Source organism: Amborella trichopoda, chromosome 2 (genome assembly GCF_054954075.1).
Source record: "Amborella trichopoda isolate Santa Cruz 75 chromosome 2, AtrichopodaSantaCruz75HAP2 v2.0, whole genome shotgun sequence".
Lineage (NCBI taxonomy): Eukaryota > Viridiplantae > Streptophyta > Magnoliopsida > Amborellales > Amborellaceae > Amborella > Amborella trichopoda.
Genome location: NC_142337.1, coordinates 16,545,367 through 16,689,545, shown reverse-complemented (window position 1 = coordinate 16,689,545; position 144,179 = coordinate 16,545,367). Strand labels below are relative to the sequence as shown.

The following is a 144,179-nucleotide window of genomic DNA, read 5'->3' as shown; positions in this document are numbered from 1 at the left end:
AAAAGAAGTAATTAAATATTGGATTACCCAGATCTATCAAACTGCAAGAAGCCCTCACAAGTCTTGTTGTAGATGAGCCTTTTGCTTCCTTATACATAAACATATGATGAAAGACATTATGCTTTAGTGCTTTAAGTAAAGAACTAAACATTATGTCCCTCACGACAATAGTTGAATCTTATCTCACTCAGTGCCGCCAATTGATATTTAAAGTTCATCTCTAACCTCTCAATAATATATTTCACCCTCTTGATAACCTTGTTAGGAATAATAAGTATTGAATTTCACTATCTTGATGACCTTGTTAGGAATAATAAGTATTGAATAGACACAATTGGCGTTGAAGTAGAAACCTATATACAAAGATCGAGAAACTACTTAAATTAACAACGATGACATATTTTAATCCAAGCTTTCTAAGCATGTAAACAAAAATTTTACTTGCATAGTGGATAAGGCGGACCAATTGATTTTTCCACCTTTTATTATGATTTCCACCATTGCAAAGGAACAACTGCATTTCTCCCAAATAGATTTTTTGTACTCTCGATCGCTTCATAGATGATCGTTATAATGGATTTCTTGCCACCATCCACCATTCTTAATAGCGTAACTAAAGGACCACTTACGAATTCTATGTGGTTGCACCTGGATCAGATTCTCATATCGGAGGTTATGCCCTCAACGTTCCTGGTTAGGTGCCTCAATATCGCCCCTGGATCTGCATGATATGGTGGAACGTGTGCCGGGTTTCGAAGGGAACCCAGGACTTGAGATCGCTCTCTCGGGGACCTTGCTCAAGAACAAGGGCAGGTATACCAACCAATGAGAGAGGAATTTGTTTGTGACATGGGACACACCTCACTTGGGTCCGTGACTCACTCGGGCTGGCTCGCATGGGTGCCCTCTTAGATCACATCGAAAAGCCACCCAGTCATGCAACTGGTTCGGAATCGCCCCCCTTGGCCTGTATTATCATGTTTCTGTGATCACACATACATGGTTAATTTTACAAGACAAGTGGGCCAAGAGACCCCACCTTATCTTTGGGTGAATGCACATAGGCGTGCGAATTCAGAGGATAAAAGAGAAGAAACGATGAGATGAGGGTTGGGAGAAGGAAGACGAGAGAAGAAAAGAAAAGAAAGAGACATTCGATCGAGTGGCTAGCCTAGCATAATGGCTAGATTGGCATGATGATTGACTTGACGTGGTAGCAAGATGGGCACGATAATGGGGATCAGCACGGCGGTAATACTACTTGACGACAGAACACCAACACCAACCAGCCTGGCACAATGTCGAGTTCGACGTGGCAACAAGACGGGCATGATAACTTAGACCAGCACGACGGCAATACTGCTCTATGACGAGACTACCGTGACAGTGCTATACTTATTCCTTGGTCAAATAAGAGAGGAAGAAGAAAAAAGAGGAGAGATAAGAAAAGCAGAGAGAGAGAGAAAGAGAGAAGAAAAGAGATAGGAGAAAAGAGAAGGAAAGGAGAAGAAAGGAACGAGAAGTGAAAGGAGAGAGAAGAGGAGAGAGAATAAAAGAGAAGAGAGGAATGTAGAGAGAAGAAGTGAGTGAGAGAAGATAAGGGAGAGAAGAAGAAAGGTGAGAGAAGAAGAAGGGAGAAAAAGGAGAGAGAAAGAACATGGATGGTGATATGTTCCGCCGCCCATGACAGAGTAAAGAGGAGAAAGAAAGAACATGAATGACGATTGGTTCTGCTGCCCATGACAGAGAAAAGATGAAAGAGAAAGAACATGGACAACGATGGGTTCCGCCGCCCACGACAAAGGAAAGAGGAGCGAGAAAGAACATGGACGGTGATGGGTTCTATCTCTCATGACAGTGGAAAGACGATAGAGAAAGAACACATATGGCGATGGGTTATGCCGCCCATGACAGAGGAAAAAGGAGAGAGAACGAACATGGACAATGATGGGTTCTGTCGCCCACTACAGAGGAAAGAGGCAGGAACGAGAAAAGGGAAAGACATGTGTGGCGCTAGGCATCGCCGCTCGTGTCGTAAGGGACTCAGACACGACCCAACCCACCACTCAGGAAAGGGCCTGATTCAGTGTCTTTGTTAAAGAATGAGGAAAGGAATGTCATGCGCGGTGATGAGCATCGCCGTGCACAACATGGAGAAGGGAAACCTTGAACAGAGGCCTGGCCCACCACTCGGGTTAAAGCCCAGCTTACTGTGCATGTTTCTAGAGGATAAGGCAAGAATGAGAATGTCATGCCCAACGATGGGTATCGCCGTGCATGACTGGAGAGGGGAGAGAAAAGAAAGAACATGGTAAGAGAAAGAGAGATAGAGAGGCAGAAAGTGGATTTAGGGAAGAGAAAAAAGAAAGGAAAGTAAAGATAAGGAAAGTGAACAATGAGAGACGAAAAGAAAGAAGAGAGAGAAAAAGAAAGTGAAGAAAGGGATTAGGAAAGAGTCAGAGGAGGAAGAAGGAAAGAGATTAAGAAATACCTAAAGGAGAAAGAAGGAAAGAGAGAGAAGGAAACACGCACGACGCTGCCACCACCATGTGTGTTAGAGAGAAAAAACAAAATAGAGAGAAGTTCATGCATGGCGCTGCCATTACCATGCACTTTCAGACAGAGAGAAGTAGAGAGAAAGATAGAGCCAAGAGAGAATAAAGAAGGAGAAGAGGAAAAAAAGAGAAGGACACACTCACAGCGCTGCCATCACCATGTGTGTTAGATAGAGAAAATAAAATAGAGAAAGAAATTCATGCATGGCACTGCCATCGCCATGCACATTCAGACAGGGAGAAACAGAGAGAAAGATAGAGCAAAGAGAGAATAAAGAAGGAGAAGAGAGAAGAAAGGAAGAGAGAATTCACAGAGAGGAAGAAAGAGAAGCAGAGAAAAGAAGAAGAAAGAAAAGATAGAGAAAGAAGGGGAGAGAAAAGAAACTAAAGAAGAAGAAGAAGAGTTAGAGAGAGAGAAAAGAAGGAGGAGAGAGAAGAAAGGAAGAGATAATTACCTTGGGTAAGAGGGATATCGGCTTAATTCTTGTCTCTCCTCTCTCTCTCTCTCTCCAAGATGTGCCTCTCCAATTCAATGTAAAAACTCAAACTTTATTCATCAATTGAAAGTATGAGGGAGATCTCTTTTACAATTAGGTTTAGCATGTATTTATAGAATTAGGCCCTAAACATGGGTGGATGCCCAAAACCTATCCTAATTGATGATAATTACAATTTATTTGAATTAAAAGAAATTCTAAAAATAGGCACAAAATTATTGTTTTGCCCCTGCGTAACAATACATGGATTTTCAAAACAGTCCTTGTTGCTGCCCTAGAATGTGCGTGATATTCCATGGATGATCGAGGTTGCTTTAGTGCCTGTTTGACAAAAATATCATTACTTTCTTGTAGGGCTCATCATGGCGATCGATTGGATACCTACTTCAAGCTACAGATCGTGTTTTTAAGCCACAATCATGCAACTTGAAATTCGTGTGAATCTTGAAAACTTCAGATCGATAGTGTGCTCATATCTTGATGCTTCTTCATGATTTCTTTACTGTATTGCACTGAGCATGCCATCACGAACGTATGGTTACAAAGGCAGCTTGATTTTGTGCCCGCATGAAGATTTTGCAGTCTTGGGTTTTTTACTAGAATTTGAATTCCGACGATCAAAATTTACAGCAACTTTATCTGCTTCATGCGTGAAATCCCATTATACATCACACATAGGGTTTGGATGAATGGTAGCCCTAGACCTTACGCACGTAATGAAACTATTCTCATGTCAATCCGATGAGCGAGCACCGTGATATGGCCACTCGAACGGGACGTGTCACTGCTGAATTTCCTACAACTTCCTTCACGAATCATCTAATTCTCTCTAATTTTTCTCCCAACTTGGGCGTCTTCATGGGGCATGCCACATATCAAAATGCTCTTCTTTACGAGATGAACATGCTCACCAAATTTGAGAGTGATCCGACTCGGGATGAGTGAGATATGGCTCCTGAAATTCACTGCCCGAGACTGTTAAAATAGTTACTTTTAATGGTGATTTGGTGCAGTGTGCGGCCTTCCCGTTTTCGGTATTTTACCTATAACGTTGTCCTGGAGAGCTCGATTAAACCGAAACATGACCTATAAAGGTTTTCGACCATGTCGCATCTAATGAGGTGGTCTCACATATGTTTAACACCAAAAATAGAGTTCTAGTTATGGGGTCTGTTTCAAGGTGCTAGAGACTGATTTTTTCGAAATTTTTTCTTTATCTGTACTGCCTTAGACATGTCGGATTACGATGAAACTTGACAGGTGGCCTTTTGAAGTCCTTATTAACATTTTCACTTGTTCTGGGACAATTCTTAGACTGTCAAGAATTCCACTATAATTGAGCCTTTATTGACCAACTTCTCTTTTTATTCCGCATTGGGGACCCATGGTGTTGAAAAATGTCTTCAAACAACTTACCCCACAAAATGTTGTGCTTCGAGAGAAGCAAGAAGGATAACTTTTGGAAAATTTCTTTCGGCTTTATTACTTTTTTCTTCCTAGCCACAGGACCACGTGAACATCGAGGGGATCCACGCAATGTTGTAACTAGGATGCTCAGACATTTGAATGTAGCGTACAAGTCCATCCAAGGAGACTTTTGGGGGAGAATGGACTTTTAAAAGGATCCTGTTGAAGTCCTAACCCTCAAGGGACTATTTGTGATTCTGACAGCTAAGGATTTTATACGGACCTCTATGGTCAGAATCAGGCTCGTATGGTGGTCGATTGCCATGCTGAAGGGAATTTTTCCCATTTGGTCTGTGTTTCTCTATTTTGTTGTTTGTTCTGGATGGTCTGCTGAAGGACCTTTGGTTGGCGTCCGTTTGCATGGTGCACCAGATTATCCTTGGTGGGCAGTGTACCTCAGTTTATCAAGGTGACCGGCTTTGGGTATAACCCCTACCTACTACTAGCAATTTCAACAATCAGGATACCTCTCTTCTTTGTCCGAGGGGTCCCTTAAGAGCTCAATCCTGTTGCTGCATAACATGTCCAAGGTCTGGCTGACTTAGCTTTCCTGGGGAGTCTTAAACATCTTGAAGTGCGTTAGGGACCTCAAAAGAATATCTTCTTCATGAGACTTGTCTTGACTTCTTAGCGAGTCTTCTATCCTTCGAGACCTTTTTGTAAATGGACTCAGGTTGTCTGAACATTTCCTTGATGCTTGTATTTTTTGGTCCTGGTATTGTGACACCATAGATTTTCCTTTTTGAATGTGAGTTGAAGCCACCTGTAGAGGCGAGTGCTGCATCAACCTATTTATTGGTCTAAGCGCCCTTTGCGAGTTTTCACTTGGACTTGGGAAGCGATGCCGTAGAGATGGCTTTCACCAACTTCCTTTTATTCAAGGCTCTTTTACTCATGACCTTTTGGTCATGTCCACCCTTATTCTTTCATTTTTACTCACGGTGCCCTTTTCGGGTTTTCACCATGCTCGGGTTTTTATTATCACGGAGCTCTCTTACTCATGGTTTCGTGACCGTGCCCGACCGTCATTTTTACTCATGGCGTTCCCTTATTCAAGTTTACACCATGCCCGTTATTTTGTTTTTTTTTTTCTTCTCTTTTTTTTTGGTGAAGGTGTGTTTAGGGTCATGCCTTCGGGACCTGTGAGAAGCCTTTTAACATAGGACGTGCACTACAATTTAATGTCATACAGCTAGACCATAGTGGAGATGGGTAGTAGTTTGTTGAGGCCATGGAGTGAGTATGGTGGTGGTTTTGACTCACTTTTGGGGAGATGGCACGAGACTACCTATGAAAGATGGATGATGTATGAATGGTGGGTAAAAAGTGGTGACCCACTAGCTGACGACGAGTATAGATGGAGGGATGGCTCGCCGTTTTGTGAGCATGGGTGAGACTTACTTGAGAATGATGAATGGTAGTGAAGAGATTCACTGCGGAATTATGAAGGTTGTGCACGCACAGGACGGGTCGGTTAGGGAAGATGTGCGTGAAGACGCACGTAAAGGGCGTGTGCAAGTGTGTGGTGGCGTATTTAAGGTCATGCCTCCGGGACCTAAGCAAAACAGTTTATCGTCATGCAATTAGGATGTGCACTATAGTTTAAGGTCATATAGCTTGGACCATGGTTGTGCAGTTTGAAGTCATGCAGCTTGGACCATGCAGTTTAAGGTCGTGCAACTAGACCTCCGCTACAGTTTAAGGTCATATAGTTTGGACCATGCAGTTTAGAGTCGTGCATCTAGACCGTGGCTGTGTAGTTTAAGGTCATGCAACCCGGACCATGTAGTTTAAGGTTGTGTAACTTAACTTCCGCTACATTTTAAAGTCATATAGTTTGGACCATGGAGTTTAGGGTCGTACACCTAGACCAAGGCTATGCAGTTTAAGGTCATGCAGCAGGGACCATTGGTGAGGGTTGCCATGTAGGTGAAGCTCCATGGGGGATAGGCTTATAGAAGGTAACTCGACTCCCTGGGGATAAAATGGTTAAGTCCATACACAAGCAGAGGGCTTAGATGAAGATGGTGACCCCCCCCAATGAGGGATGGCAAATAGAAGTGGACTTCACTGGGGATTAGGGGGGCAAGTATGACTCCCTGGGGTGAAAGATGAGACTCCATGGGGAATAGGCTTACGGAAGGTAACCCGACTCCCTAGGGATAAGATAGCTTGGTGCGAGATTGAACCACTGGGGATTAAAGGGGTAAGCATGACCTTTTTGGTATACACCTAACTCCACTAGGGATGATGGGCTACGACACCGGTGTAACTCCTACTGGTGATGATGGTAGAACAATCACAGCTGTGAGCAGATTCAGACATGTGCGGCTCTAGCATGGAGTCACCAGTTGCACGAACGGTGTTGAGCAATCTCTGGTGCGCGACGTTGGTACGCGCGGCATTAGTCACAAGCGGCATTCGTCAGGGAGTTTCACTCACGGCGTTAGTCACGAGGTTTTACGCGCGGCATTAGTTGCGAGGTTTCACGCGTGGTGTTAGTCACATGCATTGTTAGCTGTGAGTTGCATTGGTCTGATTTTGGGCCTCAGGTCAGAGCCCGACGCAGTTCGACCTATTGTCATTTGGCCTTCAGAGACCTGTCAGGTATTCTTTGTTTGTGAGGGGCACTTCGAGGACGCGTCTTCTATATAAGGGGGTAAGCCCCATTTTTACCATTTTACCGAAGGTAAAAATGGCTAAGGCTTTTAACAGTCCCGACTGGAATTCGACCAAGAACACGGAGCTTACAGGCGAGAGTTTGCCAGCAAGCACGTCATCTAGAAAGAACCAGCAGAGCTGCGCATGGGGGTTCACGAGGGTCACTACTGCAAGAGTTGAAAAGCACGTAATGCGAGCAAAACAGGGAGTTTGGACGGAGACTGTAGAGATTTCGGCAGTGGTTCTGGGAGTACTAGAGAAGGGGAAAGGGATCCAAGTGGCAGTAGGGAGCTGTCAGTGAACTTTCGCTTGTTTTCGAGAGTTTTCTAGTGGTTTTCTACCGTCGGAAAGAAGAGGGGAAGGTCTACCAGTGAGTGAGAGGGGTTTCTCGACAGGAAGTCGAGAGGTCATAGGACAGTGAACAGCCATTGGCAGTGAACGGTCACTAGGAGGTGAACGGCTATTAGTCCACATGTGCGAGGGTGTGCGTCATGCCACATCATGGCTGTGGTTGTCAGGTGGCATCCCCAGGGCTCGAGGTGACATGTGTTCAGTCTGTGGCACGTGGGGGAGATATAAGCACCTCTGCCTCAAAAATTACAAGCGGTGATAGTCTTGAAGACACAACCGACGTTAGCCTTTTGAGAACCTTGTCAGCGTTAGTCCTTGAAAACGCAGCTGATGTTAGTCCTTGAAGACACAGCTGACGTTGGGTTTTGGCAAACATAGTCAGTGTTAGGCTTTCCAAATGCACCCGACATTAGCCTTCAGTAAGCACAGCCGGTCGTTAGGCCTTATTTGACACAATTGATGTTAGTCAAGCGCGGCGCTACTCAGTGCCTTTCTTACGCGGTGATAGCCTTGTGTCTTGGTGATTTCCACACAACAGTGAGTGCTTAAAGTCAGTCTAATGGTTGATCCTTCAAACAGAATCTCTGATGTGAAGAACCTTCCAAAGGGAGGAGAACTTGGCACCAGTGAATTTACTGGTGAGAGTCTGGTCCAGGGTGAACCTATTTGGTTGACGACCCCAATATGCAAACCGGAGTGGCCCCTTAGTGTCACTTTCATTACTGACCTGGTTCGATTTGAGGTCTAGGAAGATAATGACGGGAACATCAGTGTTGAAGAAGGGATGGCTCTTCTTCATTGCATGCACCAGAACGTGGCTTCTCGAGAAAACTTGTCCACTCTATGAAAGAGCATGGTGAAGACCAAGGGGTTGATATGCTCTTCTACTGGTCTCAAAATACAAGGGGAGCACCAGTACTTGAAGGGGTACTCTTCCTGAACCATCCAGGTGCTGGGGTCACACAGAAGCATTCTTGAGTGTGCTTCTTTGCTAACAGCAGTTCAATGCTCATATGGTTATTATGATCGGTGCTCCAACACCATTAAAGTACTACTAGAGACCTGGAGTCACGTTAGCAACACATGGCTCCTTGGGCGTGGGGAGGCAGAAATCTCCTTACTTGATCTTCACTTCATTAGCGGCCTTCCACTGATTGAAGCAATGTATGACGAGTTCGTGCCTCGGAACTCAGTCATCTTTGGCGATGTTCACATAGGAGAAGAAGAACCGCTTGCTAGTCTTCAGAAAATATTTGAGATTTACCAACTGCTTATTCCAAGGCTAGCAAAAGTCGGGTGACCTTCACCAAAGGGGTGAAATTCTTTTGCAAGGATTACCCGAGGAGGGTGGTTCAGGTGCTTGAAGAAGGAAGGGAAAGATAGTTTTGAATGGGACACCTCCAATGTACCAGCCTAAGACCAGTGATGACTGCGTCTTCTGTGCCACATATTTCACCCTGTTTCTATGCAAGTTTGTTATTCTTGGAGGGAAAGATGACATCCATCCAGTCACATTCTATGTGGCTTGCGACATTGTGAGGGGGCACCAATACGCAGTTGCGCAACCAGTTATATGCAGTATCTACAACGGACAGGGAGCCATCTCTAGAGGGAAAGCCTATAAAGGCACAAAGGGGGATAATGGCCTTGTCGGGGGCTAAGCTTTCCCAGGGGACTTCAAGACACCATTCCCTGTCCATTACGTATACGGGTGGCTAGGAGCTTATTTCCCTACCACTAATGTTAGAAGTCTGGTTACGCGGGAGAAGATATCCTCCTTCTTGATGACGATTGTCGGGCAGAAGGCTATCTTTCACAGTCTGGGGGAGGCTCATAACATGTTTGGGAATGAGTTCTCCAACATGCGTCGGGTCGCTTTTCCAGTTGGAGGCTTTACTGACCGCACATTCATTGATGAGCTAAGCAAGAAGCTGGATGGTGCTCCCACAACCATCAAGGAGCTCATGTTTATTTTGAGCGTCAAAGACGGGGTTTTGGCCTATCGAACCCCACACAATGCTAGACTTGAAGGGTATTTCCCCCATCGGTTTGCTCGTCAGCATGGGCTTGATCAGGATTGTCCCTTTTCTGTATTCTTTGAAAAACACCATGGCGAAGTGAACACTGGCAGGAAAGAAGAGCTAGGGACTTCCTGTGAATCATGGCTGCCAAAGCATATCCGTATCGCATTGTCTACATGTTCACAAATGACTAAGGTCAGCAAGGATGTGGTACCACATTTTGGCAGAAGGACCCAAGTGACCAAGGCCTATGCACGCTGGTGGAGGATTAACAGCCAAGGTGTACTGGGAGGCTGATCACCCCTAGAAAGGGGAGAACTACAATTGGTGCCGGGATACCAGGCAGAAGAGGATACTCAGGACTCCTCCTCTAGGAGAGATTTTTACCTTGGACTACCCTTGGATTTGGGAGGCTCATGGATACCTCGCGAGATAGCAACGAATGAAACTTCACTACAATTTCTTGCTATGGAAAAGAGGACGGGGAGCCTTTTTGACAACCTCACCTCTATCTTCTAATGGAAGGAGGGTTGAAAGGTCTCGGGTCATGAAGGGCGCCCGATCCCAGACCTGAATGCATTGATAGGGAGTGGCCCTCATAATGCTCTTGCTACAAGCTCTTCTCACGGGAGGAGTTCTGAGGCAACTGCTCCTCTACCGGGGGTAGGAAAGAAGAGGAAGTGTGTTGGCCCCGCTGTCACATGCGCTCCGCCCCAAGCTATCAGGCCTGCTCATAAACACAGGAGTGCAAGACTTATAGTCATCCTAGAATCAGCTAATGGCTCTTCATCCTCTGCTCTTTCTGAGTCACCTTCTGCCACTCCGGAGCTATTTTTGGCCTCTTCGAAGACTGCTTTGGGCTCAACATAATTGCTTCTGATAGAGAGGAGACACTTGAGCTGAGGGTGGTGCCCGAAATTCCTAAAACAACTACTAAGTCAGATCTGGCTCCAATGGAGATTGACGGGGCTGGAAATGCAGGTGCTAGAGTTAGTGCTCCTGAAATCGACAGGACCTCCAAATCTTAGGAGATTGTTGCCCCAACCAAAGCAGAGGCTATAGTTGAAGAAACGGCTGAGTGACAGGAAGCTACTGCCACGAGTGATGGAGTTATAGATAGAGCAGACCCAGGCCTTTTTGAGAGTTAAGAGCCCCAAAGGGAGGAGGTCAGGAAGATGAAGGACTTGAGCTTTTTGTGGCAGAGGTTCTGGCTGTAGAAGATGCGGGCCAGGTAGAAGAGGTCATAGCTGAAGTGGTGATCCTTGAACTTATCGAGGCGACGTCTAAGGGTAAGAGACAAGAAGAAGAGTCTACTTTGGAGCCTGCTAAGGTTGATGTGATGGCTCCAGCAAGTGAAGGTCAAAGTAAGTGAATTGACCTTGTTGAGGCTTCTCCACAGAATGAGGGGCAGAGAGAAGAAGTTGGCTCTGAAAGGGCTGAGGCTGCTTTGGAGCATATTGAGACTACTCCAAAAAACGAGAAGCAAGGAGAAGAGGTTGGCCTTGAAGGGACCAAGCTTGCTAATGGTGAGGCTGAAAGGCCAGGTTGGGAGGCTAATACCATGGGGGCCGAGGAGCTTGAGATTGGGCCCCCCTCCGAATATGCAAATGATGAGACCTTGGGCTTCACAATTGCTCGAGAAGAGCCAGTGACTCACGTGGCCATCATCCCTTTGAGCTACGCCATTGAGACTGATGCTCCTTCTATTGCGACGGCCTCAGCAGCATGGTCCAGATCTAGTTTCAGTGGGATGTCCAGCATAATCATGGATATGCTTCGTCTGGGGATGAAGAGACTGAAGGATCTGCCTCTTACTTAACTTGATAATGCAATCCAGAAGCTAAGGTAGATCTCCCTTCTAAGGGGTGCACCAAAGGTCCTCCCATATTTCGATGGAACCATAAACGAGCTAGAAGGGTGGAGAATAATGGCCTTACAAGAGGAAGTAACTGCACAACAACTAGAGAGTTCACAATTGCCCTCTTTAAAGTCCTCGCTCATATGCCATCGCGAACTGGTAGATGCTCAATTACATGAAAAGGACGCTGCGATTTCCCAGAGATCCAACCTTGCTAAGGAGGCCAGTGCTCGCCACAATAAGAGGATGACTCTGAAGGCGGAGATAGTGAAACTAACGTAAAAGCTTGATAAAGTGGAGGAGGAGACTGCAGCCTAGGAAGCAAATGATAAGGTGCTTGCCAATAATATTTTGACCCTTGAGTACTCCTTGGAGGAATGGACTGCCTTGATGGAGCATGAAGTTGAGATGGTAGCAGAGTTGGAGGGATGCATCCAGCAAGTTAAGATATCAGCTGCAACATACAGGGGAAAGATCAATGAAGTGATGGATCGATTTTGAAAGTGTCGTCTTATTTTCTTTCTATTTTCCCTTGCTTTCATTTCGACACTTGTAATATCCCCTTGGTTTAGGAATAAAATTCTCCTTTTTCTTCAGTATGATACGTGACTTTTTCTTTTTCCATTTGCTTCTCTGCACTCTATCTCTTACTCTTGTTCATTGTTCATGCCCCTTCATGGAATGGGAAGTGGAGGAAGACCCTACGCCTTGCTTCATTTTATGACAAGTTGTTGTAGCTTCAATGACCTCGAATGGGGGAGCAGTTGCTTCTTCTCCCCTTAATGTTTGATTAAACACGGGCTCATAATTCATTATTCTCATAATGTGATGAGTTTGCTCACTGTAAATAGTCCAATCAAGAGGGGCTTTGGCTTCTGTTCGAGATGAATTCACTCCAAGCCCGTCGTAGCTCTTGGTCTTAGGCACGAACTCTTTTAGGTGTTTTGAAGCAATACACATAACGCCCAATTGATTTTGGAGACTGCGAACTTCGCTTCATAACTCTGCCAGGAGATCCTGCCCTTGAGGGCAAGAGGGTTGTCCTTTCCTTAGCTGCTCTTTTCCCACAGAATCAGGGAAGCACAAGACCTTTCGTGATGGTTGGTGCGTCAATTCTTCTTTCAAGAGTGCTATACATAAATGCAGGACTTTTTTATTGTCTTGCGTGTAGGTGATCTTCGGAGAAGGAAGATCTATCCCCATAACTTCCTCATTCTCAAGAGTGTCTTGTGGTTCATCTTCTTGCGAAGGTGGCTCAGTACTAGAAGCAGAGGGGGAAGCCTCATCATCAAGGGAAGATGGATTTTCCTCAGGGATGATGGATGGCATACTGGGATAAATGGAAGTCAGAGGGAGAATTTTGCCTTGTCTTTCTTCCTCTTTAAACATGCTTGCAAGCGTTCGCCCGATGTCCTCAACATCTTCATGAGGCGAAGGTTCCGCCTTCTTCACAAACTTGTGATCGCCTTCTCCTGACTTTTGAGGTGACACCGAATCTGTGAAGTAATACTTGGCATCAGTATAGTGAGTTTTAGCTACAGGAAATGGTCTTCTATCAGCACAGACCATATAATGTTTCCCATCTCGACTATACTTGAAGCACTGATGCAATGTAGATGGAACCTTCTTCTGATCATGGAGCCACGGGCGGCTGAGAAGGACGTTGTAAGATGTGTCAGTGTCGATCACATGAAATTGGGCATAATCGTTTAATTCACCAATCCTGAGATGAAGGCGGACTGTGCCAGCAGGCTTTTCTCCTGACTGGTTGAACCCCTGGACAGTGATGTGAATCGGAGTGAGATCCTCAGACCCTAATCCCAAACGAGTAAGGATTCTCCTTGGGATAAGGTTGACTGTTGACCCTCCATCCAACATAATTCGGTTGATGGGCCATGCATGAAACTCCCCAGTCACAAAGAGAGGGCGATTATGAAATTTTTCTCTTAATGAAGGTGATCATCATGCATCCACTTAAGATTGCTGGTCCCACCTCAATGGGTTCCACCTCGATCTCGTATACCTCTGGATTTGAAAGATCCTAAATCAGAGCCATACGTTAATCCCTTGAGAGCATGAGGGCATCATAGATGCTGAGAACGGTTGGAAGCTTCCTTATGTGCCCTATCACATCATATTTCACCTTTTCTTCGTCAGCCTTTTGTGTTCCTGGTCCTGCCACCGGTGTTGGTAGTATAATGGGTTAAGGAGTAGGTTTAAGTGGAAGAGGTTTATTTTGAGCTACTGACTAGCTTGATTACACAGCCAGCTTGGTCTGAGAAGTCTGAGTGGATTGGGTGACAGGGATTTGTTTTACTGAAATGGAGGTTTGAGGTTGAGGCTTAGGAGGTGGCTAGGCAGATGGTATCAACGGCATTCTAAGGAATTGGAGGATGGGTGGATTGTCCATGGTATTTGGGCAAGGAAGGAGACCAGGAAATTGGAGGATGGGCGAATTGTTTGGAGTGTTCGGTTAAGGGTGAGGTGGAGGACCAGGGAACTTCAGGACCTTTGGCTTCTGGGGTGCAGGTTGTAACGTTTTCCCTGACCTTAAGTTCATTTGCCCTGTGCTGGGTGATGCTTCTGAGCTTTGCACCATGAAGCTTCCTGAGGATAGAAAATATGTCTTGTTGATTCTTTTAGCCTCAACTCAAAGTCGAGCTCAGGAGGCTTTCTTTGACTTTGACCTCTTGTGCTTCTTTGTAGAAGAAGATGGATCTGACTTGGCTCGAGCTGCCAGGGCATCAGCATCTGTCAAGAATCTAGCTACCTAGGCTAACGCCTTTTTCGGCCTTCTCCGGTGGGCCCTGCTTATATTAGTTCCTTCGAGCTCTCTGTCAAGAGCCTCGAAATCTGGACATTTCAAGGTTCTACTTACAGGAGACATAAAAGATAAAGGATAAGAAGAAGAAGAACAACAACAACAACAAGAAGAATAAGAATAAGAAGAAGAAGAAGAAGAAGAGGAGGAGGACAAGGGTTCAGTAACTGAGGGACTTTTAAGGTCTTTTCCCTCATTGGACTGATCTGAGCAGTTTTTTACGTCATCACCAAAGTTGGACATATGCAGGGATTCTTTTAAGTCTTTCCCCTGCTTAGACTGTTGGGGGGTGATTTTAACGTCGTCACCCTCATTGGACGTGCCCAGAGTAAGAGATGACCCATGGGTATCCTCTTCATGAGATGAAGGAATAAGGTGGATGGCGACCGATATGAAGTCTTGTAAGATCAGCAAGGGAGGAAGAGGCCTGAGAAATTCTTGCTCGACCAATAGCTGAGGAGCCTTGTTCTTCTGACGAGCAGCCCTTGGTGTTCGGTGCTTGGTCGGTCTTGCTAGGTTTGTGAACATCCTTCGCTTGACGAATCGCTTCTCGCTTTAAAGACTTGAGCCTGCTCTACCCATGATGGACTTTCCATGGCTGAGAAGTTGAGGGTTCAACTAGATCAGAGGCATCCTTTCGGAGGTCTTACGTTGAAACGTCCTCCTGGATGCGCATGGTGCCTTGAGGGTGTTCGGCATAAGCAATGTAACCTCTTTGGACTTTTTTCGCAACCACAGCTTCGAACTCATAGCATTCGTTCAGTTCATGGCCCCATATCTGATGGTATGCGCACCAGTGATTCTCGATTCCCTGAGCAAGGTGCTTGGGTTGCCTCGCCGGCTTTGGTGTAATGAGTCCTTGTTGGAGCATCATATCGAACGGAGCGTGGAGAAGATCTGTTGACAGCTCATCATAAGGGCGTAGGCTTTCTCTTTCTCCTGTACTGTTACCACATGGGAAGCCTCAGTTTCCTCGAATGCTTTCTTGAGTTCTTCAAGCTTGATATGACCCTTATGGATTAGAGCCTCGATAAGGTCTTTAAGTGTGTAGCATTCTTCTATAGAGTTGTTTACCATTCGATGATAAGCACAGTATGTTGCGCGTGCATCAAGGCTAGCTTGATCGAGAAACTTAATCTCGGGTAGCTCAATCGTGTTCTGTTCCAGCAATAGTCGGAGCAATGTAGGAACCCATTCCTTTTCAAAAGGATAAACCTTATTCTGATGGTTAGTCTAATAATCACTTCGATTAAGGGTCGCAGGTGGGGGTACCCGGTTGTATGATTGTTGTTGTTTGCCTACCTAAGACACTGTCAGGGTTTTTGTTGTGCGTACCCCTTAAAGAGGTCCAAAGTTTGAGAGGCAGACTTCTTTGGATCATTGACGGTAATGGCCGCACTGATTACCCCTTTTTGCTGGTTGCCCCGGAAGTTGGTCCTAGAATTGCTATTGCCCCAATTATTTCCCGAGCTTGAAGGCTATTGTCGTGACCCTCCATGGTGGCGTGACAAACTCTCTATGCGAACTGACTTAGAGATCAGCTCGAAATGGAGGTTGGATTGGAGGCCTCAACATGTAAAGCGATCTCAGGTCTCATGTTTCGAACACAGGTCTGAACTGCTTCCTTCTCAAGCATGGGATTAGGATGGCAAGCGGCCAAATATCTCCACCTTGTTATGAATTGATCCACAAATTCATCAAGTTCCTAGGTCAAGGTGAGAAGCTCGATAGTTTGGACCACTCTCTCGACCTCATAGAAATGCTGGTGGAACAGTTTCTCCATTTTCTTCCAAATATGTACTGAATTTAGGGGAAGCCGAGCATACCACTGAAAGGCGGAGCCATCAAGGGTTTCAAAAAACTGACAAAGGAGGAATCTCCTATCAGCCACTGCCACTCAACATGCCGCTTGGAAATGCGTGATATGCTAGTGTGGTATGTTGTTTCATTGAACAGGGGAAACTTCCCCTTTTTGTAGTCCGAGAGAAATGGAACCTGGTTAATGTAAGAGGGGTATGGTTTTTGATAGAGTATTGTACCCTGAATACCTGAAATTTGAGTGCTTTTTAAGCTGTGGGTTACCATAGCATCGATGTCCGCCTGTGAGATTGGGTGAGGGACATAATTGTCTTGTGAGGCCGAGGGAAGAGGCTGCCTTGAAGCTACATCATCTGAGTGATGTTAGTTGGCCTCATGGTTAGCCGAGTGTCGCATGGTTTTCATGTTGTCAATCTTCTCCATCATTACGCGCACCATGTCTTCAAACCTATTCATGCGCTCTTCTTGGCTGTCACTAGGTTCGTTTACAACCATAACATTGACCTTTTCTCCAGGGAGGTCAGCCTTAAGTGCAGCTGAGGGATACAGAGCTTGGTGGGTCACACGTGGCAGATCAGTCAGCAAGGGGTCAGCAGGCCCCAACTAGACTCGAGTCTTATATGCCGACCGTGTGAGGACCAGTTCTTGACGGTCTTGGGACCGTGGCTACTGGGTGATCGGGTCATCTTCTATGACACTGACCACGGTGCAGAATTATTGTACCTCTTCTTCAGTCTCTGTGATTCGAAGAGGGTAGAAGGGATTTTCAGGAAGGCGACCCTTGGAACTGAGTGCCCCGACTTTTTTGGTCGGCTCCTTAATCATAATCTGCAGTCCTTTGTTTTTCTTATCTTTGAGGCTGCGGTAGACTTCTCTCCAAAACTGAGACTGTGATCGAGGTTGACCTGCCTTCTTAGAGCATGAGAGGGTCGTATCCATAAGATGGGGCAACGAATGTGGAACATGGACAGGGGCCAGCTTGGACTGCTGCCTTGGAAGTTGTAGAACTTCATCAATCATCAAGCCTTTGCCCCAAACTCCTTTGTGGGCTCCAAAGGTATAACCGACCTAACAGGGCTAGCTGAGGATGGTACTCTTAGGGAAAACCTTCGAGTATCAGGTCTTGAGATATCTGTCGGGAGGAGAAAGGGTGGAAGAAGAGGGACTGGTTGTCAACTATGTCTAGGTCAGGAGAAAGCAGTGGCATGAGAAGGTGGCATGTGTGCGCCCCTTGAAGTAGCATTCAGGGTGACTTGAGGGTCAGCCTGGGCTAGAACAAGTAGTCAAGCCTTAGGAGGCCGGGAACTATGAGCAGGTGTCTACAAGGGAACCGGTGAGGGCCTGTCGCTTACAGGGTGTGCTAGTGTGTGCTAAGAGGAAGGACGAAGAGATTGTCTTCCATGTGCTTGGGTTGGCGCTGCAACGACTTTGCCCCGAGCAATGAGATGCATATATATGCGCACAAGTTTCTACCCAAGGAGGCCTGATCCTAGATGCTTACTTGAGGTAGCACAAGGGTTGCCCCGAGGTGTGACTCGAGTGGATGACCCATGAGTCTTAGGGTGTGTGCGTGAAGTGGAGGCCTCAGGTTTTCCTCCTCGATCTGTTGAGCCTCTAATCATAGAGACCCGAGGTGGTGCAGGAGTATGGGGGGTGGCCTTGCAGCGACCCACAGGAGCAAAGGCAATTTGTTTTCCCTTTGCAGCTAAGGACTGGGCAGCCTTTCGGTGTACCTCGGCAATACGACCGAGAAGTGACTTGTCAGTGACAGGGTGCATGTTGTGAGTGGTAGCAGATGTGCTACCGATACATGGTGCCTTGGTGGAAGTTCCACCAAGGTAAGGAGATGGGGAGATAGGGACCGTTAAGTCCCTCCTCACTCCTATCCAGGTTAAGACCTGAGAGCTACACATTGGGTCTTTTCTCAAAAGAAAAGTTGGGAACGAAGTTCGAGGAACTTGTTCCCAAGGGAAGCTCACGAATGCAGGGATGAGAACATCCCTGATCCGGATGAATGGGTTAAGGAAACTGAAAGCCATGTGGTGTGTAAAAACAGAAAAAAAAAGAAAGGAGAAACTAGCCAAACCAGTACGATTCGACGAAGGGGTAGTAAGTCCCCAGTGGAGTTGCCAAGCTAGTTAGGTACCTCGATCTCGCCCCCTAATCTGGATGACTTGATGGCACATGTGCCTAGTTTCAAAGGGAGCCCAGGACTTGAGATCGCTCTCTTAGGAACCTTGCGCAAGAACAAGGGCAGATATACCAACCAATGAGAGAGAAATTTGTTTGTGAGGCAGGACACACCTCATCTGGGTCCGTGATTCACTCGGGCTTGCTCGCGTGGGCTCCCTCTTAGATCACGTCGAAAAGCCCCTCAGTCGTACAACAGGTGTATTCTCTTGTTTCTGCGACCACACACGCATGGTTAATTTTACAAGACAAGTGGGCTAAGAGACCCCACCTTATCTTTGGGTGAATGCACACAAGCATGCACATTCAGAGGAGAAAAGAGAAGAAATGATGAGATGAGGGTTGGGAGAAGGAAGAAGAGAGAAAAAATAAAAGAAAGAGACATTTGATCCGGTGGCTAGCCTAGCACAATGGCTAGATTGGCATGATGATTGACCTGACGTGGTAGCAAGGTAGGCACTGTAACGCGGACCAGCATGGCGGTAATACTACTTGACGACAGAACACCAACATCAACCAGCCTGGCACAATAGCGTGTTCGATGTGGCAACAAGACGGGCACAGTAACTCAGACTAGCACGATGGCAATACTGCTCGACGACAAGACTACTATGACAGTGCTAGGCTTGTCCCTTGGTCAAATAAGAGAGGAAGAAGAAAAAAGAGAGAGATAAGAAAGCAGAGAGAGAAAGAAAGAGAGAAGAAAATAGATAAGAGAAAAGAGATGGAAAGGAGAAGAAAGAGGAGAGCGAAAGAACATGGATGGCGATGAGGTCGCCGCCCATGACATAGGAAAGAAGAGAGAGAAATAACATGGATGTTGATGGGTTTTGCCACCCATGATAGAGGAAAGAGAAGAGACAAAGAACAAGGATAGCATGTGTCACACCCCAAGAAATTTCAATACAGATATTCTTGAGATGTGACAGTCCAAAACATATATACATCTCTTAATAGGACAAATTTACAGTGGCGAGGTCTTACAAAGTAAATAAAGAAAGCTAGCATAACAACAATATCTTCCAAGGTTGATCTTGACTAGCACTCAAAATGAAGCCGCAGTTATCCTGAAAAAATGTTTAAAATAGTTTGAGGAGTTTGGCTACTCGGTAAGTGATCATCATAATCCTAAAAATAATCATGGTTGAAAGATATCAATATTTTCAAAAAGGAGATCTATTAACAGAAATGCATCAACAGTTTCACTTTCAATAAATACATAATTAAGTATAATCCGAATAATTGAAATGCATATAGCACTTTAACGGCAGTGCATAATTCAAAGGATTTCATAAAATATCCTACTGGCATCCCAAGTAGGTCACCTATATACCCCATCAGCGTCCTGATGGGTCCACTTAATCCCTATCGGCGTCTCAGATAGGTCCACTTAATCCCTGCAGGTCCACTTATACCTCACCGACGTATCGGATGAGTCCACTTAATCCTTACCCGCGTCTCGGATAGGTCCACTTATACCTTACCGGCGAACCAGATGAGTCCACTTGCATACTTAAATTATTTCTAAATCTCTTTAAACATTCGAAAGCAGCAAATATCATGTACTCAACATATCACTGAAATCACTAATATGAATCTCACTGACACCATAAATAACAGTCACTTTCAATAACATTTCAACCAATCAAATATTTTGGGCTCAAATTTAGAAAGGTAGCAGTTCGTAAAAACATTCTAGCATAATTGCCAATCTAATATGTATAGAAAAACTCTTATAGAAATTCAAGAATACGGAATTATCACAATTTATGGGATGTTAATTTGTAAATAAACATTTCACAACAATGCTATAATCAAATGCAAAAATATCACTTTTCAGATAATAAGGCAGTCATTTGCACATGAAATTCACAATGTCTAAATATTTAAAAACAGTAGAAAGAAATCTCACAATTTTACCAAAAGAAGAAATATCACATTTATTTCTAATAATTTGATAGTATCCAAAATTTTCTAACAATAGACAAGAAAAATAAATTAATTTATTTTTTTAAGAATTTACAGCATTTAAAATTTCTAACATAGATAAAATATCACAATTTTTTATTAAAAAGATTATTTTTCAAGATAATGAGGTCGTGTGCGCATAAAATTCATGATAATAAGCAGAAATAATTATTTCATTTTATTTTTAAAAAGAATGGATTATTTTTCGAGACAATGAGGTTACTTACACACAAAACTTATAAAATAAAGATCCTGGACGGAAATATCCCTATTTATTAAAAACAGACTATTTTTCAGGAAGACGATGTCACTTACCTAAAATATTTTGAGAGGGAGCTTCCGATAAAAATTCGGCTAGAGAGAGAGAGAGACCTCAAAATTTTCTAGGGTGGGAGTCCTCGCCTATCGTATTTAAACTCTTACGACACCTTATAATAATATTTTATTAAGTTACACCTCATACACGAGGTGTAACGTTTATATTACCTCTTATACGCTTAAAGCCCACGTCCACTGGACGTGGCAAGGCAGCAGCAAACAAAACAAATTCAAACTAAAAGCTTTGAAAATGGTGATGGTCCCTAAGGAATATCATGCTCATATGGACCATCACTTATTAAAAGTTTCTTTTCTTTTTTTTTTTTTTTTTTTTTTTTTTTTTTTTTTTTTTTTAAGGATTATTAGCATGACTTCCACAGCCCACGACAAAGAAAAGAGGCAGGATCAAGAAAAGGAAAAGACAAGCGCGACGCTAGGCATCGCCGCTCATGTCGTAAGGGACTCAGACACGACCCGACCCGCCACTCAGGAAAGGACCCAGTTCAGTGTCCATGTCAAAGAATGAGGAAAGTAATGTCATGCGCGGCGATGACCATCGTCGTGCACAACATGGAGAAGGGGAAACTTGAACAAAGGCCTGATCTGCCTCTCGGGTTAGGGCCCAGCTTACTGTGCATGTTTCCTGAGGACAAGGGAAGAATGAGAATGTCATGCCCAGCGATGGGTATTGTCGTGCATGGCTGGAGAGGAGAGAGAAAAGAAACAATAGGGTGAGAGAAAGAAAGAAAGAAAGAGAGGAAGAAAGAGGATTTAGGGAAGAGAAAGAAGAAAGGAAAGTAGAGAGAAGGAAAGAGAACAATGAGAGATGAAAAGAAAGAAGAGAGAAAAGGAAAGTAAAGAAAGAGGTAAGGGAAGAGTCAGAGGAGGAAGAGAAAGAAGGAAAGAGAGAGAAGGAGACATGCACAGCGCTACCACCGTTGTGTGTGTTGGAGAGAGAAAACAAAATAGAGAGAAGTTCATGCATGATGTTGTCATCACCATGCAGGTTCAGACAGAGAGAAGCAGAGAAAAAGATAGAGCAGAGAGAGAATAAAGAAGGAGAAGAGGAAGAAGGAGAAGAAAGAGAAGGAAACGCGCATGGCGCTGCCATCGCCGTGTGTGTAAGATAGAGAAAATAAATAGAAAGAGAAATTCATACATGGCACTGCCATCGCCATGCACATTCATACAGGGAGAGACAGAGAGAAAGATAGAGCAGAGAGAGAATAAAGAAGGAGAAGAGAAAAGAAAGGAAGAGAGAAGAAAGAAAGAGAAGGAAGAGAGAAGCATGCACGGCTCTGCCACAACCGTGCATGTTCACAAAGAGGAAGAGAGAGAAGTAGAGAAAAGAAGACGAAGAAATAAAAGAGAGAGAAGGACGAGAGAGAAAAGAAACCGAAGAAAAAGAAGAGTTAGATAGAGAGAAAAAGGAGGAGAGAGAATAAAGGAAGAGAGAGAATTACATTGGTGAATACGGATATCGACTTAATTCTTCTCTCTCCTCTCTCTCTCCATGATGTGCCTTTCCAATTCAATGTAAAAACTCAAACTTTATTCATCAATTGAAAGTATGAGGGGGATCTCTTTTATAATTAGATTTAGCATGTATTTATAGAATTGGGCCCTAAACATGGGAGGATGCTCAAAAACTATCCTAATTGGTGATAATTATAATTTATTTGAATTAAAATAAATTCTAAAAATGGGTGTAAAATGACTGTTTTGCCGTTGCCTAACAATATATGAACTTCCAAAACAGTCCCTGCTGCTGCCCTAAAACGTACGTGATCTTCCATGGATGATCTAGGTTTGCTCTGGTTCTCGTTTGACAAAAAGATGATTGCTTTCTTGTAGGGTTCATCATGGCGATCGATTCGATACCCACTTCGAGCCACGAATCGTGTTTTTAAGCCATGATCATGCTACTTGAAATTCAAGTGAATCTTGAAAAACTTCGGATCGATAGTGTGCTCATATCTTGATTTTTCTTCATGATTTCTTTGTTGTATTGCATTGAGCATGCCGTCATGATCTCGTGGCAACAAACGCAGCTTGATTTTGTGCCCGGACGAAGATTTTACAGTCTTGAGCTTTTTGCCAGAATCTGAATTCCTGCAACCGGAATTTATAGAAATTTTATCGGCTTCACATGTGAAATCCGACCATTCATCACGTATGGGGATGGGACCAATGGTAGCTCTGGACCTTCCGCACGCGATGGAACTGGTCTCATATCAATCCAATGAGTGAGCGCTGTGATATGGCTGCTCGAGCGGGACGTGTCGCTGTTGAATTTCCTGCAACTTCCTTCATGAATCATCGACTTCTCTCTAGCTTTTCTCCCCGCTCGAGCGTTGTCATGGGGCGTTCCACTTATCAAAACACTCGTCTTGATGAGACGAACATGCTCACCAAATTTGAGCATGATCCGACTCAGGACGAGTGAGAAATGGATCCCGAAAGTTACTATCCGAAACTGTAAAAACAGTCACTTTTAATGGTGATTTGGTGCAAGGACGGCACACAGGAAAAGTGTGTGGCCTACCCCTTTTCGATCTTTACCCATAACTTTGTCTTGAAAAGCCTGATTAAGCCGAAACTTGACCCATAGGGATTTTCGACCGTGTCGGATCTAATGGCAGTGGTCCCACAGCTGTTTGATGCATCAAAAATAGAGTTCTAGTTACGGTTTCAAGGTGTTGAAAAATGTCTTCAAACAGTTCCGTCCCTTACGAGAGTTTGCAAGTTTGTCATTTTTTCATTCCTCACTAGTGAACATCCTTGTTAATGCGGCTTGCAACGGCACAATAGAGCTCATGGCCAAGTAGTCCGTTGTAAAATGGGTGATAGCATGCCTGATTAACTCCCTACCGGTATGTTGTCTAATCAAATAAAGGATCCTAAAGTGTTATAGATAAATTTTATGATCGGCCTTGTGGAAATGAGAGTCTCCTTCACATTCTTGAGCCTGCCAGTGTCCTTTAATAAGATATCATTACAATGGGAAACGCACATGGTCCATACAAAATGTTTCTTTTTTTCCATCAACTTTGACCCAGCTGAAATATAAGCCCTGTAATTATCTATAACAACTGGGACCACATGTTTTTCCCCCACCTCCTTGACTATTCGGTACAATAATTGTGCATTGAACTTTGCTTCCTTCTTTACCCTACTGCCTCTTTACTGAACAAGAAGGTTGTACTAAATAGGCAATAAACTAGAAAGTTTAGATTTCTTTTTCTTATTGACATTGTCCCACTAACCAACACTCATGATGGTGTCGCCCATTCTTGGCCAAATTTCTTTAAGATCCCCAATCCATTTCTGAATATCTTTTAACTCTGCATCTAAGATTGCCTCGTTAAACTCATATGTTTTAGGAGGCTCACCCCAGGTCCTGCTTCCTGAAGTTCAGCTACCATAGAGGGGATGAGTTGTTGGCTGCATTGAAGGGGATCACTTGGCCATACCACCATTTCCCCATGTGCTTTCCATTAAATGCCTTACACCTTTGATCATGCCTTTGAGGGTCATTTGTTGAGATTTAGACTTTGAGGCAAATGGATCAATGCGACCCTCAATCATTGACCTCACCAATCTACTGCATGCTCCTCTCATGCTAAACAAGCTCAGAGTAGTCTCCTCTACATCTAAAGTGTGGAACGAGGTTGCCTTAGATGACCCCTCTACTACAGTTGAACTTGAACTGGTACCAGGTGCCCCTCTATTGGGCCCTCCATATGTACTCGGGGCAGGCCCGCCATACATGCTCATATATGCTCGAGCTGGGCCCTCCATACATGCTTCGACTGGGCCCTCCATACATGCTTCAGCTAAGTCATCCTTACATGGCCATTTTGTAACCACTATGATGCTTCATCCCACTCTCTCATTGGTGCATTTTTTCCAAGCTAGCTCCTATTGCAAGCTCCATGTTGAGGTCAAACTGCTGGTCTAGATCCATCCCACTCAATGGCACATATAGACTGGAGATCTCCTCATCCATTTTCTGTTTGGGTATCTTCTTACCTTTATTAGCCTTGAGGAGTGTCACCATCTGTTTCCTGACATTGGCATGCATTTTATTGCACAAGGTGACCTCTCCTCTAACCTCTGCGAAATGCTGCTTGAACCGGTTTATTCTACTAGTTATGACCATTTAGCAATAATTACATATGATTTTGTCTTTCTTGTTTGGATCAACTCTAACCCCATGTTTCCATATAGGGTCTTCTAAAGATTTCGACATGATGATATTGTTGAATATGCAATTGGTCATAAAATTATACTGAATGTTCGATAGGAAAATCAATGTGCCCTTCTGATAATAAAATAACTTTTTTTATTACTAATATGCCCCAACATTTTCATTACTACTTTATTAGTCATGTGTCCTAACAAAATAACTACTTTATTACTAATGTGGGACCTTTGCTTTGCAACAATTTGGAAGAAATATGGGAACATTTGAAGATGTTCTTGTAATTACTAAAGCAGTATCTAAAATGGAATTCATTATCAAATAACAAAAGATTAGTAACTTGTACTTACCCTAAAAAAACAAGATTACTAACTTGTACGAGTTATTAAAACATTGTCAAGTAGAACTAAATACTATATTTTCATAATAGAGAGATAATTTATAGAACTTTATCATGAACTTGAACAAAAAAGGAAAAAAGAACAAAAAAATGTTTCACACTTGCTCAAATTCAACATGGAAATAAACAATTTAACTCCAAAACCTGCCAAATTTTAAATGATTCAAAAGCAACCTTTTAAATGCCAAATGTGATATTTTTCATTTTCAAGTCCTTTTTTAGAATCTTTCTTTCAAGGATTAAGAACACACAAGAGACATGAATTTTTTTTTTCTTTTGTAATCTGTACTACAGCAAGGGAATTAAACTATAGAGATACAACATTTTGAACAACCAAATATTAGCTAGTAATCCAAATGTCCTATTTGCATTACTTCAAGATTTTATATTTTCTTCTAAGCCACCCATCAAAGAAATATGCTATTACAAAATTGGAGAGAACCTTAACTACAATTAAACAGACAAAAATATAGAAAGATCAAAGATAAGTACATCGAAGTATTCATCATGAAACAAAAACATGGAACATGCTAGATTATTCAAAAATAAATAAAAATAACACGTAAAAACATATACTCTTCAAAGAAAAACACAACATGCATTTAAGTCTAAATGTTATAAAAAAAAATGATTACAAGATACAACAATATTATAAGATTAAGTAAAAAAATTATAATATGCGGCAAGTCTATATATTATAACATTAAAAGAAAAAACAAAAAGTAAGAAGATAAAAAACTGACATTTTGCCCCTAAAATTTTGCCAAGTCATGAGATAAAATTGAAGATAATAAAAAATAGAAAAAAAATCTTGTTCTCACATGATATGTAGCAAGAGCCCATATTCAGGAAACAGCTTAATTTTATTTTGCGAAATAATTTTTTTAGAAAAACCATACAAAAAAAAATCGAGTAGTGTTTCAAATAAAAAATCCATCTACCGCCTTCTTTAGATTGAAAAATTCAAAACACAAATCATGTAAATTGTTCAATTTTCTTGAAAATGCCCAAATTTCATCCAAAATGGTTGGATATCGAAGATTAGTTCCACAAAATGACAAATTTTTTCATAACCCTAAAACTTTCATTACATGCGAGCAAGAAAAAATTCATAGAAAATAATTACTACATGATAAATTAATCTATCTGATTTATTTGAGAGTTGAAGACTTGTTGATAAAAAACAACAATTTTATTTGATAAAAATCGGGATATAAAGCGATTGGGATCTTCAATTATGGATTGGGGTCACATTTTTCAGCAACAAAGTTTCGAGCAAAAACTCACCTTTCTTCTTTAGATTGAACTCAACACAGATCATTCAAGCCAAGAAATCTAATTGCAAAAAATATTATATTATATTATAATGATTTTTCAAAAATATTTTACAAAGGAACACCTAGCATAAAAACTTCAAGTCGTTGATCAACTGATGAGCATTTGATTAAAGTACACTTATCTCTTTAGGTACCAATTAGAGTGTGATGCCAATGGTTTCCCCTAGCCTTACTATTATTTTGTTTTAACTTGACTACTTTCCTAGCTCTGCCTCCAACTCGGTCGAACTATGCATGATCATGGGAGAGCATGCTAAAGTGGCAACATCAAATCTCTACTTATTAATATAGTCACAGGGTCGATAAGGGCATTCTAGATCATTAAGTGAGAGACTATATCTCGCACGGTGTAATAAGGAACAATGCAACTCTACTTCTCTGGTTGTAGTAGTCTTGTTAAGCACGTGTGGTATGAGTCACACACTATAGTATAAATGAAATAATACTAGGATCCACGTTGGATTAACACTATGCAAGACTTAGTTAAGTCATCGCTTCCAATGCACCCATGAGTCGCAGACAAGAAACTAACCTGAGCATCCCCGATGGTCACTCCTGGCTATCATACAGGGTACTTGACCTGGTGGGAGTGAGATCACATCGATTCCTAATTATGAAATCTTGTCTTGATCTCATATCAAGGCGATACTCAACATCCCGTGTGTGTCTCCTCCTCCAATGTCCCAAACAATGAGGGCGGTCAATGATGTGCGAGAAAGCAAACAAAGCCTACCGACAATATTATCTATCAATGAACAAACATCCTAGTGTACTGGTGTGAATGTGCAATCAAATCATGTGTGTGTTGTGAACAAACTATAATACCAAAAATCACTCATATAAATAGTAAATTAAAAACAACATCCATTTATTGAAAGAGTCAGATAGTGATGATGATGTAGAAAACTGATTAGGGACTCTAAGTCCTAGTCCCATGACGCAAGCCCTATACTTATCTCAAGCTATAGGGTTAGTCATAGGATCCACTAGTGGGATAACATGTCATGATTATCTCTCTTCTCTCAATAACACCTCATAGATAGTGATACCCAGTCTCTATGTGCTACGTCTTATTATGATACTTGAGATCCTTTACGAGAGCTTATGCTTCAGTGTTATCACCAAAACACGTTCACATGCTCTCTAACACTTACTATGATCCCTAAATTTGCATGTTCCTTGTGAGACATATGCTTTCTTATAATGCTCCACATTAATCCATATACTCCATATCCATATTGGACATACCAACTATGTCATCTGACTTATTGCACCAAGAAATTTCTCACAATCCCAAACTGGAGATATTTTTTGATGTCAACCATCGATAATCTAGATAACCATCTCACTAGACTTACTTTATCCTCATAGTGGGAATCATTTCCCATAAAGATCTATGAGTAGTCTGTGGTTCTCTAGAGATATTGGAGTGTCATTTTACTGTTTGCTAATGTTTTAGATATAGATTGCTCTAATTGAGGCTTGACAAGCCGTACAGCACATCATGTCACATTGGTTAGTACTCACATATGGTACACAAATCATCTTTTAAAATATCAGTCTCCATCTAGGGATAGAGATTCAAATGAAGCACATGACCTTTCCTGACTGAAATATCAACGGACTCTCCCTCATGCATCCTATCTTTATGAGATTTTTATAATCTGAATCAATCACGGCAAAGTTAAGAAGCGTTTCAAAATGATTTTGCTTGATCTGAACATCTAGCATGTGATGCACCTTGCCCATGTTCTTCACATCAAAATTGGAGGACCACTCTTTAGCATTATCTATCTTCTCCTTGTCATTCCTTGCCATTAGGATCTCGTCAACTCATAATAATGAGATCATGGAACACCCACTATTATTGATGACAGGTCCTTTCAAGAAATATCATATGAACAACCATGTGGTCAAATTCCAGAGCTTAAGTCACTATAACGGCAATGTGAGGCAATCTACTACTATTCTCACCACCAGGGAAGATATGTCACTATAGTCCACACACTCAATTGAGTAAACCCTTTCGCCAGTTTTAAGGTTTTGTGCTTTGTCTAGAATTCCATCAACCATTCTATCATATGGAAGATCCACGAGTTCCCATATCTTGTTCTTCACCATGGAACTCTTATCTCTTTGTCCATTGCAATGTTCTCTGATATGAACCCAGTTCATTCTCATCACTAGAGATGCAAGCCTGACCTTTCCTCTTTAATCTCAAAGTCTCTGAGGAACTCTACTGCATGTACTCCTATGAGGCCAAGATAGAATTTCATATGTACTAAAGATTGATCTACTAGTAGTTAGTGATAAACCAACTGAAGAAGAAAAGAAAAGTTAGAAAAATTCTTAGAAGATGACCTCATAGCTATGACATCAATGCTAACTTTTATGCATGAAGACCTTATTACGGTATTCAACATTATGAAACATCTACAAAAATCTGTAATAAATGTAAAATATGATTAACATATGAGGCTGACCTCCAATTGCTATTAGAGCAATATAACTCAGTTAAAATGAAGGAGGTGATAATGTAGTGGAACACATAAACAAAATTCTAGTTATGGCTAAGGACTTAGCCATCATTGGAAATGAAGTTCCCAGCGCATGAAAGTTTCCATTGTCTTAAATAGTCTTCCATGTTCTTGAAGCATGGTGACCATAGCTCTCAAATTGAATGCAAAATCTCTCACTTTAGGTGACCTCCCCATGCAACTAGCCTTAGAGCAAGAAACATGAATAAAGATAAAAAGTGTGAGCTCCAGCTTACTCAATGATCTCCCAAATCTTGCCAATCCAAGCCTGACAATAAAAAATTTCAAGAAAAAATTAATAAGAGGAACAATAGGGTTAAAAAACAAAATAACAAAGCCCTACACCCAAGAGACTAAACAATGACAACCAAAATGCTTCTTATATGGTCAGCCAGGTTCCTTAAAAAACCATTGCCCATAGAATAGAAACCCGCAAAATTCAAAGCATATTGGAAATGGAAGCAAGAGGTGTGAAGTTATTTGTGTGGTCTTAGAGTCCTTGCTTGCTGACCATGACATCAAAGGATGGTAGGTAGATTCAGGTGTTAATTGTCATATTACAAACTCAAAACTTTTTCGATGAATTTGAAAAAATAAAATATGAGGAGAGATGCATCTACATGGGGAACAATGCTTCTCTGATGTATTAGGTATAGGACTATGTAGGTTGTATGTAGCGACAATCAATCTTGTATTATCTGGTGTATATTTTGTCCCTAGTATGAGGCGAAACATTGTATCTATCCCCTTGCTCATTAGAAATGGTTTTAAAGTTTGCATCTGATCATTGAAAGTATCGATAAGAAAGGAAGTTTATGCTTGGGAACAATTGGGGGATAACTATAATTTGTTCCTTCTTCATGTAAATGAGAAAGTTTATAATAAAAATTCTACTTATTCTGGTTATGTCGATCATGCAATGGTTGTTGATGCATACACTTGGCATCTTAGGCTTGACCACATAGGAAGATATAAAATAAATGGGTTAATAAAGAAATGTCTAATTCCAAATCTAAATAATGTGGAATTTTCAACCTGTTAAGCACTGCTTGTCAAGAAAAATGACTAGAAAACCATTTAATAAAAGGGAGAGAGCTATTGAATTATTGAATGTTGCTAATTTAGACATTTGTGGGCATCTCAATGTTAAAACGAATACAGGGATGTCATACTTTATCATTTTTATTAAATATTTTTCTACATTTGGATATGTCAATTTAATCCACCATAAATCAAAAGTCTTAGAAATTTTTAAAATATATAAAAAGGAAGTAAAAAATCAATTGGGTAGAAAATTAAAGTTCTTAGGACTGATAGGGGAGATGAATACACATCTGAAGTTTTCAATATTTATTGCCATGAAAATGGAATTAAAGGACATACCACTATGCCTTATATGCCACAACAAAACGACATAGATGAAAGGCGTAACATAACTATCTTAGAAATGACTAGAACATGATGGTTCATGCTAGTCTACTTTCAATACATTTTGGAGAGAAGTAATAAGCACATCCATGTATGTTCTTAATAGGATTCCAACTAAGGCGATAGATTATACCCTTTATGAATTGTGGACTGGTAGATGACCTGATCAAAGCAACATAATGAAGTGGGGGTCAACAACACATGTTCTAATTCCAAATCAGCATAAATGCAAGTTAGAAAACAGAACTCTCGCTTGTAATTTTATAGGGTAGCCAGAAGGTCCAAATGGCTATAGATTTTATCATAAAGATAAGGGACTCGTTGAAAGTAGAAATGTTGAGTTCCTGGAAGATTTTTATAAAGAAAACCTACCTGCGGTGGATAATGATGATCCACTTAAAACCTCCTTGATAATTTCTATGTCTACATGAGTGAGGAGATAGACAAGCTTATTAACCTAGATGAAATCAATGATCCCTTTGACTTCAATGATACGATGAAGTCATAAGAATCTCAAGAATGACTTAATGCCATGAAAGAAGAATTAGATTCTATTGAGAAAATTAATGTTTCGGATCTATGAGATTTACCATCAGATAGAAAACCTATAGATTCCAAATGGGCACTTAAAAACAAGCTAAAATATGATGGATCAATTGATAAATTTAAAGGTAGTTAGTAGCAAAGGGCTTTACCCAAGAAAAGGAATTGACTATGTTGACACTTATTCCCCTATTGTAATGTTTATATTCATTAGAATAATTTTGGCAATTGTTGCATATTATGACTTAAAACTTTACCAAATGGATGTAAAGACGACATTATTAAATGAAGAACTAAAGAAAATCATCTACATGAAGTAACCTGCGGGCTTCATAATTAAAAGCCAAGAAAGCAAAATATATAAGCTAAACAAATCTTTATATGGTTTTAAACAATCTTCAAGACAATGATATCTAGCATTTCAGTCAAATGTAATATGAAGTAAACAGACTGGACCATTGTATATTCATCTTGAAGAGTGGGAGTAAGTTCACAATACTCACATTATATGTAGATGATATCCTATTAGTTGAAAATGACTTAGAAATTATTGATAATACTAAGTCATGACTTTCTTCTCGGTTTGAGATGAAAGATATAGGAGAAGCATCGTATGTCCTAGGTATAAAAATAACTTGAGATGAAATCTAGAATGTTATGTTTGAGCCAATAGAGCTATCTTGATGATGAAAGATATGGGAGAAGCATCGTATGTCCTAGGTATAAAAATAACTGGAGATGAAATCTAGAATGTTATGTTTGAGCCAATAAAGATATCTTGATTATGTTCTTAAGAGATTTAAAATGAAAAATTGAAAACCACTATCCACTCCTGTTGAAAAAGGAGTAAAGTTCTCTAGGAAGGATAGTCCAGTAGAAAGACAAAAGAAGCCTAATGTTTCATATGCACAAGTTATTGGTAGCTTAGTATATATAGTATGATGTACAAGACTAGATTTGAGCCATGTTGTAAGTGTTGTAAATAGATATCAAAGTGACATGGGCATAACCTATTGAAAGAAGTCAAAAGAGTTTTAAAGTACATTAAGTGAACAAAACACCTTAAATTATGTTTTCAAGCAAATAAACTTGAAGATCTAGGATATTCAGATATTGATTTTGCTAGGGATAATGATGATAGTAAGTCCACCTAAGGGCATGTTTTCCTCTTTAGATGTGTAGTTGTTTATTGGTCTAGCAAAAAACAAGGGTGTGTTGCTAGGTATGCACAAGAAGCAAAATACATTACATGTAGCATTGTATGTACTTACATCATCTAGATAAAGCACTTCGTAGATGACTTGAAGCTGCAAATAATCGACGGACCAATTCAAATATTTTGTAATAATCAAATTAATACAAAGTGGTGCAAATAGCTCCAAAGGAATACGCATAGATGTATAATATCACTAAATTTAGGATGTAAATGAGAAAAATGAAGTAATTGTTAGTTATTTGCCTCATCAGATATGGTTGCTGACCCATTAACCAAGGGTCTAAGCGTTGAACTATTTTCTAAGTACACTAGCTTAATGAGACTAAAAAATATTTAAGGTAATCGGTTTCCATGAATGACAATTCCGCATTAGTGCGAAAATTATAGGCAATTGTTATGAGAGGTATATCGGCGATAAGGTGAGAAAAACCTCATAACAAAATATTTTCTTAAGGTCATACTCAAAAGGGGGAGTGTACCTATGACTTATTATTGCGCTCGGATGTTAGAACGTGTGGCCATTAGGCTTCACGTTGCCTCCCCTATTTCTATGGATATCATCTATTTTTATGGGAGGTATCCATGTATATATATGCTTATCCATTTGTAAAGGATTTTGTTAAATGTAATATATATAAATAAATTATTTATTTTCTCAAGGTTTTCCAACGTTTATGTGGATAAGTGTCCTTGAGATTTAGGAGTCTGTTTCTCAGAGACCCGTTGAGAAAATGAACACTGGCCCCATCTTCTTTTTATAAGCATGGGAAGTTAGAGAGAGGAATACACAACAAAAAGACAGAGCTATACAAAATGGCTTCTCTTCTCTCTCTAAAAGGTTCCTATATAAAATCCCGACTATGCAATCAGCAGCCTCACGGTACACCTCTCTTAGATCTCGGATTTGTCGCTCATCCTCGCTCTCTATCAATTTTGCTTTCATTATTAACCACTCAAGTCTAAGCCCGATTGCTATTTTATCGTGGAACTATCCGGGCCTAAACTCACTTTACCAATTCTGCCTAGTGAAAGATGGCTCTAGAATCCTGAAAACTGAGTCCAAAGTTTTCAATGAGGAAAGGTACTATAAAAAGTTTCGGCAGCCTCGGACATAATACATTTGAATAAAACACTCATATCTCACAAATTATGTACCGGACAATTCTGAAATTTTGTAGCAAGAAAATAGATTCACAAAAAAGAAGAAAAGTGTCCTTTGCACTTGGAAAGCTTGCTGCCAAGCGATGAACTAGAAGGGCAGAATATTGCAGGAGAAACAAAAAACAAGAGCATAGTACTTCGTAGGGTCCTCAGTTTCTCGGACCAATAACGCACCGAAGAGAATACAAATCCTATTTCGTATAGCTTTTAGGTCACAAAGAAATATCAAATTACCTGGTTTCCATTTTCACGGACACCATCCCACTCAAATTTTAAAAACGATAACTCCTAAACTATTTAAAAAAAATAAGTATGGCCTGTCTTCCCCCGGATCACCAAAAACTACAAAGCTCTTAGAAAGTCCTCCATATACTGGCATAATCTTCTTAACTCTCTCTAGGACTCATATAACCTGTGTGGAATGTCATCCACATCTCTCTCTCATATGTCAGCCTAAGATGAGCCTTACATGATTTTATATGAAGAGGGTGGTTGCCTTTATACAGACATTGGTAGGGATTAGTTTATTATTTAATATTTTATCTTTCTTTAGAATCATGAAACCTAAGGGATGAGAGAGAAACCTAAAGGATGAGAGGGATTAAATCCTAGTCATCAGCCATCATATTCGAATCACACTCTTATCTATGGTATGAATCTTCCTAATAAACTTTCAATCGAGGGAGTTGTTTTATACTCGCTAGTTCAATGTATGTGATATAAGTGTTAATAATTGAAATAACCTCTCATCTTGAAATAAAAAGATTCGGTTGTCTAAGCATATTTTCCAAATTAGGTTTAGATTCTGGAAAATATAAAATAATAGAGACAAAAATATATATATAAAAAAGGAAGTAAAAGGTAAAACACTAATGAATAAATGACGAGATTAAGGAATGTTTTTTGCATTACGAAGTATTATTTATCTAGAAATAATTCTTTCGTGATAATAAATTATAATTTCAGCTACATTATCTAATGGGTGTGGTTTCTATAAGGTTGCAACCTTAAACAATCCAATTAAGGTGTACCTCCAAATTTTATCATAACATATAATTTTGAAAACAGACGATCTAGAAAATCTTGAAAACAGATGATTTAGATAATGTGAGGCAAGATGCAATATTTCAGGAACTTCAATTTTTTTTTTCATTAATATTGATGTTAAGATAATCAATTAGATGGTTTTTCAACATTAAAACAATATTTTTTGATGGATTTTTTAGGCTCATTTGTACTTCAACATTTTAAGGTTGAAACCTTATATAATCTTTTTCCTTATTTAATTACCTTAATTTGCATTTTAAGTTTTTTTAGTCTTTTCATATCTTCTATTTTTGTATTTTCACTCATAATATTTAATATCATAATTGAAATCACTTTTATTTATATTAGCAAATTTATTATTTCGTTACACGTAAATATTTTGCTGAAAAGTTATAATGACTACATTATTTACTTATATTATTACATATATTATTTCAAAATATCAAAGTTTTGAACACTTAGAAATTCATTGTAAAAAATTTGAAAAATGATTATAAACAAATTTTATAATATAAAAAATTTGCGTAAAATAACTTCAATTTTTATATTTAAAAAAGATATAAAAGGGAAGATGTTATTAACAAAAAATTGTAGCATCAAAAATTCAATATTTATTAATATAAGATATCTAAGACTAATTTTCTACTATTATAGTAGGTACAACAGTTTTTTTTTGAGACACTTTGAAATTTGAAATTTCCCAAAACTAAATAAAGATTTGAGACACTTTGAAATTTGATTTTTCCCAAAAATAAATAAAGATGGTTTCCATTGTGTTTAAAAAAGTCTAAAAAGTGATAAAGCTTGTTTCCTATTTTTAGTGAAGAGAATGTAATTAACTTCATACTGTTGAAAAAATGCAATAAAAAATATGAATTAGTTATATATATTTTGGGTACATAAAATATAGAGATAAAAAATTGGCATGCTAATTTAGAACAATTATAATTTCCTAATAAAATTTTTATAATATTAAAAATAAAAATAATGAAAATGAAAAAATATTTAATTTAGAAAGAGAAACTTTTTCATAGAAAACAATGCATAATTTTTATGTAGAATTTTAAAATTGTTAAAATATTTATAAAAATAAATGAGACCAAAATTTCGCTGGCAAAAGTAAATCCTTGGTCATAATATAAAGTAATAAAGTAAGTTCATATTTGATTAAAGTCAAAAAGTCAAATTTACATACATAAAAATGCAAAAAAAGAATCAGAAAATCTAAATGCATATCTAACAAGGAAATCTGATCTATTTCACTTTCTCAGCATGCTTCTTAAATGTAGGAGAAATTCAAAAGGATAAAAATAAACGAACTAGTTCACTTAAAAATAAAAACTTTCATAATCTTATAGCAGAAGAAATAGTAAATTAATCACGGACTAAAACAGAAAAAGTAGTCTAGATTATAAAAGTTTGCTATAAATTAAAATAAAAATACCAAATAAATCTAATTTATTAGCTTTTTATTAATGAAAAATTAAGAAAAAAATGAGGTCTATAAAAATGGTATATTAAAAAATTAGATAAATTATTTAAATATTGACTTTAGAGAGAATGAAAATTCAACCTAACTGCTCTAATATTTAACTATCCAACTTACATTATAGAATGCAATATAAAAAAAGTAAAAGAAAAGAACCATGACAAAACCAACCTATAATAGATACAAATATTGATAAAAATATATGTTTTTGAGAACAAAATGACAAATATATATTGAGACACATAAAGTTGATGACGGCCTTACAAATCATTTGCTTCAAAAGTGAAAAACCTAATGTTAAGATGAGATGTAATTAAATTATTGGGAAGTTATAGGATGAAAAATAATAAAAAAATGAAAAAATCATAAATTTGAATGTTGTCATAGTTCACATAGGGGAGGGAACACCTGCATAGGTATAATGTATAACTAAAATTAGATCATGATAGACATATAAAATTAATATAAAATTTCAAAAAAGAATATTTATTAAATAATAAAAATAATTATAAACATTATTGATGAATGATAAAGGCAAAAAAGGACAAGAAAAGGTGATGAACTAGTAAATTCTTTCTTTCTAAATTAATCTCTCTCTACTACTCCATCTTTCCTTCTTTCTCTCTCTACATAACTCCCCTACCTCTCATGCCCCCTCTCTCTCTCTCCAGGTTTCCTTACCTCTCATGCCCTCTGTCTCTCTCCCCCTCCCTCCCTCATACCGTCCCTTTGTACCCCCTCTTCTTCCTCCCTCCCCCCTACCCTCCCTTTGTATCCCTCTTCTCGCTCCCTCTCTTTCTTTCTCTCTCCATATCTTTTGGATTTGTTAACTCATTAATTTAGTTATTAGATTAGAAAAAAAAACTTATTTATGATTAGCATTGTAGTTTCTAAAAGAAGTATTGGATTAGAATAAGGAAATCCATATAGATCTCCATATAAGATATAAATACTTTCTAAAATACATCCCTAAACTCTTTAAACTCTATCTTTTCTATCTTCTATGTCATATCTCTAAATCTCAAAATTGATTTGATTTATCTAATTAGAAAGGTACCCTAATTTAAGATCCACTTATTTCTTGGGCATATACCCTACCTTATCTCTATGCATAGGATCCTTTCTTTTTTTTGCAACACATAACCATCCCTTAATTGTGGCTTCATGATGTAGTGTAGACAATATATAATAAATAGATAGATATCCAGGAAGGCAATGTGAAACTTGCCTTATCTGATTTGCGTGTAAGCCAAAGAGATATTTTAGTATTAAAAATACTAAAAATCAGGGTCTAGCCAATATATAGTTCACAGAGCTATTTACAACTTCATTTCTGTAAAATCCAGTACCACTGGCTAGATCTAGCTTAAAACCTTATAGAACCTAATTTCTTTGTATTTTTTAATTATAATTGAATTAAAAATAGATTTAACAAGATCAAAGCTAAAGTAAAATCATAAGAAGGAACACTAATAAAAATTAAGAAAAGAAAGTTAACTTACTAACTCTAACTACTTTTTATAGTAGAGAAAAACTAATGTTTTAAACAAAGTATTTCTATTAAAGGAAAATAACTTTTTTTAAGGAGGATATCGAGGAGGTTTTGCATTTTTTTGAAAATACCGATCAAAGAGGAAATTATAAACTAAAAAAATTAAAAATTTTAAATTAAAACAAAAAAAAATCTAAACTAGAAGGAAATAGATGATAACAAAAAGAAATAAAAGAGAAAAAAAATGCGTGGAGCTAGAGCCTAGATCAAACTGAAATTTGTATTGGTCTTCTCTAATACAAAAGAGCTCAATCTAAATGTTGAAGGGCAATTTTGGACTTAGGACTTTTTCCAGCACTTTAGGGGTTTAGAGACCTCTCAAAGTTCTATTTACTCTCCGTATAGAGTCTCCTTGAAACTTTCTCAAGCCCTCTCAAGAGTTTTAAGTGCTTCTGAGAGTTTTTTGATGCACTAGTGGTAGAAGGGGCCCTATTGATAGAATTTGGAGGTTATGCATACAATGAATTAAATGATATGGTTTTGAATTTCAAATCCTTGTAGACTTCTATTAGAAAATATGTAGAGGATTGATGTAGAATTATATCTAGTTTCCGCCTAGTACGTAATTGTTATTTTAGAAATTATTTAGTAGTTTGCCTATAACTTCAAACCACATACAGAACTAAGTGATTTTTGGACCGTTTGAAAATTTATGACGTCCTCTACAATCTGAAATTAAAATCAACTTAATTTAGATGAGTTTTGGAGGGCTTATGGTAGATAGACTAGAAAGGGTCAATTTTTAGTTGGATGCGGTTAGCATGAGGCCAAGCCCGCACATGTGCAAATGTGGCTTGGCAATAAATATATATTTTTAAATATAATTTGATCCTAATTTTTAGAGAATATATAATCTTTAACATAGAGATCATGAATATGAAAAATAAATAATTTTTAAAACTAGAAATAATAATTATATTAAAAAATATTTGGACAATTAATTAAAATTGTTTTTAGATAGACCACCTATTTGCATCCATCTTTAAGATGGATTCCTTTTACCTCTTGACCACATATTGAACAAATGCAGTCCAGCCCGCATGAAACAATTGTTCTTAAATAATAGTGATTCAAGTACATGTATGAACATTATAGAAAATAAGAGAAAATATCATGTTAGTTTCCATGTTTTATTAGTTGATGGGAATAAGGCGTAAGAAGCTGGAGGATAATGTTCTAGAACTTTTCTTTTAATCATGATGGTTGATCTAAAGAATTGATGACTCATATTTAACACTCCACAAGTCTTCTATGATCAATGGTCTAGATCAAATCTCATTAAAGATGGCTAACCTTAAGGAAACTCTGACCCTAGAGAAAGTCTATGAATAAGGGCCAAATCTATACACTTTCTTTGCACCTCTCATCTCTCTCTCTCTTTTCTCTCTACTAATCTCTCTCTCCCTCTCTAACATCTCTAAGATAGAGTTATATTTGCTCAAAGAAAAGAGGGTCATGCCCCAAGTCTAGGTGTTGAAACTAAGTCCATCATACTAGGTATTGAAACCTAGCCTACTAGGTATTGAGACCTAGACTATAGTTCCATTATTGCTCTCTGGTTTAGTTAAGGGTTAGAGCCAAGGTTTTCCTATACTTCAAAGATCTGAGATAGACCATTGATCATGTGCGCCATTGGAGGAGGAGACCGTTGTGGGGTGTACTAAGCACGGTTGAAGTAATATCCGACATATTCCTTTTATAATTTCTAGTGATCTCTTATTCCTATGATTATTATGTGCTTCAGGATCCCAAGATCAAGTTTATGTAATTTTATTTGTGCAATAAAAGAGTTGTTAAAGTGGCAGTAAATGAGAGTCCTTGGGATTCTTTTTGTTTTTATTATTTTTCATCATGTATTTGGATATCTGTAAATAATCCGGGTGGCAACATTAAAAAAATAAAGAAAGTTTTAATCGATATACACCTGCCCAGATTACATAGTCCAACTTTCAAATATCTCAAGGATTGAACTTGGGGTTGATTGGTTAAAAGAATGTCGATCCAATACTATGCCCCAAGGATCAATTTTTTTGAAATAATCTCCTTTAGATACATTTACCTCAAAAAGAAACAAAAAAAAAGGAAAAAAAAAAGACTTACAATCATATTGTAATTAATTTTACTTGAAACATATAATTGTGGCCATAACCTCTACAAACCTCAAAGGAAACAAAAGAAACTATTTGCTCAAGCTTTTGACATACAACAATGTGCATACATGCAACCAAAAGAAAAGAAACTAAACCATAAGGCGTAGTTGGTACATAGCCTATCATCATCATCAATAACATTATTATTCAAGCCTTATCCCAATTATTTGAGCTAATGCATGGCCCATCCGTTCTAAAAATTGAACATCAAAATTCAACTTCTACGGACATAATTTAATACTTCCTTACAATACACATGGACGATTCATAATATCCATTATATTACTTCCCTTATAAACCTGTCAAATACTTGCAAATTTTCAAAAATGTTTAATATTAAATTATATATGGAAGTATTAACGTTACAAAAATTTAAAACCCACATCAAAAGAGAAAAGGGTTCCAAAGAAGATCATTGACTGGTCTCATTATTGCAAGCATGAGGTGATTAATACATATATTCCCTTTTACAACGGTAAAATTTAACTATATTCTTACTTAGGGGAGCTGTGATAACTATCAACTGGTTACTAAATAGGGGATAACTATCACCTGTTAACCTTCACCTTCAACATATGGCCTCTCTCTTTGGGTATTTTTCTCTCTCTAAAATGAGAGCTGGTAGAATTGAAATTTTTTCTCTCTCCTCTCTCTCTCTAGCATGAGAGCTTGTAGAATTGAAAATATGGACCGTTAGCCTAAAGTATTTGGAAAAAAAGGGGAGGAATAATCTGAGTCCAAGTGTATTGGCCTTTCTCTCCCGAATTTGTCGCCTCTGCATGCCCCAAAACTCACTACACTTGTACTATCTCACATTTCTCCCTCTCTCTCTCCACCGTTGAACATTCACACAGTCTCTGTTTCTCTCTCTAAATTTTATGTTTCTCTCTCTAAATATTAGAACCTCTCTGATATTCTCTCTTTCATCATTTCAAAAACCACTGGTTTCGACTGCTGCCAAATCGGTTTGTTTGGTTCCTTGCATTTAGTCCACCATGAAAAGGTTAGAGAGAGAATCCAGGAGTAAAGACGGGCAGAGAGAGAAACCTCTAGAGAGTGAAATTCGGGGCATAAAAATATTCTGCGCTTTCTCTCTCTACCAATTTCGGCGTGTTCCAAAACGGGGCCGCAGCGCTGCAAGAAAACATTCTGAATGCAATCACACGTGGCCATTATGACGTCACTGAAGCATGGAGACATGTCACTGTCATTTAAGTCCGGTGGGGTCAGCACACGCACTCGTCTGAGAGGAAATGACACGTGCGCATCGTTTCAGCTCGATTTTGCCACGTGCGGGTATCCCGTTGGGCGGGGCGAGGATTAAACAAATCCGACGGAAGATGGTTGAGGAATCTGGCGGGGGCAGGGGCAGTTTCGCGGGCGGGGTTGGCGAGGGAAACATGTGTTTGTTTCCCTCGAGCGGTGCATGCCATGACGTCAGCCCTAATTTTCTCTCTCTAACTTAATCCTCTCTCTACTCTTTTTTCTGCAGGAATTTCTCTCTCTTCCTATAAATTCTCTCCTATCCATCCCACTTTCAGGTTTCTCTCTTGTTTATGTACTCTCTTGTGTTTCTGTCCAAATTTCGCTAAATTTCTCTCTCTAAAATGTTTTTTAGATATCCCTTGTTTCATCACCGTCAATTTATTTTATTTTATTTTTAATTAATTAAAGTAGGCAACATAAATTTTGACTCCCTATTTTGATTTATTTTATTTTATTTTAATTAATTGAGATCAGCTGCATATTGGCTCTCTATTCTGCTCTATATATCAAGATTCATTATGAGGTAGAAAAAGTTTATATAGAGATGACGCTTTAAACAATCAAATTAGAGCCCACCTCAAAAAATTTCACGGCTATTTTGAAGCTCAAATATCCTCAAATTAATCATCTCGACATCAATATGCATGGACATGAGAAAAAAATGGATTTCAAATTTTGAAAACAGTATATCGTGTAACGCATTTTTTTACCATCAATTTTCAAGATTTATAAGTTTTTATATATTTGTTTGATCTATGCTATTTTTTATGCTTTAAATTTTATAATTAATGACGAAAATATATTTTAAGGCTATCATAAAAATTTCCAATATTGAAACTACAATTCTTGATACTATTTGAAGATAGGTTTTATTTTGATTGTTTAGAGCCTCGGCACAATACAAACCATACCTTTATAATATCTAGTAAAATTTTTACCATGGCTGCCTAGCTAAGATAACCACACCCCTAGAAATGAGATGGGTTAAAGGGTAGTTTTCTCGCTTGTTTCTCTCTCTAAACTTCCTCTCCTTTCTCTCTCTAAACTTCCTCTCCACTCACTTTTGCTATATTCTTGGCCATGGGTGCATTTAATAGGGACTCCGCATGCGGTAAATTCCCCATTGTCTTCGGTTAGAGAGAGAAAGAGAAATCTATCAATCTATGAAACGAGCAAAGCACTGCCCCTGCATTTTTATTCTCACACAAAAACGCCAGTCGCTATTCCTTTCTGCCCTGCATTTCTAGAGAGAGAGAGTAGAGTTTCTCGCTCTTCCTTTTTCCCCTGCTCTTAGAGATAGAGTAGGGTCTCTCCCTCTTGCCTCAGATGAAAATGGATTTGTAAGAGAGACCACACAGTCTCATTCGACTTCAGGCTTGCGTTGTCGAAAAGAGTTCGGCTTCAGGCTTGCGTTGTCAAAAGAGTTAATAGGACGCAGAGCAAAGCTATGGAGAACTCGAGAAAGAGAGCCGGGTCCTCTACCGAAGAAGAGATGGAAACACAGCAAACGATAAAGTCCTCTTCTTCTGAGAACAACAGTGTGGGCGAGGATAGTTCGAGGCCTTCTGGATCGGTGAGACAATATATTCGTTCGAAGATGCCAAGGCTGAGATGGACAGCGGAGCTTCATCATTCGTTTGTTAACGCCGTTGAAAGGCTTGGAGGCCAATCCAGTAAGGCCTCCTCCTTTGTTTGCTTTTCTCCTTTTTTTCCCTTTTTTTTATAATTTTGGGATGATTTTCTTCTACCCTCTTCTCTTTCTTAACACAAGTTCTATTTTTTGATCCCCTTAACATTTACTTTTATCATGTTTTAAGAGAGAGAAACCCTAACTCTGTCTGGTTTCAGAAGCCACTCCCAAGCTAGTGTTACAGATAATGGATGTCAAGGGACTGACCATCGCTCATGTCAAGAGTCACCTTCAGGTACGCCATCATCCATTTGTGCCTCGTGTCTTTCTCTCTTATTTGCAACGGGCTTCTCTCTCTGTGTTTTCCATTTTGATGAGAGATTTTTATTTATTTTCTAGGAAGTTTAACTCATTCTAAGGTTTTGGTTCTCTGTGCAGATGTACAGGAGCATGAAGAACGACGATAATGGTAATCTGCATGCACCTTGTGATGCTTAGGAAGACAAACCATGCCTGTTATGATTACTTTCTCTCTCTACCACCTTACCAACTTTCTCTTTCTCTCTCTAGAACCTTACCAAAAGGAAAGCCCTGATATCATTAGATTGCTGTCTCAATAACCCTTTTCTAACATTCCAAGGATTCTGATTTACAAATCACCTCATCTACCAAAAACTACCCAAGAAGTAACATTCTCTTCTTATTCAAAACAAATAATTCTCTTTCTCTAAAAATCCCATTAGATCATGGATCACATAATAAAACAAGATTTAGTAGAGAAAAAATAAATAAATAAATAAATAAATATATATATATATATATATATACGAATTTAATCCAAATGACTCATCACTTTCTACCCTTTACCTCCAGAAGAATATGTTCTTTCCCCATCAATTTTTAAAAGTTGTTACTAATAGGGGTGGAAAGGGGCATGGCCAGGCCCTTGGGCTACATTTTGTAGCCGGGCCTAGTTTTATAGGTCCGGTCTAACCCATTGCCACCCTTAGTGTCATAAAGGTGGATCTCCTCCATCATTCTTGTGCGTGTGCCATTTCACACATGTGGAGTGGCGCATGCACTTCCTGCCTTAGAATCAGCATGGGAAAGCGCCTCCGGATCAGCTCTCTCTCTCTACGCCACATTTAATTCTAGCAGCTGCCACGTTCTTAGCCTTATTCAAAAATGGAAAGAGAGAGAGAGGGAATGAGCATTTTTTCCATGGAAATTAAGTGTTGTTGGTATATGAGTAAGCCCAAACAAAATGCGGAGAGTTGTTTGTCTTTTGTTAAATGAATTTTTGTGTTTCTCTCTCTTACGTTTACAAGGTTTGTTTTTGTTGGGGTTTGTTTAGGTTTGAAACAGGGTGGTGATAATGGAGGCGCCCCTGCTTCCTCTCACTACTTTCCTTCTTCAAACTATTTTTATAATTCTTCTTCAATGCCGTGGTATAAGCGGCAAGCGCAATGTGGCAATGAAATAGAATGGGGGAGAGAGAACATGCTAATCCCTCCTACTACTCATTCTACAAATGGAAGTCTTCACCAAGACCTAACTTCCTTCTTACGAGGCATTGACCACAAGCTTCCTACAAGGTCAGAATAACTACCACGGCGTAGTATCTTTTATTCTCTCTCTATAATTACTGGGAATGTAAACGATGAGACAACTTATTTTTGGTACAAGAAGGTCACAATTATCATAGATGTAAAATTTAATAGCTCAGAGCATATCATATAGTTCAGGAAACTTTATTTTGGATAGTTCAAGAAACTTTATTTTGGACCTTGTGCCTAGTCAATGACACATCCCCAAACATTTGATTTCACATCTGACGGTCGATAATGATTGTGACTTCCTTATATCAAAGATAAATGGTCTTATTTTATACATATTCATATTTATGTTATAGATTTGTGTTTGGGTCAATGAATAATCTCCAAAATCTAAAGGAAAAAGTTTTTATAAGGTTTCAACCATATGTAAGATTTCAACTTTATATTGTAGAAGTATGTTGCACCTTGAAAATCTAGCAGAAAAGAGTGTTCTAAGTTGGGAAACCTTCCAATTGATCATTTCGACCTTGAGATGTATGGATATAAAGAAATAAAGGAATTTCAAGATATCTTGACCATCTATCTTCAAGATTTTCAAGTGCTTATAGATCTAACTTGATTTGAACTATTTTTTAACTTTTAAACTTCACAATAAGGGTTGAACATGGATTGTAAAGTTATTGTAAGGCTTTTGACACCATAACTATATCTTCCATTAAAATTTAGAAGTACACCTTACTTACATGGTATAAGATGGATACCTTGTAATATATATATATATATATATATATATATAGAGAGAGAGAGAGAGAGAGAGAGAAAGAGAGGAAAGTCTAGGGAATGCCGGCTGGCGTATCGCTCGAGGAACACCCAAAATTTACGATTTTTCAGTGTATATTAGATGGTCCTTCTTAATCTTCCTCTTTCTTCTCAACTGATTTCAAAAACCTACCCCTTGACACACTACAGAAACCCCCTTGACACACGCCCTCTCTCTGTCTCTCCCAAAACCCCGTTGCATCTCTCTATCTCTCTCTCTCTCGTTTGAATGTGCCCCTCTCTTTCTCCTTCTCTCTCTCTCCCAGATCTCTACGCAGCAAATTATTGTTGACATGAGTGTTAGAAAGAACGAGAGAGAAAGGGGGTTACATGGGTTGGAAGCAGGTTGGGTTGTGGGAGAGGTCAAAGAGAGAGAGAGAGAGAGAGAGAGAGAGAGAGAGAGAGAAAGAGAGACAGACACCAAACACCTTGATTTTGGGTGCACTGGCTAGAGTAAGAGAAAGAGAGTAGATGCTTCTTGCACCTTCTAGATAATGAGAGATTGACCTTCTAGATAATGAGAGATTGCAAAGGAAGAGGGCAAAGGTTGATTTTGGGAATCTAAGGAGGTGGCCTAGAGAGAGAAGGGTGGAGATAGAGGAGTGAAAGAGAGAGGAGATGGGGCAGGTATGAGGGGTGGGGGCAAGTAGCAGGAGGAAGAGAGAGGCAAAGGTAGGGATGAAGGTGGAAAGAGTAGAGAGAGAAAGGTACAGGGGTAGAGAGAGAAACGATGGGGGACATTTTTTTTCTACCCAATTTTTTGATAACCGTTCATCTCTCCCCATTTTCATCACACCCGTTTGGCATATAGGGGCTGGTATGCGAGTTGTCGTTCTCTATATATATATATATATATATATTGATGTTGAGATAATTAATTATATAGGGAAAGTCTAGGGAACACCATAATTATATAAAGTTTGCGACCTTCTATTGTAGAAGTAAGGCCTACCTCAAAAATCTAACACGTTATCTGGAGGATCTATTTATAATTATGGTCGAACATGGATTTTCAATTGATAGTAAGGCTTTTATATTAAAACTACATCTTATGGCAAAATTTACAAGTGTGCCTTACTTGTAGAGTATAAAGTGGACACCTTATACAAATTCAAACGGTTTACCTCAAAATTCCTCTAGAAAAGAGGGTCCTAGTGTTGGAAAACTCTAAAATTTAATCATGTGGACATCAATTTATGTGGATATGAAGAAAAAAAAGAATACCTAGTCCTAAAAATAGTAGAATCTTGTAATAACTTATCTAAATTATCTATCTTCAAGTGTTTCTATACTGCATGATTTGTTATGTTTGTAAATTTAAATTTCGTAACTAGGGATGAAAATGGATTTTTAAGCCGTCTTATGGTTTCTGACACTAGCACTATATTTTTAGGCAAAAATTTGTGCTGTGCATTACTTCTACAATATAAGAAAGGCATCTTATACGAAAAACACCCATGTATATGTATGTGTGTGTTTGTGCATTTCCCTTTGTTACTCTCTCATGTCTCTTGAATCCCTCTCAACACACACACATAGTATCCTTTCATATGGAATGCCCCCTCTCCCTCTCTCTTCATTGCATAAAGTTTGCTTTTTATTATGAATATCATCATCGTCATCATCATTTTAACCTTTTCCCAATTAATTGGGGTCAGCTACATGAATCCTGGTTCTCCATTCTTCTCTAGTAAAAGTCATATCCTCAGTGAGGTCATAAGTCCCCATATCTTTTTGGACTATTTCTAACCATGTCCTTTTTGGCCTTCTCGTTATCTTTTTCAGTCCTTCCACTTGAACTAACTTGTACCTCCTAACAATTATTGTACTCGGTTATCTCCACACATGATCAGCCCACCTAAGTCTACTCTCTTTCATTTTTATCGCCTATTGGTGCCATGCCTAAACTCTCTCGAATAGATTCATTTTAATTTCTATCCCTTCTTGTCTTCCCACTCGTCCATCTCACCATCCTCATCTCCACTACACTCATTCTATGGGTATATTAGTTTTTATCCACCCAACATTCCAGCTATAGAGCAAAGTCGACCTCACTGTTGTCGTATAGAGTTTTCCCTTCAGCCTCATTGATATGCAACGATCACATAAAATTTCAATTGCTCATCTCCACTTCATCCACCTAGCTCTAATTTTGTGTGCTACATCTTCCTCGATCTCTCTTTTTTCGTAGATTATTGACCAAAGATATCGAAAGTGCAGTCTTTTTTGTAGTTCCTGGTCGTCAATATTAACTACTTCCTCATCTCTACTCCTATTATTACTAAACTTGCACTCCATATACTCTGTCTCAGTCCAACTAATTTTAAAATCTTTGGATTCTAGAGCATCCTTCCAAAGTTTTAACTTTGTGTTGACGTTGTTGCGGGTCTTATAAATCAAAATTATGTCATTTGTGAACAACATGTACCACGGTACCTCATCCTGTAGGTACCTAGTTAAGTCATCTATCTCTAAGACAAAGAGGTACTGGCTTAGTGCTGACCCTTGATGTTGACCTATTGTCTCAGAAAACTTACTCGTCTCTCCATTAGTTGTTCGTACGTTAATTAACGCTCCATCGTATCTCTCATCAAGTCGATCTATTGTCCAAAGATACCTTTCTTTTCTAACACCTGTCAAATCAAATCACAAAGTACTCTATCATAAGATTTTTCTATATTAATAAAGACCATGTGGAGGTATTTTCCTTTTACACTAAACTTCTCAATCAGTTGCCTAAGTAGGAAAACAACCTCAGTTGTTGTCCTTCTTGACATAAAACCAAATTGGTTTTAGATACACTCGTTTCATGCCTTAGTCGTTGCTCAATGACTCTCTCCCAGAGCTTCATAGTATGGCTCATACGCTTGATCCTTCGATAGTCTGTACAATTATATATGTCTCCTTTGTTCTTGTAGATAGGTACTATGGTACTTTTCCTCCATTCGTCTGGCACTTTCTTTGTTCTCAACACTTTGTTGTACTACTTCGTCAGCCAGTCAACGTCAATTTTTCCTATACACTTCTAAACCTTTATCGAGATACTATCTGGTCCTAAAGCCTTTCCTATCTTCATCCATTTCAAAGCTTCTTCCATATAATGGAACTATTGTTTTCAAAAAATTTATAAACCTATCAATCTAGAGGAAGGTTCTCTTATTTTATTATTTGGAGTGTCACAAGACTTAAAGTAAAAGTGGAGAACCAATTGCCACAAGTGCACACACACACATACATCCATTTTGTGTGTGTGTGTGTGTGTGTGTGTGTGTGTGTGTGTGAGAGAGAGAGAGAGAGAGAGAGAGAGATTCAATGTATTCCTTTGTCATGTGGTTTTATTTCTGGTAAAGGGTTTTCTGGTTTATTAATGGAAAAGTTTGGGCTATTTTATAGAGTGGAGAACCCATGGCAACTTAGAGCACAATGGCCAGGCATCAATTCTCAGAATGGCACCAATAACCCTCTCATTGGTGAAGATCAAGGCAATTGGATCAAACAAACGGTGTCAAGGCTCCAACCTGTTCACCCCTCATCATTTATTGTCTTCAAAGAGCTTATGGAGCATAATAACAAAGAAAAGAAGGAAATTGTCTTCAAAGAGATCATGGAGCAGAAGAACAATGCACAAAATATTGAAAATCAGGTAAAGAAAACCACAGATGACAAGAAACTCAAATGGAGAAGAAACACTAATTCATTGTTTCCCATTTGATTTTCTATATGTTTCCTATATTCTGCAGTGCCTCTCTCTATAGATTAATGCCTCTACACATCAGTCATGTTCCATACCGGAGATACCATTGCACTAAAAGATTCTCTAGTTAATACCACACGCGTGGTTTTAACTTTTCCTAGCACAAAGTCACACCAAAAATAAATTCTTATTTTTCAATGGTATTGCAGGATATCATAAACCAACTAATGCTAGAAGGTAATTCAGTTGATAAAGATGGACGATTTTCTAAACCTGGGAATCAACTATACATAGGAGAAAGTTCAATGGATAAAGATGTACAATTGAACATTGTCTCTCCTAGTATGCGAAGGGAAACATTGAATAAAGGCAAGGAAGTAGAGAGCACATTGCCTTTATCCTTGCTCACAAAGAATGAACCTGATCAGAGAGCTAAGGAAATGCGAGAGAGTGCAATGAGTCTAACACTGGGCAGTGGGGGAAAATTAGACTTGAAACTGTCATTGGCACCTACCTAGAATCACTTCTTATAATTTTGTTGTTTATGATGTTGTTGATGTTTGCTTATCACTTTATTATCCATGAGAACTTCTCAGATCCCTTTCTTAATGGATATAGAAATTACTTAGAGATCTTATTTTCTTATAATATAATTAAAAAAATTACTTGCTCATAGTATGAGAAGATTTATTCCAAAGCATTGATGGTGAAATACACATTTTGCAAGAATACTGGCCATTGGGATGATTTTTAAGATTTTTTGAAATAATTTTAAGACGTTTTTAATTCAAGGCTATGTCATAAATCTTTGAAGCGCTCTCTATGTTCCAACTCGAGATCATATGTTCTTTTATCGGTATATGGAAATTAAATTAAAAGCCATGGGTAAGGAGTTAAAATGTTCGTCTCATGGGTAAACTAATGAATTTCCCTATATCAACTAATCCAATGTAGTCAAAAGCAAAAGAAATGGCTAAAGCCAACATTTTTTTTATTTTCCCCAATGATAGCAACCATCTATTTGATCAGGATGATAGATCTTATGTACTTCTTTCATTTGTCCCTTACTTGGCATGGTATTTTATTAGAAAAAAGTATTGATCCCGGAGAAAAAAATACTCCAGATTTTTAAAGCAAAGAAAGTTCAAAACATTGCTTTATTGAAGGACTTCAAAGCTACCCTTCAACTTACATTTCATGCCTAAAACTTATTTGCCATGGCTCAATAAGGATTACCTCCACCTAGTTCGGTGGAATCAAACCTATAGATGTAAAGGATACTATCTCTCGTAGTGATCAGTTTATACATTCTTTTTACTCTTCTTTCATCTAATTCTTGCACAAACATATTTGAGTTTATATATTTAAACTCAGAATATCAAGCGATTTGTGTCCATAATTTCATACAGAAAAAAAATATATTATTTGAGTGTTAAATGATAAGTTGTATTGCGTGATTTTGTTAAACAATAAGCTAAATTATTTGATTTTGTTTGAGGTATTTTTCCAATTTATTCCATAATTTTCCATTGTATCACCATGCTCTGAGTTCCAACACATTGATAAAATATATCATAAAGTTTTATTTCTATAGACCACATATTCTTTCGTATGTGGCAAACTATTATTTATTAAACGTTAGCTTCATGAACTATTTCCTTGTGGTTTTAGATACCTTGGCTTGACAAACCAGAGCCCTATTCCCTGCTTTATAATCTACCCGCTCCTATTATTCCTCATTCTTAGAAAACTTCATTCTTAGAAGACTATCATAAGATGGGAAAAAGTATTGGAGACTCTTACATTTGGTTGAGTGTAGGAAATGTCAATATTTTTCATGAGGTCTAAGATAAAGTGATTCTTGACTATGAATGTTGATAGTATGATGAAAATTGATTAATTCTTTAAATTATTTGATGGCATTTATTTCCAAATAAGGTTTTATCCCTAGAATATCAATTCATGGTTTTAACTTGCATTCATTCCAATGCATGATAGATACTTTGGCGCGATGGAACTGTTGAGGAGGGACAATGCTACCGGAAATTTTTACTGATAAAATGCTAGTATGTTGATAGACTATAGGCTCCTAGCAGTTGAGGGACATGGCTGTTGAGGAGGGACCATACTTGCAACATGTGGATGAATATGTTACATGCATTTATATGAAACATTGTAGCAGTCCGAATTGAAATATGTGTGGGCCCAAGGAAATCACTTGCTCGATTTCCTGTTTAATGCTTGCCCCGATAAAAATTAAGCGGGGGGCCTGAACCACTTTACAACAGTTATTTGAATTGAGATTTGAGTCACGATACGCGCGGTGAATCAATCAATGAAGATAGAATCAAATCACTACTTGTGGTGACCCGACTGAAGGCAATCAATGCTGCTTGCAATAACTCTTGACCCTACGATGCGGCAGCACTTGTGGTGACTCATGGGGATTTGCTGACTTGTGAGCACGTCATGATGAACCGGATCGTCTTTTAGTTTGGAAACAGTCTCTCTTGCAGTTGCTCGAACCCAATCCATGGTATGATCATTTTGTGGCTATTCATATCCACCTCATGGTGGCTTACAACTTATACAGCCCCGGGGCCAGGTTGATGCATTATTTTGTGATAAATCACAATTATTGTAGGATCATCTCACAATTATCCTTGTTTTGCTTGTGGTAATCACTCCACAATGTTTAATTGGGCTGACTTTGTACTGATTCTTAAAGTGTATCATATCGCAAAAATTTCTAGGAGAATGCAAAAATAGGTTTTATTTTCCTGTGGGTATAATTCGTGGCATGTTTCACGCAAGAGAGGTGAAAAATGGGAATGGGAATCCCAAACTAGCATGTTAAAAGAATAGTAAAGTTCGGGTTAGTCGGCCACCCGGGCTCACAATTAATGGACTCATCTGTTGAACGCTAAGGATTACATTAACATAAAATTTCATGGAACTTCCTTTCTTAGCAAATTCCAGATTCAAGTTCTTTGTAATTTATCATGACATCTACTTCATTTTCATATTTGTTTGCAAGGAATCCTCTTTTCAACCATGAGTTTCTTTGCTTGGATTTCACAGTGGCACTTGCTACCCCAAGATAGAGCCCGGGCTCAAGTGGTTACCGCTTGACAATTTGCAATGCTGCGTCTTAGGCTCAATTCCTACTAAGGGTAGGGGTCCTCTCCCCACTGACTCACCGAAATAAAAAGAAATGGCCAAATCAGTATTTTAATATGCCACAATGTCAAGAACAAAGATAATTGATCCGAATGAACACTGTTTTTGTGGTTTTTTTCATTTATGCATTCCTCGGCATGGTATCTACTTACCAAAAAGTTATCATAATGGAAAGGAAGTATTACTATAAGTAAAATTCTATTGGTTATCAATCAAATAAAGAAAGTTTCCAAACTACCTTTTTAAGTGAATTACTACAGACATATACTTTAACTTCCATTTCTTGGGACTTGAGGCTTCTTTGTCATGGCTCAATGAGGATTAAGTCCAGTGAATTACTGATTCTTTTGATCTCATATAGCAAAAACACTAAAAGAATATCATTTATTGCAAAACTAATGAGAATCCTCCTTTAGATAAATCCACCAAATTAACATTTTTGTGCTTGCAAAAAATCAAACAAAGATTATTCCTTTTTGCCCCTAATAATACATCAAAAACTAGGTATTGAATATCAACATGTACTACATGACTCTATTTTAGGAATTTTTCTGAATTATTATGCAGTTTCTCATTGTTTCATGCCACTTTCAAACACATCGATAAATATATCATGAAGGTTTTTTTTTTTTCTTGTATAAATATCTTTATCTAGCTATGTTTTCTTTTTGGTAATGGCTTAATAGTTTGGACTCCAATTTTAAAATGAAGCGGTGATTAGGATCGAGCATCGCAAAAACCGGTCTGGATTGGTGAATCGGCGGTCCGGAGTGCCATTTTACTATGTGGATAGTGAACCGGCTAAAAAACATGTGTAAAAACAATGAACAATCAATAACCGGTCAGGGAACGATGAATCGGTGTTTTTACTGTAGCAAGGCATTTTACTATAGCAAAACGCCGTTTTACTACAGCAAATCGCCAATTCTCTTTTAGACCCAAACAATTTCCTATATATCGATTGAATGGACAACGGGTGATCGATTCCTGGGTCAGACTGGACGATTCCGTGTCGATCTGGAGCTTCCAAGGGATGCGCGATTCATTCTTACACCAACTAATAACATTTAAAGAGTCACCTTCACAAATACAACTAACTCCCAAAGCTCTAGAAGAAATGATATTAAGACCTTGCAGTAAAGAAGCAAGCTCGGCATGATTAGCCAAGAGGTTGAGCCCAGAGGACCCGCATAGCTGAGTAAAATCACCCCCAGATCATTACACAGGAACCCCCCAATACCTTCCAAGCTAGGATTCTCAAAAGAACTGTCATCAAAATTCAATTTGAAACAACCAGATTTTGGGGGAGAGCAAAAGCACCTGGGTCGCATCTTAACCTTTCCCAAAAGAAAAAGGTTTTGCAAGTTAAGCAAAACATTAGCTTGGGAAAGGCCCCAACCTTCCTTAGTTACTGAGAACCAATTCCAGATAGAGAGCAATACATTCTCAAGTAGGCGATCAATAGAGAGGCTAACACCATCGAAAGTACGCCTATTCCTTTCCTTCCAAATTTCCCAAAGGGTCGCTCCTCGAGCAATGTGCCAGAGGAAAGAACCACCAGGAGGCAAGTGGTAGAAGACAAACTGAGAAACAATATCTTGAACCAACATCAGGATAGTAGCATGCACCCCACCCCAAGTAAACCAAAACCAATACCATAATCTTGAAGCAACAGAGCAATGAATAAAGAGGTGATTCCCAGATTCACCATCAAACTTGTACATCAAACAGATATTAGGAAGCACTTTACCTCTTATGATCAGGTTATCAATTGTTAAAATTTTATTTTGGATAGCCAATCAGATGAATACCTGACCTTATGTGGGATAGGCCACTTCCAAACCTTAGCAGCAATGGGCAAGGACCGTCTCCATCTATCATGAAAAAGCATTCTATAACAAGATTTAACAAAAAAGGTTCCATCATTTTCAAGTTCCCACACTAAGTGATCCTTAGCCCCTTGGAAAATGTAGACAGAGTCCAAAAGTTCCAGAAGATGCAGCCATTGCAGAAAAGCATCTCCCTCAAGTCTATTATAAGGGAAAGACAGATTCCAAGCAGGTTTAGACCCTCTCAGATCAACTATGTTCGCAATCATAGCATTTGGATGAGAAAATTTATTAAAAAGATTCGAAAAAGTCAGCTTAAGGGGGGCATCTCTAAGCCACTTTTGATGCCAAAAGGAGATCAACAAACCATTACCTGCTATCCAACGAAAGCGGCTAGCAATCATAGAGCTGCATCTAAAGATAGGCTACCATAGAGACGACCCCTCCTGTGGTCGGCCACAACCCATGTCTATCCATGCCATACTTTGCAGAAAGAGTTGCAAACCAAAGTTGGTCTTGGCAATGAAAACTTCTCCACCACAATTTGCAAAGCAAAGCTTTGTTCATGAATTTCAGTTTGCAAATTCCCAAATCCCCTTCACTCTTGGGAGTACAAACGCGGTCCCATTTGAGCAAATGGAACTTTTGATCAGCCTCCAAAGTCCCCCACAAGAAATTGCGTATCATCTTTTTAATCTTCTTGGTGATAGAAGCAGGCACAAGAAATAGAGACATAAGGTAAATGGGCAAGTTCGCTAAGCGGGATCGCAGCAAGGTAACTTTACCACCAAAGGACAGACACTTAGGCTTCCACATATCTAACTTAAACTGAACTCTTTGAATCACCGTATCCCATACAGAAAAAGAGGGCCTGGAGCTAGCGATAGGAACACCCAAATAGGTGAAGGGAAAGTAACCAACCATACAACCCAGACGTGAAGCTAAAGAGAGAGTAAGATCAGAGGGACAATTGACTCCTGTCAACAGAGTTTTATGGTAATTAACCTTAACAACCAAAGCTGCCTCACAAACATCCAAAAAACAAGCTAGATTAGCGACTTGAATCACAGAAGCATCACTAAAAATGAGGGTATCATCAGCATACTGTAAATGGAAGATGGTTGGGCCTGAAGCAGAAACCGGAAATCATAAAAATCTGGCTCAAGCTTCCACATTTTGAAGTAAAATGCTGAAACATTTTGCATAGATGGAGAAAACGAAAGGGGATAGGGGGTCCCCTTGCCGAAGTCCCCCTAGTGGCTTTGAAAAAACCCAAAGGACTACAATTGATCAGAATAGAAAAATGAGTAGTGGATAAACAGTCGAAAATCCAGCTTCTCCACTTCACCCCAAATCCCATATTTCTAAGAATTTCCAGAAAAACTCCCCAGTCCACATGATCATTCTCATTATTAGAAAAATACATCATAAAATGGAACAAGTACTGTAGAGATTTTGATGGGTCTGTCACTCTCGCTTACATTTGGTTAAGTGAAGTGGGAAACGTGCATACTTTTCATGAGTTTAAGATCAAGGTGAGCTAGTTGGGTCCTGAAACTCCCGATTTCCAAATTATTTATGGGCATTATTTTTGAGCAAAAAGCTATTCCCTATGATTGCAATTCAGTCTACTATCATGAAATTGATGCATGGAAGATTATTTTGGCAAGATGGCACTGTTGAGTTGAACAAATATTATGGCAAATTAATGATAAAAATGTTGATGGGCCAGTCTCTTGCAAAACTTCCTATTAATGGATCTTTATTTTACATGCATTTAAAAGAAACTTCGTAGCTTTTGGAATTGAGTTGTCCTTGGCCCAAATCAATCACTTGCTCGGTTTCTCATCTGGTGTTTACCACAACAAGCACTAAGCGGGGTACTGAAGGGGTTTAATTATTAAAAACATGTCCTTCAAGGCCTTAAATTCTGACATTTTCAAATGGCTCTTAACTTCAGTGGGAGTATGAGAGCGACATGACTCTAAGATCTTAACACACTAAGACCAAGAGACATAGAACCCCGATTATGTTACGAGGAGGATTTATATATGGGAGGTACTGAGAGGGTTGATGATTACCTTTAAGCCAAGTTCAGTTGTTATGTTTTTGCGTTATAACTAGGTGATATGCCAAAGCAATATGATTAATGTATGAGCTTGATGATTAAAAGCCCTGTGCAGGAAGGTTAGGGCCAATAGAGGACATTGTCTTAAATCCTTGACTATTACGTACCTTCTCGTAGCATGTGTATATACATTCGCAATGCATAGGAGGTTGTTCTTCCAAGGATCCATTGGATAGAGCTATATACATGTGTCAAGATAGGAACTCACGCATCTTATGTGTGCATGTCCTCTAGGGGTGCACTTGAAATCCACTTAAAACTTGAGGATTTAGAGTCGCACCTTGGTTTAACGTTGATAGGCTAAGTGTTGAGTTTATACGGCCATTAAAGGCCTTATGGGAGCATGTAATCAATATCTGATATAGCGGAATAAATAACTCCAGTGGGAGTATAGTCTTGAGGGACCATGAGAATACGGTCCTCAAGGACCAAGAGAATATGGTCTAGAGGTACCAACAGATTGTGGTCCAAGGGATCAAGAGGTTATGGTTCAGAGAGACTGAGGTAGGCAATGTTATTTGCCAATGCTCAGACTTGACTTGACGTGCGAGGACAGTCGAGTTAGAAAACCCCTAATGTCTAGGTATAGAATAAAAGTGAATAGGATTTTATATGTCATCCATTGATGAGGTCGGAGTTACCCAAGTGTGTGAGCCAAGGGGACTACGTGCTTGTATGTGATGGTTGGCTTATAGAAACGAGAGTCAAAGCCTCTTCATCGAACCATCACACGACATGTATATGTGATAGCCGTATAGGAAAAACGAACCACCATTGAGGTCAAAGCTTGTACATGTGCGAGAGATTACCCCTATGCACCATAGAATTGTGGTTGCATCAAGTCTGAATGTCCTTAGACTCGTCTCTAGGGGAGAACATGTAATCTATAAACTGGGATTGTGTCCCTTTGTCTATTGGATGACTTTTGTAGCTCAATCACTAACCTCTATAGTGGTCTGTGGGTCATGGGAATTGCTAGATCAATTTGAGAAAGCAAGTGTGGATTATTGTCCACAATAGAAGATAGAGTGCTTCAATGATATTATAATTTCTAGACCGTATCGGATCCGATTCCCATCAACATTATGTGGTATTAATTATTTTGATGTTAAATGATTTTTAGATTGATTGTTTGAATTTTTATGAGTCTCTGGTTATTTTGTTTTTGCAAAATAGATTTATGGATTAAAAGGTTCAATTTTCAGTATTTAAATATTCAAAGAGAAATTTTTTTTATTTGCAATATTTTAAAAATTATTTTAATAATTTTATAATTCATATATATTTGAAAGGGCCCATGGGGCCCAACAAGTCAACCATTGGGATGCGTGTGGAACCGACATTAGGGCACCATGTGTGGCACACCCATTTAGTGGGGATACTTTCTTATTTTCTAGCCTTGTGAATCAAGACAATCAATCAAATCGAAACTTTATGGAAAGTGTTTCGGAAGATTATGGAAGATAAAGGTAAGTATGATATTATTTTTCATATTTTATTATTTGATGGGATTAGATTTAGGAAGCTGAATGATAAGTTTTAGCACCTTCCTTTGAATCATGATGATTGATTTAAGGATTGAATGACTCAGATCTTTCACCCCATAGGTCTCCTATGATCAATAGTCTGGATCTAATCTCACTAAGGATTGCTAACCTTAAGGAAACCCTAACCCCTGAAAACTCTATAACTAGGAGACCTCTCTCCTATAAATCTCAACACCTCTCATCTCTCTCTTTCTTCTCTTTAAGATCTCTCTATCTCCCTTAGAAAAATATTTCTTGAGGTAGAAATAGTGGCACGTACTAAGCTAGGAGTAAAGAGAGGCATGCTCCACATATACAAGGTATTGAGGGCTTGTAGTTTATGTGATGTTCCATGTTGCTCTCATATTGATTAAGGAGTGTAGCCAAGGCTTTTACATACTTTGTAGATCTAAGATAGACCATTGATCTCATGTGTCATTAGAGGTTAACACTCGTTATAGGGTGTATTAAGTCTGGTTAAGGTAATTTTTCGGCAATTGTTTATGGTTTAGATTTTGTATTTCTTATGCTTTTTGATTCACATAAGCATTGTGTTGGTTTTATTCATTGAATAAAAGAAGTTGAAATTAGTGGCTGCAAGTAAGAACTACTTTTGATTATTTATTCGTTTATTTAAATTGAGTTTTATTGTAAATGGACTTTTGTATGTGTTCTAATCGGTGAGAAAAAAAAAATTAGAAATCTATATACACCGTGCTAAATCACCTTGTCCAACTTTCACTAAGATTATTAACCCCTGATTATACAATATAAATCATGAGTCTATTGGGTCATTTCAAGAAGGTGGCTTTGGATTCCGATTCCGGGTCTAGCCGAGCGGAGTACTTTCTTTTGTAATTAGATTCTAAGTATCATAATTTCTCATGTAAATATTTTAATCAATACCAAAATGATTTTTTCTGAAAAATCATTAAAATTATTTTTATGGATTTATAAGAATTGTTTTGGATTTTTCTGGGCAAGAAAATATGGCTTTCAAAATTATTTTAAATTAATAACAAATAAGGACAATCCCATGGGACCCACATGGGACACCTACCCCCCCCCCCCCCCATGGAGATGACGTGGGGGTGACCTCTACCCCGTGGGGGGACCCCCTTGTCATTTGATTTATTGATTGTCTTAAGTTATGAAATGTTGTATTTTAGAATCTCCAAAAATATTGAGTTTGGAGAATTTAATTTTAGCACATTATAAATATCTATAACAAGTGGTTTGTGCACATGTATTGAGAGTTTGAGAAGGGGTATAGGATTTGTAATTACAAGTCTAACCCTAAAAGCATAAGGTAACAATGCATATAACAACTTAGCTTATGTGGCATGTTTTCAATAGACCTAAATGCTCTTATGAAAGGAGGGAATTTTCAAATATTTACTTTTGTTTGAAGTTTTGTTAAATGGCCATAATGGCATACCCTCCATCTTGGTTTTTAAGCATTATTAAATATAAAAAGCATAGGTTTTTTTATAACAAGGGAAATTTGAGTGAATTAAATGAAGATAAATTGTTCAAATCTATACCACACATCTTGATGGCATAATGGTGGATGATAGGCTACGATCATGCCTTTTTTTGTTGCCTTTGGTAGGTGACATGAAAGACCAAGATTCATTCATCTAAAAGGATATCCACTCTTAAGAGTTGAAAAACTATATATACCCCCTTACGACTCTTTTTCTCATACATGAGATCTCTCACAATCTTTCCTTCCAAATGTGGCACGTCCCTCTCTAAAGTCTCTCTTTGATTAGCATGCCCAAAGCCTTCACCTTCTTCTTTTCTCTCTTTAAAAGGCTTCTTCATGTTTTGATAGAGAAGACCCCCTTCGAAGGTCTCATACAGTCATACTACTCCATTGGTCATGATCCAAAGCTTAAAACTCAAGTTATTGATGATCTAGTCTTCAACAATTGAGTACGGTGTTTCCATTTTTATTGATTTTGTTTACTTTCCCTTTGCTATAAATTCTCAATTACAATAACTTTTCTTTCCCCTTTGATGGTTAAACCTCTACTTCCTTTAATCATCATAGATCTCACTTGATCCATGTAGTTTTAGGATTCACCCATACATAATTTGATATAGTTTTCCATGAGTTTTATCCCTTGATTATTCATATTAGTCACTTAGATCACCTTCTTCCCTTCTTAAATTGTTGATGTCACAAAGAGAGACTATATCAAATTTTTCGTGAGCCACTTTGTGAACAAAACTTCAACCGATGTTGCTTTTAAAGAGCCAGATGTTTCCCACGAACTTCCCACTTGTTTTAGATCTTTGAATCTCTGAAAATCCCTCCATATTTGAAGGTGTATCAGTAGATGCTTGGCTTCTAACTTTATTAGATAATGAATTGGCTTGGATTTGTGATATGCAATTACATGTCACCCATTGATATATAACTAAAACCCAAAGACGTAAATCGGGCACCCGAGAGCTCTGATTGGCTTCCCATAGTCATGATGGGCTTTATGCTTGAGAAGTTGTATGTTAGTGTAATGGAGAACATGTTGTGATATGTTTTTAAGTGTTCATTGATGTATACTTTTGTTTTGTAAGTTTGTGTGGTGCTTGGATTTTCAAGAGCACACTATTCAAGTGTAGTTTGGTGATCTCCCTTTATGGCTTGTCTTGTATACGTATAAGGGACCTCAATTGAGTTGTATTATCTCTTTTTTAGTGTATTTTGAAGTCATTAAGTTACTATAGTTATAGTAGCCTTACTGTAATTTTATTGTAGAGGTTCTAATTCAAGTCTATTGAAGAATTTTTAAAGTTGTATTGGCTCGTTCATTTCTACTTTGTAATCCATTGCAAGAGATTTAGTTTCTTATGCAAGAGAGTATGAATAGTATATGACAACCAAAGAAATCATTGAAAAGATGAAGTAAGCCTTTGACACTCCATCTTATTCTCACAGGATGATGAGCATGAATAAGTTCATGGATTTTCGGATGTCGTATCACTCGAAATTGGTGATCATGTGAGAAATTTCCGTCATATAGTGAAAGATATTGAGTTGAACGGCATGACATTTGATATTCCAACTCAAGTGACCCTCTTCTTGACTACTCTCTCCCCTTGGGAGAAATTTACCTCCAACAAAGTGGCTCATGACACCCCCAGGACTCTCGAGAGTCTCACATTCTTCCTTGAATTTGATGAGGAGTGCCAGATTGGAAGCATACATGGACCTAAGATCATGGTCACATGGTAAATTCTAAGCCTTCCTCTTCTTTCCCTTCTTATAGTTTCCATGTGAATGTATGTGATAATTCTCCTAATCATCAAAATGGGGAAAGTAACAATAATAAAAAGAAGAAAGGAAAGGGTAAATGGAATATGTCAAAGGGAAGGCAAGGTTAGTGGGTAGTGAAAATTGGACTTATGTGATGTAGCCGGTATATATAATTTTTTCTTTTCTCCTTTTTTTTTTCTTTGCCAACTTAAAACACTCACAAGTAGTCCATTACAATAAATTAATTTGAAAAAAATAAAGAAAAACAAATCTAGGATCTAAAACTTGATGCCTCTAAAACCTATCTTTTATTAAGCAACGAAAACTACAACAATATGCTTGAGAATAATAAAAGACATAAAAAATAAATATGCCAAGAAACAAGAAAGTGAATGTTAGAGATTACCTCAACCGGGCTTATTACACCCCACACTGAGTCACCACATTCCAATGGTATGGGATCCATGGTTAACCTTCAATCTTAAATATGAGAAAGGAATTAGGCCAAAACCTTCAATGAAACAAGAACTCTTTTAAAAAACTTGGATCTCAAACAAAGGTTTAACCCCTTGATAACCCAGTACAAAAAGATAGCATGTAACTATTACACCTTAACCCTTAGGCCATAAGATAGCAAGATGGGAGAGAGAGAAATCTTCCTACATGTGGGGCGTGCCCCTTTATCTTAGCTATGAGAGAAAGAGAGTCAAGATTTTGTGCGTGGCCGTTCTTATGATCTTGAGAGAGAGAGAGAAAAGAGAGAGATGTGTAGGAGATATGAGAGAGGGAACCCATTTATATAAAGGAAAAGTTTATATAGAGCCTAGGCTCGAAACTATCAAATTAGAGCCTACCTCAAAACTTTCACTAGAAGAGGTTATTTTGATGCCCAAATATCATCAAATTGGTCATCTGGACATCAAGATGTACGAACATAAAAAAAAATAGATTTCAAGTTTTGGAAATAATGCATCTTGTAACGTATTTTTAAACCGTCTATTTTCAAGATTTTCAAGTTTTCATAGGTCTGCTTGATCTACACTATTTTTGAAACTTTAAATTTTATAACTAAAGATGAAATTATAATTTAGGGCGATCATAAAACTTTCCAATATTGAGACTATATTTCTCAGCACTATTTGAAAGTGGGTTCTAATTTGATTGTTTAGAGCCTTGGCTCTATACAAACCGAACCCTTTGTATAATGCTCAAAGGGATTTAGGGTTTATTAGGGTTTTCCACTTCTAGTGAGATTGAGTATGCACCATTGATCTTGGATGACTTATGGGGTGAGAGATATGAAGCTTCCATGCTATAGATAGGCCATCAAGATGACATGGATGGTTCTAGAACCTTTATCCCCTATTTTTTAAACAATTTACCCATCAATTAATTTAAATAAGAAATATCTATAATAATATTGTGCTTTCTTATTTTCATGCACAAGCCTTTTTACACTTTCCTTTTTCAATTTCAAAGCTTCCTTCAAACATAATCTTTCCAAAACATAAGCTTTCTTCACCCTCAAGTAATAAGCAAGGGAAGCTCATAAGGTGAGGCGTGCCACCCTAGGTGGCACATTATGGGCCCACCAAATTGTCATGATGGCCCTGTATACATATTTGGGCCTCCCATATAATATTAGAATTATTTAAACTAATTTATGAGTTTTAGAAATTCATAAATCCAATTTGAATAATTAAATCAATGCAAAATCATTATCTCTGTTTTTATGAATCTAAATTTCATAAATAAAAATACCTAGATATTCAGAAAAAATTCAAATAAGAATTCTAAAAATCATATAATATTAAAACAAATATAATTAAATACTTTTGATGGGAAAATAATCCATATGGTTTAGGAATAAATAAATAAACACTAAGGCACTCCACCTTTTATTATGGACTACGATCTACATTTGCTTTCTCAAACTGACCCAGTGTTGCCCATGACCCACAGTCTATGCAGGGGCTCATTAGTGATCATCAAAGTCTAGCCAATGGGCAAGGGGTCGTAATCCCAGTATGTGGATTTCAGGTTCTCTCCTAGAGATGTACCAATGTTACCTAGACCTGATGTAACCATAACTCTATAGTGAATATGGGTAATCTCTCACACATGTACAAGCTCCACCCTAAAAGGTGGTTCGCTTTCCCGAAACAGCTATCATATGTGCATGCCGTGTGATGGTACACAGATGAAGCTTTCCCCCATCTTTGAAGGCTTTATCACACACAAGGACCCCACAGTCGCTCAGCTTATTCATCCGGGCATATTTCGACCTCATCAAGAGATGAGTTATTATAACCCTTATCGATTTATTCTCTATGTTCAAATAATATGGGTTTTTCCCAACCGACTGACCTAGCCCGTCAAGCTCAGTCCGGTATCAGTAAACATCATTTGCTTAGTATGGTCCACACAAGACCACACTCCCACTGAGTTCATGTTCCATTATATCAGAAGTTCAGTTGCAAGTACTCATAAGGCTTTTAATGGCCACACACACCCAACAGGTAGTTATTTCAAGCCACCACTGCCGTATCCATTTAAAAGAATTATAATCCAAGGAATGGGAGAGAAAAACAACCACATGCAACTAAGGATTTCTTTAATATGCAATGCCATAAATGTAAGAGATTCAAACACATTGCTAAGTATTGTCATGCACCTCCCCTCTCTCACTTAGCGCTTCCGCTGCTGCATAATGAGACCAGTAGGGAAGGGCCTAACACCGATCCTATGAATAAGAGAGAAGAGAGGGTTCTTGTGGTGTTTGAGGTCATGGTGGCCGATGAAGGGATCCACACATAGAGTATTGATTTTGGAGCCACGGTTCATGTGGTAAACACCATGTATGGATTCCTGTCCTTTAAAGAAGTGAAATCGGGGGCTCAATACGTCTATATGGGTGAAAACCAAAAGGAGCGAGTCTTGGGATGTGGAGACTATGTGGTTGATCTGGTGAATTGAGAGGTCACGATCTTAAAAAACACTCTCTATGCTCCGGATATGAGAAAAAGTATGATCTCGGTTTCCAAAATGAGTAGTGCCGCTTATGTGCTTGTTTCCAAGGAAGACAAAGTGTTTGGCGATAAGGGAAATGTGAATGGTGAATTCGTTTTTATAACAAAAACTACAATGGGCTTTGTCAATTGGAAATAAAAAAATAAGTTTGCTTGTGTCGGATTATGTGAATGAAATCTATTAATGACATTTAAGGCTAGGACACATAATCAAGGATGGAAAGATTTATGAGAGATGGATTTCTCAAAACTATGAATGTGAATTTTCAAAAAGAGGACAAGGCTTGCATACAAGCCAAAATTATTAAAAAATCTTATAAAAAAGTTGAAAGGACTACTAGCCAAATGTACATGGAGCGTCACACCAAAGCAATTGCATTAACTCCTTACCAAATGTACATGGAGCGTCCCCTTCTACTAAGCACTTCAAAGTTTGGAGTTGTTCAACCCATGTTTTGATACCCTTTCAAAATAGAACTAAACTTGAACCTAAAATCATCAATTGTGTTTTATTGGTTATCCCTCACATAGTAAAGGTTACTGGTTTTATGATTTGCCCAATTGCAATGTGATTGAAAGTTGTGATGCAGGTATCCTTAAAGATGAATTTCTTGAAGGATGGGTGAGTTATAAACAAGTAGATCTTTGTGAAATGGAAATGGACAAACAAGTTGAGAGAACTTGAACACCTATAAACTTACCTAGAGAAGTCAAAGAATGAGAAGAACACCCAAGTTTTTCGCTTACCTTGGAGAGATTTATGAGAAAATATGTGATAAACTCGACCATGAACCTGTTTCATACCCAAAAGCCATTGATTGTTCCAAAAGAAAATAATATTGATAGTGAGATGAAATCCATTGAGAAAAACATGAGCTTATATCATTGCCGCCTAGTTGGATACCGAAGTGGGTTTTCAAAATTTAGCCCTCGAGCTTCTAATATCTTTTTTCTTGCCCTTCTCCTTAGCTATATGGCTCCCTATGTCCTATCAGTCAACGCGCTCTAGAGTTTATCCAACAAAACTGATAGGGTCCTTTTCGTTAATATTCAGTAGAGAAAGGACAATTCCGTCAACTTTGGATATAACAAGTTACCCCTCAAGGGTGCGGGCCCATTGATAATTTGAAAGACCGCGTAACGGCACTTTTGTGCGTGCGACCTCTTCTCTTCCATTTTATTATTAATTTTTTTTATTATAATTCATGCTCCATTTATTATTCCTAATATTTAGTTGGCCATGGAAAATAAATCACCATTTTGTTGATAGGTGTTATTCAATGATTAGTATTAAATATTATAATCCTTTCTCTTTCGTTGTTTCATTTTGATTTTCAAAAGCTCTGACCTCTCCCCACCGGCGTGTTCATGTCAAACCCACCCTAATCAATCGGATGGATTCTTCTCTGGTTTCTAAAGCCAAAACAGGTAGACCTTATACCTCTTCTATTGATACATTTTAACTCATATCCTCTGTTTTTTTTTCTTTAATTTTTTCACTTTGATGTAATTTTTTTCTTTCTGTGGAACTCTTCATTAGATTGTCAATCTCATCTCCTCAATTTTTTATTGCTAATTGCGATTTTCTTTCAATGTATACAGATTAATCAGAAATAATATCATCGCCAATTGTTGTATAGCTAATTGCGATTTTCTTTTAATGTATACAGATTAATCAGAAATAATATCTTCGCCTCTGTTTTTCTTCTGTTATTTTCTTTGAATTTATGCAGTTTTGCATTCTGCTGCGGCTAGGGCAGAGAAGGTCTTGACTGATATCAAAGCTGATTTGAAGAGCGATCGAGGTTTTCTTTTCTTCATCATTTCATTACCGCTTTCTATAATTTGTTCATTGTGATATATTTTGGGAATTGTTTGATTGGGGCAGGGACTGAGGTCAAATTGCAGTCTGGTTCAAGGAACGATCGGGTGCATGAGGAGATTCAAAAAGATTGTCTTAGCAAAGAAGATGGAGTTGTATGTCTTCTCCTTTGATCCTCCAACCTGGCCTTGGTTTTTTATTTTTATTTTTTATATATGAATCATGTGTACTTGCTCGTTATTCTATTTTTCTTCTCTTTTGTATTTTTTTTGTCTTTAAATTGTGTTATTATTTTGTATTTCCCCCCCCTTGGATTGTATTGGAAATAGGATTTGATTGAATGCTTTCAACTCAAGAATGGTAAAACTTTTCAGTATATCAGTAATTTTTTATGCAAGTAGCGTTTTTCAGAATTAGAGAAGTTATTAGAAGAGGGAATTTAGTGAGATTAAGGTGATATGGTTGTTGTTTTGATTGCATCTAAGGGGATGGAAAAGAAGCAAAATTTGCATTCTTGAGCATTAAAAAGTATTTCAATGTAAAATGTCTTTAATACAAAATTTAATGTTGGACTCTTGCACCACCACAGTGGATTTGTTAAAGAATTGAGTCCAGATCACAACCACTTAATGTTTTTTTCTTTTAAAATTTTTAAAAGTTTCGTGTTTCAGAATCTTAGTGGGTTTTGTAGAACTTTATGAAAATTTCATGCTTTTGGTCGATCTTGTAACACATTTGATATGGAGAATACAGTCTTTGGCTTAAGTACAAATGAACTGATCTTTCTTTCACTTTTACAGTTGATTTCTGTTAGTATACAGAAAAACTTTTAGTATCATATCTTGTTTGGATGTCCATGAAATCTCCTATCGGAATAGGCTTTAAGTTTAACAGAGATTAGACATGGAACTGTTTCTATCACTGTGCAGGACAAGAATGAGTCCCAGAAACCAATATGTAAATCCATGGAACCAGCAAAAAGAGACTGGAAACAGTATCTGAAGAATATGAAAAGGGGTAAAGCATTTGCAGAGCGGGAGAAAATAAAAGATTTTTGTTTTGATAATTCAGATTTGGATGAAAACTCAAATAAGAAGCATCTTGAGGATATTATCCCTGTGGAGGTAATGCAAATGTCTTCCTTATTAAATGTTTGATATATCATAATGAAGAGTTTTTGTTTGAGATGTTTCACTATGAAGTTAGGCCTCTATTTTTGTTGTTTTTTGTTGTTGGGGTTGGGGATGCCATTTTAAACATAACAATTTCTCATTATTGCTGTGCCTTGTAAGATAACATACTCAAACACTGCAATTATTTTGTCTGTGGGCGCCTAGGCAGAGCTTGTCTTCTTGCATGATGAAATGTGTCACTCAGGCAGAAGTATCGCATTGTTGGTTACACAAATCTTGGATAAATAAAATATAAGACCAATAATGGACCACAATGACGATAGGCTGTTCTCAATGTACCACTTTCTTATGTAGATGGTAATAATTCATTTGGTTTTTCCTTGTGCTGGCATGTCAACCTCAGAGCCTGACCTTTACAAGTTATATTAAGCCGATGATTTCACTTTTCTTGAATAGCCAGTTCTACCTTTGCAGTTACTTTCTGTAATTGATTGAATCTGTCATATGATTTGCATTGTGAAAGGAGTGGCTTTGTGGAACTCAAGGTAGTAAATTAAAATTTTGTTGTTATTCAATATACCTGAATTCTACATACATGGGCCACCATACACTGCTATAAATCAAAATTAAAAACCTAAATACACTCTAAGATCTTTACTTTTACTGCCAAAGCAAACAAAACCTATCCAGGAGCAATAACCAATCTTTCACTATAGTTTTGAGTACAAAATATGTTCCTGAAAATTCACAAAAAAGTATAAAATATGATTGAAAAATAATTAAATCAATTGGGAAGACTTACAAGATAATGCCTAGAGTTACCATCACAGGGCTTGATACACCCCACACCCAATTGCCAAGCCGATAACACACTTTTTGTCTATTTTGATCTTGCTGAAATTTCAAAGATGGAAAGCTTTCATAGGCAATATCTCTTACTCTAGGGTTTTAGAGATCATGGAAACCTAACTAGGCTTTGTAGGGACCCTTAGGAACAAATTAGGGTTAGACTTGAAAGCATAGAATCCACCTATGGTTAGGCATACCCCTGTTTCTTTTCCAGTTTCAATGTGCCACCCTTGTCTTATCAATTTTTGGGTGGCATACCCTTTTTTGGAAAGGTTGAGGGAGAAAAATGAATTTTTTAATGAAAGAGAGAGAGAGAGAGAGAGAGAGAGAGAGATTTGGTACATGGAAGGAGAGAGAAATATGTATGATGAGAGAAAGGGGTTCAATGGTGTTTAAATAGAAATAATTCCTTTTCCTATATGGGTAAAAATTCCTTCTTTAGATATTGCTTATCCAATGACACAACTTGACCAATAGGAATTTAAGAAATCTGTGGGGTGAGAGAGAACAACTCTGAGCCATCCATCCCACAAATCAGCCATCATGATTTTGGGAGGATTATTAGGAACCTTATCCTCTTATAATTTGATCTAGGTCCAACTTTTATTTAAATTAGAATTATAACCAATCCAAAACTTCCTAATATCTTTCCAAAATCTATAGGATGTCAAAATAATTAGAGTTTTCATCAAACCAAATGCCCTAATTAAAAAATATTTTATTTTAAAATTCCCACTTGAGTAGGGAACAAATCTATTTTTTTTTTAAAAGATTCCCTAACTAACCAAACTGTAACTAAAAATGGTACAAACTAAATAGGAGGGGCGTGCCACCCTAGGGACATTATGTTGGGCCCCACGAGGCCACACGTCCCACTATTGGGTGGCACACACATGTGGGGCTAGATCCTTGGTCCCCACATGTGCCCTTCCTAGTTTTGAAAATTTCAAAAATACATTTTAATGAATTTGCAGCAGAATAAATTTTAAAATAATGATAAAAATTATAAAAATATTTTTAATACTAAAATAAATATTTTACAGTGGACTGGTACCATTAGGTCAAAATTAGCGACAATAAAAACACTCCACTTGACTTAAGAACCATGATCCACTATTTTTTTTTATTTAAACCAACAAAGACTCATGACCCGCAATCTCAATGTAGGGGCTCATGATTGGCTTGTCAAAGTTGGACAATAAACAGTGGAACCGTAATCCTGAAATGTGGATTAGAGTCCCTTCCCTTTAAGAGCAAGTCCAACAGTTGTAACTATAGTGAAAATGAGGCACTCTCTATGCACATGTACACATGTTGCTTTATAGAGCTGCTTCCTAATAATACGGCTGACATGTGTATATGCTATTGAATTATCTGCATGGCTTCCTTTTCTTCTGGAGTAATGGAACAAATGACTAGGTTAAGCTTGGTCTTCTTATCAATTGGGGTTAATATGGGTCGTCAATTTTTCATTTCAAATCTTTCAAGGATTTTCTTACAATATATCTCTTGAGATAATTGAATAGTTCTCTCTTTTCTGTTTCGGGTAATTTTGATTCCCAAAACATATGATGCTTCTCCAAGATCCTTCATGTCAAAGTATTGTGACAAGAAAGTGTTTGTCTCCAATACAAGACTCATCGAACTACTGACAATTAACATATCATCCACATATAGAGAGATGAAAAAACGTCAGTTCCACTGACCTTGATATACATACAGTAATCATCCTGGTTAGTCAAAAAACCAACTGATGACAAGGTCTCTTGAAACTTAATGTACCATTGCCTTGATGCTTGTTTAAGTCCGTAAAGGGATTTATTAACTTTATACACTAGTTTTCATTTCCTTTTTCTATGAATCCCTCTGGTTGTTTCATATAAATTTCTTCTTCTAGCTCCTCATTCAGAAATGTAGTCTTAACATCCATCTGGGGGTGTTCGAAGTCGAAATGGTCTGCTATGGCTATTAGGATTCTAATGGAGGGGAATTTTTCTACAGGGGAGAAGGTATCAGCATAATCTAATTCCTTCTTTTCGGGTAAACCCTTTAGCAACTAATCTGGCTTTGTATATCTTCGACTTCCCTTCCGAGTTCAATTTCATCGTATAAATTCATTTGCGGCCTATGGGTTAGGGTTTTCTATCAGGAGTTAGTTTCATTAGTTCCCACACACTGTTTTGTTTGCCCGAATTAAGTTCATCAATCATGGCTTTTTCCCATTGTATTTTTTCATGACAAGTTATGACTTCTTGGTAGGAACAGGGTTCGTGTAGGGATTCTTATTCAATTCTCTCATAATATTCTCCTAAGTAGGTGAAGAACTCAGGTTTTCTCCTAATTCGGTTACCTCTCCTAGGATGAGGTGGTTCAGGATCTAGGGCATGACTCGAGTCACTCTCTATCTCATAGACTTGGCTTGTTTCGGAGTTGCACGACCCTCGAGGAACTCTTAAGGAAATGGTCATCCCTACTTTGAAGAACAACCCCTATATCATGATTATAGAGACGGTATCCCTTACCTTGTGGTGGTTATCCTGTGAAGATGGACTTAACGATTTTAGGATCTGCTTTTGTCCTAGTTTGATGGGGTATTAGGACATGTTCAAAGCATCCCCTCACCCTGAGGTGATCAAAGGACGGACTACGACTAGTGAAAAATGTCATGAGTTAGTGGGACAGCTTTTGTGGGAATTCGATGAAGGATATAGTTAGCTATCAAAACAGCTTCTCCCCAAAAATTTAGAGAGAGTTTAGCATGTCCCATCATGCTTCTCACCATTTCCATCAAGGTCCTATTCCATTTCTCAGCTAACCCCATTTTGCTGAGGAGTGTATGACATAACTGATGTATAATACCATGCTTAATACATAATTCTTTAAATGGCTGTGAGGAATATTCTCCACCCCTATAATATCTAAGGACTTTAATTTTCTAATTTGTTTGGGTTTCTACCTCGAAATGGGCTAAGGCTTGGACTTTTCACATAACAACAGTATTCAAAAAGTTGGCTGCCTAGCCGCCTAGGCAGCCAATCGCTTAAAATGCTTAGGTAGAACCTGGGCGGGGCACCTAGGCGGCTGCGTTGAAGGACCCGCCTAGGTGGACAAGGCATTGCTTAGGCGCTAGGCGCCGCCTCAATGCAAGTTGCTGAGGGTGGAAAAATGGCGTTGGCTATGGTCAAAATAGTATATTCCCCCTCATAAAAAGGAGGAAAAAGAGTTTTGGGGACACTCTAAGCCCCCAAAACCAAATCCTTGCCATCTAAAGAGAGAAAAACTCCCTAAAACGCTCTATTTTGTGATTTATTGAAAGATTGATAAATTTTCAATTTCTTATGAAATCAAAGGCAATGCTTCGTGCTACTTTTTGGAGCTTCTAGTGGTCAATAGTGAGGACTTTTGGCGATCGAATAAACGAGGTTTAAGCCGAACATTGTTTTCATTGTGTATTTTTAGAGCATTATGTCATGATATTTGAATAAGGGTTTTGAGTTTTTTTGCTATAACGTATTATGTTTTGAATCATTAGATTTTTTTTTTTTTTTTATGCTTGTTTTCCTTTTATGATATATTTACATGTTTGTAGTTGGAATTATTTTTTTGTGATTAATTGAATATTTTTTTGATAAAGTGATTAATTGAATATTAACTCGTTTGGATGATGAATTGGTCGTATATCGAATTCTTTTATGAATAATTGGTTCTTATTTTGTACAATGTGTGATGTTTTGATATCCTATTAGTTTTGTTTTACTTATTTGATATTTTTACATATTTGTAGATGAAACATTTACCGATTTGGACTTAGCTCTTGTGAATAGTCATAAACATTGGATGAAATTGGTATTTTGTAATAGTCGATTTCCAAAACCAATTCTTATGGATAGTAATTAATAAATAATAATTATATTATAACTTATATCTTGATTCTTATGTGAATGGTCCCTACCCGTCCCTATTCCTAGGTGGCTTGTAGCTGCCAGGCCCCCAAAATGCCTAGGCACCCGGCTGCGCTTTTTTGATCACTGCTTAACAGATAAACATGGCCTAAATGGGTGTGATCATCAATAAAAGTAATAAAGTACCTCTTTCGGCCCTTAGTTTCCACATTTATAGTTCCACAAATATTATTATGGATAACTTCTATTATGCCAGTAGCTCTTTGAGCTTTCACAAAAGATTTCTTAACCAGCTTGCCTTGAACACATGATTCACAGGCTCTGGTTAAGTCTCCATTTAGATTATTTACTAATCTTTCTCTCTTTAATCTCTCCATCCTTTTAGGATTTATGTGCCCTAGTTTCACATGCCATTATATATGTATCATCTTTGTTATCATTATAACACGACATCAGAAATGGAATTCTTTATTTCAATTGAAAGGAAACGATCTACAAGATGACCATTCATGACCAATTCATACCCATACTTAACTTTCACCTTATTACCAATAAAAATGGTGGAGTAGCCTGCCTTAGCCAATCTAGTTGAAGGACGAAATCAAACTCTTCCTCACCTCAGGCACAAAAAGGGTTTGTTTTAGGATCATACTTTGTCCATCCTCAAGTTCAAGGACGAAATCTCCAGTACCCAGAATTTCAGTTTGTTGATTCCCACCCATATAGATATACTGATCCCTAGGGGCAATCGGCTTAAAAATTCTATACCCATCCTTGGTGTTTGAGACATGGGTTGTGGACCCTGAGTCAAAACATCACGACCCCACTTTAAGGTCATCTAGCATGGTCTCAAGGACCACAAAAGCCTGCTCCTTATCGCTTTTGGGATCGTATTCTTGGGTGCTCTATAAAACTTTGCAATGACCCCAAATTTGTTGCTGTTATAGCACTGGTTATTCTTTAAATCCCTTTTTTTCTTATGCCCATTATTCCCCTATTCATTCTCGTTGGTTTTGTTATTACTCTTGCCCTTGCCCTTCTTCTTCTTGAATGAACCCGAGTTGTGTTTAGGTTTTTACTAGATTCGCATCGTTATTCAAGGTTGAAATATTGTGAGTCAATCTCCTTTCTTCTTCGGCTTTAATCTTGGTAATGACCTCGTCCAATTTCGGCATGTTCTCTCTTGTGGTGACTGGTGAGGGCTGAAATGAAGCTTCCCATGAGCTTGGTATAGAATTCAGCAACTGGCAGATTTGCATTTTTTTATCCGCTTAACTTGTGCAGCCTCAAGTTCGCAAACTAAAGCTCTGAACTGCTGTATAGGGTCTATCAGTTTGCCTCCTTCATCTTCAAATCTGAATTTTGTTTCATAGCCATTGTTTTTCTAGTGAGCGAAGGAGTGGCATAATCTGCCTTGAGTCATTCATGAATCTCCTTTACAGTCTTCAAGGGCTCATACTCGAGAGTATGGGCGTCATCCATGGCCATAAGTACAACATGCTTTGCCAGGATGTTTTTGCCCTCCCACTGAGCATAGGCATCCCTTATGGACTGCCTTTCTTAAACATTGCCTCTTGAGGAAGGTAGGGGATCATCAACAAGCATCTGGATAAGTTCTTCTTTGAAGAGGACATAACATATTTTTCTCTTCAAACTAGTATAGTTTTTCCCATCAAATCTTTCAGACTTAATAAAATCAGCCAAAAAACTTTTTGATGCCATGTTTCTAGACTCAAATAAAAACTCCTAGAATATAGGCTCTAATACCAGTGAAAGGAGTTACTATGTGGAACTCAAGGTAGTAATTTCAAAAAAAATTCTTATTTATTTATTTATTCAATATACCTGAATTCTACTTACGTGGGCCACTATACACTTCTGTAAATTAAAATTAAAATCCTAAATACAACTTAAGATATTTGCTTTTACTTCCAAAGCAAATAAAAATCACCTAGGTGCAATTACCGATCTTTCACTGTAGTTTTGAGTACAAAATATGTTCTTGAAAATCCACAGAAAAATCTAAAATATGACTAAAAATCAACTGGGAAGACTTATTAGATGATGCCTGGAGTCACCCACAGGGTTTGATACACCCCACACCCGATTCCCTAACTGATGCCGTACTTTTGGTCCCTTTTGATCTTGCTAGAATTTCAGAGATGGGAAGCTAGGCAATATCTCTTAATCTAGGGTTTTAGAGAACATGAAAACCTTACAATGGTTTGTAGGAACCCTTAGGAACAAATTAGGATTGGGCTTGAAGGCATAGAATCCTCCTATGGCTAGGCATACCCCTTTTTCTTCTTCAAACAGCAAAACCCTAATTAGGGTTTCAATGTGCCACCCTTGTCTTATCAATTTTTGGGTGGCATGAACCTTTTCTAGAAAGGTGGAGAGAGAAAAATTTATTTTTTACTGAAAGAGAGAGATTTGGTGCATGGAAGAAGAGAGAAATATGTGTGATGAGAGAAAGGGGCTCAATGGTGTTTAAATAGAAATAATTCCTTCTATTTGGATGGGAATTCTTTCCTTAGATATTGCTTATCCAATGACACATCTTGACCAATGGGAACTTAAAAAATCTGTGGGGTGAGAGAGAACAACTCTGAGCCATCCATCCAACAAATCAACCGTCATTATTTTGAGAGGATTATTAGGAACCTTATCTCCTTGTAATTTGGACCAAGTTCAACTTCTATTTAAATTAGAATTATACCAATCCAAAACTTCCTAATATTTTTCCAAAATCTGTAGGAAGTCAAAATAATTAGAGTTTTCGTCAAACCAAATCATAGTTACCGAAATCTCTCCACCGATCTCGTATTTTCGGTTCCGAAACCCGATTCCACGTTTTCGTTAAGGAATCTCCACAGAAACCGTTTTTCGGAATCGAGAAAACTCGATTCCTTAATTTTAGAATCTCGATTGAACACATCTTTAGAAATCTTTTTTCGAAACCAAGTAAACTCGATTCCTTAATTTCGGTATCTCGATTCAACACATCTTTAGAAACCATTTATCGGAATCAGGGAAACTCAATTCCTTAATTTCAGAATCTCAATCCAACACATCTTTGAAAACTTGTACCTATTAATCGCGGGTAGCCGTTCCCAAATATATTGAATATGGATTCTAGCGAGATTAAATCTTGATTCCATGTCAATTTGGAGTCGAAATCTTCCTTTGAATGCTTTTAGTGGTTGCAGGGTTTCATTATTTTACTTGTGCCACCCTAGATGGCCTTTACTTTAAATTTAAAATATAATTGGTAAATACAACAAATACAATTAAAAGTAAAACCATGGTGTAGACATATAATTGTAAATCTCGATCTCAAATTGGCATGGATCTCTGATTTATATGATTTAAAAACTTGATTCCAAGTATGTTAGGATCATGATTCGAAACAACATATCTATGTTCGACATATGTCAGACACTCGATTCCATAGATGTCGGAAACTCGATTCTGCATATTCAAGAATCTTGACTCCTGGAGTGTTGATTCCAGGGGGATGGGAATCCTGATTCCAAGGAAGACGGAAAATATCGATTCCATAAGTGGATGAAACTTGGATCTATTTTGGTCGAAACACGATTCTCAAAAACTAGGAATCTCATTCATAGCGATTCCTATTGTACGGACAACGATTCCTAAGATAGGAATCTTCTAGCCGGATGTGATTCCGCGATTCCGGTTCCTAAAACAATTCGGGTTCCTAGGCATTTCTAACAACTATGAACCAAACTCCCCATTAAAATAATCTTTTATTTTAAAACTCCCACTTGAATAGGAAACAAATCTATTTTTTTTTTTTTTAATAATTCCCTAACTAACCAAACTGTTACTAGAAGTGGTACAAACTAAATAAGAGGGGCATGCAACCCTTAGGACATCATGTTGGGCCCCACAAAGCCACATGTCCCACTCATGGGTGGCATACACATGTGGGGGTGGGATCCTTGGTCCCCACATGTGCCCTTCCTAGTTTTGAAAATTTTGAAAATACCCCTTTCAATGAACTTGCAACAGAAGTAAATTTAAAATTCTGAAAAATTTCTAAAAATTATAAAAATCTTTCTAATACCAAAATGAAATATTTTAGAAATGGATTGGTACTATTGGGTCAAAATTAGCGATAATAAACGCACTCCACTTGACCTAAGAATAATGATCTACTGCTGTTTTCTTATCGAATCCAATAAAGATCCATGTCCCATAGTTTCAATGCAGATGGCTCATATTTGGCTTGTCAATGTTAGACAATAAACAATGGAACCATGATCCTAGAATATGGATTACAATTCCCCCCCTTTAAGAGCAAGTCCAACATTTGTCCCTATGGTGCGAAGGGGGCTCTCTCTATGCATATGTACACATGTCCCTCTAAATGGCTGCTTCCGAGTAATGCGGTTGTCATGTGTACATGCTGTGCAGAAGTTTGTTAAGGCTTTGGCCATTGCTCTAACAGGCCAACATGTATACACAGGAGACCACACAATTCTCTTGGCCTACAAACATCATTGGACATCTTTCGACCTCGACCCACTGTAAACCCTTCTCGATAGTGCCACATGCCTAAGGGTAAGCGTTTTGGACATAGCCAGGGCCATAAACCGTTCAAGCCATGGTCAATCAACATACACACTCCCAGTAAAGTGCATATTCGTTATTTTATCAAGCCATCTAGGCCTTTAAAGGCCACAAAACCCAACACATTGTTGAGTCCCATAAAGGAAATCCTCATCTTTATTTGTGCCACCTAATTAGGAGGTGCATCTCGAAGGCTTGCATTTCCTAGGGCCTGTGAGAGTCATTGTTGTGACAATGGTGTAGAGACCTTGAGGAACTCTGTGCTGGGCTTGATGCTTATGATGTAGTTGGTGATATGGTATCTGGTTTCCACAATCATCCAAATATTGGAAGTAATTGCAAGATATTATATAATTTCATTCCCTTGAGAATGTAGCATTAGGTCATTGAAAAAGATATGAGAACAATGATAAATGCGACACTTGAGTGGAACAGAAGGTGAGGAGCATAGTCATTTTTTTGGGCAAAAAGATTCACAAGGCATGACATTATGACGACATATGATGCATTTCCAACTATGCTCAAACTTAGAATCGTCTACAATGAACATGTATACTTTTTGAATATGTTGCAGATGACACAGTATTATTATGAAAGGACTGGAATGGCTGGCATGATCAATTGTACCAGGTACCGGACCTGTATTTAGTCCCATATGATCACTGAACTGGAAGATTGGTCAAAACCAGTATGAACCGGCTACTTCAATGGTTGAACAAGTTGAACCACTTGGCACAAGCGGGTTTAGACTGGGCTTTGAATGGTATTCACTGGTTTTTTGTAATGTTTTTATTGTTTTCCTTTATTTTTGAAGTCTGGTCTTACTGCTGAAGCAGCCGGTTCGGATCAGGCAGGTGGCCTCACCACTTTGATGATTGGTCCGGTCTTGATAAAACTGTAGTCACTTGGACCCATGGGGCAGTTAGGAGGAAATTCTAGATCTATTTCTCCGATCCTATTGGACAGAAAAGGTAACATTGCCATGTTTGGGGTCTTCCCAACTATTGACGTGTGGTTATCACTTTGTTGTTGTATTCGCTGTTCAACTAGTCTCTCAGTGATAAGAGCCATGCTGATGCCACTTTTTGCTTGCCCCCTCTAATGATGAATGCAATGCATTCAATTCCTAGAGCCCCACATATTGTGGCGTACACCATCTCCATTGTGTCAATAGAATTATTGTGAATCAACTGCAAAAGGTGAGTTCAATTTCAAACTCGGAGCCAAGTTCCGGAGACAATAAAGTTGATTTGCTCCACTCACAAATAAATTTGTTCTGGTGGAGCATATCAAATTTTGTTACAAAGAAATTGGGGTAAAGAAATCTGAAACTTATGGGCTGGTAACACATCTATTGTGCGCAGCAAACTTGTTGAAGCTTTCATATAGCCTTTATGGTCCCCATCTGTGATGCAAATATCATATAAACTTATGAACAATCTTTTAGCGATTAAATTAAAAGAAAGAAATTCTAGTGAATAGGCCGTCTTCTTTGTATTTTCTTTAGCTACTAGTTTTGTTCTTGCATTGTTAAAGAAATTGATGATATGAAAATTCACATATTGAGTTCAAACATGATATGTTCTAATTTCAGATCTTGTATTAATGAAAAATTTATTTTATGAAACAAATTGGTGGTTAAAAGTTGTGCTGTAATGGCGGATTTCCAGAATTCAGGACAGGACCTGACCACAGCGGTTGATTCCAATGCCTCTAGCATGGTGATAATGCCTCCGACATCAGTGATTAAACAGCTGGGAATAGCTTTTGAGTAAGTATGCCTGTAAGACGTATACCTTTTGTGTAATTATGCATTTTAGAAAATTTTTGACTTGCTTGTTTTCTGCAAATTGTTTACTTTAAGAACATTGTTGAATTTGAATTTAGGCTAGCATTTTGGAAATATGATCATGCATGGGCAGAATTCAAACCGAGGATTAGCTTTATATTGATATGTGAATCTTTGGAGTTGTAGGTTTTCTAATTTCATTTCATTCTTGGATCAACCATTTGAACAACATAGGTTGTCTATTAGTGGGTGAATTTATTGGGATGATGGAATATTTTTCATTTTTGGGTATCAAGGCTCCAAATACGTAATATGGGAATAATTCCATGTGCGAGGTAGGAGATTTGAGGACTTAATATTCATCCGTGGTATATATGATCAAGAATGGTCATGGATATCCATTGGCAACACCAACTCTTTAAGTGCTTTAATGGATCAAGTGAGAAATTTTTCCTCAAAAGAGTTATCTTTTTTGTTTTTTTTAGAATGGTTCTAAAAAAGAAATGCATAATACAAAGTTAACCAATATCCTTTCTTCACATGTAGAAACTAGATATGGTAATGGTTCCGGAATTTAGCCACCATATGTACTGTAATCATGCTCGATATTCTTTGTTAGTTCCTGAAAGAACATCACCATCATCATTATCCCGGCCTTATCCCAATTATTTGGGGTCGACTGCATGAATCCCGCTTCACCGTTTTTCTCTATTTAGGGTCATACCCTTAGTCAAACCATAAGTCACCATATCTCTTCTCACTACTTCCATCTATGTCCTCTTGTGCTTTCCCTTTGCCCGTTTTAGAGCCTTATACTTGAACAAAATTAGCCCTCCCAATCGGTGCTGTTTTTTATTGAAAGAACATATTATACAAAATATGGATGGGATTTATGTGGTACCCTTAATGAAGGTACAATTGAATAAGTGAAACCTCAGTTTGACAAAGATACAATGGCCTATTCGGCACATGTCGAGAATGTGGTTTGCTACTTTGCATTGACAATGGACTTGAAATTAGTCACCACTTGATCATAATAATCATCGTGATCCCCCAAGCCTTATCTCAACTATTTGGGTCGACTATATAAATCTTGTTTTTCCATTCTAGTTTATCAAGAACCAATACCTTCAGTAAGGCCATATATCACCATATCTTTTCACTACTTCCATTCATGCTCTTTTACGCCTTCCCCTTCCCCTTCCCCCCCCCCGTTTGGATCCTTCCACTTGAACCAAATTGCAACTTCTAACTGATGTCTTAGGTCTACGCTGCACATAACCAGCCCACCTAAGTCTACTTTCCCTCATCTATTAAAGCCACACCTAAATTCTCTCCAATGCATTCATTCTAAATTCTACCTTTTCTTGTGTTCCCAGTCATTCATCTGAGCTACACTCATCTTGTGGAAATGTTGTTTCTTGACCGTCCAATGTTCAGTCCCATAAAGCATAACTGGTCTTACAGCTGTCCTATAGAACTTTCCTTTCAGTTTCATTGGTATGCGGCACTCACATAAAACTTCAGATTCACGTCTCCACTCCGCTCACCCAGCTGTAATTCTATGCGCGGCATCTTCCTCAATCTCTTCATTCTCCTAAAAATAGTCACTAATTGGCGAAAGAAAGAAAAAAGAATGGACATGAAGGTATGCTCTAGCCATCTTTTAGGAGGTCATCACACATTAGTTTTTCCATGTTGTACCTAGTGTTTTTTGCATAGGGGTTATGCTTGACTCCTATTTAAAATCCATTTTTTATGTTCCTTCACATATATAGTTTGTTACAGGCCACTTGTCACTTGCTACCATAATTACCCAAATCTTTCACCAAAGGTTGTGATTTCTTTTCAAAAACTCGATTCGGCTTCCGATTAGGAATATTCATGGAACCTGTTTCCATGGTGGGGTCTAGAATATCGATTCTAACACTTGCAAAATCTCGTTTTCAATATTTATTGATTCTTGATTCTGCGATTGGTGAATCTCGATTCTAAAAAGTGATGTTTAGAACTTTTTAAGACATCAAACTTCTTGAGCTAGGCACTTAATCTCACGCTCTAACGTGTAGTCATCTTTCTTAACCTGAAATTACCAATAGAAACCAAAGTGGTAGTCCATGTTTGCTACTTAATTCTTTAAGTATGTATTGCATTAATCCAATGGAGAGATTGAAACTCCAAGATGTTGAAAATAATGTAAAGGTGCATGTATGGCATGCCAGTCAATGAATGACATGGAGACATGTATTGTTTCCCTCTAAGTTCCCTCCCGTTTCCAACGATGTCGGAATCTCGATTTCCATAAATGAAGGAATCTTGTTTCCATATTGGTCGATTCCAACTAGGTCAGAAACTTGATTCGAAAGTTCTAGGAATCTCGATTCCATCTATGTAGGGATCTCGATTCTAATTTGGTCGAATCTCGATTCCCAAAAATAGGAATCTCGACCCCACAGTTCCTTTTTTATTGACGTCTTTTGAAAACATGAATCTTCCATCCGGCGACTATTCCACGCTTTCGATTCCTAAATCGATTGGGGTAACTATACTTGCTGCCATACTAAGAGCTCGAACCAAGTGTTGTTGCTCTAATCACTCACTCATCAAATAACCAAAACTGAAAACTAAGAACCAAGTTCATCATGATTAGCATATGAATGTTATGCCGTGGCCCATTTGCATTGGCATGTCCACTAATATTAACATTGATCACATGCTGTCCTTTGCCTCAAAAGGTTTTGCAACATTGGGAAGTTATTTGTAAAGTGTTTGATGGGAGTTCCTTTCTTTATTAGTTGATTTTGTTTTGATTATAGTTGTTGGAAATGCCTATGATTCCGATTCATTTCAGGAATCGGAATCGTGGAATCGCATGTGCCAGATGATTCCTAATCTCGGAATCACCGTCCGGACAATGAAAACCATTGGAGGCAGGATTCTCAATAATCGGAATCGCGATCCGATAAAATAGGCATTGTGATCGTATTTGTAGGAATCGGTATCCCATCATATTACAATTGGGTCTCCTACCTTTCAAGAATCACACATAACCCCACACAGTTCAATGACTTTCAAAATCACGATCCGACGAAATAGGAATCGGTATTCCTATATTACTGGAATCATTGTCCCCACTCCCCATTGATTAGGAATCGAGATTCCCATAATTTTGGAATTGTGCACCCATCCCCTCCAGTATAAGAGAGAAATATTTTGCGAGAGAAGATTTAAAGTTTTATATAGATGATTGGGGATAGACAAATGATACTATAGTTTGACGCAAGTTATCTTTGTAAAAAACCAAGCAGATACTATAAATAATACCATAGCTTGATATTAGCTTGAAAGACCAAGATTTCACTTTTTCCTCCAAATCCAAGGACTGCAAGTGGCCATGAATTTCGATCACTGTTAACCCATTTCCTTTTTCTTTTCCTTTTTTTTTAGGGGTTTATGTCCATACCCCATCAAGTATACAATGATATAACGAGTGATAAGCATTTTACTCGGTGCTGTGGATGAACATTAATGAGCATTCTATTAATCACCTACCAAATATGCCCCACATAATCCTTTACTTGGTATAGTAAATGATCAATAATAAGCATTTGGTTATTGCAAGCATCCTATATGAACATCTTACTTTGAGGTGGGGTTGCCACCCAAATGTCTTACCTTGAGGTGGAATTGCCACCCAAATATCTTATGTTGAGGTGGAACTGTCGCTCACTTATTGATTTATAGATTGATAAATCCGTTGGGTAACTTGGCAGAGATTATTGTACATGGATTCATCTCGAAAGTTTATTAAGGCTTTTGGTTCACAACATCACAATCTTGAAACCCAAATCAGGGGTATTTAACCTTGTACGAAATTGTAACATGATACAAAAGATTTCTGAGAACTCTTTCGGTTGCATAGATTTAGTTCTTGGAACTCCTCCCACAACATACAATTTGTGAAAGTATTTCATTCAACATTTGCATTTGAAATTTGATTCCATGTCATTAGAACTTGATTCGATGTCGATTGAAACATTGTTTGGTGCATCTAAGAACTGTGAATTTTGATGATGTGGAGCTTGCTTCCAAGCAAGATGGATTCACAATTTGTAAAAAATTGGAATCATCTCCCACACGCTGAATCGCACTGTTGTGCAACTATGAATCGCAGATTCTGTGATATGGAATCTAGATTTCAGCCTTCTAAGAATCAAGATTCATATAATAATATGGAACGCGTTCCATGAAACTGGGAAACGTGATTCGTGTCTTCTAGATTCATGTTTCATCCTTGGAACCACAGAATCGTGATTCCAAACCAAAATGTTCGGAATCGCAACCTTGGTACGATTCGGGTAGCTATAGTTTTGATCTTCTCCACAAGCCTCTTGATATCCATTGCGTTGAAGAAATTGGTCATGTCGATGCACGCCCTAGAGTGCTTAATACAAAGTAGGGAAAGTAGTCCTTTTGTAAAGCATCCACTTAGTCCTTTCTATTTATAGACTAGAACTACACATTGTGGGCCCATAACTTGTTGTGTAAGTTACGATATAGGAGGTGCCCAAGTAGAATTATTTCTATAGAGTCAAAGGGTTTGAAGAATTCACATCAGAAGATGAAGTTGTATCTTTTGCAAAAAAAAAGCCAAATGTTTCTATTTTTATAGTCTGACGCATAGATACTTGAATATGCTTAAGGTACCGGTGTTATAAAATAAAATATTTTACATCATGATGTGGTGTATGCATCAACTTGTTGGATACATAGAGTTAACGCTTTATGGAAGCTATATTCACTTTGTCAGATAAGAAAGTTGTTTCTGTATCCCTATCCTGGATTTTTAAAAATGCAGAGCAATGTCCCTGCTCTCCGTCCCCTGCATTCATATCTATACCAGGGACCATAATTAAGGTTGTTTGTTTTTTAACTAATTTAAATTGGATTTAATGTTCCTATATATATTGCAGTAACGCGATGCCAACTTGCAAACCCCAATTTCTGGAGGGGATAAAAACAATTATTTAGAAAACAATTATTTAGAAAAGGTCAAAAGAATGTGCTGGGTCATACAGTACATTGGGGTAGGGGTTTGGGCTGTCAGTGTCATGGGTCAGGTAACCAGGTTACAAGCTGGTACATAATTGGTTACAACTGACATCTGATTCCACATATGCAGTAAGGTCCAAAGAGGATGAAGATGATAAGATAAGGGCTGTGGTCCAATTTATCTAGTAAGTGCCGCATGATGATCTGTTCGCTAGAATTAGGTGAAGATGAAAATGTTTGGAATTGAATTAGCTAGTGACATGTATGTGGTCTTCAGTTGGATCAAAATCATCTTTAGAGTACTTATTGTATAAGCGAAACAGGAGCACGAATGAAGAAGCTAAATTTGTGTGAAATAGGGATCATGTGAAGTTTCCTAAATGCTTACGACCAAGACAATGTACACCACCCCCTATGATACCAGTCAACTCAACGATAACTAGGATCTTATTCTTGAAGAACTGGGCATGTGTTTCTGATTGTGAAGAGATTTTTAGGAGATACAGCTGGGTCTACTCATGGATATACTTTGGATGCGATTCTGCTGATGTGATTCATATCCTTTTTGAGTTGAGTGATTTGACAATTTGGTTATATGAACTACTTCTGTTCTTGGGGCTTAGCATAATTGATTTGTAATCTTGTGTTCATATATTTTTGTTCTACTCTGCATTTAACAAAGGTTTAATATAATAAAAAACATGTCATAATACCTTCTTCTTAGATTTTTGAATCCTCTCCTTCTAATGAGGAGACTATCTTTTCACCTTTTCATCACAAGCTCATACCTGCCAGGTGTTGCAGGATTCCAAATCAGTGATTTTCAAAGGGGCAACTCTGCGTCTTCGTGCTTGGTCCCCATAGGAAGGATCTTTCAGAAGGCAAAAGTCTGGCTCACGCTACACCATTTGCCACTCCATGCCTGGTCTCCAGCAAGTTTTAGGAGAATAGCAGAAACTTGTGGAAATTTGATCTCGATTCGATGGAAATTTATGGAAACACGACCACTAGGATCCATCCTGCTCTTGGTGGAGGTCCTGGACCCTAAAAATATCCCACCTTGTGTGTGGATAGAAGTGGATAACACGTTCTATTCGATTTCTCTGGCCTGGTCTGAGGCTTCTCCCCCCTCGGTTAACTTGATAGATAGCCGTCCGCACTCGCTGCCAGAGATCTCTTCACCCCATTCTTGGTACGACGTTTCCAGGTAATCAGGCAAAGCCAATCGGCGCCACCACCGGAACCCCCATGACCATTTTCCTGGCAAGAGAGACAATCGGCCAAGCTTTTCGGCCAGTCACCAGTCTTCCCAGTGGATACCACGTGGCATCCTCCCAATGCCATCTGGGGACGGCGGGGACGGTGGAGTCAGAGAGTCGGTGCCGCTCGCATGCTTGGGGCCCACCCACACAGAACCAATCCCAGAAGGCGGTGGGGTTGGACACAGCTGTCACTTACCATCGGGTCTCCCGGCTTCCTCTATCCATCGACTCCGTAAGGAGGTAGTAGAGAACATAGTTCGCCAACCCTCTCCTGGGTTGTCGGGCTCTTTAAAGGATCCGTCTTCCTCGGTTGGGGCTATGGATCGGGCCTCGGTAGCTGACCCGACTCACGTGTTGAGGACCCCTACGGACGAAGTTACACATGTCGCCCTGAAGCTTGTCTCTTTGGTCATGCTGCAGGTGCCTCTATCCCCGTGTGTCCCAGGCTCTCATGAGGAGACAGCTGCCACCTTTTCGCTGCCCTCCATTGCTTCGGCAGCAGCCCTTGTCCCCTCGGATGACATTATGCACTCTGCCCAAGATACCCTCCCACCTCTCCCTTTGCCACTCGGCCTTTCGCCACAACCACCCCCTGACGGTCCACCTAACGGCATCCCTCCATCTATCCTTTCCTCCTATGAAGATCCACCTAGGCCTTCCAGCGAACCTACCCCCTCTCAGAGCTCACCGTTCTCCACGAGCCAGGCATTGCTAGCTTCCATCCTGTCCTTTCCTCCTTACAGGTCCTCTCTGTGCCTTCCAGAGGTTGCCTAAACCAAAGATGAGAGAGCCAGACCCACTTTCCCTCTTCACTTTGGGTCCCCCTCTATTCTATCCGTGACATTCCTACCCCTTCCCTTCCATTCCCACAGTGACCCTTCTCTGTTTGCCTCTTCACTGACAATGGAAGTGGACACTTCACTTCTTGCTTTCGGCATCATCATGGTTTACTCCCTCCATCTATCCCCCCTTGACCGTTCTCATCTCTCTGAGCTTCTTGGCCCCTTTCTTCCTCAACCCTCTCTCCTAATTCCTCTTGGCAGGATAATGACGGTACTCTTCCCATATGAGTTCTCTCCTACTTCGCCTTTCGACCTTGGTCCCCAACCTTACCCATATCACTTCTTTTATCATTCTACACCCCTCCTCTATCATTGCCTTTCAACCCTTGCCCCTATCCCGTTTCCAGCTGGGCTCCTCCCCCCGTCACCTACTGGACCCCTACCCAGCCTGAAGCCTCCCCTGAGCCCCCTCTTGGTTCACCACCTGCTTCTGCTCCCTCCCAGGATAACTCAATTTCTGAGTTTCCCGCGGCACCTTCACCTGATCTTAGCCAAGGTGAACCAGTGTCCTTGCCGTCTGACCTATATTCCCCTGTTTTCCCTGACCAGTCCTCCTAATCCACTGAACCTTCTGTGATAGCTCCTGAATCACTACCCCATACACCCTCTTCGTCCTATTCCTCAGAAGGCGATCCAGAGAGAGCTGGTGGAAAAGATAACACTCGAGAAGCTGGTAGGATGAAGGAGATCTACAGAGTAATGGGATTTGCACACCATGACCCGAAGGCCCCACACATCAGTTCTTGCAGGCGGACGCCCAAACCAGGTTCAAGGTGAACCTCAAAAGACAATGAGAATTGCTAAACCTCTTTTCTTTTATTACTTATGACAAATTTGGAACTGATGTCAAGCCTCTTCCCACCACCACCCAAACCTCTCCCACTCTTAGGCGGTCGCTTAGGATTGTCTCCAACCCCCCTGCTTCTTCCCTTAACTAATGAAGTTACTTTCTGGGAATATTAGAGGGTTGGGACAGAAGTCCAAAAGGGACTCGGTGAGAGACGTTTCAATAAAACTCTCCGCATCAATCCTTGCCTTGACAGAGACGAAACAACCGGAGCCTACTCTGCAATCTATTCGCAGCGTGTTGGGCAGAAGGCCGTGTCAATGGGAATCATTACCGGGCTTTTGACGATATTTGGGTAATTTGGAACTTAACTGAGTTTAATCTCCTCTCATCTCACATAGGAGATTTCTCGGTCATCGTCCTTCTCTCCAGGACAACAGATGGTGTGCTGCTTAAATTCTCTGCCATTTATGGTCCAAACTCAGCTTCCCTTCGCCCCCGTCTCTGGTCTGAATTGGATCTCGTAGCAGCCTTACCACATCCTGCATGGTGCCTGGGCGGTAATTTCAATATCAGCCGATGGTCTCATCAGAGAAACTTCAACACCAATATTTCCTAGGGAATGTTGGATTTCTCTGACTTCATCTCTCGACAAGAACTTGTAGACATTCCAATTCAAGGGAATGCCTTTACCTGGTCCAACCACTTTGCTTAGCCTTCCCTGGCTAAACTGGATCGATTTCTTCTGTCCCTGGATTGGGAAGTTGCTTTTCCTGATTCACACGCACTTACCCTTCCTAAACCTACCTCGGATCATTGCCCCATTCTTCTTGATACATAGACGATTTGTAGGGGGCCAAAACCCTTTCGGTTTCAATTGGCTTGGTTGGAAGAGCAGTCCCTTGTGACTCTGTCCCCAGTTGGTGGAATTCTTTCTCTTCCCAAGTCTCGAGTAGAGAGGGATTCAAGCTACAAACCAAAATCCAGCTGCTCAAAAAGTCCTTGAAAAATTGGACCCAATCTCAGCAATGGAATTATTCTCAGTTAGAAGCTCTTTGCTCAACTTTATCCAAGACCTTGATACCTTTATCCAATCCAAGCTGGAATACCTTTCTACACTCAAGAAAGTAGAGCTTTTTGTGGTACTAGAGATCTCGGGTCAATTGGTTAAAAGCAGGGGACCAGGACACTGCTTTCTTTCATCGTATAGCCAATTGTAGAAGGAAAGAGAATCTGATATCCACAATTTGGTGGATAATAGTTTTCTTACTCAGCCAGATGAATCGAAGTTGCCATCCTAAATTACCTCAAGTCCCTCTATACTGCCCCTGTGGGACTCAGGCCAAGGATGACCACTTTGGATTTCCTTACTGTTCCTGTTCATTGGTCCAGCGAGTTGGAAAGACCTTTTACAATTGAGGAAATCTCAAACGCCATTGATCAATTAGCCAAAAACAAAGATCCGGGGCCGAATGGTTTTCCCATGCCCCCCTTTAATCCTGGGTACTCTTCTACCTTATATTAGGAGCTTCTTTGAAGAATTCTATCTAAGGGGATCTTCAACAAACCTATCAATGCCATCTTTATAGCCCTTGTCCCCAAGAAAGAAGGTGCTGAAGAGCTAAAGGACTTTCGTCCAATTAGCTTACTTAACTCAACATACAAAATTCTGGCCAAGGTTTTGGCTTCAAGACTCCAGCAGGTCCTTCCTTTCATCATCTCGCAGTCCCAATTAGCTTTCATCCTAGAAAGGCTGATCCTGAATGGTGCGTTGGTAGCTCATGAGTGTATCCACTCTCAGCACCTATCCAAGAAACCAGGCTTGATTTTCAAAATCGATTGGGAGAAAGCATATGACCATGTGGACTGGTCATTATTGGATGAGACGATGGCTAGAATGAATTTTGGTCCTCGATGGAGAAAATGGATAAAAGGCTGCATTTCTATCCCCCATTTTTCGGTCCTTATAAATGGAAGTCCTAAAGGATTCTTCGCTGCTTCGAGGGGGCTCCGTCAAGGTGACCTGCTATCTCCCTTTCTCTTTACTATAGTCACTGAGATTTTCAGCAGGTCTATCTCTCGTCTCTACCAGGAAGGACTACTTTCGGCTTTCCTCTGTAGCTCACAAGGTCCATCGGTATCACACTTGCAATACGCAGATGATACCCTAGTCTTCCTAGATGCGGTCCCTCAGCAAATTGAGAACCTCAGAATCTTCCTCAAATGCTTTGAGAATGCCACTGGCTTTAAAGTAAATATGGAAAAATCAAAGATGATGGGAGTGGGTCTCACACTTCAAGAAATCAGATCCCTGATTCCATCTTGGGATCGTATAGTAGACGACCTCCCTACCACTTATTTGGGGATACCTTTAGGTTTAGGGAAACCAAAAAAGAGACATTGGGCCCAAGTGATTAGTAGAGTTGATAGGCGTCTAGCTGGATGGAAAGGAAGATTCCTTTCCCTGGCCGGTCGTTCTACTTTGGTCAAGGCTACACGGGCTAACTCCCCTATTTACTTGATGTCCATCTTCCATATGCTAGCGTCGGTGTCAAATAGGCTGGACCAACTGATGAGGAACTTTCTGTGGTCCGGCCAAGCCTAAAAGACGAGTCATCTAATCTCTTGGGATAGAGTCCGACTGCCCAGAGCCCAAGGTGGTTTAGGTATCAAAGATCTAAGAAAGCATATTCTGACTTTGTTAGGGAAGTGGTGGTGGAGATTGGCCACCAACCAAACTCTTTTTGGGCACAGGTAATTCGGAATAAATATAACATTCCATATCACAATTGCGTACCTGAAAGGCTCTCAAGAAGCATGGCTTCAGGAGTTTGGAAATCTCTCGCCTCCTCGCTTGCTCAGTTCAAGAAAGCGCTTCGTTTCCATCCAAAACAAGGAAACAGAGTTCGCTTCTGGTCTAATCTGTGGATTGGACATGCTCCCCTTAGGGACCTATTCCCTAACCTTTTTCAACTTGCTTTCAACAAAGAGTTTAGTATTACAGATGAATGGTCTTGGCAGGGGGGCGTAGAACATGGAACCCCACTTTTCGAAGGAATCTTTCGGAAGAGGAACCATTAGCTTTCACCACTCTATCGGCTGCTCTTCACCCGGTGTTCTTACCTTCATCAGGGAATGATTCTTTGGTATGGACACTATCCCCATCTGGTAAGTTTTCAGTAGCCTCTTTCTATAAGAAACTTATCCAGCCTCCTACTTTCCCTTTAAATCCCATCTCACCTCTTTCCAAAGTATGGAACACAATAGCTCCTCCAAAAGTTCAGTCTTTCAATTGGATAGCTGGCTGTCAACGGACTCTCACGCTTGATCAGCTCCAAAAAAGAGGTCTGCCACTCCCAAACAGATGTGTAATGTGCCTGAAAGAGGAGGAGTCAAATCCCCACCTCTTTCTACATTGCAGTGTGGCTTATGAGCTTTGGACGCTGATTCTACATTTATTTAGTCTCAAATGGGTCCTCCCACCTTCGGTAAAAGATTTATTTCTTCATTACTCAGGTGGTCCTTGGCCCAAAGCAGGTAGAACCTTGTGGAGGGCAGCAATCGCTGCTACCGTATGGGTTTTATGGCTAGAAAGAAATGAGAGGGTCTTTCAAGGACAGAAAAATGAAGTTTCAGGGCTGTTTCATAAGGTTACATCACTCGTAACTTTTTGGGATTCTACCCAGAGCATCTTTGGTGGGATTCCTATGAGTTCTTTCCTCAGGCAATGGGACAATATTATCCGACTCCAGCCTTTCAAGTTACAGCGACCTCACAACTGGTTACCTCCTCTAGAATATGCCATAAAGCTTAACTTCGATGGCTGTTCTTTGGGAAACCCGGGCCCTTCAAGAGTACGGGGAGTCTTCCGCGACCACAATCGAAATGTTCTCATGACATATTCAGAATATGTCGGACATGGAGATTCACAATTTGCTGTAGCATTGGCACTCCTAATGGGCCTAAATTTTTTTAATCCATTTTGGGGCCAATCCTTAGGGGTGGAAGGAGATGCAAAAAACATTCTATCATGGGCAGCAGGCACCACTACCCCTCCTTGGTACCTTTCTAGGATATTTGATGAAATTTACCACTTATGCAGGGATACCAATATCTATTGGAGGCATACATGGTGGACGTCGAACGAGTTTGCCGACCTTCTCGCTAAAGATGGTGCGCGGTGATGACCACACATGGAAGACAATGAATGGTCCACCTTTTTTGCATTGGACCATCGAGGTCTTCTAGGACACTAGATATTTTTTGGTTGTTGCTTTATGTAGTAGGGCGTGCTTATAAACCCAATTTTTTGAGACCTCAATCTTTTGGATACAGCCACTTCAAAAGGATATAAGTTGTATAGGGTTAATGGCTTAATTTTTTGACTGAGATACCTGTCTCATGGGTATTCTCAGTCCTCTCTGTATTCCTTCTTTCTATATAGTAATACAACATTAACATTATTAAAAAAAAAAAAAAAAGGTTTAATATAGTTGCAAAATTATTCTATGAATACTATCTCAGAGTTTCCATCCTTTACATTTCTTGAAGATTATTTATTTTAGATTATTTGGTTTTCGTCAAGCATCATTCTAATAGCACTGTTGTATTTTTAGGGCCGGGAAGAAGTTCAAGTCGATGAAAGATCTCTTGATAGTACACAAAGAAACTTCACCCGTCAACGAAAAGTCTGGCTTTGTTTCTAGTATTACTGCAATGAAATCACTTGTTCTTCGTGAAAAAGAGGATAAAATAGATTTAGAATATAGTGTTGATGAAGAAATCTGTTCCTTACTGCATACCTTATTTAATCGAGGTAAAAAGTGGTCCACTGATGTTATTGTTGCTTTTATCCTTGTATATGTGAATTATATGTTGTCATTGTTGTATGCTTATCACTTGATGGTCTTTCACTTTCATTATAATATCTGCAAGATATCTGCAGAGGAGCAATTTCCCAAGTTGGAAAAGAACTCTTGCTCTTCCACCTTTTGCACGGCACATTTACCAAGGGATATCCAAGGTGCGCCCCCAGGGAGCTTTGTTGTTAAGCTTGCTGAAGCTGTGGGGAGCATTAAGACGCTGCGTAAAATGATATCATTTTGGCTGATTCTAGTTGCTGAAGTGAGTATAGTTTATACATGTCACATCTATCAAATATAGTTGGAATTGATAAGAAGTCGTCACTTCTCTTTAGTTTGCAACTGAAATATTAATCTTAAAGGTGCTATATTAATTGAAGTCCATGTGTTTTCCTCACAGGGATATTATCTTTTTGATTTTCCTTTCAATACTGTAACTGTTCAATGGATTTGAGACATGTCTGTCCTCACAGAATTTGGGCATTCTGAATGTGAACCCTCTTGTGTGATCATGTACTTTATAACACTTTTGAGGCAAAATTCCAGCATGTTGCAGTGCGTTATACAGTCTATTCTTCAATATTCTCCTAACGCTGCTTGTCCTACGTAATTATATATTTTTTCTTTTTAGCTTTAATTTGACTTTGATAGCATACTATTTGTTTGTTCAGTACCACTAGAATAACTGCAATATAATTTTCTTCGATATTAGTTTTGCTAGGTTATTGAATATCATATTCATGTGGTGCATCATTCTCTCTTGACATGAGTAATATCTTGATGTTTTTTTTGTTTTTTTTTTTGTTTTGGGGGAATGAGTAAGATCTTGATTTGATGCGGTGTCCCAGGAGATCAATATATTTTATGCTATGATGCCTTAGTTTACATTTTTGCGCCTGTCATTAGATTTTCAGCCTTACTGATGTAGACTAAAATCTGGTTGCTACAAAATTTTAATTTTATTTTTAGAGATGTGGGTCGACTTTTTATTTTTTTATTAGGGTTAATTTTAGGAATATTATTTATTTTAAGATTTAAGGATGCAATTTTGTTTTTTAGGAAGCTTGTCTTTAGGTCCATACTTTTCTTAGTAGGTCTGTATTTTTCACATTATAAAGAAATAAGAAATTAGGTTGTTTTCTTTATTAGTAGGAGTAGATTAGGTTGTTAAAAAGATGAAGTTGTTTTAAGAAGGGATAAGGCCGTTTTTATTTTTAGGAAGGGTTGTGTTTTGGAGGCTTGAATGTTAATAGAAGATAAAGACGTGCTTACTATTAGGAGATAAGGTGACGTGCTTACTATTAGGAGATAAGCTGTTTGCTTTTAAAGGGGAATCGTTTTAGAATGTAAAGGGAAGATATAAAAAGAGGCGTTCCATGTAAAGGAGGTGGTGATTGATTTTTATTAATGAAAAAGAAAGTTATTTTGTAGATGTGAGTTTTTTTCTTCTCTTGTACTTGTGGGCCTGTAGCGGAATACTCGGATCCACATTCCTTTTGCTAGCGATTTCCTTTGCGGTTTCTATTTCTCTAAAAATCGTGGTTATTTTACCAGGTATTATTCGTAGGTAATTTTTTACTTCGTCAAGTGATATCAAAACGTAGTTGATTTTTGTGGATTGTGGTGTTCGTTGCTAGGCATCTTGGCTCGTGGACATGGTCTATGGCCAGATATCGGTACTCAACCCATCTGACGAGAATGGGACCTCAGAGATCTTTGAGATAAAGAGATCGAAAATTTGAGAAGGCAAGTAGAGGAGTTGACCTTATGCTTGGTGCAAAATCCAGCCCAGGCACACGATGATGATGGTAGTGAGTCGGATGCTATTTTTGAGAACTTGTTCCATGCTTACGCTCTACGTTTGGAGCCTCATGGTTGGGAGAGTGATCGAGTTAAGTTTGATAAAGAGCCGATAGTTTTGAATCTTCAACTAGAATTATCATTCCAAAGTGATCTCATATTTGATGAAGGTCCTGTATTTGATGAAGAGCAAGATGAAAGGAGAGAAGTTGTCCTTGAGGCAGCAAGGTATCTAATTTCTCACCAATGGAAAGGTGGAGAATCAAGATGTTGACTGGAACTCAGAGGAGATCGAGCCTTTGGAGATATATGACAAAGAAACCGATGCATACGTGGCCTAAGGTTAAGTTTGAGCAATTGCAGCAAGTTTATGTGGCTGAAAACTCAACATTTAATGACCCTTTCTTCGAGGGCTTATCATTTTCAATGCACAATTGTTATCTTTTAATTAGTGTAGTAACCCACGGGTCTCAAGATTGTAGTTACAATATTCGGGATCGTGTTGACAATATTCGGGTTGAAGAAGGATGCGAGACTAATACAAATATCATCTTTGTGCATTTTGAAACTCGAGGTCGAGTTTTCTCCATTGAGGGGAGAATGTGCAGACCAAAATCTGGTTGCTACAAAATTTTAATTTTATTTTTATAGATGTGGGTAGACTTCTTATTTTTTTTATTGGGGTTAGTTTTAGGAATATTATTTATTTTTAGGATTTAAGGTTGCAATTTTGGTTTTAGGAAGCTTGTCTTTAGGTCCGTACTTTTCTTAGTAGGTCCGTATTTTTTTTCTTCTAAAGAAATAAGAGATTAGGTTGTTTTCTTTATTAGTAGGAATAAATTAGGTTATTAAAAGGATGAAGTTATTTTCGGAAGGGATAGGGCCGTTTTTACTTTTTAGGAAGGGTTGTATTTTGGAAGCTTGCATCTTTATAGAAGATAAAGATGTGCTTACTATTAAGAGATAAGGTTATGTGCTTACTATTAGGAGCTAAGGTGTATGCTTTTATAGCGGAATTTTTTTAGGGAAGGTATAAAAAGAGTCGTGCCATGTAAAGGAGATGGTGATTGATTTTTATTAATGAAAAAGAAAGTTGTTATGTAGAGAGAGAGAGAGCCCTTTGTGGGTGTTTTTTTTCCCTTGTGCTTGTAGGTCCGTATCGGAATACTCGGATCTGCATGTTTGTTCCTTCCGCTTGCGATACTTTCTCGATTTTTATTTCTCTCTCTAAAACGAAGTTATTTTGCGAGGTATTATTTGCCGGTATACTGTGTCACTTGCCCCTAGTATCAGATTCACAGTTTGGTCATGTTTTTTACAATTTGATTTGATGAGCAAATTTGAACCACTATGTATTCTTATTGCATGGTAAAATGAAACTACAAATTATAATCGAAAGAATTGGGCTTCCCATGGCTGTAGATACCGGTCGAACTATTGATTTGGCTGAAATTTGGTGTCACATAACCCTATGTGGATGCTAGATATGGTTGACATGGCGAACTTGTGTTTGGCGGGTATTTCAGATCATAAGGATCATTACTATAAAAAGGAATTTAACGATCATTTCTAGCCATTCATTGGTGAAGCATGGCTTTTTATTTGCTTTTCCGAACTGTTTGAATATGGGTTTCAGGCCTTCTACCTGTGCGCGGAGGGTTTCATTGAGCAGTGTGGGTCATAATCTCGAGAAATGCAATTTGGTCTGTATGTTATGCAAAAACTTGAATTGGGGTTTGGTTTGTTTCTGCTGACATGATGGAGGAGGCATCTGTATAGTTTGTCAGTGGAGTAGATTGGAGATTCAGTTGCCCATGGTTGAGATTTTTCCTAGTTTTCCCAATGCATGTAGCTGGACTCTTTTACATTGCTTTCAATGGGTGTTAAACTCATGGGGTAGTTATGGTGATACCATGTTGGGGCTAGAGAGAAACGGTTGAATCTCCTTGAATGCTAGGTTATAGTGATGGTCTTCCTAGTTACTGTTGTTGCTTGTAAATCTATTGTGCAGGGACTTCTTTGGAATTCTTGATTTGGGCTTTGTTGTACCCGGCATTGAGGTTAATATACAAATCCAACAATTGGTTGGAATTTGGGAGATCTATTGTGCCTCATGCTCTTTCCTTATCCATTTGTGAACTTGGATGCGATAGGCATATCCCGTTGGTCACATAAAAGCCAAGGGTCTAAGAGGGCTCATGTGACACGAGTACGGGTGGTTCCCGAACCCGGTGTCCAAATCTTTCTTAATCGAAATTGTTGCTTTATTCATAGGTGTTTTCTCTAGTATCTTGGAGCATTTTCTGTATTTTGCAAACAAAACACAAACTCACATATCGACACAAGAGATCATGAACAGTCCGTTACGATGGACCGATTTTACACTGTCTTTTCTTTTCTCTTCTTTTCGAGGTTAGAGTCAAGATTGATTTACAATGTCAAATGATCTAATCTATATTGTCCAACAAATGTGGAAAGTTGGATTTTCGTGGGTGGATAGCTACGGTATATGATCTAAGTCTCCATTAACCGGCACAAGCATTCCCTCAACAATCAATTAGACAGATGGATTGAGGACACAACTCGGTAAATCCAACCTTTGGACGTTCATGATTATGGATATTGAGCCCTAAAACCACTTCATATTGTACCATCTATTCTGGGCCATCCATTGCAATGGAGCTCCAAATCCAATTTCTAGGGAAAAATGGAATTTGCAAATGTTTTTTTTTGGAATTTGCGGATGTTTTGGGATGCATGTTTTGTCCTTAATCCATGAAAAAAGGAGGGAGAAGAGGTGGAGAGGTGTCAAGATTGCAACATATGCTTTTCCTTTATACACCATTTCATATCTTTTATTTAGTATTTCATCATCATCATCATCCGAGCCTTATCCCAACTATTTAGGGTCGGGTACACGAATCCTGTTAAGCCATTTTGCTCTATCAAGGGCCATACCTTAGTTAGACCGGACGCCTTCTCACTACTTCCATCCATGTCTTTTTGGGTTTTTCCCTTGCCCTATTAGAGTCTTCCCTTGCCCTCTTAGAATTACCATTGATGTTTTAGCTATGAGGTCATCTTCTAAGAATTTTTCTAACTTTTTCTTTTCTTGTTTACTTGGTTTATCACCAAGTACTGGTGTATCTTTATTTAGTACATATATAATTCTATCTTGGACGAGGAGATATTTCATCTTCCTCTTCCACATGCCAAAATTGGTTCCATTCAATTTTTCAATTCTTGAAAGTTTAGCTACTACGATTCTACTAGCCATTCAACTTGCTAACTTATGAAGGAGCAGCCTAAATAGTTTCTAGGTTCTAAGCAAAATGAGATTGCTAAAGGAACTAAGTAGAAATCACTAAAAATAGGTAGGGCCATGTGAGGCCTCATGGCCACACATGCCAACATTTTTATGACATCATGAAACATCTAAGAAAATGCTAGATGCAATAAAAGAAAAATATGACATGCTCTGAAACTCACTTCCAATTGCTATTAAAGCAATATAACTCATTTAAAATGAATGAGGGAGATAATGTAGTGGAGCATGTAAACAAAATACTTGTTATAGCTAAGGACTTAGACATTGCTTGGAATGAAGTTTCGGAGTGCATGCAAGTTTCCACAATCCTAAATAGCCTTCCACCTTCATGGAGGATGATAATAATGACACTTACGTTGAATGCCAAATCTCTTACATTAGGGGACCTACCTATGCAACTAGCATTAGGAAAAGAACACATGAACAAAGATGAAAAGAGTGAGCAAGCCTAACAATAGTAATTTCAAGGAAAGTTTAATAAGAGGAATAATAGGTTCAAAAATAAAAGAAGCAAGCCTTGCAACCAAGAGAGCAAATAAGGACCGTTAAAATGCTTTTTATGTGGTCAGCTAGGTCACTTCAAAAATTGCTGCCCACATAACAGAAACTCGCAAAATCCAAGGCAAAGCGAAATAGGAGCAAGAGGTGAAGTTGTTTGTGTGCTCTCTAAGTGCTTGCTTGCAGACCATGACATCAAAGGATAGTGAGTAGACTCAGGCGCTAATCGGAATATTGGAAGCTCAAAAGGCCTTTTCAAGGACTTCAAAGAAATAAAAGCTGGGGAGAAACATATGTACATGGGGAACAATACCTTTTCTGATGTATTAGATGTAGGAACATGTAGGTTGCATGTAGGGGCAATTGATCTTGTATCGACTGATGTATATTTTGTCCCTTGTATGAGGCGAAATATTGTATCTATCCCCTTGCTCATTAGAAAGGGCTTTGAAGTCCGCTTCCGATCATTGAGAGTATTAATTGGAAAGCGTGGACAAATTTATGCTTGGGGACACTTGGTTGATGACCATAGTTTGTTCCTTCTTGTTGTAAATGAAAAAGATGATAACTAAGATTTCTACTTATTCTGGTTATGTTGTTTGTGCAATGGTTGTTGATACATATACTTGGCTACATAGGAAAAAACAAAATAAATAGGTTAATAAAAAATGTCTTAATCCAAACCTAAATGATATAGAATTTTCAAGCTGTCAGCACTGCTTGTCAAGAAAAATGATTAGGAAATCTTTCAGTAAAGGGGAAAATGATTAGGAAACCATTCAATAAAAGTAATGTGGTCCACTCAGACATTTGTGGGCCTCTCAATGTTAAAACTCATAGAAGGATGTCGTTCTTCATCACTTTTATTGATGATTTTTCTAAGTTTGGATGTGTTTGTCTAATCCACCATTTAATCAGAAGCTTTAGAATTATTTAAAATATATAAAGAGGAAGAAGAAAACCAATTCGGTAGGAATATCAAAATTCTTAGAACTGATAGGGGTGGTGAATTCACATCTGAAGCTTTCAACACTTATTGCCAAGAAAATGGTATTAAAAGACAAACCACTATGCCTTATACGCTACAACAAAATGGCATAGCTGAAAGGCTTAATAGAACCCTCTTAGAAATAACTAGATCCATGATGGCTCATGCTATTCTACCCAAGACTTTTTGGAGCGAGGCAAAAAGAACATCCATGTATATTCTTAATAGAATTCCAACTAAGCCAATAGATTCTACCCCTTATGCTTGAGCCAAGAGAGACAACTTGATTCTATTCTTAAAAGTTCTAAAATGTAAAATGGTAAACCTTGTTTGCTCCTATTGAAAAGGGAGTGAAGTTGTCTAGGATGGATTATCTAGTAGAAAGACAAGAAACGCCTAATTTCCCTATGTACAAGCTATTGGTAGCTTAATGTATTCAATATGATGTACAAGACCTGATTTGAGCTATACTATAGGTCTTGTAAATTAATATCAAAGTAATCTGGGCATAACCCATTGGAAAGAAGTCATAAGAATTCTAAGGTACATTAAGGGAACAAAACAATCTAAAATTGTGTTTTCAAGCAGACAAGCTCGAAGTTTTCGGATATTCAGATGTAGATTTTGCTGGGGATAGGAAGATAGAAGTCCACCTCAGGGCATGTTTTTCTCTTTGGAGGTGCAGTTGTTTCTTGGTTTAGCCAGAAACAAGGGTGTCACTAGGTACACACAGGAAGCAGAGTACATTGCATGTAGTATTGCATGCACTTTCACCGTCTAGATAAAACGCTTCATTGATGACTTAGCTGAAAATAATTGACGGACCGATTGAAAGGTTTTATGATAATCAAGCGGCAATTAAATTAATTCAAAGTGGAGCAAATAGCTCCATAGGAAGACATATGGATATACATTATCACTACATTTAGGATGTAGTTGAGGAAAATGAAATAATTGTTGGTTACTAGCCCTCATCAGATATGATCGCTGACCCATTTGACAATGGGTCTAAGCACTGAACTTCTTTCTAAGCATACTAGCTTGATGGGACTTAAAAATGTTTAAATCTGTTGGTTTCCCTGAGTGACAAATCCGCATTAGTGTGAAAATCCACATGATGAAAATTATGGACATTTATTATGAGAGGGATATGCGCAAAAGCATGAGAAAACCTCATGACAAAATATTATCCTAAAGGTCACACTCAAAAGTAGGAGTATACCTATGACTTATTATTGCGCTCTGCCTTTATGGCCAAGTGGGAGATGTTGGCACGTGTGGCCTTACGTGGCCTTTCCTATTTTTGAGGGCTTCATTATGTTTATAGGAGGATTTCATTGTTTATTTAAGCTTATTTATTACTAAAAAATTCTTTAATGTAATATGTATAAAGAATTAATTAGTTTTCTAAATATTTTTCTAACATTCACATGGATAAAAATCCTTAAAATCTGGGAATTAGTTTTCATGATGATGTTGAAGTACCGACACATCCTATGCTAAGTGGTCAAAAGAGGTCTAGTGCTCCTCCATCATACCTTGATTTCTATGTCTCCATGAGTGAGGAGATAGACAACCTTATTGAGCTAGATGAAATCAATGATCCCTTTGACTTCAATGTTGCAATGAGGTAGTTTCTCAAAAAGCTCTAGGCGGGTCTTAGGCAGCCTGGGGTGTCCAGTCCGCCTAGTGCCTAGGAGGGCGTCCAAAACCTGGGCGGCCTAGTTGAATCCAAAAAGGATTCTACAGTCTCTAACAGTATATATATTGTATAAAATATAAAAATTAGATATTTAGGGTACATTAGAATTCAAAATATACCACACATTGACACACACTCCATAAGCATAACCGTATGTCGGTCCATATCCAATTAAAACTTAAAATTTACCGACCAAATTACCAAACCAAAGTTACCAAATACCAAACCGGTGAAACTACAAATCCACTATCCACAATATACAAGCAAGAGTACGAAAACAAAAGTGAAAGTCATACTTGAAGACTCAAAAGAATCTTCAATCAATGTTCAAAGTTTAATCATTATTCATCATTCATCATAAGAAAAAGTAGGGTCAATCGCCTTTGCATCATATTCATCGACGTCGTCACCCTGCTCGACATATTGGTCATCCTCTTCTTCTGAATCTGCCTCTTCTTCCTCCACCCTCGTCCATTATGCAGAAGATCTAGTGGGCCTAGGAGGGTCGGCTGATGTCCCTGAAGCATCCATGACCATGTCCCATGTCAATCCTTTATGCCCCTCGACCTCATCATCATTAACTAACCACTCCATAGCATTGTCTATATTTTTTTATATGATGGCGTCTCTCTTATCTCTCTTAGCAAGCCTGTCCTTCAAGCATCGATTATATTTGACATAGATTAGGTCATTGAGCCTCTTTGATTCAAGCCTGTTCTTTTTCTTTGTACGAATCTAACAAAATAAAATGAAACTAATTAAAATATTTGGTTCATGTATTATTAATACAATCATACAAATTATCCTTACGGCCTTACCCCTTCAAAAGTACTCCAATTGCACTCACAATCGGATGAGGAAGTGGTTAGGTTTAAGGTGCGAATGGCCAACGTTTGGGGAACTACACCCATGTTGGCTCCACTGATTGACTGCAAAGATATAGAGTAAAATCATAAATAAATAATAGAATCATAAAAATCAAATTTGATTACTTGAACTTGATGAATGTAAGAATATTATTACTGCCTAGATCAATTTTGGTCTTTTGCCTCATCGCCATTGGACTCCCAAAATACTTTAGTGAGTACTTGTAATTTATTAGCGCATCAACACATATAATATCCTGGATATCAGGATCAGGGACTAGGACAACTACCCACTTATTAAATCCAATCATAATTGTGTCATTTGTGTGTATATCCTTGTCAACATAAAAAAAAGCTGGGTTCAAATAATAACCAGTTGCATGCAATGGCCGATGTAGTTTCCTATCCCACTTCTCATCAATAATCTCCAATAACATTGTAGCAGTTCTCATTATCATCAAAATTTTGGGCTATCTGTCGTTTACATTTCTCCATAGTCTCATATATGTAGCCCATAGAAGCCTTGTCACTATCAACCATGCGAAGGACTTTGACAAGAGGAAAAAGTACCTGAAGAGTGCCCTTCACCCCTCGTCAAAAAGCCTTAGAACAGATAATATCTCGCACCCGAACCGATCTTTGGACCACTTGCATTCTTTCTAGTCGTCGGAAGTGAACATCTGCCTTAACTGCACTCTCCTCGAATGTATGCTATCTAGGCATAAGTACCAGGTCGCAAATCTCGTGACCCCAGGTCTCACAATCTCTTTTTTCTTTATAAATCTATGTATCATACTGAGGGTGAGATAGTGGCTGTAAATGAAATTTATAACTGACTTTGCCTTCTGCACTGCACCTGATATTTTGGTTAAACTGCTAAGAGCCTCAAGCATGAGGTTTATACAATTTGCTGCACATGGTGTCCAAAAGATAGTAGGATAAGCTATGTGCAAAAAATTAGTAGCAACAACATTAGGAGCAGCATTGTTTGTGACAACCTGTAGAATAAGATGCTCCCCAACCTCCTTGATTCCCTTCTCTATAACTTGGAATATGTAATGGGCATCATGGGTATAATCCGATGCATCAATAGACCTCAAAAAAACAGTCCCTAAAGGATAATTCACAAGCAAATTCATCTGACTTCTTCTCTTCCTATCACTCTAAGCATCAATCATAATAGAAACTCCATACTGAGCCCATGCATCCTTCTTAACTTCTACACCATCCTTCGTGACACTCACCGCTTTTGTCAAAAGAGGCTCTGAAAGCTCATATGGGGTTGAGGGTTTCATCTTAGGTCCAAATTGGCCAATTGCCTCTACCAAGGCATAGAAGCTACTTAGGCGAGTGGTATTGAAAGAAATGCTTGCCTCATAAAACCATGTAGCAATAAAAAGCAACTCTATCTCTCTTTTCCATCTTCATTATAATTTCAATGGTGGTTTGCTTTTTTGTTTTCGCCTTCAACCTCAGGGTTAGGCGGGCCAAAAAACTATCCATAGGGCCTCTAACCCGATGCTTCTCTCAGAACTCGAACCAGAAGCAATTACAACTGTCTTTCCCTTTCTCTTAATAATGGATTGTTCTGTCTTAACATCCCTCCCCATCCTCATCACTATCATCATCATCATAACTAACCCAAATCCCAAACCTAATCTCTGATTTGGAGGAAAATTTCTCCTCTTTTTTCATTTTGCCATTCTCAAAAAGTTGGTTATTTCTTCTTTAACATCATCAGGATTTTTTTACATGGGGCAACATCTCCCTTGTCACGATAAGATGTTTTTTGAACCGGTTTATACCCCTTTTTGTATCCTTTTCACAAAACTTGCATCTTATGCAATTTTTATCATTAGGATCTGGGTTGTAGCCATATTTCCAACCGGGATCACCACTTCTATTAAATCCCAAAGAAGACATCTCAAAATAATACAACTTATACAAGCAATAAAACAAAATCAGTTACTTTGATTGCTCAATCACCAAACTTCTACCTCAAATATGCTTCTAAAGACTCAAAATCTTCTAAAAAATCCTCCAATAGATTTATAAAACATACAAATTAAATCTAATATCAATGGATGATGTTTTGATCAATTTCTCATAACTTTGAAAAACCCTTCAATCTCAAAGAAATCACCAAAAACTAGTTTTTTGAGGTTTTTCTCTTTCTAAAATGGTCTCTAATATTTTTTAGGTTACAAATAAACTTAAAAACAAGAAATTTGGCCCTTTAGTATAAAAAAAAGGACAAAAAATTCCGCTACTGAAACTAATTTTTGCATCTGGGCGGGGCGCAGGCCTTGGGTGCCTGCTCAGGTCTGGGCGCTCGGCGGCTGTCTAAGTGGATTCCTGGGCATCTAGGCGCGCCTAGGGTTTTTTGTTTTTTTTCCCGCTTAGGCCTGGGCAATGCGCCTAGGCCCCTAGAACCGCCTAGGCAACCGCCCAGGTGCTGGGCGGTTAGCTTTTTGAAACACTGCAATGAAATCACAAGAATCTCAAGAATGGCTTAATGCCACGAGAGAAGAATTAGATTCTATTGAGAAAAATAAAGTTTGGGATCTATGTGATTTACCATAAGATAAGAAACTTATAGGTTCCAAATGGGTACTTAAAAGGAAACTAAAATCTGATGGATCAATTGATAAATTTAAAGCTAGGTTAGTAGCAAAGGGTTTTACCTAAAGAAAGGGTGTTGACTATGTTGACAATTATTCTCTATTGCAACGTTTATATCCGTTAAAATAATTTTGGCAATCGTTGCATATTATGACCTAAAACTTCACCAAATAGATGTGAAGACAACATTCTTGAATGGTGAATAGCATCCTGAGGGTTTCATAATTAAGGACCAAGAAAATAAAGTATATAAATTAAATAAGTCTTTATAACTGATTCCCTGATCTCAAGGATTCTTATCTATGTGAACGTTGGAAAAAAATTTAGAAAAATAATTAATTATTGAAATATATTACATTAAAGAAGGCCAATAAGTATATCTTGAGTTGGTACAGAAATGGATAAACTTAAATAAACATGAGATTCCTCCCATAAAAATAGTGAAGCCTACAAAAATAGGCAAGCCCACGTGAGGCCTCATGGCCACACGTGCTAACATTTGGACATGATGACCGAGTGCAATAATAGGTCATAGGTGCACTCCCACTTTTGAGTGTGACCTTCAAGATAATATTTTGTCGTGAGGTTTTCTCACGCTTTCGCAGATATGCCTCTCATAACAAATGTTTATAATTTTCATCATGAGGATTTTCACGCTAATGAGGATTTATCACTTATAGAAACCAACAACCTTAAACATTTTAAGTCCCATCAAGCTAGTGTGTTTAGAAAGTAGTTTAACGCTTAAACCCATTGTCAATGGGTCAACGATCATATCTAATGAGGGCAAGTAACCAACAGTTACTTTTTTTTTTCTCAACAACCTTGAATGTAGTGATATTTTACATCTATATGTCTTCCTTTGGAGCTTTTGCTCCACTTTATATTAATTTAATTGCAGCTTGATTGTCACAAAATATTTCAATCGGTTCGTCCATTATTTGCAGCTTCAAGTCATCTACGAAGCGCTTTATCCAGACGGTGAAAGTACATGCATTGCTACATGACTCTACTTTATGTGTGTGCCTAGCGACACACCCTTGTTTCTTGCTAGACTAAGAAACAACTACACCTCCAAAGGTGAAAACATGCCATGAGGTGGACTTACTATCGTCCTTATCCCTAGCAAAATCTGCATTTGAATATTCTAGAACTTCAAGCTTATCTGCTTGAAAATACAATGTTAGATGCTTTGTTCCCTTGATGTACCTTAGAATTCTTTGGACTGTTTTTCAATGGGCTATGCTCGGATTAATTTGATGTCTACTTACAATCCCTCTAACTTAGCTCAAATCTGGTCTTGTACATCGTACTCCATATACTAAGCTACCAATAGCATGTGCATAGGGAACATTACGCTTTTCTTATCCTACTGGACAATCCTTCCTAGACAATTTCACTCTGTGTTCAACAGGAGTAGACAATGGTTTACAATTTTGCAATTTAAATCTTTTAAGAACAGAGTCAAGATATCTCTCTTGGCTCAAACATAACATTATAGATTTTTTATCTCTAGTTATTTTTATGCCTAGGACATTAGATGCTTCTTCCATATCTTTCATCTCAAACTGAGAAGAAAGCCATGACTAAGTTTTATAAATCATTTCTAAGTCATTTCCAGCTAATAGGATATCATCTATATATAGGGAGAGTACTGTGAATTTACTCTCACTCTTCAGGACATATACACAATGATCCAATCTATTTGCTTCATATCCCATCTGTAGGATGGCATCATGAAATGTTAAGTACTATTGTTTAGAAGATTATTTTAAAACATATAAAGACTTATTTAATTTATATACTTTATTTTTTTAGCCCTTAATCATGAAGCCGTCTGGTTGCTTCGTATAAATGTTTTCTTTTAGTTCACCATTCAATAATGCTGTTTTTATATCCATTTGGTAAAGTTCTAAGTCACAATATGCAACAATTGCCAAAATTATTCTAATAGATATAAACGTTGCAACTGGGGAATAAGTGTCAATATAGTCGTCTCCCTTTTTTGCTTCCTTTTAAGTACCCATTTGGAACCTATATGTTTTCCATCTAATGGTAAATCACATAGATCCCAAACTTTATTTTTTTCAATCGAATCTAATTATTTTCTCATGGGATTAGGCCATTCTTTAGATTCTTGTGACTTCATTGATGTTTTAGCTATGAGGTCATCTTTTAAGAATTTTTCTAACTTTTCTTTTCTTGTTCAGTTGGTTTATCACCAAGTACTGGTGTATCTTCCTTTAGTACACGCATATTTTTATCTTGGATGAGAAGATATTTCATCTTCCTCTTCCACATGTCAAAATTGGTTCCATTCAATTTTTCAATTCTTGAAAGTTCAGCCATTACGATTCTACTCGCCATTGGACTTGCTAAGTTATGTAGGAGCAGCCTAAATAGATTCTAGGTTCTAAACAAATTGAAATTGTCAAAGAATCCAAGTAGAAACCAACAAAAATAGGCAAGGCCATGTGAAGGCTTATGGCCATACGTGCCAGCATTTTTATTACATCATGAAACATCTAAGAATATGGGTTCTCTCAATGAAAACCCACAAACAAAACACTATTGGGGATTTTTTCTTTTGGGTGGTTTTCTTATATTCAGCGTCTTTAGTGACGCTACAGTGGTAGCCTGCTATTATTATTATTTTCTCTTGCCAGAGTTCACTAGAAACCCAACTTCAGTTGGATTATTATTTTCTTTTAATACAAAGACTCACGCTTCATTGATATTGGTTCCTCTTTTAAAGTCTCACACTTCACTGAAATTGTTTCCTCGTTTATCAATAACAATATATTTGCTTCTATTATATGATATTACCCTCAAAATATTGCTCATCTAATTGTAGGATTTACTTGTTTACTCTTGGGGGGTACTTGACTATTTCGGCTGTTTTATTAAAATCAATAGGTTCAGGATTCATGAAACGATGTTGGAAAGTTTTATACTAGCTGCCCTACATAACGCAACTCTCCTCCTTTATCCGAGCTTAGGACCAGTATGATTTGCTTGGGACCGGCTGTGGCGGAGTTTTTCATTCAATTTTCCTTCCATTCGTGATGTTAGAGTACTAAGTATCTGTTATTCATGCAATATGCATGACACCTGAGCAAAATATAACAAGTTAGAAATTTCTTGTATCTAACACCTTTAAGTTTTTTTTGCATTGCCTTCATTTTTGTTTTGAGTGTCCATGAAATGCTGGTTACCAATTCCATCTATTTATTGTCAAAGATTATAAGAGTTAAAGGTGTAGGGCTATGGTTTATTTTTCTTAGGGAGGGCCTCAATTCCTTTTTCAATCCGGTTTGCATAGCTGCTTATTTATATTTCACATGCCCACATGCAGCTGAGAAGATTATGGAATGAAGGACGACCAATCCCCCTCTTGCCTGTAGATGAGATCCCAGATCTGGATTTCTGTCTTCTACACCAACAGTTGCAAGTTATTAATTGTTGTGTTGCTAGGAAAAGGCGGCGCCATTTAGACATTGAGTCTCTAAAATCTGTAATGGAAGACAACACCCCAAATACTGGAGGGTCTGTTTCCTTAATGCCATCTCTGATTTATGCAAGAGTGAAATCAGGACGCTTGGTGCTTCGACTTGGAGCTGATCATCCTTCAGAAAATCTAACGATGTTAGAAACTGGTGAACCTATATATTCTCCTCGAACTCAGGTTTGAATTAATTTTTATTTCTTACCTGTGGTATGCATTTTACATTATACCGAGCTCATTTTCATTCATCACCTTATAGGAGGGTCCGCTTTTTACAGAAGATCTTCTTAAAGAAACAGAAGAAATTGTCCTACGTACAGGAAGGTTGATCATGATTTGATCCAATTTCTCATTGCTTCTTTTCCAACATTGAACCTGGCATTATTCATCTCTACTTGTTACATGAGTATACTGATTTCATACTATGTATAGTGGTTTTTCTATAGATTGGGTTCCTTTTTTCTTTCAACTTTTTAGGATTGGACTATCTGCATTGCATGTTTATCCCTATTTGACATTGCACTTCTTGTGGTTTTTTATCAGTTTTGGTACCGGCTGTTCTCAACTCTTCTCGGATATGCAGGCGTTTAAGGTAGTATATAGGATTTGAGTGGAGCACTTGCATACATGATGAACAGAATCATATCTATCTGTACATTTATACTCTTTGTAGGCTGCAAATCCTGGATGCATCTTGGAAGATTTCATTAGATGGCACTCTCCACCAGACTGGACAGAAGGTGATACAAATAATGCAGATAAGAATTACCTTGAGGAAGATGGATCTTGGAAACGGGGTCAACTGAGCACACGAATGCAGAAAGAAGGTTATCTCTACTTTTCTTTGTATGAAATGCCTCTAAACTCACAATAACAAACCTTGTACTTTAACAATCCTTGTACTTATGCATTAAGTCCATGTTGCATTGTTTCTAGTATTAAAAAACCATTCTCTGCATAAAATAAGGATGAGAGTTACAACTTAGTAGGGCTACAGAATTTGGAATATGTTTATGAGCCTCCTGTAAGTTTCAAAGTATATTCCTTGATGCACTAGGATAGAGATCATTTAGTATCATTTAGTCAGACAACTGGACTGGAACCATTAAATATTTGCTGCATTGAGATCCAGAGGAATGAAGCCGCTTTCATTTGTTTTCCTTTCATCCTGAATTTCACTAAGGTTTTCATTCAACTTTTTCAGGTAATGGTTGTTCTTCATCTTGAAAGCAAACACATTTGTGGAATCCTTAGGGATGGCTCTCATTAAGTTTGTTTGTTGTCATTAAACATATGGCAGATTAAAATATCATCTTGACTATTACTCCCTGAATGTTTGGTGTTCCCATCCTCTTTTGTTGTCTTTTTCCTTGCCATGATAAAAGTTCCATTCGTCTGTTTTGAGGTCTCTGTAGTTTGATCTTATTAATGCAATTTCAAATCCTCATGTGACATCAGCAAAATAGTGTATAGAGGGCGGGCATTTGTGGCGCTTTACAGTCTATAAGTTGTTCAACAGTTTGTACTGACTTTCAGTCGTTGTTTCCTTCAAGTTAGAAGCTGGAATGCTTGTTTCCTGGTTAGATATTTAAAGCTTCTCAAAAGTCATGAATACATACGTACAAACACACATCCATACATACATGCGTACATACATACCTATGTACAGACATACATACATACATACATACAAATATACATAGATAGGAATGACTTCATTCCACTGTGTCAATATAATATAATGGAATTGCACTTCCAGAAAACTGTGTTTGTGCTATTAGTATGACCTTGTATTTTACACAAGCACTCTGTTCATCCCAACAATCAATCACCAAAAACAAAAAGAAATTTAATTTGTATCTTAGAAATGGTCAAAATGAGCCCCCTTCCAAAAATCAAACTAGACAATCCATTTGGTGAATTTTTTTATCTACGCCTTTAGGAATTCAACATCGATTTTTCCTTTTCAATACTTTCATCTAAAGATAATAAAGCCATCTACAAAATTTAGAAAAGTAAAAAAGAGAATCTCTCTTATGGCCTATATCAAAGCATCTCACGAAACAGACGTCAAATGTTAATTGGGTTAAAAGAAAATTTTTTTATGGTGCATTTTCAAATTTTGTGTTTTCTTTTATTGTTCGTCACAATGAAAAGTATGTTTAAAAATTGTGCTCTGTCAAATAAATGACCCTAGGATGGTTTTTGATGTTTTTACTATATTACTATTAAAAACCATGACATGAAATCAATATATATATATATATATATATATATATATATATATTGCAACCTTAAACAATCCAATTAAGGTGCACCGCTAATTTTTAAGAATATCTCAAAATCTATTTTCATATTTAATTATAAAATATTAAACTCCAAAAATGGTTAAAATTAAATTTATCTATAAACATATGAAAATCTTGAAAATGGACGGCCTAGATAATGTGTTGCATGATGCACTATTTCTGGGACTCAATATATATATATATATATATATAATTTTTTTTTTTTTTTTTTCATATTCATGCATCGTGATGTCGAGACGATCAATTAGAGGTTTTCAACATTAAAACAATCTTTTCTAGTGGATTTTTGAGGTGCATCCTTAATTCTACTTTTTAAGGTTGCAATATATATATATATATATATATATATATATATATATATATATATATATATATATATATATATATATATATATATATGTATGTATGTATGTAAATGTTTATATTGATAATTTATGTATGGAGATGGTTGTGTGATGTAGGGAAATTGAGGGAAACAACAAAAATAATAAGGAGCAAAGCTAAACACAAGCATAAATCGAAGAAACCTAGGGTTTCTTCTCCATACCCCATGCTAGGTTCCAAAATCCTAAGCTTTTCTCTTTTTCAATATCTAAAAATCATGTAGAATTTTTTATCTCAAGGCCCCACACACTTTTTATATATTCTAATTCAATGTTCAAAGATATTACATGTCCATACAATGATTAAAATGACCTATATATTTTAACTTAAACTTAAATTTCGTAATTACAATTTTATACCTGTGAACAGTACCCATGAACAATACCCATGAATAGTACTTATCAATGTTATCAAATTTGCCTCGCTTTGGTCGAAGAGGCTGACACGTTTGGATTTTAGGCAAAAGCCGAAGAGGCCGCTTTGGGCTGCTTCGGTTAGATTCGGGTCTGCTTTGGGTTTGCTTCGAGTATCCATTGGGTCTGCTTCGATCAACATAGATACAACTATATAAAAGTATATTTTTGATTTTTTTGATTTTTTGATTTTTAAATTTTTCCATTGTTTGTATAATATATATGTGTGTGTGTATATATATATATATATATATATATATATATATATATATATTATGCTAAATTAAAAAAACAAGTCTGAAGTCTTCCCCTGAATCGGCGAAAGCACCGAATTACTTCATTTTTCTCACCAAATCGAAGAAGACTTCGAAGCGAATCTGACAACATTGGTACTTATGAAGTAGATAAAAAATGAAAACCCTATAAGCCCTAACAAACTAAAAACCCTAGAAATAAACCCTAAAGCTAAAAGTATAATATATGTCCTTTAAAGTGGAATAAAAATTTAAAATAAGAATAATTTTGCCCTCCATCATTTTTCCCAGGTTGGAGAAACATCGTCCTCGAGTTTTGAAGTGTCTTAAGATGGAATTGATGCTATTTCGGCTAAATTCTTGAACTCGAATATTGTAAACATAATCATGGGACTTGTGGGTTACTGCATTAATCAGAACACAATGATTGTACATTAAATCTCAGAGTCCCTCGAGGAAAGGGCCATTGTATGTCGATAGAATATTTTTAATCACATAAATTTGTTGAAATTACATCGCTTCAGCCATATAACCACCCTATTGAATTTGCCTAGATCAGCTCTAGAACATACCACGGGTGCATCTTTGAGATCAGCGACTAATTAACAACTTCACCTATAAATTCTCCTTTGTGAGTCCATCTTTTTCCTTGTCAAATACCAATTCAACCATAAAATCTTGATCATCATTGTAGATTGGATCTTGTACAAGATCTTGTTCTTCATCTAAGTATGTGTTGAAGATTGGTGGCAGATCCCCATCTACATCCTGCAGATTTTCGATACAATTTGTGTCAAATTCAAGAATCTCATCCTCCAAATCGAAAACCTTAGAGTGATGTTCCCTCCATCTAGGTCTTATATCACTATCCTCATTACTAGACTTTCCACATAGAACGCAAAAGTAACACAGAAATCCTCTTGTGCTAAAAGATTATCGTCTTGCCCATTATTGAGTCTCGCGAATTGTTGCGATAGCTGTTGTAGTTGCCTTTCAATTTCCTCAATTCTGTCATTTATGGGATCACGGAGTGGATCTACAAAATTCCCCCTTCTATGGCCCCTTGTCATTGCCATTGATTCATCGAAATCACAAACTTGAGGCAAATAATCAACAAAAAAACTGATGAAATCAGCAAGATCTAGGTTGTTTTGCTAAAACTTTGGCCAAAATCAGCAAATCGTAGATCTCCACTATAACTTCCGCTCTTTGTTGTTGATCTAGGGCACCAAAAAAATCGATGCTACAATAACTCCGTACAACGATATAGTGACTCTGTACATTGCTACAGTCCTCCGTACACTGCTATAGTACTTTGATACAATGTATAATACTTTTTGTGTAGAGTGTAGGCTTTGATACCAATTTGATGCAGGGAAATTTGAGGAAGCAGTAAAATCAACAAGTTGTAGATTGGGATTCACCTCGAATCTTGTAAAAATACTTAGATGAAAAATAAGATCTTGTAGGAGATTGAATCTATGATGATGATGATTAAGATTTGTAGTTCAATGGTGTTTGACGAGAAAAAAATAGAGGACTCAAAGGAGAATTGAAAGGTGAAGTTGTTGGTTTAATCACTGATCTCAAAGATGCACTCGTTGTGTGTTCTAAAGCAGAGCTTGGGCAAGTTCAATAGGATTACATGGTTGAAGTGATGCAATTTCGACAAGTTTAGGAGATTAAAAATATTCCAGCGACATATAGTGACCCTTTCCCTGAGGCTTTCTCAGTTTCAATGCATAATCTTCGTGTTCTGATCAGTACTGTAACCCACAAGTCCTATGATGATGTTTATAATATTCAAGTTGAAAACTGTTGTCAGACTAACACCAATTTCATCTTAGCACACTTCAAAACTCGAGGACGAGTTTTCTCCAATCAGAAGAGAATGATGGAAGAAAAAATTGCTCTTGTTTTTTTATTTTTATTCAATTTCAAAGGATGTATATTATAGATTTAATCTTTGGGTTTTATTTCTAGGGGTTTTTAGTTTTTAGGAATTCCAAGGTTTTTATCTTTTCTGTTTATTTCATGGATACTATTCATGTGTACGATTTACGAGTGTTGTTCATGGGTACTGTTCATAGGGGTAAAACTGAGATTACAAAATTTAAGTTTAAGTTAGGATATATAGGTTGTTTTAATGATTGTATGCACATGTAATGTTTGTGAACATAATTATAATTTATAGGAGCTGAGTGGGGCCTTGAGATGGTCAATTCCATATGATTTTTAGAAATTGAAAAAGAGAAAAGCTTAGACTTTTGAAACCCTGGCTTGGGGTATAGAGAAGAAACCCTACGTTTCTTTGAATTATGTTTGTGTTTAGCTTTGTTTCTTGTTGATTTTACTGTTCTCTCAAAGTCTCTTACATCAAGTTGGTATCAGAGAGAAGGAGTTACCATGGGGTATAGGGTTTGCTGATTTTGGCCAAAGTTTTGTCAAAACAACCTTAGGTCTTTGTGATTTCAGCAGTTTTTGTTGATTATTTGCCTAGGGTTTGTGATTTTGGCGAACCCATTGTAGCAACCAGGGGGATTTTTGTAGATCCACTTCGTGTTCCTAGAGATCGCAGAATTGAGAAACTTGAAAGGCAAGTTCAACAACTGATGCAGCAATTCACGAGCCTCAATAATGAGTAAGATAATGATCTTTCATCCGAAGAGATCTTGAGTACAAGCCTTTTCACTTTCGCCCTTCATGTGGGGAGTCGAGTGTTTAGGATAAGGGCAAAAGACCTAGATGTTGGGAACATAACTCTAGGGTTTTTGATTTGGAGGATGAGATTATTGATTTTGACACAGATTGCATAAAGCATCAGCAAGGAGTTGATTGGAATTCACCTCCAATCTTTGACGCATACTTGGATGAAGAACAAGATCTTGTAGGAGATCGAATCCACGATGATGAACAAGATTTTGAGGAAAGGGTCCTTGTGTGTCTATAGAATATTTTTAAAAATAAAGTTGTTGAAATTGCATCACTTTGTGCATGAATTTGCTCAGGCTCAGCTCTAGAGCACACCACGAGTGCATCTTTGAGATCAGTGATTAAAGCAACAACTTCACCTTTCAATTCTCCTATGAGTAAATTTTTTTCCTTGTCAAATACTAATTGAACTACGAAATCTTGATCATCATCGTAGATTTGTTGTCTTACAAGATCTTGTTCTTCATTTAAGTATGCGTCGAAGATTGGAGGTGAGTCCCAATCTTTAACTTGCCGATTTTCAATGCAATTTGTATCAAAATCAAGAACCTCATCCTCCAAATGAAGAACCCTAGAGTTATGTTCCTAACATATGGGTCTTTTGTACGTATTATCAACACTCGACTCCTCATGCGCAGCACGAAAGTGAAAAAACTTGTACTCGAGATCCACTTGGGCTGAAAGATCACCGTCTTGCCCATTATTGAGGCTCGTGAATTGCTGCACGAGCTACTAAACTTGCCTGTCAAGTTCTTTAATGCTGTAATCTATGGGATCACGAAGCGGATCTACAAAAATCCCTCTTCTACTGGCCCTTCTCGCTGCCATGGGTTCGCCAATGTCGCATACCCTAGGCAAATAATCAATAAAAACTGCTGAAATCAGAAAGATCTAGGTTGTTTTGGCAAAACTTTGGCCAAAATCAGCAAACCCTAGATCCCACTGTGACTTCACCTCTTTGTTGTTTATCTAGGGCACCAAAAAATTGATGTTACTGTAACTTCCTACAGTGCAATAGTCACTATCCGTCTAGATCGTGGGCTCTGATATCAATTTGATGTAGAAGGATTTGAGGGAACAGTAAAATCAACAAGAACAAAGCTAAACACAAGCATATTTCAAAGTATTCTAGGGTTTCTTCTCCATACTCCAAGTTAGGGTTCCAAAAGTTTAAGCTTTTGTCTTTTTCAATTTCTAAAAATCATGTGGAATTTTTCTCTAACTAGTCCCCACACATTTCTTATATATTATAATTTAATATTTAAAGACATTATATGTCTATACAATGATTAAAATGACCTATATATCATAACTTAAACTTAAATTTTGTAATAACGGTTTTACCCATGTGAACAGTACTTGTGAACAGTAGTCATGAATAGTATTTGTGAATAGTATTTATGAAGTAAATAAAAAAAATAAAAACCCCATAATCCCTTAAAAAACTAAGAAATAAACCCTTAAACGAAAACGATAATATACATCCCTTAAAGTTGAATAAAAATAAAAAATGAGAATAATTTTGCCCTCCATCATTGTGCCTACAGAATGAAGGAGTGGGGATTGCATCATAGTTGTTGGCTGGGAGGGAGGAATTACAACATAGTTGTTGGGAGCAGCGGATCATCTCGTGCCCAAGTTCTTTTCCTTTGGACTTAATGGGATTGCTTATAAAGAAGCATCTTAGGAATGCCGTTAGAATATCTGTGTTATGTATTATATCTGTTACATATATACTTTGGTACTCAAGTCAGACTGCGCCTCTAGAATGTATCCTTATATTATATTATATTTATAGTATTATATTATACTATACTGTATTATATTATATAAATACAATCATATTTGTATATGTTAACATGAGGTGAAGTTGGGTAAATTTGTAAGCATTAAAAAATGAATGGTTCATGAAATAATACTTTAAATATTATTTGCACATGGAACATGAAAATTCCATATTGAGAGAGTCCCATAAAAAAGACTTAAGATAGCAAGGCATGACAAGAAAGCAATTTGTTAGAAGCAGACAAGGCTGGCTATCAGAGCTATGAAATGGTGAACTAGTTGCCGTTCCAGTCTAGAATCACCCTTCGGGACCGAAATAGCAATCGAAATGACCTCAAATAGTTTGAGCAGCTGGTCTGAATAATGATATGCATAATAGTAGTATATTATTACATGTAATAAATACTACAATTAGTATTAATAATTGCAATACTACTAGTAGTTATTATTTTGGTGGTATACACATCTCAATGTTTTGGCCTCAATACGTGGACACAAATATCCATGCGGAGACTGAAATCCCATTTGCAAACTACATCCAAATTGCGGAAATGGCTGGTATCCATGAAATTGAGTTTCCCGTAGACCTATTTCTAGGAAATAGAAGGGACCCTTAGAGTTTTATGAGGGGAATTTTTGTAAAATGAAATACGGATGGTTTTTGAGTATAAAAAGTACTTTTTTCGAGAGAGAAAGGCTTTGGCAATTCTCTCTCTTCTCGCACTCTCCCTGAACTGAAAGAAAAACTAGGATTTGGGCCAAAATCTTTGAAGTAATTAAGTCTATTTGATATTTTTTTTGGTTCATTTGTTTTGGGTCTAAAATAGTAAAGAAAAATTGAAAACTTTCAATTTTTCTTTATTAAGACTTTTACACTATAGAACTCTTCTTTTTACCCCAAATAATAATGGGTTGTTTCTTGCATTCATTTGAAATATTCTTAATTTTTTTTGGCTTTAATAGTTTAATGTCGTAGGTATTTTCTTGTTTTGTCGATTTTGTGAATTTTTTGTGTAAATGTGTTTTTTATTTCTATTTTCAATCTATTTTGTTTTATTTTTGGTTGTTTGATACTCTCTTTTTTTTTTTTGGTATTTTTCAGATCGTTCTTAGTTTCAATATTGATGTGGAGTTGAGGTATTGTGGCTTTGTGTTATGTTTTGACCTTTTGCTTTATTACTTCATTAGTTCATTTCATAGTTGTTGGAAATGCCTAGGAACACGAATCGTTTTAGGAACCTGAGTCGTTTTAGAAATCGGAATCACAGAATCCCGACCGGCTAGAAGATTCTTATCTTAGGAATCGTTGTCCATACAATAAGAATCGCTAGGACCGAAATTCCTAGTTTCTGAGAATCGTGTTTTGACCAAAATAGATATAAGTTTCATCCACATATGGGATCGAGATTCTGTCCTCCTTGGAATCGAGATTCCCATCCCCCTGGAATCAACACTCTAGGAGTCAAGATTTATTAATATGCAGAATCGAGTTTCCGACATTTATGAAATCGAGTTTCTAACATATGTGGAACATAGATATGTTGCTGTTCTGAATCGTGATTCTAACATATTTGGAATCAAGTTTTTGAAGTATATGGATCAGAGATCCATGCCAGTTTGAGATCGAGATTTACAATAATATGGACTATGGAATGCGATTGACGACCCTTATCAGGAAACCAATGTTTTAAAAAACGGTCCACCTGGTGCCTAGGAGCCTGCCTAGGCGGCCTGGACAAAAAATTTGCACTCCTCAACCCAGGCGGCCCTACACGAGCGGATGTACTTGGGCGGGCGGTAGGGCGGGTGGCAAGGCGGGTGCCTAGGCGAGTTAGGGAGGCGCCCATGCCCGTAGAGCCTTTTTCATTTTTTTAAATAGCCCAAAAGGACAAAGGGGGTCATTTTGATCCCGAAGGTTATATAAAAACATTATGAGGTTTAGTTTTAGCCCCCAAAGTAAAAAAGAAAAAAAAAAAACCCTCAATATATGAAAACCCCCAAAGTGAAAAACTATAGGGCACCCGAGGTTCTGGGCGCCCCGCTTAGGCACTAGGCGCCAGGCAGGCCGCCTAGCATTTTTTGAAACCTTGTAGGAAACAAGATTTCATTTTTTTATGGAGAAGGAAGTTGGATGTCCCTTACTAGATGGTTTCCCAAATTTTAAAGTGATTATGTTGACTATTGAACTTACGATCATTATACACAAAAGAAAAGACAAGTATTTGTAAATCGTTATTTTGGCTTCATTATTATAAAGACAAAATGGAATTATGTCTACGCCATGGTTTTATTTTTAATTGTAGGTGTTGTATTTACCAGTTATATTTTAAGTTTAAAATAATGGCCATATAGGGTGCCACAAGTAAAATAATGAAACCTTGCAACCACTAGAGCATTCGAAGGAAGATTTTTGCTCCAATTGACGTGGAATCAAGATTTAATTCTCGTTGGAATCCAGATTCGATATATTTAGGAACGTCTACCCACAATTAATAGGTTCAAGTTTCTAAAGATATATTGGATTGAGATTTCGAAATTAAAGAATTGAGTTTCCTTGGTTCTGATAGATGTTTTCTAAAGATATGTCAAATTGAGATTCCGAAATTAAGGAATCAAGTTTCCTTCGATGCAAAAAATTGTTTCCGTAGAAATTCCTTAACGGAAACTTGGAATCGGGTTTCGTAAGCTGTAACACGAGGTTGGTGGAGAGATTCCGGTAACTATAGTTGATTTTCATTGGTATTGCTTGATGTCCTATTGGGGTATATCATGAGATGGAATTATGGAGGATAATTTTGCTTTTGGAACATTGCATATAGCCTCCTACCTCAAAGATCCTTCTCATACGTCCCGATAAATGTTTTCTAAAGATATGTCGAATCGAGATTCTGAAATTAAGGAATCGAGTTTTCTTGGATACAAAAAATTGTTTCCGTAGAGATTACTTAACGGAAATGTGGAATCCGGTTTCGTAACCAGTAACACGAGGTCGATGGAGAGATTCCGGTAACTATGGTTGATTTTCATTGGTATTGCTTGATGGCCTATTGGGGTACATCATGATGGAATTATGGAGGATAATTTTGCTTTTAGAACATTGCATATAGCCTCCTACCTCAAAGATCCTTCTCATACGTCCCCCGACCAAATTTCTATTTCACACCAAATCCTTGGCACTGTTTTTCCTCACATCTGTCCACCATCCCCATGCATTATAAAAAAACAAAAAAAGTGAAAATTTAGGCAATCTAGAAGAAAATGTCATCAAGTCGGTTTGGCACTCCCATTACCGAACCGAGCATGGGTGACACAAAATAAAATATAAAAGAGGACCAAAGTTATTTCGGTGCTTGGAGTGCTGAAGCAACCTCGGGTAAGGAAAGAACTTCAGTTCGGCACTCCAAGTACCAAACCTACGTGAGGGCTTTTTTTTCTTCAATTGTATAAAAACGTAACTCTGCGGTTAGATAAAAAGAATAACAATGCCAAGGGATTGTCTATGAAAATATTTTAGTGGGGAGTCCTACAGGTAGGATGTTTTAAGCATCCGGGTCTATGTAATTTTCCCTTTTATTTTCATTCCTAATATTTTTGTGAAATCTTCCCATTTTTCTGTATTTTTTCATATGGTTTCTGTGCTTTTCAAACTTCTTTTATTTTTCTTAGTTTTTTATCTTTTGATTATATGACTGCTATGATAGCAAACTGGTCCGGTCCAACTGGACCGGTGCTCTTACTGGTTCGGCCACCCATCTGCTCCTGAGAAAATTGGATGGAAACTGAGAAATTTGCTTAGACCACCATAGATTTTAAATGTTGTTCATGAAATCTTGGGATTTGTCTCTGATCTGCGATGTTGCAAGGCATATATTCAACATATATGATGCACACAATCACACTCCTTAACTTAGTAAAATGTGACTATAGTCAGGGATTTGTCTCTGATCTGCTATGTTGCAAGGCATATATTCGACATATATGATGCACACAATCACACTCATTAACTGAGTAAAATGTGTCACTGACTATAGTCGTCTCTATTAACAAGAATTCATCTGATCGTGTATTATTTATCCCCCCTTCCCCCCCCCCCCCCCCCCCCCCCCCCCCATCCTCCCAAAAAAAAAAGAAGAAGTCATCTAATCATATCTCTTATGTCTATAGATCATGATCTCATGTTTAATGGGATTGAGATCCCATGCTGAATGGGGTTCAGATCCCATAGAATCAGTAGTGAGGTCTCGATGATATCATCTTTGGGAACATGGAACTGTGTTCATGGAGTAGAGAAGGCACTCCCCATAATTATAGATTATATACGATGGTTATATATTTTAGGTCTTCTTAGTCTCCTGATGGTCCCTAAGTGAATTTATTTCCATAAAAAATATGAGCAAACATCTGCTAATGGGTCAATATTCATTGAAAATGCGGCCATTATGGTCAGAAAATGACTCCTAACCTCTCCAAGGTGTACTCTACAAATAGGAAATGGAACAAATGACTTTTTGGACTTATATGATAGGTTATAATGGTTCATTGGACGAAATAATCTTGGGGGTGAAACAAATTGAAAGGTATGTGATGATTTCAATGTTACTGCTTTTGTAAAACTAAGTTAAAATAAGTTCTAGCAATTAAAATTTGAGTTTCCGTTACATCTGTACCATTTGATGATTGGTTACTTGCTTCTTTGGGTCTCTTTGAGACAAGTCCTTAGGATATGCATTTGGAATGGTGGACTGTTTGAGAACAATATTAACTTGATTTTTCTTAGGTAATTTGTGGCGTGAATTATGGGAGAATGCCAAACCTTTGCCTGCTGTTAAGCAAACACCACTATTTGATGAGGATTTAGCAGTGTAAGTTGTGACTGTATGATACTTTATCTGGATATTATGTCTTTCTAGTGTTAAAATGAATTTTTTATGTGTAGAGAAAGCATTTTGAACTACTTGGAGGATGTTTCACCTTCGGAGATCTTCATACAGCTTTTTGTTGTTGTTGTAAGCATCTATTTTTTCTGGTACCTTTTCATTTTGCTACATTCAGAACAAAGAAATACATTATGTGCTTTGTTGATCACATTATTTTCATAGCTCTGTGTTACAGTTTTTTCCTTTGTTGTTTGTATTCTGAATCACCATGGATTCTCTCTTATGTCTGCCAAAACTGGTGTACTAACTTGAGAGAAGTTGCTGAAGTCACAAACATTGAGCAAATTTACACTCGAGAGTTTGAGTTGGAGAGTTTCGCAAAGTCAGATATGAAACTTCTTGTTGCTAGAGTAGATTCTAGAGCACACTACGGATGTTCGATGATAGCTCGCTGCTAGGAGATAGATTTTCACTTTGGGAACTTTGGTGATGGTTAAACTGCCGCTGACAGATATTGATCCTTCCAAGCTATGATGAACCGTATGGCTATGATATGTCTAGAACTCCAAATTTATGTGAATTTACATTGGATTTTGAAATATCTGATGAGCATATGACATCCTTATTGAAGCATTAAAGCATCATAGCTTCCAAGGAGCCCACATTCTCCCATAGTGCTTAGCCACTGCATATATGGAGCTTCTTTAGCATTCCAAATCAAAAGGGGATGATGCTAGAGCTGTAGGAATCCTACCTTGGACTATCCATGTTGTCTGACAAGTATTTATCGACTCCAGATCACATGGCCTTGCTTTTGTGTTATTCTTATGCCACATTAAAGATCTTAATCAAATTCTCTTATTACAAGCTTCAGAAAGGGGCCTCGCAATGTCATCTACATATTACGAACAGGGGACCACCATGGTTTTAAGACTTGGAAGTAGAGTGCCATTCCATGCAGTGATGTACCAAGCTGGCATTTGAATATCGAACCAGATCAAGTTATGAATTCCCAAAAAATAGGGTACATTTCTTGGAGAAAATACTGCTGAGAAACAGTAGCCAATTACTAATTTTTGTATCCACCAAACTAAGCGATGCCAGAACAACTATATCAGTAAGATGCGACTCATGACGTAGTCCCATGGGGTAGTGAAGTGGCTGCCACCTGGCATCCCATTGAAGGACACTCCATGTCATTCCCCAAGGCAAACCTAGCCCACAAGTTGCTTTCAACTTCATCAAAATATGTAATCAAAATAAAACAAATATTTATTCCTGGAGAAGCCCTTTGTTTAGAAGAAATTTTTATTTTGAGTCCTACAAATTAGCCAAACCAAACATATTATTGAGTTGATCAAAGTGGACAATAGAAATATTTTTATTTTTTTTTGGAAACCCTAAAAAAACTGTGGAATGATTTCATTTGAAGAGTGTGTATGCCATGTGAAGAGAAGTTCCTTTTCCACTAGGTACTCCTGTATGACACTCATAATCACATACCCTCAAACTAACCCAATGGACCCTTGAACCACAAGTCATTTTGCAAAAGGGTCTTGTGATTGGTCCATCAAAAAGTTAGCCAAGGAATAGATTATCGTTAGTTGTAGGTGTAATGCTGATCCCATATCTGGGGCTCAGACCTATAACTAGTCAATATAGAAGTCATGAATTTCGTGATGTGAATAATGATATTGTAGAAATTAAGGCCTTTGTCCTTATAAGCCCCAATCTTCACATAAAGGCCTATACAATTCCTGTAGATGAAAGATGAACCACTGCTGGAATCAAGTTACTTTGACGGGGTATCTGTGATGCCCACGCTGGTAGAGATGTATCTTGGGTAACAAAGACCAAACCAACTCAATGGTGCAGAGCCAACTTTGTAAGGAAAGATCCTAGATTGCAAAACCATGGCAAGATTCCCCGTGTGCACTAAGACACGTTGACGTCTTGCTCTTAATCGTATATAGCCTGTTTAAGATAACATGTCATAAACTGCTTTAAATCACACATTCCCAAATACTCCCACTGAAACTGGGAATATTGAAAGCCAGGAGTACTTAGAATATCTAGGTTAGATTAAAAACAAATCCACAAGTATCCTGACTACAAAGAAATCCATAAGCTATTGCCTTTTAAATGGTCACCAGTGTTCGAAAATTCTGCCACCCGCCTAGTTGGCCAATCACCTAAAATACCTAGGCGAACCTAGGCAGTTTCCGTCTAAGCTTCCGCCTAGGCGGGCAAGACGCTACAGTCAAGGCGGCTACCTAGGCGCCACCTCGATGCAGATTGCCGAGAGCGAAGGTTCCAATTCTAATTCAGCTCCCTTATTCGGCAATTTTGATAAGGAATCTTCACAAAACCCATTTTTGTAAAGATTGGAATCTTAATTATTTATATTAGGAATCTCGATTCCAACACTTGTAGAGTCTCTTTTCCATTATTTACTGATTCTTGGTTCCGCAATTGGCGAATCTCAATGCTGAGTTTGTTCAAACTGGATTCCACATATAATAATACTCGATTCGATTGATTTTAATCTGGATTCCTGAACAACAAGTACCACGTTTCGTAGATGCAAGAAACAACGAACTAATAAAACATCGAACTTTGCTTCCTCCCTCATGTAACCTTGATCTGTTATTTTCCTGAATTGTGATACCATGAAATCAAATACTAGTATCCTAGGTGCATAAATATGTCACTTATTAATTGGCTGAAATATTTATAGATTTTGATATGGGTTATTTGGAAACCGGAATTGGAGACGATTATCTTCCATAGTTCATTTGTGCTCCACAAGAATCTAATGAACACATAGCCGAAGTTTTGGTTCCATAAATCAACATTCAAATGCAAAAGTCTAGAGTGTCTCTATCTTTTGCGCACGTACCAAGCCGGCCTTCACCTAGACTTCACCACCCTTAGAGTGTCTCCATCATCTTCTATTGTCACTCAGAAGCTCCTCGCTGCAGCTAGAAGGGTGGAAAAGGATAAAATTGTAGCCCCTCCTTCCCCCCCCCGGCCCCCCCTTCTCTCTCTGAGCAATATTCCTATTAGTATGTAATGAAAATTGTGTATCGAAGGTATTATTTCTTTTATTCTTTAATTTCACGCAATATGCAATCTTCAGTTGTCATTTAATGTTGCAATACGTAATCTTCAACTAACATTTAATATCAAAATCTTTATAATCTCCTATGCATGTGTATTATTTTTTGATTCATACAATATGTAATCTCCTATAAACTTCTAAATCTGTCACTATCTATCCATGTGTTTGCTTGATGCTTGATTAAAAGGGGGTTACAAATCTTGATTGCTAGATGGGTAGAAACTCGAATTGAACCTCCTATGAACCTCGATTTAAATTTGGGTCGAATCTCGAATCCAAACTGGTTTTTTAATCTTGATTCCTACAGTTTTCTAGAGTGTATATAACCGGATTCCTGTTGGAGTAGACAACCTTGTGTCTTTGCAATCGGTGAGCTATCTCTGATTAGGAACCATCACCCATTGTACATTTTAAGGGTTTTTTGGATGAAGTGATGTTGGGAAACCAATCCCTAGGTTTTGAGTTGGTCTTCAAGTACAAGTTACCATGTGTGGCTCATGTGACGTAAAAAGACATCCAAACACTTGCTACTTGATAAGGAAATGAAGATGCATTTCTTTGTTCAAGTCCCCTAAGGTGCTGAAGGATCTCTAAAATATTAGAATCGTTAGTCTTAGTGGCTAAATGAGTAGTGGATGGCTGAGCCTTGTCCTTTTGATGGCCATGTTCTTGTAGTAGCTGCAGCAAAGTTTCTCTTGATTCTGACACTTCTCTTGGATGGGATCCTGTGAGCTTTATCTTTTCCATGGATTTTCCCTATAATCATATTGCTATTTGCAGCCAAAGTAGGGTGCTCAACTATAATTGTGAGCTATAGTGAGGTTTTCATGAACCAATGTTTGTAGTAGATTTTACGGATGGCCTTAGTGCTAGGTTGGCAATGAGATCAATTACCTCCAATTCTTTTTTAGTTATGGATCTAACATGTAGAGCCATGAGGGATTATTTATTGCTTACCATGCGGAACCTTAGAGAGAGAACGTAGTATAGGATTTCATGTGGGGTGGAAAATTAATAAAGGAAGATATTATTAGGACACAACTGGTCATTGAACCAGTGAGAGCATTGGTCCTGTTAAACTAGTCAAACTACCGATTTAGCAGTGAGATCGGTTTCTAAAATGTAAATAAAAGAATATAAAAAAATGTCACAATGGTAACCGGTCCATATTGGCTTTTGATTGATTTGACCATTTGGCTATTCAAAGATTTGACTAGACTTGTTCCAGCTGTAGTTGCCTGTTTGGCCAACCAGTCTGCTCTGGTCTTAATGGTATGGAGAGAAGAAATTCCAGAGCAGGAGAAACTGTAAAAGTAGGGATGTATTATCTCTTTAAATGTGGTGTCTAAATGTCTATAATTGCATTGATGCTCTAGATGTGAAGGCTAGCTAAATTTCTGTCTTACGGTCATCCAATACGGAGTGATTGTGCAATGTGACCCTAATATCCTACGCATGCACTCCATCTTATACAACCACCTATCTCCTCTGCTTGTTAGCTCGATTCGCTGTGTTGAAAACCTTGGGAGAATCAATTGGTTGCAGTAATCTTGTGGAACTTCTTGAAGGCATAACTTTTCACCGAGATGTATGTTTAGGGTGATCTAAGGGTTAAATCAGGGATCTCTACGTGATCTATGAAGCATATCTCTGTGGGTTCTTTGTTATGCAGACATTTTGGACTTGAGCCCATTGTTGAAAACCTGTCTGAAAAATGAGTGATGAAAATTAGATTTCTTTATTTTCGTTATAGATTCCTTATTTTAATTGGATTTTCATTTAAGTTATTAGGTTTCTAGAATGTAAAAATTCCATCATATTTTGACTAGAAGCCTTCAAGTTGCATTGTTTCCTTGACTCTTTAGTATTTAGTTTTAGTGCTTTCTAGACGTCCAAGTATAGGGTAAATAGAGCTTGGGACTCTCTATAAATACCCATGTAGGCCTATGTCCAATTCATGTTCATCATGAGTAATGAAATTTGAAATTACATTTGTGGTGAGAGGCTACATTTCCAGGAGGATCTCGAGTTTTATTGTGTGGGAAGTGGCAATCTTTAGAGGAGGAATTCCTCAACTTGTTTTTGTAGGAGTGCAATCTTTAGAGGAGTAATTCCTCAACTTTTTTTTGTAGGAGTGATGCTACAACTCTAGCTTAAGATTCGTGCGGTGTCCCCAACAAATTAGAGCCTTCTTCTTTCCATTCTTGTGTAGTACATCTGCAAAGATTCTCCACAACTATATCTGTAACTCATTCAGAACCTTCCTTAATCCCTGGCTAAACCTTTTGAAACCGTAGGTAAACTAGCTCAAAATCACCCTAACCATATATATATATATATGCCCATGGTAGCCTTCAAACTCAAGTTTAAACCCTTGATTTTCCCGAATTCAATCTTGGAATCCATGGTAGCCTTCAAACTCAAGTTTAAACCCTTGATATTCCCGAATTAATCTTGGAATCCATGTCATCATCCTTCACCTTGCAGGACTTTTTAATTTGTAGCTAACTTCAACCACTGAAAACCTTTGTAGCTAACTTCAACTGCTGAAAACCTAAACGCTATCCTAAACCTTGCCCTAACCCAACAAAAACCATCTCCATAACCAAAACCTTAGTGATACTTTTATTAGACCTTGTATTATCTAATTCTACCCCAACTAGGAAACCTTTATGACACCCAAAATCCTAGTGTCCTTTTGAAATCCTAACCCAAACCTAGTTAAAAATTTCAATCTTACCAAAATCCTTTGTTTTGATGCCTGTCTTGTGTGTGACACTATGAGCCAAGCTCCGTTGATCCTATATCAGTTATGGTAATTAGAGCAAGTTATTCCTTGGGAACTTGCATTGATTTCCGCCATATCAACTTGAATGGGTTGTATATATGCCTCTCATCTATCTCTGAACAGGGGACAAGCTTCCAGTGCAAATGCTGGATTGAATGAACACCAAGTAATAAATTATATCAATGTGTTGTTTGGAGAAATGGCCAATATAAATAAGCTGTCAAGTAATCATAGTGGTGAAGGAAGGAAGCAAGAGATTGCTCCTCTAAAAGAGAACTCTATGCTGTTCCTCCTAAAGAAATAGTTGGTCAAGAAGGAGCTTTAAAGCCATCAATTTATTCACCAAGCTCTTGATCAAGCTTGTGAAAACATGGGTAGAAGTTGGCAACTGCTGGTTTCTTTGAAAGCCGCATGAGTTTAAATTACCTATAATTGATTTGGTAGATGATCTTATCTATGATGATTTTTTGGTGAAAGTTGTTCAACAAATGATGGGAATAATTAATCCCTCAACACAAGAAGTTGTAGACGTGACCCCCTTTTCTAAAGATAATGTTGAATGAATACAATAAGATTGAAACACCAGAGGAATTAGGTGTGTTTGTCCCAATTTCTCCATCGACATACATTGATGCTTCTCTTAAAGGGTTCTCATATGAGTTAGTATAATCATCTGATGCGGTACCATCCAAACATTTAAGAAACATGAAGAAATGGATGAAGATGACAATAGATTTAAAGGGGGAACCATGCAAGCTTGACTATAAAGCTCGAGGACGAGTTTTCTCCAATTGGGGGAGAATGATGCCGAGCGTTCTAAAGGCATGATTTTTCATTTGGATGTTTGTTTAGGGTGGTCCAAAACTTAAATTGAAGATATTTTTGAGATCCCCGACCCATATTGCTATGGATGTTTTGTAATTTGGAAGTTTCAGGCTGCAAATCGTTTTTGAAAGGCTGCTAGAAAATTTACCCACTGAATGATTTTTTTTTTTTGTGATAATTTTTTCCTTTTGATAATTTGGCTTTAATTTTATTGAAGTTATTGGGTTTCTAGGAAGTAAGATTTCAAGCTTATTCGGATTAAAAACCTATTAAGTTGCATAGTTTTCAATCTTATTCGGATTAAAAACCTATTAAGTTGCATAGTTTCTAGAATCTTTAAAAGTCTGTTTGTATGCTTTTAAGAGTCCAAGTATAGGACCATAATTAGAACTCTATAAAAATACCCATGTAGGCTTATGGCCAATTCTATATTCAATTTGAAAAGTAAAATTTGAGTTTTCAATCGTGGTGAGGAACAGCCTTTAGAGGAGGGATACCTCAACTCATGGAAGAGTTGCAACTCTAGTTTAACCTTAACATTGCGAGGGTATCCCCAACTTGTTAGAGCCTTCCTGTTTCTCTTTCTTTGTGATATATCCCCTCCTAAGATTGCCCAAAACAAATTTGTTACCCGTTTAAACCCTTCCATAAACTCTAGCCAAACCTCTCGAAACCTTTAGTAAACTAGTTCAAAAGCTACCTTAACCAGATACCAACCATCAGAGTCCTTCAATTTTAAGTTTAAATCCCAGCTTTTCCCTAATTCAGCTCTAGGAATCATTGGCTTCTTCCTATCTTGCTGACCTTCTAACCTGTAGCAAGCTTTAAACACTTTGGAAACCCTAAAACCTTTCCTGTCCTGAACCTTGTCTAACCCAACCAAACCCTTCTCCATAATCCTAACTCTAGTTTAGTTCAACTAGACCTTGCATTTCCGTTTTTACCCAAATTGGGAAATCTTTATCACTTCTGACATCCTACTCTCCTCATATTTATAGGATCCCTGAGCCCATCAGAACTCCCAATCCATACCTAATTAGAATTTCCAATCATTACTTAAAACTGTCTTTTTACATGCATGTCACATGCAACACTTGTGTAGGGGCCAACAAGTCCTTTTGGTTCCACATCAAGTAATGCACACTAATTCGTTGGTTGGTTTGGGGCATCCCCAAAATGTCTAAAATTGGTATTAGTGGTGCATTTTGTGTTTGATGATGAACATTTAGCAAATAGCTAGCACCATAGTAAAGCTCACCTTCCATAAGAAGCATTAACGCCCGTCACACATTATAACCAAAAGTATCATTGAATAATTTGAAATAGGTATATATTTTCATCATTTTATTGTGGCTCACACCTACCCCCTAAGCCAGAACTTGAATTTTGTTTTTTCTCTCAGAATTTGTTGCATTTTTTCTTTTCAATTTTCTTAAAATTTACTTGGCATCTTGGCATCCATGCTAATTCATGTGTATCCAATCATTAACATTTTCAGCTGAGCTCTGGTTTTGCAATTGGCGAATCGTTGCTGCCCATGAACAATGAATTGTGCAAGCTATTCAACGACTGCAAAGATTATGTCATTTCTACAGTCCCTGGTGAAATGAGTGGTGAGAAAATTGATGATCTCTATCAGGTACACAGTAAATTGGTATATGGAGCCCACTCATGGTGACCATTTTTTCTATTTTCTTTTTTACAGCTGTCAGTTATACCCTTAATAGTCTTTATAAATTGAAATTCTGGTTTTTGTTGATATTGGTGGTATTAATGTGTCTCTAAAGGTCTATGAAACTATGGAGGCCATTGTACTTCATCCAGATGATAGCTCAACTCTGAAGCAACTCTCTGAAGAAACCAATTCTGAAGGACTAAAGCGTCGGTTAGGCAAAATGGGATTGAACTTCACAGTAAAAAATCGGCACTTTTTTAGGAGGTCTGTTCCCCAGGAAGGGAAGTGTCCTGATGAGAAGACCACACGAGTATTTTCGCAGTTTCTTGAAGGGAAATCATCTTTGTTCACAAAGAAGCCCACAAAACCTAGTAATTCCGAGGCAGCACCATCACTGTGTACAGATGAGAGTGATTGGACCGTGATTTGAACCCATTGTGCATAACCTTCACTTTTTTGATGAAGCAAAATAACACTGTAAAGAAAAAGAAATCTGTACAGAATCTTGCTTGAGGAAATTCATGGCAGTGTTAATCATGCTCACTGTGGTGGTCATCCATCCATTATGTGTTTCAAGAGATCAAGTTTTTAGCTTGTCTTATTGAGGGCTTGAGGCTATTAAGCACACACTTAAGAAGCAAAATAAAATCTTATCCTTTGTAGCTTGTCATAAGCCTTATGCCACTTGCAGCTTTATGTAATGTACTGTTCTATCCATCAATGATATAAGAACTTATTGTGAAGGGCTTCGTAATTATATTTTAAGCCCAGGCATCTTTCCCGTTAGCCTTTACCACAAATTTGAGCACATTTATGGCTGTATCAAAATGCTTGTGTTTCTAGCCTGTTTGGATTTCTGCTGTGCTAACTAGTGAGGCTTTGTATCGAATTGACCTTGGGTTTATTTTGTTTTATTATATTACAATTTTGTGTTTATTTGATGTTTTCCACAGTGCTGCAAAGGCCTGCTCAGATTCCCTAGGGTAATCCATTGCATGGAGACAGACTTGAGCATCACACATAGGACTCAAGATCTTAGTTTTTATCATCCCTCTTCTTTTGAGCACAATGCATTAACAGAGATTTGATGGAGACGTAGCAAGTCACCTATCCCTTGGCATATTGAAATTGCTGAGCTTTGTGATTCATTGACTGTTGCCTTTTTCATTCAATTTTGCAAGGCTGCTGATTAGGGACTGCATTGGATGGATGACCTATGTGTCGATGAGGTAATTACATTCCTTCTCATACAGATTTTCCTCAACATCTCACCCCTTGCAGGTTTGTGTTTTTCTTGTGCTTTTTCTTTAGTATGATTTTTTTTTTTTTAACGTATGATGTATTTTACCCAGTTCAATGAATTAAAAATCACTACCAAGTAAAAAGTAATACTACTTAGTTGCTAACCATTCCCCTTCTCACATTTATATATCTTTCAAACAAATTACACAAGTTGAGTCACCCTCTTCTTGTGCAATGCCCCACTGGAGCCCAAAAATCAATGTCATCATCTCATTCAGCTCTTTTTCTTTGGGTAGTTTAATGGTGGGATTTAAACTTGGGAAATTGTGTTTCAATCATCAATTCTGATCTCTTTGAGCTCTTGCTACGACGTTTCTTCGATCTACTCTTGTTTGATGTCGTTTTGATAGTTTGTGAGGAGGTTGGTGCACTATTATCTTGGGATGATTCTTGTACAGGTGGGGGCGAGTCCTCTTGGGTTTGATTGGTATTGGCCTGGGGCATAACGAGGTTTGGCACCACAAAATTGGTTACCCAAAAGAGAAACAGGAGGCCTGCACTGCAGTCACATAACCGACATTTTAAAATGGCTTTTGCTTAGATTTGGTCAGTATACGCACTAAGTAAAGGCAAAAAAAAAATAGAGAAACAGGAGGTCTGCACTGTAGTCACATAACCGACATTTTAAAATGGCTTTTGCTTAGATTTGGTCAGTATAAGCACTAAGTAAAAGAAAAAAAAAAAAAAGGAAAATATCTTTGTACACCCTCCTTTTAATTTCATTTTCAACTTACGGTTTGAAAACATAACTAGTGGTATAAATAGCCTATATAGTATATCTTCTAACCCTTTAGACCAATTTTATCTCTTCTGACAACAACTTTTTTGGCCAAACAAAATAAAAAAAGGCATCATTTTCTATTCTTTTTTAACTCCCCCACCTCCCCTCCCCCTCCCCCTCCCCCTCCCCCTCCCCTCTTTTAGTTTATTTCTTTCTTTTTTAAGTTTTGTTTTGAAGTTTTATTTAGTTTATTTCTTTCTTTTTTAAGTTTTGTTTTGAAGTTTTATTTTGTGAATGTTAGGCAAAATGAAACCGATGAACTAACTCAACTCATTCAACTTGGTATTTTAAAATACAAGAAGAGAGAGAGTGGGGGTTAAAAAAGAATATAACAATATGTCTTTTTCATTTTTGTTTGGCTAAAAATGTATGATCAAAAGAGATAAAATTGGTCCAAGAGGTTATAAGATGGGTGCGGTTTGTATAGAGTCAAGGTTCTAAACAATCAAATGAGAACCCACCTTCAAATAGCATTGAGAAATATGTTTCAACATTGGAAATCTTTGTGATAGCTTAAAAAATATTTTTATCTTTAATTCTAAAATTTAAAGTTTAAAAAGTTGTGTAGATGGAACAAATCTATGAAAACTTGAAAAACTTGAAAATTGACTGTCCAAAAATGCGTTTTGAGATGCACTATTTTCAAAACTTGAAATCCATTTTTTTTTTATGTTCATGCATCTTGATGCCGATCAATTTGAAAATATTTGGGTATCAAAACAACCCCTCCTAATGAATTTTTTGAGGTGGGCTCTAATTTGATAGTTTAGGGCCTTGGCTCTATATAAACTTTTCCCTTATAAGATATATTATGTAGGATCTCAATGCCACTTGATATGTTTTCAAATCCTGTTCAAAATGAAACTTGAAAAAAAGTGTGTATATTTTTCCAAAAAAGAATGGTTCCTTTTATTACCTTACAAAAGTTGTCATGAAGTTAAAAGTGTCTAGTAAACTATACCAAAGTTTTTGGGAAACAAGATTTTCATGGTTTTAACAGCCGTTATCACAGTCGACAGTAATAATCATTACAACAAAAGTCCAAATTATGGCAGATAATTGGACATAATGGTTGTATCCAATTATAGTGGCCGTTATATTGGGAAAGGCTACTGACCAGTATCAGCGAATACCGGTTTTGATTCCGGGCTTTTACCATGCTTCATAAATTGCGAGCACTCGCAAGTTTTAATAGGACTTGATTTTCGGAAGAGTTCTTCCTCTCAACCAGACCTTGTATAGAATGAACAGTTGAGATTACATAAAACATATGAACAATATGACGCATGTATCGTGATATAATTTGAAGAGGGCATCAGGAGATCACTTCAAAGATTTTGTTGCCTATAATTTACATTGAGAGTCAATCGGTGTTTAGGAAAACAAATATTGGGGTGAATCATCCACCCACTGATATTGTTTTTGGCTTTACTAAATCGTTGTTCCAAACAGGTCCAGTTATGAGGTAATATTAAAAATAAAAATAAATATATAATAAAATAAGCACTAGGAATTTTTGAACACTAGAGATGTATCTAAAAAAGCAAAATCCAAATGAAAAAAAATAGAAAAAGGTCTTATCTTTATCTTTTTTCTTTTTTTTTTTTTTTTTTTTTTTTGTTCAAGGTTTGGCAGAGGGGAGAGCATAAAGCGCACCTGATCGTACTAATTGGTCGGAACCAGACCAGTCCTGGCCAATTCCGAATGCAGATCGAATGTTCCGAATCTGTAACGCATTTTTGGAAATGCCACCATCAACTAAGTATCCGTTGGGCCCTTAAAGAAGTGAGAAACAAATTAATTCTCCAAATTTTAATACCCCTCCCTTTATTCCCGGAAAATTATTTGAGTTCACTTTTTATTTTCTTTGCATGATCAGCTAATTATAAGCGTGTTTGACTCACATGAGTGTATAGTGGGAAAATTGTAGTTGTAGAGTAATGATTTGCTAGGTGGTCCTTTAATTCATTCTAAACTGGGCAAAAACAATAAAAACAAAAGAACTAGGATAAATGGGAATCATTTAATAAGCACCTAGAAAATTGCAAATACCCCCCAACCCCAACTTGGCGTTTCTCGACAATGTCCCCCAATCAATCTTTTTCTCACAAGTTTTACCCCAAAATAAAGTTTCTAGCAAATACCCCTTCATAAAAAAAGTCATTAGTTTTTTAACAAAAATGCCTTTGTCCGTAACATCACATCCCTATAAGATGCTCAACGATTCGAAAGAATGTCGGATCAAGTCCACAAAGGGCTGGACCGAGAGGGGACATTGCCGGACGGCACTTTGGCCCTATTGTCAGACCACATGGGCCTGTTGCCGGACCGCATGGGCATATTGTAGGACCGCATGGGTATATTGCAGAACCGCATGGGTCTGTTGCCGGACCGCATGGCCCTGTTACCAAAGTGCTTTTTGGCAATATCGAATCGATTGGGCCTATTGCCGAACCGTTCTTTGATAGTGCCGAAAAACTTGTTTATACTGCCGGACCGCCTTTTTTAGTATTAACGAAAAAGTCAAGTAGTCATTGTTAGAAGAGAGAGGGCATTTTAATCCTAAAAGCTATAATTTTTTGACCGGGATATTTACTAGAAAAATTTATTTTGGGTAGGAATTACCTAAAAAAAAACGTTCTTTTGGGTACGTAAGTGACGAGAAAAAGTTATGTATTAAGCATGAATGGATAGAAATTCCAGGTTGAGAGCCATTGGTGAGAGAGCAAACAGCAGTAAGGTCATTAAGTACATCCAGTGAGAGAGATACCCATCGGAAATAATGTATACGACACGGTTTCTTTTAGTCCATGTAGAAATGAGCCACCTCTTAAAAATTTATTTTTGATGAGATGTATTTTTGGACTTAATATTTTAAGACATGTAATCTCTAACATAGAGATCATTAATATGAAAAATTAAATAAATTTGGAAAATTATAACATCCACTAATGTACTTTGAAAATAGGAAAGTATTGCATCCACGTCATGTGGATATTTGAGGGATATATATGTACCTTTTCAATGGCCTAGATTAGGGCAAGCAATGGACCTGGCCAGCCCGGCCCTTGGGCCATAGTTTGTGGCCGATGCCCTAGTCTTTGGGGACTGGGGCACGTAGCCCATTACCACCCCTAGTCCAGGTTGAATATTGGCCAATCCGAGGGCTAAATATCTATATGTTTTATATTTTTTAATACATTCAAGTCACATGAAAATTGGGAAGTACATGACTATATATAAGCTCAAAATAAAAATAATAATAATAATAATAATTATGCAGCAACAATAACAATAATAATAATAATAAAAGAACAACAACAACAATAAAATGATGATCAAAATATCCCAAAAACTCTTCAAAGATATTTTGGGAAATTTTTCGAATTCTTATTTTTTATTTTTTTGGGCATACCCTATAAATATGTATGGATGCCCAAGTTCTCTTTTAAGCGTAATGTGTGAAAATAATAAAAATCAAATCGAATTTGTAGCCTTAGAATTGGCTCAAGCTTGATCTAAACCCTGTTCACCTTCAAGAGAGTCTACATCTATATCACCACTTTCAAAATACAATAAAAAAAGGTTATTTTTTTCTTTGTTGTTTTTGGGTAGATCAACGGGGATTACAGGCCCCTACCGTTTTGTAAATAATAATAATAAAAAAAAGTATTAGTAAGAATGGAGGGCATAACTTTTAATAAAGCTGAGGTGATACTCTACCAACACGGCACAAACTCAAACTACTCGAACTGACAAAAGTAAAAATATATTAATAACAATAGTGGTATTACCTAAGTGGGATGAAGGTCGAGTAATCCCCTGTTGAGGCCGGAGAGTTGCGAGAGAGGACGAAAAGCGCATTCAGTGGTTGAGCAGTGGGAATATGGCGAGGGAGCCTCCTAGAAGAAAGGATTATAGAGAGAGAATGATATGCAGAAGGAGGAGGAGAAAGGATTGTTGATGTAGAATGGTGTTCAGTGGATGAGAGCCTTGTTGAGGTAGGGATTACAGAGTGAGGGGTTACAAAAGCGGGGGTAGGGTAGAGAGCGAAATTAGGGTTTTGGAGTGTGAGGCATCTCATGATGTTCAGTGGATCTCGGAATGGGGGAAATACATGTTTTTGTAGTGGAACCACCTTTTCTCGGTTTCAATGGATAATGAGGCTGTGGCTCTCCTGTTTCTTACCTGATGAGCGTGTATAGCATGTGCTTGTGCGAGCATACTGTACAAGAACTCCTTCAGGCAAAATAGCTGCCTAGAAGGACTTATTTTATGGAAAATTGTTTCGTGTGGGCTGGACCGCATTTCGACATATGCTGTCAAGAAAGCGTAAAGCATCCATCTCGTGTTTCAGCCAAAAATAATAGAAACTAGCGGTCCAAATACTTTCTTACTAAAATTATTATTTTTAGTTTTAAAATATTTATTTATTTTTTCATATTCATTATCTCTATATTTGAGATTACATGTCTTTAAAAATTAAGTCTTAAAATACATATTAAAATAGATTTATTAAGATGCCTGCATTTCTACATATGCGGGCTTCGCCGCATCCTTCTTTTATTGGAAGTTTTGAGATCCAAGTATGACTAGGTTTTTTTTTTAAGAAAAAGGATTTGTTTTTGAGTTTTTGAATATCTAGATCCTTTTCAAAATTGGATGGTTGTTGTTCAGTATTGGGATGTCGATTTATTTCTTTAGTCACATAGATAGTGGGAATTAGCTTTTTTTTCATTTTTTTGGGGAAAAATTACTTGTGTGAAAGGGATTCAACATATTTATTATGTAATGGATCAGTATTTTGCAATAATTATGTTGAGACAACTCCGGACCCGTGGCCTATTTTATTTAGCTTTTTCTTCTTTTTTTTTTAGAATAGTCACCTATCGGATAATTCCAACACTGTAAGTGTGAAAAATGTTGCAAGTTTCCTGCCATCTCTATGAGTAAGGGCTGGTCCAGTGCTACCAAAACCGTACATATACGCTTTCAGTATTTGGAATATTAAACAGCCCAACTTCTTAAGCTATCTAGGATAAGGAAAATGAGGCCTATTATAAGTTATTATTATTATTTAAATTCTTAATAAAATTTATATGATGTAATTAATTTTATTTATTATTATTTGTATTTGAATGTATTTTATTTTTCATTATTTTCTTTTATGTAAATTTTACTTTATTATTTCAAATTTTCTATTTCTAAATTTCTATTCTATTTTTTTAATCTATTTTAAATTTTTATTCTACTATTCTATCATTATATATATATATGTGTGTGTGTGTTGGGGGGGATTATATACAATGAGACTATTTACCTTTAGTATAAGGAGGTCACAATTACCTATAAATGTCACAAAGTTCGAGAAATTTGTTTTGAACTTTGAGCTTGGTGAATGAAATGAATGTAGCCACCAGCTTCACATCCAATGGTTAGGATTTAATTGTGAGCACATTGTACCAAAAGTAAATAGTCTCATTATATATTTTTCAAAAGTAAATGGCCTCATTATATACATTCTTACTTTCCCTATTAAATATTTCATAATAAAAAGTACTCTATTATGCTAAATTCTATTTCAAGATATTTTATTGAGAAAACACAATCAAATACAATTACAAATAACTAAAATAAGTAATAAACAAAATTGATTATATTACATAAATTCTATTATACTAATTAAATAGTAAAAATTTAAATAATAATGATAAAAATAACTTATAATAGGTTTGGTATTTCTTATGCCGAACATCTTAAGAAGTTAGGTTGCCCAACATTAGAAACACCAAACAATATGCTGCTCGGTGTTGCAAATATCGAACAGGCCCTAAGTAAGAGATATTGTTTATAAGTTGAGTTGTTTGGTATGCCAAACACTAAACAATGTGTATGTTTGGTGTCGGTAGTATGACACATGCCCTTATTACTAGAGATGGCCCAAAACTTATGGATTTCCTATCTGTCAGTGTTCGAAATGTTGGACAGGTCGGCAATTCTCCAAAAAAAAGAATAAATGAAAAGAGTTGCGGGTGGGGGATAGTCCCCACATAAATTTTCCCAAAATATGACCCATACCGTAATAAACGCGATGATTGGTTTTTTTTTCTTGGAGGTTAGTCATTGAGTTTTACATATTACACACCCAAAATTTGAGATCTGAAAACTATTCCTAGCCTTAATTTTGCTCGAGCGGGCACATGAAATCTTTTTCACATGACCTCTCTATATGTACATGCTGCAGGAGTAAATACCATGCAAAATGACGTATGATATATGGCATACAAATCAGACATAGACAGTTAGTTTTGACAAATCGATGGTGGAGAAGAGACACGTCTTAATATCCCGTCACTAGGAACTGTGATCCGCTTTTACCATTTGTTTTAGGGGAATGAATGGTGGAAGATTTATTCATACCACATATATTGCACGTCAATGCTACATTTTGTAGTTTCCTTGTAAATAGGATATGCTTCCTTCATTTGTTACTGAAACATGTGGTACGTACCCTCTAGATTTGGGAATGATACCCTCTAAAAAAAAAAGAGCCTAGGCTTAAGTGGTTAGCGTTTGATGATATGCAATGCTATATCCTAGACTCAATTCCTATCAAGAGTAAAAGCTTTCTCCCCTCTGGCTCACCGACCAGAAAACATTTATTCAAAAAAAAAAAAAACAAAAAAAGAATGAGACACATTTACTCAAAAAAAAAAAACAAAAAAAAAATGAAACCCCTAAAAAGTACTTTCCCTAATTTCCAGTCATGCTACCCTCTAGATTATGAAAATAGTTTATTCTCTCATTAATCTCTCCAATCCTTAGCATTCACATACCCAAGTCTCATGTGTCACAAAAACAAACATTATGAGTTCAGCCTTGGAGAAACAAACTTTTTGTAGCTTTATCACTTATAATAAGATCACCATTGGATAAATGTCATAATAAGATCACCGATGGTCTAGGAAATGTCCTAAAAAGATCACCATTGGATGGCCTAGGACAGAGACGGGGTTTTTTTCATCTCTAGAGAGCACAACGTATCCTTGAATGCCATAAGCTTCTTGTTATGAAGATTTAGTTGGATTATGTGTGTTGCACGTAAGAATGGAATCATCAATCACGATTTTCTTATATATATCTATGGGCCTTTTGAATCACCTCATAATCCATCAATATGCTATCTATGTACCTTTTGAATCACCTCACAATTCATCCAAATGTTATGCATATTCTATGAAAAGGCGGCAATTCTATTTCAACTAACAATATTATATTATTTTGCTACTAACCTCCTATAACCTAAATGAAAATCAGCAATACTATTCAAACAACTTTGTAATAATCAACACCATATGCCAAATAATTTGTCAGTGTTCTTCTATCAAAACGCACATCTGATATGAAAGACAAACAAATCATACGAATAACGAAAAGGCATATAATTATACTAACTATAAGAGATAATGAGAGATGAGTGACCCAAAAAGAAGCCTATTGACTACAGATTATATTTGTGGGAATGGATAAGAAACTACTTCATAATCTGTAGGAATGGATAAGAAACTACTTCTAAAGCATAAAAATGGCTTAATACTCTCGAAAAGGGGCAATGTGTAAACCAAGGTTTAAAGCATTAAAAATAACAAATTTTATAAATGTAAGTTTTTACTTTTGTAATAGATAAAACATAAAACTTTATACTTAAAACTTCTAAATTATTCAAAAATCCAAGAAAATAGAATTCAGTCCCTCTTTTTTCTTTTTCTTTTTTTTTTTTTTGTGTGTAGAATGTATTTCATTTATTGTGATTTTAGAAAGCATAGCAACACAAACAGCCTTACCGTTTAAAAAAATTAAAATTACTAAGTTTTAAAAATATAGCTATTATTTAAAAGTGCTGATAAAAAACTATTTCTTGTGAAATGAAAAATTAATGTTGATAACATTAAAAATTCTTTAAAAGATTTATTATGAATGAAATTAATAATCACATCAAGTTATAATTTGTATTCAAAATAATTTTAGTTTTTTAGTGATGAGCCTTATATCAAAGACAATGTTATTTATGTAAAGGAAAACGTTTGTATAGAGCCGAGGCTCTAGACAATCAAATTAGGCCCACCTCAAAATTTCACTAGAAGATATTGTTTTGATGCCTAAATATCCTCAAATTGATCATCTCGACATCAAGATGCATGGACATTAAAAAAAAATGGATTTTAAGTTTTTGAAATATTGCATCTTATAACGTAGTTTTGGACCATCAATTTTCGAGAATTTCACGTTTTCATAGATCTACTCGATCTACACTATTTTTTAAGCTTTAAATTTTATAATTAAAGATGAAAATATATTTTATGGCTATCAAAAAAAATTACCATTGTTGAAACCACATTTCTCGACAATATTTGAAGATGCACTTTACTTTTGATTGTTTAGAGCATCGGCTCTATACAAACCGTACACTTATGTAAAACTTTTAAAATCTATGATAAATAGCTTAAAATGTATAATTAAACCATAATATAGGGTGTAAATAACAAATTATTAAGGTAATATCCAGCAATCACACTTATAACTATTCATGATTATCAATATTATTAAAAACTCAATTCAAAAAATAAAAAAAGATGAACAATAACATATGCTAAGCATGGAGTTGGAACTTACCTTGTTGTCTTCTTGCTCAATTTCCCATATATGGTCAATATCTACGATAAGTTGAATACCAGTCATCAATAAAAAAACCAAAAAAACAAAAAAAAAATTATAATTTACAAAACCATTAACAATAATGGATGAAGGACAAAAATAAACAAAGCAAAAAAAAAGAAGAGAAAGAAGAATACGGGATAAGAAGTATATGGTACGAATATGTGCATTTTCTTAAACCCTATGTCTAATATTTTAGAATGTATTTAGTTCCATATATGACCTACGACCTAGCAATAGCAAACACTTACTTTAAAAAGTGTGACAAATATTTAATATTCTATAAAAATGGACCACATAAAAACTAGATAGACATCTTTCTAATTAAGAAGGTAGATCGACCATCATGTAAAGATTACAAGGTTATCCCCGGAAAGAGTTTGACTACCCAACATAGGCTCGTAGTCATGGACGTCTGCATAAAGACAAAGAGGAGAAGGGTGGAAAGTAATAGGCATCTAAATACTAGGTGGTCAAATATAAAAAATGAGAAAATAAACTTATTTAGGGACAAATTAGTTGAAGAAGGAAAATGAAATTTTGATCATGATGTTAATATAATATAGAATGAAATGGCTGAATGTATCAAAAAAGTGGCAAAAAAGGTTTTAGGATAATCTAGAGGGACAAGAAACTCCTGTAAGGAAGCTTGGTGGTGGAATGAAGAGGTTTAGAAGGCCCCTAGAAAAAAACGGTCATGCTATAAAACTTGGCAATAGGAACAATCAAACCTTAGAAGACTATAAAAATGCTAAGAAAAATGCTAAACAAATAGTAAGTAAAGCTAAACCTAAAGCATATGATAATCTATACAAACGAGGAAAAAGAGAATGAAAAAGATATCTTCAAAGTAGCAAAAATAAGAGAGAAAAAAACGCCTAAACCATATTAAATACTTAAGAGTAAGGATCAAAGGGTCTTGGTATAGGATGATGAGGTCGAAAGGTGGAGTGTCTATTTTAAAAAATTATTAAATGATAAATAAAATGGGAACATAGTGGTAAAAGGGACTGTTGATACAAGTGACAGCAGAGGTCATAGATACATTCATAGGATTAGGATGTTAGAAGTGAAAGATGTTTTATAAAAGATAATGATAGGAAAGGCTTTAGAACCAGATGGTATTTTGATAGAGGTTTGGAAGTACATGGGGGAAATTAGTATTGAATGGCAGACAAAGCTGTTCAACAATGTGTTGAGAACAATGAAAATGGCAGACGAATGGAGGAAAAGTATTGTGGTACCTATTTATAAGAACAAAGAAGACATACATAATTGTGCAAATTATCGAGGAATCCAACATATGAATCATACTATGAAGCTTTGGAAGAGAGTTATTGAGCAATTACTGAGGCATGAAATAAGTGTGTCTGAAAATCAATTTGGTTTTATACCAAGAAGGTCAACAACAGAGGCTATTTTCATACTTAGGCAACTGATTGAGAAGTTTAAGGCAAAGGGAAAAGACCTCCACATGATCCTTATTGATCTAGAGAAAGCTTATGATAGAGTACTTTGAGATTTGATTTAACGGGTGTTGAAAAAGAAATGCATATCTAGACACTACATTAACTTGGTGAGAGATATGTACGATGGAGCGATTATTAATGGACGAACAACTAGTGGAGAGACGAGTGAGTTTTCAGTGACAATAGTTCTACATCAAGGGTCCGCATTGAGCCTGTACCTTTTTGTCTTAGTTATAGATGGCTTAGCTAGGCAGCTACAGGATGAGGTACCGTGGTGCATGTTGTTCGCAGATGGCATACTTTTGATTGATAAGACCCAAAACGATATTAATACAAAATTAGAACTTTGGAGGGATGCTCTAGAATCCAAAGGTTTAAAAATTAGTCGGACTAAGATAAAGTCTATGGAATGCAAATTTGGTAACAATAGGAGTAGAGGTGAGGAGATAGTTAAGATTGACGGTGAGGAAGTACAAAAAAGACCATATTATCGATATCTTGGGTCGATAATCTAGGAAAATAGAGAGATCGACAAAGATGCCATTCACAGAATTAGAGCTAGGTGAGCGAATTGGAGATGTGCAACTGGAATTTTATGTGATCGCCGCATTGAGAAATAAAAAAAAAAAGACAAAACGAGGTATAATATAACAAGGGAGTGAGGGAAAGATAGAGAGAGATAGCCAAAGAACAGCCTAGAAGGTGGGCAAATGAAAACGAAACAAATGAGTAAAAACGAAATAAGGAGGCAAAGGAAAGGGAAACCTCAGATTGGGTAAGGAATAACTTAAATATATGCAAAAAAGATCAAATATGAGGTGTGGACTTCAGATTTGTGGCAAAAGCCACAAATCTACATCAACAACCTAGATTCATAACAATAAAAAGGAGAAAGAAAAGGAACAACAGAAAGAGGAGAGAGAAAACCGTTAGGTCACCAACGCTAGTGGAGACTGGCTCTTTGGTGGTGGAGGTGCTCATAAGTGAGAAGGTGCTCCCCAATTTAAAATTTATGATAGATAATTGTTAGTGTTGTCTTCTTACTATGGTTGGAATGCTGCCACAGTATGGCATGCAACATGTTAACCACCCATGCCTTAAGCTTACTATAGAAATAAAACTTTGAAATGCGAATTCTTACTAGCTTTTTTAAATTTTAAAAAACCACTAGATATGTTCTTGTTTTCCAAATTTAAAACATCTGGATTTAATAAAATTTTCCCTCCTATCTCATGGTTTAGAAGGTTTACTATAAAAAAATTTCTGTACCTTGGGCTTCTTTTGACCATTACATTTTTTTATTTTTCAATGATATCTTTTTCTCTTAAATAGAAAACCAAGTGAGTGGGAGTTTTTGCATGCCTTGTGTCATCCCAAAAGCTGAGAGATCTTCTACAAATGTGTCCCACGAATCGAGGAGGGCGGTCATCATTTTGTATACTAGGACACTCCATCTTAAATTCAGACTTTTCCATCTTGTGAACCATTGTTTGGAAGTGTTTTATATGCATTGTACATAGCAATAATTTTCTCAATAGTTCCATGGTGTATACTTCTCTAAAATTTTATACAAGGCACTAATATACTTCTTTACCTATACACTTTACCCTCAAGTACATCAAGATGGACTGATACAACTACTATAAACTGTGATTTAAGGGACAAAAGAGAGATAAAAAATGTGTCATCGTAGTTCCACACAATTCTATGAAATATGATAAGGGGTGATTGTAATATTATAACTCAAAATACACAAACAAAAGTTAGCACCATAGGACTTTGACATATCATCAAATACTTTACAAATACATCAAATACAACTACATTGGAATACATCAAATACACTAATACATCAATGACTAACAAAGTCATAGACAATATGGAAAATAAAATACGAACTAGATGCCCTAAATTATCTCCTGAGACTTATACATACCAAACTGGATCTCCACTTTCAACAGTATGCAGATCAAGGCCTCATCTCTCCTAAAAGTGAGAAACAATTCAAGGAACCAATTCATTTTATCTCTCACTCTCTCACTCACTCAGGAAACTAATGGTGCACAGATCATAAAAGAAGAGATAGAGACATGAAATCTAGCAACGGTCAATGTTGTGAAGATATGTGACTTATGTGGAGCATAAATATGCGTACAATTGAAGGGCATGATTAAGTATGATAACAACATATGAAATTTACTTATAAATTCAAGGGAGTCAGTTCACCTTGTTGTAAATGAGCTCTTATCAGAGGATACAATTGTTAGAAATAGAGGGTGAAACGGGTTAAAATAAATGATGAAGAAAGCAAGGATATTTCAATCTATCTGATCCTAGATGGGAGATATCGCTTTCTCAAAATGAGGGACTGAGGACCTTCTATTTATATATGTGAGAGATAAGTTTCCTCTTGAGCCTAACCTGCTTCTACCTACATCTTAAACACATAGGTCGGCGGTCAGGTCTCCTCTTGAGCCTAATCTACCTGAACTAACAACTCATATTTATATGCTGGCGGTCATGTCTCCTCTTGAGATTGAGCCATCTAGACTTGTCTCTCATGTTTATAAGTTAACGGCCAAATGGTTGAGGTGAGTAACTCAACCGAGTCTGATCGGACTTTCGGTAAATTTGCATTAAAGACAGAAAACCATCTCACTTTTTATTTTTTCATATATTATATTTTGAAATTTCGGCATGAAATATTTGCATGCCAATCACCACAAAGAAGGTAAGGATGATAACTGCTGGTATTCACTGAAATATTGTAGGAAAAATAGTTGACAAGACCAACACATAACCCTATATTATCATAAGTAGGCTTATGAAAATTAAGGTGAAATTTTCTCCTCTGATTATGGTAGGCTAATATCTAATATTTTGGTTTTATAAGGTTATATTTAGTCTTCAATATTTATTTTTCCTTTTCTTCTTGGGTGTTATTTAGTTTTTCTCTCTTAAACATTTTTTTATTGAACATTTTCTCTCTTGAATGTTTGATGCTTTCTTTTCTTTTTTGGATTATTTAGTTTTCTTTCTTAAACGTTTCTTTCATTGAACATTTTATCTCTCTTGAACGTTTGATGTGGCTTTATCTTAATTCTCTACAAATATCCCACTTTCTTAAAAATGTACAATATTGTAGTATTAAGATGTCACTGTTGGTTTAGTGTATCTTTTCAACTATGATAATATTTAGAATGTTCTTGAGAGGACCAATATGACCCCTGATCATCGATATCTAGGGTTGAGAGGAGCTTTGATGTCCCTTGCTAGCTATTATAAATTGAAGATAAGATTTTAAACATCCTTGTCCCCTTGATCAAATTTATACTCAAATTTTCCTCCAATTTTGAATCCATGTTTCCCACCAATGTATCTAGCCCATTTCAAGACCACGTTTATTTATCCAAACTCAGAAATTTCAAAATAACTAGGTTTCCTTTCTTAATTTCAGTTTAATTGGGAGAGAGATTGATTTACTAGTAGTGATGTGCCCCTTTGATCAATAATTTCTCTCCTTTCACATGAAAGAAGAGATATGTAGAGATTCCCTCTCTCTTGTAAGAAGAGATTTATAGAGATTCCCTCTCTCTTTTAAGTAAATTAACTTGGACATGGCATGGGACTATCACAAGTATTCATCCATGTGGTGCATTAATTTGGTACCAAGTACCCTTCATGGAATCGTTTACAATTTGCCCTAGGATTTTAGGATATATTTCAAGCCTTATGCCTTTTCTAGAAGCCTTTTGCACACACACAATACATATCACACTCACTGATACCCCTTAAACATGGTCTCATGGTGATGACATCCTACTAATGCCAGTAATACATGATGAGCTGGGGGCGGCCCGCATGTGCTCCCAATTTGCCCATTAGCCATTTGAGTCTAACTTATGCCTTGGCTGACCAAACTGTCCTTAAATTGAAATTTTGAAAATAATTTTTCAAGCCTATTTAGGCAAAAAAAATATAAAATTAGAAAAAAATTGTTTTCAACTAATTTGACATTTTGAATTAGGTGGGGTTGTCAAACATATCTTGGAGGGAAATTAGGTACCTTCAGATATTGAAATCACCCAATGCCATGACACTCCATTTGGATTAACCCTGAACTAGGTCGTTACCATTTTTTTTTTACAGTAGAAACCATGAAACACAATATTCTATAGGGTCTCATTTGTGGTCTATCAAAGCTGACCAATGGACGGTGGAAGTTTGGAATATCAGTGAATTGAAAGTACACCACCAAGGACAGTTACTCCAAGCATCATTTATAAAAACCTATGCCACGGTGATGCGGTCCTTCTCTAAACACATGTGCACGCCCTTAATGGTAGACCACTCAAAAAAGGGGTTTCCTAAAATGCACTTGTTATATGTGTTGATAAAAGTTTTTGTATATTTTTGTATATTGATCATGAGAGAAAGCCCCATATTTATACAATATTTGACAAATTACACAATATGTGTAATCTTACAAAAAAGAAGGAAAATATACAAGAAAAGGAAAGACATATCACAAAATGCATGATAGCCTTTATGATATCAAATAAAAAAGGAAAAACAACATTATACAAACACATTCCCCTCAAACTCGTGATGGTCGAAAAAGAACCACTGAGAGGTTGAAAACAAGGGTGGAAAACTGAAGAGCATTATGAGGCTCCATAAAGAAGTCAGCAAGTTGTGCAGATGATGAGATATATGGAAGAGAGAGTGTCCCAGCTAGATACTCTTATCGAACAAAATGACAGTCCACTTCAATATACTTGGTACGCCCATGGAACTCAAGGTTCATAGCGATATAAACTGTACTTTTGTTATCACAATATAAAGGAGTCGGAGCAAAAAGTTCCATTCCCAAGTCAGCCAATAACCAACGAAGCCAAACAACCTTCGCTATCGCTTGAGCCATGGAACGATACTCAGCTTCAATTATAGATTGAGCAATATGTTGTTGCTTCGCTCTTCCAATAAAGAAGGGAGTCTCTAAGAAAAATACAAAACCTGTAGTAGACTTCCGCTCTGAGGTGGACCCCGCAAAATA

The 144,179-nt window shown here is 37.6% G+C and overlaps 2 protein-coding genes and 1 long non-coding RNA gene across 13 annotated transcripts; 2 read left to right on the top strand and 1 right to left on the bottom strand.

The window, feature by feature from the left end:
• The first annotated feature begins 41,857 nt into the window (after positions 1-41,857).
• Positions 41,858-51,331, top strand: LOC148783131 (uncharacterized). Of its 2 annotated transcripts, none has more exons than XM_088859898.1 (6): positions 41,858-42,528; positions 42,704-42,780; positions 42,924-42,954; positions 43,840-44,080; positions 48,254-48,503; positions 50,553-51,331. In XM_088859898.1, the coding sequence occupies exons 1-6, from the start codon at positions 42,303-42,305 to the stop codon at positions 50,619-50,621; spliced, it is 894 nt and encodes a 297-aa protein (XP_088716024.1). In that variant the 5' UTR covers positions 41,858-42,302; the 3' UTR covers positions 50,622-51,331. The 2 variants fall into 2 exon arrangements, with proteins under 2 accessions (XP_088716024.1, XP_088716023.1); XM_088859897.1 differs by lacking the exon at positions 50,553-51,331 and adding an exon at positions 48,764-49,225.
• A 13,196-nt stretch (positions 51,332-64,527) lies between these two features.
• LOC18445756 (Rab3 GTPase-activating protein catalytic subunit) lies at positions 64,528-127,599 on the top strand. Of its 10 annotated transcripts, none has more exons than XM_020674475.2 (16): positions 64,543-64,659; positions 64,850-64,936; positions 65,242-65,313; positions 65,397-65,485; positions 66,260-66,454; positions 77,481-77,581; positions 90,159-90,358; positions 90,488-90,666; positions 105,564-105,893; positions 105,973-106,037; positions 106,257-106,305; positions 106,387-106,540; positions 118,348-118,432; positions 118,507-118,576; positions 126,680-126,820; positions 126,969-127,599. In XM_020674475.2, exons 2-16 carry the CDS (start codon positions 64,903-64,905, stop codon positions 127,284-127,286), a joined length of 2,082 nt encoding a protein of 693 aa, XP_020530134.2. In that variant the 5' UTR covers positions 64,543-64,659; positions 64,850-64,902; the 3' UTR covers positions 127,287-127,599. The 10 variants fall into 10 exon arrangements, 8 of the variants coding, with proteins under 8 accessions (XP_020530134.2, XP_088716029.1, XP_088716028.1 ...); XM_088859903.1 differs by having other exon boundaries at positions 64,625-64,659; positions 90,478-90,666; XR_016050451.1 differs by lacking the exon at positions 105,973-106,037 and having other exon boundaries at positions 64,528-64,659.
• A 652-nt stretch (positions 127,600-128,251) lies between these two features.
• Positions 128,252-133,033, bottom strand: LOC105421544 (uncharacterized). The gene is made up of 3 exons (XR_967054.3): positions 132,734-133,033; positions 130,596-130,715; positions 128,252-128,657 (listed from the first exon to the last, which is right to left on the bottom strand). It is a non-coding gene; the product is annotated as an uncharacterized LOC105421544 (long non-coding RNA).
• Positions 133,034-144,179: the final 11,146 nt, after the last annotated feature.

What these genes read in the sequence shown, in the direction of transcription:
- LOC148783131 (XM_088859897.1), top strand. Translation starts at nt 42,303, where the DNA reads ATGGAGAACTCGAGAAAGAGAGCCGGGTCCTCTACCGAAGAAGAGATG. An exon ending in AAGGCTTGGAGGCCAATCCA is followed by an intron (nt 42,529 to 42,703) that starts GTAAGGCCTCCT and finishes GTCTGGTTTCAG; the next exon opens with AAGCCACTCCCAAGCTAGTG. An exon ending in CATGAAGAACGACGATAATG is followed by an intron (nt 42,955 to 43,839) that starts GTAATCTGCATG and finishes GGGTTTGTTTAG; the next exon opens with GTTTGAAACAGGGTGGTGAT.
- LOC18445756 (XM_020674475.2), top strand. Translation starts at nt 64,903, where the DNA reads ATGGATTCTTCTCTGGTTTCTAAAGCCAAAACAG. An exon ending in GCATACCTTATTTAATCGAG is followed by an intron (nt 90,359 to 90,487) that starts GTAAAAAGTGGT and finishes AGATATCTGCAG; the next exon opens with AGGAGCAATTTCCCAAGTTG. An exon ending in CACACGAATGCAGAAAGAAG is followed by an intron (nt 106,541 to 118,347) that starts GTTATCTCTACT and finishes GATTTTTCTTAG; the next exon opens with GTAATTTGTGGCGTGAATTA.